The sequence below is a fragment of the Oncorhynchus nerka genome, linkage group LG9a (genome assembly GCF_034236695.1).
Source record: "Oncorhynchus nerka isolate Pitt River linkage group LG9a, Oner_Uvic_2.0, whole genome shotgun sequence".
NCBI lineage: Eukaryota > Metazoa > Chordata > Actinopteri > Salmoniformes > Salmonidae > Oncorhynchus > Oncorhynchus nerka.
In genome coordinates this window covers 54,310,884-54,437,093 of record NC_088404.1, presented here as the reverse complement: position 1 = coordinate 54,437,093, position 126,210 = coordinate 54,310,884, and the positions used below count along the sequence as shown (strand labels likewise).

The 126,210-nt window shown below is 43.0% G+C and overlaps 2 protein-coding genes across 2 annotated transcripts in view; both read left to right on the top strand.

Moving 5' to 3' along the window:
• Nucleotides 1-7,599: 7,599 nt before the first annotated feature.
• On the top strand, nucleotides 7,600-66,124 carry LOC115134543 (GRAM domain-containing protein 2A). The gene is made up of 12 exons (XM_029668638.2): nucleotides 7,600-7,929; nucleotides 21,990-22,103; nucleotides 42,454-42,511; nucleotides 44,337-44,409; nucleotides 45,711-45,814; nucleotides 52,758-52,856; nucleotides 56,210-56,281; nucleotides 56,952-57,014; nucleotides 58,697-58,877; nucleotides 61,495-61,588; nucleotides 62,233-62,340; nucleotides 64,481-66,124. Exons 2-12 carry the CDS (start codon nucleotides 21,997-21,999, stop codon nucleotides 64,482-64,484), a joined length of 963 nt encoding a protein of 320 aa, XP_029524498.1. The 5' UTR covers nucleotides 7,600-7,929; nucleotides 21,990-21,996; the 3' UTR covers nucleotides 64,485-66,124.
• Nucleotides 66,125-118,563: 52,439 nt separating this feature from the next.
• Nucleotides 118,564-126,210, top strand: part of myo9ab (myosin IXAb) — a 220,952-nt gene continuing 213,305 nt past the window's right edge. The window contains exon 1 of the mRNA XM_065022697.1: nucleotides 118,564-118,908. The gene's annotated coding sequence lies outside the window, so the exon portion shown is untranslated. The remainder of the gene's footprint in view (nucleotides 118,909-126,210) is intronic.

Sequence of the window (126,210 nt, the reverse complement as noted above, 5' to 3'; positions counted from 1 at the left end):
AGTTCTGGCCTGGTTTAGATCTTATCTGTTGGAAAGATATCAGTTTGTCCTCTGACAAATCAACCGTAAGTTTCTGTTCCTCAAGGTTCTGTTTTAGGACCAGTATTGTTTTCACTATCTATTTTACCTCTAGGTGATGTCATTCGGAAACATAATGTTAACTTTCACTGCTATGCGAATGATACATAGCTGTACATTTCGATGAAACATGTTGAAGCCCCAAAATTGCCCTGCCTGGAAGCCTGTGTTTCAGACATAAGGACGTTTTTTACTTTTAAACTTGGACAAAACAGAGATGCCAGTTCTAGGTCCCAAGAAACAAAGAGATCTTCTGTTGGATCTGACAATTCATCTTGATGGTTGTACAGTTATTGCAAATAAAACTGTGAAGGACCTCTGTGTTAATCTGGACCCTGATCTCTCTTTTGATTAGACTATTGCAGTTCTCTACTTTCCGGCTTCCAAGATAAACCATTCAAATCTTCAGTTTGTGTTGAACACGGCTGCTAGAATCTTGACTAGAACCCCCCAAAAATGTAATATTACTCCAGTGCTAGCCTGACTACACTGGCTTCCTGTTAAGGCTTGGGGTAATTTCAAGGTTTTACTGCTGACCTACAAAGCATTACATGGGCTAGCTCCTACTTATCTTTCTGATTTTGTCCTGCCGTACATACCTACACGTACGCTACGGTCACAAGACGCAGGCCTCCTTTTTATCCCTAGAATCTCTAAGCAAACAGCTGGAGGCAGGGCTTTCTCCTATAGAGCTCAATTTTTATGGAATGGCCTGCCTATCGATGTGAGAGATGCAGACTCTGTCTCGACCTTTAAGTCTTTATTGAAGTCTCATCTCTTCAGTAGGTCCTATGATTGAGTGTTGTCTGGCCCAGGGGTGTGAAGGTGAACGGAAAGGCACTGGAGCAACAAACTGCCCTTGCTGTCTCTGCCTTTCTGTCTCTGCCTGGGCCCCCCACGGGGGAGATCTTCGTGGGCTACACTCGGCCTTGTCTTAGGGTAGTAAGTTGGCGGTTTGAAGATATCCCTCTAGTGGTGTGAGGGCTGTGCAAAGTGGGTGGAGTTATATCCTGCCTGGTTGGCCCTGTCTGGGGGTATCGTCGGGTGGGGCCACAGTGTCTCCCGACCCGTCCTGTCTCAGCCTCCAGTATTTATGGTACAATAGTTTATGTGTCGGGGGCTAGGGTCAGTCTGTTATATCTGGAGTATTTCTCCTGTCTTATCCAGTGTCCTGTGTGAATTTTAGTATGCTCCCTCTAATTCTCTCTCTTTGTTTCCCCCCTTGTCTCTCTGTCTCTCTCTTTCTCTCTCTCAGAGGACCTCAGCCCTAGGACCATGCCTCAACACTACCTGGCCTGATGACTCCTTGCTTTCCACAGTCCAACTGGTCGTGCTGCTGCTCCAGTTTCAACTGTTCTGTGTGTGGCTATGGAACCCTGACCTGTTCACCGGATGTGCTACCTTGTCCCGGACCTGCTGTTTTCGACTCTCTCTACCGCACCTGCTGTCTCTAACTCTGAATGATTGGCTATGAAAAACCAACTGACATTTACTCCTGAGGTGCTGACCTGTTGCACCCTCTACAACCACTGTGATTATTATTATTATTTGACCCTGCTGGTCATCTATGAACGTTTGAATATCTTCGCCATGTCCACCATGTACTGTTATAATCTCAACCTGGCACACCCAGAAGAGGACTGGCCACCCCTCAGAACCTGGTTGCTCTCTTGTTTTCTCCCTAGGTTCATGCCTTTCTAGGGAGTTATTCCTAGCCACCGTGCTTCTACATATGCATTGCTTGCATTTTGGGGTTTTAGGTTGGGTTTCGGTATAGCACTTTCTGACATCGGCTGATGTAAAAAGGGCTTTATAAATTAAATTTGATTGATTGATTGGCTAATGACTTCTCCAAAAGAAAATTGGAGTCAGGAGTTTGCTAACTTGGAGTCCAATCAATGAGACAAGATTGGAGATGTTGGTTAGAGCTGCCCCTTACTACAAAAAACTCACAAAATCTGAGTTTGGGGCTGCTTTGTTGCCTTAGTGCCTGGACAGCTTGCTATCATCGACGGAAAAATCAAATCAAATCAAATCAAATCAAATTTATTTATATAGCCCTTCGTACATCAGCTGATATCTCAAAGTGCTGTACAGAAACCCAGCCTAAAACCCCAAACAGCAAACAATGCAGGTGTAAAAGCACGGTGGCTAGGAAAAACTCCCTAGAAAGGCCAAAACCTAGGAAGAAACCTAGAGAGGAACCAGGCTATGTGGGGTGGCCAGTCCTCTTCTGGCTGTGCCGGGTAGAGATTATAACAGAACATGACCAAGATGTTCAAATGTTCATAAATGACCAGCATGCTCGAATAATAATAAGGCAGAACAGTTGAAACTGGAGCAGCAGCACAGTCAGGTGGACTGGGGACAGCAAGGAGTCATCATGTCAGGTAGTCCTGGGGCACGGTCCTAGGGCTCAGGTCCTCCGAGAGAGAGAGAAAGAAAGAGAGAATTAGAGAGAGCATATGTGGGGTGGCCAGTCCTCTTCTGGCTGTGCCGGGTGGAGATTATAACAGAACGTGGCCAAGATGTTCAAATGTTCATAAATGACCAGCATGGTTGAATAATAGTAAGGCAGAACAGTTGAAACTGGAGCAGCAGCATGGCCAGGTGGACTGGGGACAGCAAGGAGTCATCATGTCAGGTAGTCCTGGGACATGGTCCTAGGGCCCAGGCCAGTTGAAACTGGAGCAGCAGCATGGCCAGGTGGACTGGGGACAGCAAGGAGTCATCATGTCAGGTAGTCCTGGGGCATGGTCCTAGGGCTCAGGTCCTCCGAGAGAGAGAAAGAAAGAGAGAAGGAGAGAATTAGAGAACGCACACTTAGATTCACACAGGACACCGAATAGGACAGGAGAAGTACTCCAGATATAACAAACTGACCCTAGCCCCCCGACACATAAACTAATGCAGCATAAATACTGGAGGCTGAGACAGGAGGGGTCAGGAGACACTGTGGCCCCATCCGAGGACACCCCCGGACAGGGAAAAATGAATTCCCAAGTTTGTCAAGACATTTTGCAGGAGAATGTAAGGCTATCTGTCTGTGAATTGAATCTCAACAGGAGTTGAGTGATGCAACAGGACAATGACCCAAAACACAGAAGTAAATCAACAACAAAATGACTTCAACAGAAGAAAATATGCCTTCTGGAGTGGCCCAGTCAGTCCTGACCTCAACCCGATTGAGATGCTGTGGCATGACCTCAAGAGAGTGCTTCACACTTGACATCCCAAGAATATTGTTGAACTGAAACAGTTTTGTAAAGAGGAATGGTCCAAACTTTCTCCTGACCATTGTGCAGGATGTCATAAGGTGAAAGCACCAATTTGTAAGTCGCTCTGGATAAGAGCGTCTGCTAAATGACTTAAATGTTAAATGTAAATGTGATCTGCAACTACAGAAAACATTTGGCTGAGGTTATTGCTGCCAAAGGATGGTCAACCAGTTATTAAATCCAAGGGTTCACATACTTTTTGCACCCTGCACTGTGAATGTTTACATGGTGTGTTCAATAAAGACATGACAACGTATAATTGTTTGTGTGTTATTAGTTAAGGCAGACTGTGTTTGTCTATTGTTGTGACTTAGATGAAGATAAGATCACATTTGATGACCAATTTATGCAGAAATACAGGTCATTCCAGAGGGTTCACATACTTTTCCTTGCCACTGTATACTGTAGCCAAGAAAGTAATACTAAGTGTATGTTGTGTAGTAAGCTGTTAGTAGCCCATGTACCTCACCCTAATAATTTGGTCCCTTTCCCCCCTCATAACTTAGCCTACTGTTCTGACTTGGTGGTGCACATGTAGCCTATAGCCCGTTTTCGAGAAATGTAGTCATCACATTTTGTAAGAGCTTTAATTTTCTGCTTATATGCCCCCTTTATTTATCATACAGTTTTGACTTGGTGTACAGGGAAAATACTGTAAGAACGGCCCATGTTCTGTATTCTGTCACTGTACATTTCAAAAGTGCTGAACAAATAATTATATCGATTAAATCCGTCCTAGCTCGGATTGCCTCTTATCCGCTCATTTTCCCCTTATGCCATAGTTTGCACATCTCAATTGTCAGTAGACCCCCATTTGTTTAAGCAAGTCAGAAATATCAGCTATGGTTTTTTTAAAGGCAGTAAATGAGGCTGAATGAACTGTTTCGCTGTTAGACAAGGCTCCGTAATGATTAACTCCATGGTGCTGAAAAGAAAGCTCTGCTGTTGGGACAACAATTTGTGGGCACCGTTTGTCACCGTTACAGTGCAATTAATGTATTGTTTTAGTGTTGTGTAGTGACTTTGCTGGCATGCATCAAATATATATATATTTTTTTGCCCCACCAAGATGTACATTCTAAAATTGCCCTGATGTGTTTTACTATCTCCTGCCTTAGTATACAGTAGGCTCTGAGATTAAATATGCTATGATGTCGGCTCCTATCACAAAGCAATACTGTAGCCTACCCATGATGTTCATTGTATTATGCTGCTTTGGGATCTCCTAACCAACGGTAAATGCATCTGTTAGGCCTACATTTTAATGTTTTTATTAGCCCTAACATTATTATAATTAACTTCCTGTGCTTGGCCCTCCTATGTTGAACATAATAAACGGCTCTCTATCCACTGGATGTGTACCAAACTCACTAAAAGTGGCAGTAATAAAGCCTCTCTTGAAAAAGCCAAACCTTGACCCAGAAAATATAAAAAACTATCGGCCTATATCGAATCTTCCATTCCTCTCAAAAATTTTAGAGAAGGCTGTTGCGCAGCAACTCACTGCCTTCCTGAAGACAAACAATGTATACGAAATGCTTCAGTCTGGTTTTAGACCCCATCATAGCACTGAGACGGCACTTGTGAAGGTGGTAAATGACATTTTAATGGCAACGGACCGAGGCTCTGCATCTGTCCTCGTGCTCCTAGACCTTAGTGCTGCTTTTGATACCATCGATCACCACATTCTTTTGGAGAGATTGGAAACCCAAATTGGTCTACACGGACATGTTCTGGCCTGGTTTAGATCTTATCTGTCGGAAAGATATCAGTTTGTCTCTGTGAATGGTTTGTCCTCTGACAAATCAACTGTAAATTTCGGTGTTCCTCAAGGTTCTGTTTTAGGACCACTATTGTTTTCACTATATATTTTACCTCTTGGGGATGTTATTCGAAAACATAATGTAAACTTTCACTGCTATGCGGATGACACACAGCTGTACATTTCAATGAAACATGGTGAAGCCCCAAAATTGCCCTCGCTAGAAGCATGTGTTTCAGACATAAGGAAGTGGATGGCTGCAAACTTTCTACTATTAAACTCGGACAAAACAGAGATGCTTGTTCTAGGTCCCAAGAAACAAAGAGATCTTCTGTTGAATCTGACAATTAATCTTAATGGTTGTACAGTCGTCTCAAATAAAACTGTGAAGGACCTCGGCGTTACTCTGGACCCTGATCTCTCTTTTGAAGAACATATCAAGACCATTTCGAGGACAGCTTTTTCCATCTACGTAACATTGCAAAAATCAGAAACTTTCTGTCCAAAAATGATGCAGAAAAATTAATCCATGCTTTTGTCACTTCTAGGTTAGACTACTGCAATGCTCTATTTTCCGGCTACCCGGATAAAGCACTAAATAAACTTCAGTTAGTGCTGAATACGGCTGCTAGAATCCTGACTAGAACCAAAAAATTTGATCATATTACTCCAGTGCTAGCCTCTCTACACTGGCTTCCTGTCAAAGCAAGGGCTGATTTCAAGGTTTTACTGCTAACCTACAAAGCATTACATGGGCTTGCTCCTACCTATCTCTCTGATTTGGTCCTGCCGTACATACCTACACGTACGCTACGGTCACAAGACGCAGGCCTCCTAATTGTCCCTAGAATTTCTAAGCAAACAGCTGGAGGCAGGGCTTTCTCCTATAGAGCTCCATTTTTATGGAACGGTCTGCCTACCCATGTCAGAGACGCAAACTCGGTCTCAACCTTTAAGTCTTTACTGAAGACTCATCTCTTCAGTGGGTCATATGATTGAGTGTAGTCTGGCCCAGGAGTGGGAAGGTGAACGGAAAGGCTCTGGAGCAACGAACCGCCCTTGCTGTCTCTGCCTGGCCGATTCCCCTCTTTCCACTGGGATTCTCTGCCTCTACCCTGTTACGGGGCTGAGTCACTGGCTTACTGGGGCTCTCTCATGCCATCCCTGGGGGGGGTGCGTCACCTGGGTGGGTTGATTCACTGTTGTGGTCGGCCTGTCTGGGTTGGCGCCCCCTTGGGTTGTGCCGTGGCGGAGATCTTTGTGGGCTATACTCGGCCTTGTCTCAGGATGGTAAGTTGGTGGTTGAAGATATCCCTCTAGTGGTGTGGGGGCTGTGCTTTGGCAAAGTGGGTGGGGTTATATCCTTCCTGTTTGGCCCTGTCCGGGGTGTCCTCGGATGGGGCCACAGTTTCTCCTGACCCCTCCTGTCTCAGCCTCCAGTATTTATGCTGCATTAGTTTATGTGTCGGGGGGCTAGGGTCAGTTTGTTATATCTGGAGTACTTCTCCTGTCCTATTCGGTGTCCTGTGTGAATCTAAGTGTGCGTTCTCTAATTCTCTCCTTCTCTCTTTCTTTCTCTCTCTCGGAGGACCTGAGCCCTAGGACCATGCCCCAGGACTACCTGACATGATGACTCCTTGCTGTCCCCAGTCCACCTGGCCATGCTGCTGCTCCAGTTTCAACTGGCCTGGGCCCTAGGACCATGTCCCAGGACTACCTGACATGATGACTCCTTGCTGTCCCCAGTCCACCTGGCCATGCTGCTGCTCCAGTTTCAACTGTTCTGCCTTACTATTATTCAACCATGCTGGTCATTTATGAACATTTGAACATCTTGGCCACGTTCTGTTATAATCTCCACCCGGCACAGCCAGAAGAGGACTGGCCACCCCACATATGCTCTCTCTAATTCTCTCTTTCTTTCTCTCTCTCGGAGGACCTGAGCCCTAGGACCGTGCCCCAGGACTACCTGACATGATGACTCCTTGCTGTCCCCAGTCCACCTGGCCATGCTGCTGCTCCAGTTTCAACTGTTCTGCCTTATTATTATTCGACCATGCTGGTCATTTATGAACATTTGAACATCTTGGTCATGTTCTGTTATAATCTCTACCCGGCACAGCCAGAAGAGGACTGGCCACCCCACATAGCCTGGTTCCTCTCTAGGTTTCTTCCTAGGTTTTGGCCTTTCTAGGGAGTTTTTCCTAGCCACCGTGCTTTTACACCTGCATTGTTTGCTGTTTGGGGTTTTAGGCTGGGTTTCTGTACAGCACTTTGAGATATCAGCTGATGTACGAAGGGCTATATAAATAAATTTGATTTGATTTGATTTGATTTTGATTTATAATTCCCGTGCATTGAAACGCCTCAATTCTCCCCTTTAAATAACTATATTTGCTTGCAGTACAGTTGATCAACCACTAGAAGTTATGTGTTCTGCGTTCTCTGCATGAGTGAGTGCACGTAGTAGATGGACCGTAGAGATCACAGTAGTAAGGCACACAAAAAATGCAGGAGGCGGGAACAGTAAATAAATAAACCAGTGTCCAGCGCCGGTGGATGCTCAGCGCAACAAGTTCGCTTGTTAGTCAACCCGAAATGTCATCTACTCGGTGCTCCTGCCTTTGTGTTTGACAGCTCGACAACTCTGACAACCGCTTTTCCCCTCTTCCAGTCTTGTCTACCATTTTCCCTTTACCCACGGACTTCTTCCTTTAGAGGACGATTAGGTGGACATTCGACCCTAATTTCTCTTCCCGGAGTCCGCCGCGGAAATGATATACTCGACAGCATATCTACCCAGATTCCACGGTAGGTTCTTATCCATGTCGAGACCGCAGACATGGTCAACGAGAGGCAGATTTATTTCTGCCTCGCGTTCCTGTCACTGTATTTATTTACCCGTTATTTTACAAGATAGACAAGTTAATTGGTTAATATGACCGACGGTTGAAGGTAATGAACAGGTGATTCAAGTCGGACTGTAACGATATTATTATGTTATTACATAACGGATAGGTTAGTGCTTGGCCATTCAATGATCCATTTGAGTGACATAATGCACATCTTCGACACTCCTGCCACTGTGCTGTGGTAGTCTATGCACTCATCCTGTCATTCGTCCGTGCCAACTTTGTGCACAGTTCCTCTAGGACAATGGAAAAAGGTGTGCAGAGAGAGATTTCCAGTGTGCTGACAATGTGAAATCATGGCTGCTAAAATAGACTTGCTCGGTTCTCAGTAGTTTCTACTTTGGGAATGGAAACTTGTCACCCAGCACATGATAGCACATGATGTTCCACTCATGGCTATGTCAGATATGGAGTTGGGTTATTATGATTCGTTTAGCCAACAGCCCCATGTACGTTTAGTGTCTGTCTGAAAGGTAATGCCATGCATTTTTCTAATGGTTCGTGTCAAACGGGTCATGAAATTCCAGAGAGTGGTTAATAATTAGACACAAGTGCGTTTGAATCCATTTGGCATACTTTTGTATATGTAAGTGTAGCTTCCTCTCTGATCTCCATGCAACCGCTCATAGACTGAACCACGTGATTATTATTCGCCCCATCTGACACAATGTATCATCCAGCTGCAACATGTAGCCCAGTGCTCCCTTGGCCTTGCGTATTATGAAAGACTTCAAATAAATCGTGTTGACGGCATTGAAAAACCATCCTGTGGCTTTTTCCAAATACCGCGGTGTACGGTATATGCTGTATGTCGCCCAAGCCTATCACACAATACCAATTACAGCCATCACAATTGTAAAGCTCTCTTTATTGAAAGGTTAAACAGGTTAACATTGCCTATGGCCCAACCTCTATTATGAGTGTCTGAAAGAGATGGATCCATTATTCTGTCCCATTTATAATGGGGAATAGTCCGTTTTATTGTACTTGTATTGGAAATGAAAGATGCTAATTGAGCACTGCAGGCTATGTTTGGCCAGCCTAATATTCTGAAGTGAAGTAGGTTGGCCGCTTCAAAGAGAACCCATTTCTAAAACTGTGGACACGGCTCTCGGCAGCGAGGTCATTTACATCTCAAGGTTCTGTGTCCGCTCCTGTTGTAGATATAACGGCTGTCTGAAAGTCGAAGTTGGACAGAACAGCCTCGACTAAACCAAACAGTAAAATGGACTTCGTGGGCGAAGATGATACTTTACTAGTAAATGATTGAATTCATTACTACTGACATTGGATCATGTGGATACATTCCTTCTTGCTTGCCATGCAACTTCCTTAGACCTATCCACCACACAATGCCCCCTGTCTATTGGTATGCATCTCCCATAATGACTGATTTACTGTGTGGCCTGGTGTGATGTTGTTTACAGTTTCCGGTCCACTAGGCTGAAGCCAAAATCTTTATCTAGGGGGAAATGGTTCCCCTCCACAGAATTTGAGACAGGCCGTTTCCCCCTAGCGTTGTTTGGAATGGACTCCTCGTTTGGGGACAGGGAGCACAGAAGGGATGAGATCACTCGAGGACACTTTTAAACAAGAGACCCATTGAAGGAGGTTTAGAAGCATTCTGGCTCTGATTTGGGGTCAGTAGCAGCACTACACAATATAACTGTTTGTGTTTGTTTAGTTGTAAAACCGCCGCCCCTTGAATGTCTTTTGGACCCCTAAAGTTACTAGTCGTTAGAACTCCCGAAGAGCAGCCATGATCTATCGTTCGGGTGAGCACTACTTTATTTTGTCTTCTGGGGGCAACAAGTTATGACGGAAGAGAAGCTGCATGTGTCTAACTATAGTTGACAAACAAATGGCCTAACAAATGTTGGATATTTGGTATAAAGCCTCGTTTGTTCCTTTTTCGTTTTTTTTAAAACTTTAGTTTATTTGGTAAATATTTTCTAAACTCTTCTTGAACTGCGCCGTAGGTTAAGTGCTTGTAAGTAAAGCATTTCACGGTATTGTCTGCACCTTGTTGTATTATAATACGGCCTACCAAATGTCAGAAATGATCAGCAGAAACTTTTCTAAAATAGGGGTGAAAGTAGCCAGTAGGCTACTACACCAAATTCCATGATTATGGAATTATTATGGTGGATTTAACTGCGCAGGTGCCCTACTTTTCAAAGTGATTTGTTTGACAATCAGATGAAAACATCACACAACAACCATGATATGCGAAACTGAGCCTGCGCAGACCACACAAAAACAACAGTAAATGCGCTAAGATGTTTACATGCAACAGTATCCCGTCTAAGACCAGGCATCTTAACCGGGTTTCTCATAACCGGGATACAAGCTTTTTTGGGGGGTTATTGGGATATGATGTTTATATGCGTCAAACTCAAAAGCAGAATACTTGAGTATCCCGAATAATTATGAGATATTGGTGTGTATGTAAATGTGGTCAGTGGTCACCATAATACCCTGCAAGTTATAATCAGCCAATAAAGATCAGGCAGTTGAGCAAAAAATAAAGACATATCTTGAAATAAACATGGACATGAATCCGATTGGTATTTGACCGTTAACTTGCAGTGTTGATGGAGTTGTTGTAGCTTGCTTGCTAGCTTATTCCATCCCCATACACCATGCTAAATCCAAGTGGCCAGTTTGTTTTGCATGGCACGTTTTTAAAAATCATCTACTAGCAACATAACATGACAAAACTCTTTGGGCACTTTGGTATCTACTTCCCCGATTCGCCTCCATCACCGAAGCCACCAGCAGGCTGTTCTTTTCTTGACTTCAAAGCCGCAGTGTATTGTTGGTATATGAGTTTTTTGATAAATGTAATTCAAATTGCGAAAACAGAAGTATTTTTTTATAAACTTTTGCGCAAAAAAAAGCAGTTTTGAAGGAATATAATCAGTCGACGTTGTTTTAGATTTGTGGAATATATATTGTGCAACCTTTCCTTTAACAGCACAAGTGAGGCTGGATTATTGATAAAATCTCTGAATGAAATATACTTTTGAACATCCAGTGGTTGTTTTTAATATTTTATCTAGATTATTTTTATCCATCATCTCAATGCTAGCCTGGTCCTAGATGTCTGTCGATCTCTGTGTGACAATGACCATGGGAGTTGGCAAGACAGCACACACAGATCTGGGACCAGGCCATCTCAGTGCACGTTACTCTGATCCTGGCGGAGCTAGGACGCCAGACAGCACACACAGATCTGGGACCAGGCCATCTCAGTGCACGTTACTCTGATCCTGGCGGAGCTAGGACGCCAGACAGCACACACAGATCTGGGACCAGGCCATCTCAGTGCACGTTACTCTGATCCTGGCGGAGATAGAACACCAGAGAGCCAGTCAGTCACCAAGGGGCTTACTGAACTTCAGAGAACATGACGCTTTGAATAAAAGTGGGAAGAGAAGAGCATGTTTCGCAGATGAAACCAGGAGATACCTGGTCTGGGGAGTCACCGGGCATTCACCTACACTGACCTCAGATCCAGTTCTTCCTACTTGACTGGCAAATTAGGAGAAAGTTCTAGAAAGGACAGATGGAGAGAGCAAAGTTGTGTAACTAATCAAATGAAAAAGCACAGCATTTACACAGAGTGTACAAAACATTAGGAACACCTTCCTAATATTGAGTTGCACCTCCTTTTGCTCCCAGAACAGCCTCAATTAGTCGGGGAATGGACTCTAGAATGTGTCAAGCTTCCCACAGGGATGCTGGCCCATGTTGACACCAATGCTTCCCACAGTTGTGTCAAGTTGGCTGGATGTCCTTTGGGTGGTGGACCATTATTGATACACACAGGAAACTGTTGATTAAAGTGGATGTAACAAGTGACATCAATAAGAGATCATAGCTTTCACCTGGATTCACCTGGTCGGCCTGTCATGGAAAGAGTTCCTAATGTTTTGTACACTCAGTGTATCTAGGACCTCTGCACCAGGCAGTGTCAGAGGAAGGCCCCGAAAATGGTCAAAGACCCCAGCCACCTCAGTCATACATAGACTGTTCTCTCTACTACCGCATGGCAAGCAGTACCGGAGTGCCAAGTGTAGGACAAAAAAGCTTCTCAACAGTTTTTACCCCCAAGCCATAAGATTCCTGAACAGGTAATTAAATGGCTACCCAGACTATTTGCATTGTGTGCCCCCCCCCCCCCCCAACCCCTCTTTTACGCTCCAGCTACTCTCTGTTTAACATAAATGCATAGTCACTTTAACCATATCTACATGTACATACTACCTCAATCAGCCCGACTAACCGGTGCCTGTATGTAGCCTCGCTACTGTATATAGCCTCCCTACTGTTATTTTTCACTGTCTTTTTACTGTTGTTTTATTTCTTTACCTGTTGTTCACCAAATACCTTTTTTGCACTGTTGGTTAGAGCCTGTAAGTAAGCATTTCACTGTAAGGTCTTACACCTGTTGTATTCGGCGCACGTGACAAGTAAACTCTGATTTGATTTCTCAAAGGGGAATGTGTTGCTGTAAACCGTGTATCTGGATTAAATCCGAAGGGAACAGACAGGTGCAGGCATAGACAAGTTGAATGATAGTTTGTTAATGCTAGGGATGTAACAAATAAAAAAAATGAAACCACCATTTTTTAAATCGGTTTTCCACATTAATTCACAATGCAGCTGCGCTTCTGCCAGCAACAGTTTGGGCCTCACGGTGCATCACTTTCAGGTGGTTAAGCATTGAACCTGTACTACCATTACCTCAATTCCACCTAGAAAAGTTAGCATTTCGTTCTCATTTACCTTCTCAAAGTAAGGTCATACAGGACTTCACCGGTGTCCCTTGCCTTTTTCTGACATTTTCCCAACTGTTAACGACGATGACGTAGAGGTGGAGAGTCGACTCCAATTGAATTGATTTCTCGACTCCTTTCATGCTGACTCCCGGTGTAGACTCTCATTTCTGAGTGTCAAGATTCGATTCCCGCTAGGACACCACTTCAACGATTCAGTATTTTTGGAACGGAGGAGACTGATTAGTTGCCGTACTTCCGAAAATGGAAACACGTGCATCTTTCATAGCGAGCTAGCGAGGGATGGAGAGAGAGAGAGGGGAGGGGCCACAAGTATAGGCAGGTAGACCGGTGACCGAGTCAGAACTGTGCACGAGGCCCATCTATGGACAATCAAAAGCTGGTTCTCGCAATGGACAGCTGTATCTCGTTTGGCTTGCAATGTCTCGCAACTTCAGTCAAGCAGGGCCTATCATCAGTGAATAGGCCAGGATGTTAAGATGCAACACGTTGCTCTCCCAGTCACACAGAGTATCTGCGTAAGTGTAAGGGTTCGCGTTACGCTGTTTACAGCGTGGTAGCCAGGACACCAGAGCCTCGTGCTTCGAACACTCTTAGTTGCTGCGGAGATTGACCCATTATACTGTTTGTTTTCTGCATCTTCTCTAATCACAGTAGCGTAGGGTGAAGGTGGTTTATTGGTTGCTTTGGCCTTGAGTGTGGAGATCTAGGAGAGTGTCTAAGCACGGCTTTATCGATCACAGCTTCCACAGTCATGTTGCTGGTGATGCAGGTTAACAGACTTGCCTAGTTAAATATAAAAAAGTTTTTAAAAAATGTAATAATAATAATATCGCTGAGTCTATATTTAAATTACGCATCTTTCCCTTTATGGCCTATCGTCTAGTTAGGCAAAAAAATAATGAAAATAATATGTTTTGTGATAACGGCACTGTGTTTTTCGTTTAGGAATTTTTAGTAACGTTAAGGATCCCAATTTCGTTTTCAAAGTTGTAATGTTCACACTCCTTGTTCCTATATCGTAGTGATCACACTTCAGTGGTCACACATCAACCTGCATCAGGAAGCTGCGATCGATAAAGCCGTGCTTAGACACTCTCCTAGATCTCCACACTCAAGGCCAAATGAACCAATAAACCACCTTCACCCTACGCCACTGTTTAGAGAAGAGAAATGGGGATGAGACTAATTAGATCTATTTATGTTCCCAGCCACATCACAGGAAATGGGTTTCCAAGAATCAGGGAGCCATGGAAACCGTAGTCGTGGTTTGTCTCGATGGAGCTTGTACCGGTCTTCTCAGGCAGTGTGTGTGTGAACTCCGCAGCTGTTGCAGATAGGATCACATCAGGAGATGGGTGAAAAGGGTGGCCTGGAGAGAAAGGAAAAGAAAGGAACAGAGAGGCGTCAACTCTTCTTAAAGATGCTGTCCGGGATCTTAAGCACTTACTTCATAACATTTTGTACGGAACATTTCATATGAAATGGATGGCACAATTTTCGAGGGACCTGTTTTTGCTTGTGAGCACTACTTCTAAAACTACTGGGTGACAATATACAAAAGCTCTGGAGCATCACTTCAATGACAGCTGAAGCCGACAGGAACAGGAAACCAGATACACTTATACAGTACGACAACAGACTGACATATATTTTTCACATCTTATCCCATGTTTTTACTCTGAAATACATTTCTGCACATTCACTCTACTATTTCTATCTACGATATCAACACTATCAGAATTCTGTTCCTATGTATTTATTTTTTCTGTTTAGCACAGTTTTAAATTGTGACTCCCTTTTGAAGGCATTTGTGTTTGTCTAAGGGAACGGAAAGGCTACACTTGCTCGCAGATGGCCCGTTTCGCAAACCCTCGCAAGGTCCTCTGTTTTGTGTGCTACCTGACCTTTTCGCGAGTTCACCTGCACTCCTCATATAGCCCAGGCTGTGTTTGCACCGGGTTTCTATCGGTTGACCACTAAATGAGGTGTCTCCTCATGTCCACTTTAGAACTCGGTAACGAGAAGAAGAAAATGCCCGACTCGAATGGCCTTTTCTCGGGCTGTTGCCATGGCGACTGAGAGAGGAAAATACCTGCGTGCATAGCGGCCCGTACGTGACTGTGTGGCAGAGTGAGATTTTGCAAGCACTGGGGACAAAAGACAATATGTGCAAAATATGTCCAACACTCACGGAACTGCCAAGAGCTTTTTTTTTGTGTGGTGATGCGTTTGGTCTTTTGTCGAGGGAGGAAGCCTTTGTCTATCCAGAGTGCAGGGCCACTGGACAGAGAATAACGAGCCAGGCTTGGCATGCAGTAGAGAGTAAGTTCCTTATATTGCTCCGTTCTCTTTTCACTGCCATTATTAAAAAACGTCGCCCTCCCGAAACGTGTTGGTGGCCCTGTAATCTAACCTCATCGTCTCCTGTATTATTTCCCTCCAACAATAAGATCACTATTCCGTCTCGTTTGGCCGTTTCTCTATCTTTGAGGTCGTGGGGATATAAAACTCCCTTTGTGTCCGGACAGTCCGGGTGGGTAGTGTCTCTTGCCAACTCTACCCCATGGCAGTCCCGACTCCCGTCACATTGCAGCTAAAGAAAACACAATGCCAGCTAGTCCTCCGGACCAGCCCTGAGCTTTTCCCTGAGCTGCATTTTGGACATCCTCCAAATGGCACAATGATCTCTTCTTCAGTGTCATTGGGTGATGTAGCATTGGTGATGATTGGGAACCTGGCAAGGTATAATTGACTAAGTACAGAATACAGAATATGGGGTTGATAGACCTAGAGCTGCAAATGCCTCGCCTGCCCTGGTTAAAGTAGGGCTGATTCAGCCCTTTTGAATTTGAATGTGAGCGTAGTTATTTACTTTTCACATTGAATCGTGTGTGTGTGTGTGTGTGTGTGTGTGTGTGTGTGTGTGTGTGTGTGTGTGTGTGCATTTGTCATTCTCTCATCTCATAAGGCTCACACATACAGACTCATCAACCTCGTTACTTTTGGCAACTCATTGTGTCTCTGCTGCCTCTCCGTTTGCTGCCACCACACTATTTACACTCTGCATCACTACCTGTCTCCGTGTTTGTCATCTCCCGTTATCAACTCGCTGTCATGCCATGTACATCCTCTGTCGGCCTATCTGTCTCAATGTAAACTCTCCACTGTCTGGCATCCCCGGCTGAACCGCCAGGGTTAACCGTTGTCCTTTGACTGCTTGAAAGAATATCTCGTGAATGGGTGTTTTTATCATGTACACCAATGAAGAATGTGGGGTCTTCAGCATCTTCAGAGGAACAAAGTTGAAATCCTTGAAAGGTTTTTAGGGCGAGAAGGGATTTTGCAGCAGGTGGAGTTTGACAGACCTGTGGCGCCAAGCATGTATTAAACACGGGCTTGAATGGAGACAGGGTCAAGCTCAGTGGTGGTCTTATCTCAGATTCACTTCCGTCTTATCAGCCTTCCTCGTCTGCTTGAACTGCATCTGTTCAGCAAACGGACTTTGTTTTATTCCCTTCAGAACACTGAAGAGAAGTTGAAACAATGGTATTTTGTTTGATGTGCCCGCTAATTACTGTTTCTAAATGTGTTCATTGTTCACCCAGTCGAAGGAGTCTACGTGCTTTGCCAAGCTAACGGTTCTGAAGCCGTGCGAGCGGCCCACGCTTCAACCTTTCTCTCTGCGGTCTTTTAATGATGGTCGAACCTCTATATTTAGTCGTTATCTCCCACACTCCCTCCCTCGCCTCCTTCCCCTTCCCACCTTTTCAATAAGCTGGGCTGTTAGCTGAACTGACAGCCTGATCCTCACATCACTTCTCCGCCCGGCTTGTCAGTTATCACCTACCTTGTCTCTCCGTTCCCAGCCAACCAATCAACTGTCACCTACCTTGTCTCTCCATTCCATGCTAGCCAATCAACTGTTAGCGTGCCTGTCTTCCCTCAGACAGCCACCCAGTCTGCGGTTGTTATTCTCATTAGTGACTTTCTACTCTCTTGGAGAATGGTATTAGCTAATGAAAGAGGGCTTTGTTGTTTCAGGTCAGGGCCAGTTTAGTGGATTGACAGGAAACCACACTCTGTTGCGGTTGTCTCAACTCGTGAGCAGAACAACTGGAATCCCACAGTTATTAGCGTGTGGATACCCAAAGCTGGTCAATTAATTAGGGGTCCATCAAGGTGTGTGACTCTCAGGAAACCAAACGTTTGGTTTGAAGGTGACAAAGCTGAACACAGAAGCATGTCTGTTCTACGAAATATATTCCCAAATAAATGTATTCTCAAATATTGTGTTTTCTCTGTTACGCTGTGTAAACTGAACTGAACTGACATGTACTACCATTCAAAAGTTTGGGTTCGCTTAGAAAAGTCCTTGTTTTTGAAAGAAGAAGCAACATTTTTTGTCCATTTAAACAAAACAGCAGATTGATCAGAAATACAGTGTAGGCATTGTTCATGTTGTAAATGACTATTGTAGCTGTAAACTGCTGATTTTGTATTGGAATATCTGCATAGGTGTAGAGAAGCCCATAATCAGCAACCATCACTCCAGTGTTCCAATGGCACGTTGTGTTAGCTAATCCAGGTTTATCATTTTAAAAGGCTAATTGATCATTAGAAAATCATTTTGCAATTATGTTAGCACAGCTGAAAACTGTTGTTCTGATTAAAGAAGCAATACAACTGGACTTCTTTAGACTAGTTGAGTAATTGGAGCATCAGCATTTGTGGGTTCGATTACAGGCTCTTAACGGCTGGAAAAAACAAAGAACTTTCTTCTGAAACTCGTCAGTATATTCTTGTTCTGAGAAATGAAGGCTATTCCATGCGATAAATTGCCAAGAAAATGAAGATCTCGTACAAGGCTGTGTACTACTCCCTTCACAAAACAGCGCAAACTGGCTCTAAGCAGAGCACAACTGAGCAAGAGGACAAGTACATTAGAGTGTCTAGTTTGAGAAACAGACGCCTCACAAGTCCTCAACTGGCAGCTTCATTAAATAGTACCCGCAACACCAGTCTCAACGTCAACAGTGAAGAGGCAACTCCGGGATGCTGGCCTTCTAGGCAGAGTCTTTCTGTCAAGTGTCTGCGTTCTTTTGCCCATCTTAATCTTTTCTTTTTATTGGCCAGTCTGAGATATGGCTTTTTCTTTGCAACTCTGCCTAATTTGTACATGTAGGTAGGGCTAAAGTGACTATATATAGATAATAAACAGCGAGTAGCAGCAGTGTAAAAACAAATGGGAGGGTCATTGTAAATAGTGCAGGTGGTCATTTTATTAATTGTTCAGCAGTCTTATGGCTTTGGGGTAGAAGCTGTTAAGAAGCCTTTTGGTCCTAGACTTTGGCGCTTGCTGTGCGGTACCAGAGAGAACAGGTGATGATTTGCGTGACTGGAGTCCTTGACAATTTTTTGGTCTTTCCTCTGACACAGTATATAGGTCCTGGATGGCAGAAAGCTTGGCCCCAGTGATGTACTGGGCTGTATGCACTACCCTCTGTAGCGCCTTATGGTCAGATGCCGACAATTTGCCATATCGGTCAGGATGCTCTCGATAGTGCAGCTGTAGAACATTTTGAGAATCTGGGGACCCATTCCAAATCTTTTCAGTCTCCTGAGGTGTTGTCGTGCCCTCTTCAAGACTGTCTTGGTGTGTTTGGAGCATGATAGTTTGTTGGTGATACGGACACCAAGAAACGTGAAACTCTCCACACGCTCCACTTCAGCCCCGTCAATATTAATGGTGGCATGTTCGGTCCTCTTTTTCCTATTGTCCACGATCAGCTCCCTTGTCTTTCTCTGCCAGGTCTCTGACCTCCTCCGTATAGGCTGTCTCATCGTTGTCGATAATCAGGCCTACCACTGTTGTGTCGTCAGCTAACTTAATGATGGTGTTGGAGTCGTGCTTGGCCATGCAGTCGTGGGCGAACAGGGAGTACAGGAGGGGACTGAGCACGCACCCCTGAGGGGCCCCAGTGTAGAGGATCAGCGTGCGTAGCAGATGTGTTGTTGCCTACCCTTACCACCTGGGGGGGCGGCCCTGTCAGGAAGTCCAGGATCCAGTTGCAGAGGGAGGTGTTTAGTCCCAGGGTCCTTAGCTTAGTGATGAGTTTTGTGGGCACTATGGTGTTGAACGCTGAGCTGTAGTCAATGATTAGCATTCTCACATAAGGTGTTCCTTTTGTCCAGGTGGGAAAGGGCATTGTGGAGTGCGATTGAGATTGCATCATCTGTGGATCTGTTGGGGCGGTATGCAAATTGGAGTGAGTCTAGGGTATCCGGGATGATGCTGTTGATGTGAGGCATGACCAGCCTTTCAACGCACTTCATGGCTACCAAAGTGAGTGCTACGGGGCGGTTATCATTTAAGCAGGTTACCTTCGCTTCCTTGGGAACAGGGACTTTGGTTGTCTGCTTGAAACATGTCGGTATTACAGACTCGGTCAGGGAGAGGTTGAAAATGTCAGTGAAGACACTAAAAGTAATCAATGCCTGTACTTTATCACTTAGGATGCAACTTTCCAGTGATACTATTTTTTTTCTATGTAATGTTGTTATTTAAACAAAATCAGACAACCCCATAGTAGAGTAGTTGACCCATTTACCTAGTCAGCTTGTTGTTGTGTGCTCTATGCGACAAAAATATTCCTCGTTGCAAGAGTTGCGAGAGCCATAGATAGGGAGGGAAACATGTAGTCTTTTAGACAAGCAGTCTTGGCTCAACAATTCTTAATACAATCGCGGGAAAACCGGTTTTGAAAGCAGTTTTGACCTTTGTTAAAAAAAGAGGGGGGATCCCATCATTTTACAAATGCTGTTACAACTAGGGCTGGAGATTTCCAGGGTTCTCACAATATGATATTATCACAATAATTCTGTATGTATTGCAATTCGATACTGTGATTCTATCGTGATTCGATGTTCCAGTCATATTGCTCGCCATATGTCTACTGCAGAGGGACGAGAGAGAGACAAAATAAAACCAGTCATGGGAATAAAATTGTTGAAAACAAATTGCCTCCGGATTTAAAAAGAAGATGGAGAACAAGCTATGAAGGCAAGATACTGGATTTTAGACACAGGCACAGCCAACTAGCACAAAAATAATATTGTGATGTTGTCAAAACGATGCGATATACTGTTAAAATGTATAGCCCGATATGTAACCGATTCCCCCCCTTCACTAATAGTCTTTTGCACAGTGCAACATTTTTCACTGACTTCAGATCTGCTAAGAGTACAGAGAGTACTAAGCCTTTGGAACTGTTTATGAAAGGAAAGGTCCAGGGACAGCAAGGGAAATGAGCAAATGGGAAATTGTGTCTGGGTACAATTGCATTACCCACACATATTAAGGAGAGTGGGTGTCACTAGCTCTTCCTCAGAAGTGCCTTTCTCCCATTTTTTAGCCCCCTTCCCACTTTCTGAACAGTTATTGGCATCCTTGATAAAGATGAGCATATCAAACAAGTCAACCATTTCTTTGTGGATTTTGATTAGTGCTTGGGGTTATTGTCTTTCTGGAAGATCCACTTGCGGCCAAATGTCAGCATCCTGAGAGAGGCAACCAAAACCTATAGACTCTTATGGTTGCTAAAATGGTAAGAGATATGTCTATGCTCTGCTTTCTTCACATCTCAGTCAACCAGACAGGTCCGACAGGCCCGGTCATGTGCGACAAAGAGGGACATAGGTCAATTGCAGTTGGTCCAGAACAGGGTAGCACGTATTGCACTTAGATGTTGATGTGTTGAAGGTATCAAACTGTCTGTTCAAGCAGTTGGCACACAGTTCGGACACTTTTAGGCAATCAGAAGTCTCTTCACAGTCCCCAGGTTCAGAACAGCGGGTGGGAAATGCACAGTAATAAATAGAGCCATGTCTACATGGAACTCTCTGCCACCCCAGGTAACTCAAGCTAGCAATAAAAACAGATCAAATAACACCTTATGGCACAATAGGGACTGTGAAGAGGCTCAGATATTTGTATTGTAATTTACACGGTATTATGTATTTTATTATGTAGGTGGGTGGCCTTGCACAAATCCTTGGCTTATACGAGCCCGAACGCCTCAGAGGGCAGGAGCCATCTCCTGTTTCTGAAGAGTGAGGCAGAGTCAGGAGATTATGAATATCATGTATTTTATTTGTTGTGTTTTGTTTCCTGTTTGGACCCCAGGAAGAGTAGCTGCTGCCTTGGTAGCGGATAATTGGGGAACCCAATAAATACTACTACTCGGTTTTTGGTAAAAATGTCCTGGTACTTGGTAAAGTTCATGATGCCGTTGACCTTAACAAGGGCCCCAGGACCAGCAAACTAGCCCCATAACATCAAAGATCCACCACCATATTTTACCGTAGATATGAGGTACATTTCTGCATATGCTTCTTTTTTCCAACGCCAAACCCACCATAAACATTTTGCAATAGCCATCTCAGTCTCCGGATTTGAACCCCATTGAAAACCTGTGGTTTGAATTGAAGATGGCAGCCAATAAGCGCAGACAAAGGATGTCAAGGATCTGAAAAGACTATGTATTGGGGTATGGTCTAAGATCCCTCCCAACGTGTTCTCCGATATCACAAAACATTTTAGAAACAGGCTCAGTGTCGTTGTCAAAGGGTAGGGTGCTGGAGTACTGAAAATCTGTTGATCAATTTGATCCCTATCTAAAAAACATATGTATATATATATATATATATTTATATATTATATTACTTGTTAAACACAATCTCTTTCTCTGAGAAATTGTATTAATATAAAATACATTTAAATTAGTTTTGAGCATGCAATATATTATTTATTTTACACAGTTTATTTTATACAGTCTTTTTTGCTCATCTTTATCAAGGGTGCCAATAATTATGGACCTAGCTGTAGCTGTGGACTATATCCTGGTAAAGTGGGTTTATAGGCCTTTTCATACCACTGAGCAGAGTGAAACCAAGCTGTACCGAGCTGGCCCTGTTACACATCCACCATTGTAGCTGAAAAAGACAATGTCAAAGGAAAATATCATCTGCCAGCACAGTTTGTCTCGAGTCAGCACTATAGTTAGAAAAGGGTATGTGTATGTACTTGAGTGAAGTATTTCTGTTGATAATTTAGTCTGTGTGTGAATGGGTTTTGTGTTTTGTTCTGTCCCCTCAGGCTGAAGATGATGGAACACCAGGAGCAGAGTGATGACATCAGTGTCCTGAGCCCGCTGGAGTTGCTGGCAGAGGCCGCCAAGGAGGATGATGGACACTGCCAACCACAGTTCAGGTGAGGCATCTCCACTACCTATGGCACAGAGTTAGGATCATCTAACCCCCTACCCTCTCAATCCTAATCTTAATTGTTGGGTACTAAAACTGACCTCAGAAGAACTGAACTAGGATCACTTCAACCTACTCCCTTCCCATACAGGGCTCCTGAGTGGCACAGCAGTCTAAGGCACTGCATCTCATTGCTAGAGGTGTCACTACAGACCTTGGTTCAATTCCAGGCTGTATCACAACCAGCCGGGATTGGGAGTCCCATAGGGCGGTGCACAATTGGTCGTCCGGGTTAGGGTTTGGCCAGGGTAGGCCGTCATTGTAAAAACAAATTTGTTCTGAACTGACTTGCCTAGTTAAATAAAGGTCACAAGTCAAATACAGTACACTTATACGGATCCTGGATATGATATACTCCATTGCCTTTGAGTGGTCAAAAAAATGTCTGTCCTCCCTTGTTCTTTTAGCAATTGTTAGGGCAAATAGAAGAGGCCTCCCTGCAGACCCCAGGGTGCTAAACAGATGGATAATGTCACCTCATGCTGTCATGATGTACACACTCAGTCAGTCATGGTTAATGTGGCTACTCTGGTCACACCGCAACCCCAGCGAGCAAAACTAGTTGCAATGACGTCATCATCATGGTTGTATAGCGGTTGCATAAAGACATGTTGTGAACATCTTTTTTTAGCAACCAGAAAATCACATTGTAATCTGTTTATATAACATCTTCTGAATCAGAAACAACAATTCTCAACCAGAAAAGAATGTAATTAAGATGCCATGTGTCATTGTTTGCTGCGCTGACTAAGGACAGGGTTGGCCAATTAGCAATTAGCGGTATGATGAAATACAGTGATATCGCCACCTCGTTTCACCATATTCAACAACACTGTCTTCTCCTCTTCAGTAGCCTACACGTCCCCACTTGCATTCTGCCCCACCTTGCGGTCTCCTCTGCATACAGGAGTGGTATAATTGCTAATGGCTTAGGATACAATAAAAGTCTGGAAAACGCCGGCAGCCTGGCACACAAAGACAGTTAAAGGTCTCTGCGGTCTATTTAGTTTTACATTGGTGTCGAGTAGAATAGAATCACACCTCGTGATTCAACATTGAGGACTAGGTGCGAATGCTGTCCTTGAGGTCTGGGACCCACCCTTTTTCCAAAGTGTAATTATAGTGACATTTTCCTTGACTCAGGAGGAGGATTAGCTTTCACATGCTTTCCTAGCAATTACTATATAGTATTTCTGGGAAATCTCTCTCGTCCTATTGATATCTCATTTTTATACGCTACCCATCTGTCAACATGCCGTCGAGAGAGAGAGAGACAGAGACCCCGTTACGGAGTAATGTCCTGACATAGATCCGTACCTACCCTGGCTTGTGACTCCCAGTCACTGTCAGACCTGGGGTAACCTCTCAATGGCAGAGACGAACAGACAGACAGACACATTCTGTCAGGAACACAGCCAACAGAGTCAGAGATCACGTCAGGCCTTTTAACACAGCGTCCTGGTTTTAACTGTCTGTCCAATAATACAGTACATTGCTATGCTATACAACACAATATAATACAATAGAAATCAATGACAATATAACTTTATCAATCCCTCCAGGAGCAATTTTGAAGGCATCATTGAGAGGACAAATTCGCAATGACATAAATTATTGGAACTGTTGGAACTAGAAGCACAAGCATTTCGCTACACTCGCATTAACATCTGATAACCATGTGTATGTGACCAATAAAATTGGATTTGATTTGAATTACATCCTGAACATACAATACAACGTGATAGTCCTACATTCATCCATACCATCAGACTATCATATCATATGTATGTATGTGCTGTGGCTATAGGATACACTGCTTGGAGAACTTGGGCTGTAATATGTATAACCAGAAATGAACCTTATTTTGAACAGCTATGTTATCCTATGAAATGAAACATGAGCTCTTTTGCCCCAGTGTTGTTTTGGTTCAGATTCAGTTAGTTTCAGCGAGTTGAGGCAGAATTCATAATGCCAGCCAGACTATTGAGTTTCCTTACAGATAACTACCCCCTTAGCATCTTAAATGTTAGTAAGCGATGCTATAGGGCTAATTTACCCTTCAGGTGATCTGAGATCTGTCTGAAGCGCTGATAATAACAGCACTATCGGTGAGGCAGCAGTGGTCTGTGCTGTTCTGGGAGTGTGACTGATAAACAGGCTCTCTGGCAGCACATGAAAGCCTAGAAGGGTGCGTGCTGAGGGAGGAAATACAGAGGGAATTAGGATCATTAGATATGAAAATGGAACCCCCCCCTCTCCCTCCACACACACACACACACAGAAAAGGCACACACACTCAAAACGCATGCACGCTATCATACACACACAAAGCCGTTGTGTCTCACTCAGAGAGTCTCACGTGTAAAGAGAATCCCTGTGGTGATACTGTCTGCCCGCTGCACTGAGCCAAAGAGGGAAAACCAGACCTGGTCAGAGAGATGAACTAGCTCTTTAAGAGGGAAATGCTGGAAAATAAGTGGGCAAAACCATTGTCTATGTTGTCTATTGTCTATGATGTCTATTGTCTATGTAAATGTGTTGTCTATGTCTATGTAGTCTATTGTCTATGATGTCTATTGACTTTGTTGTCCATTGTCTATGTTGTCTAGGTAAATATGTTGTCTATGTTGCGCCTCTGTCACTCGGTCGCATCGTTGCCATTGTTATTCGCTTGCTTCAGCTTATTGATGTGTGACTGATGGTTAATACCAAGTCTTTCTGAACGGGGGCTAATGGCTGTTTCGTAAAATGTACACTATTGTGGCCTGGAAATATGATCACATTGCTAACATAGACAAATAAAGAGTAGAAAACAACGTTGCCAGCATTGTGTGATGTCGTCGAGTTTAATTTAGAGGAGTGGCAATGTTGCTATGAGCTAGCAAAGTTAGTCAGAAATAGCTAGCAATGCTAACGTTAGCGAGCTTACATTTCAGCACTCTGCACTCAATCTTAGCTAGCTAGCTAAAGTTATAATGCATCTAAAGTCAGTTTGGAGATATCGCAATGATCAAAAAATATTTTCCTACAAATGATTTGCCTCCTTTTGAAATGTCATCGTGTTTCCAAGCCACAGTAATGCACTTTAGACTAGCACCCATTGAGACTGAATTGAGTAGAATGCTCAGCTGGACATCAGGCCTAAAACGAACGTTCAAAATAATATTATGATGTAATGAGCAACCCATGAATATGTTGTCTATGTAAATACAGGTTACTGCCAAAATAAAGGAAACACCAACATAAAGTGTCTTAATTGGGTATTGAGCCAGAACAGCTTCAATGCACTTTGGCATAGATTCTGCAAGTGTCTGGAACTCTTAGAGGGATGCAACACTATTCTTCCACAAAAAATTCCATAATTTGGTGTTTTGTTGATGGTGGTGGGAAAACGCTGTCTCAAGCGCTCCTATAAGTGTTCAATTGGGTTGAGATCTATTGACTGAGATGGCAATGGCATGTGGTTTACATTGTTTTCATGCTTTTCAAACCATTCAGTGACCACTGAAGTGTTTCCATTATTTTGGCAGTTACCTGTATGTACAGTGCATTCGGAAAGTATTCAGACCCCTGGACTTTTTCCACATTCTGTTACGTTACAGCCTTATTCTAAAATTGATAAAATAGTTTCCCCCTTCATCAGTCTACACACAATACCCCATAATGACAGAGAAAAAAAAAAACATTTTTGCAAATATATAAAAAGAAACCTGAAATATCATATTTGAATAAGTATTCAGACCCTTTACTCAGTACTTTGTTGAAGCAACTTTTGCAGCGATTACAACCTCAAGTCTTCTTAGCTATGACGCTACAAGCTTGGTACACCTGTATTGGGGGAGTTTCTCCCATTCTTCTCTGCAGATCCTCTCAAGCTCTGTCAGGTTGGATGGGGAGAGTCGCTGCACAGCTATTTTCAGGTCTCTCCAGAGATGTTCGATCGGGTTCATGTCCAGGCTCTGGCTGGGCCACTCAAGGACATTCAGAGACTTGTCCCGTAGCCACTCATGCGTTGTCTTGGCTGTGTACTTATGGTCGTTGTCCCGTTGGAAGATTAACCTTTGCCTCAGGTCCTGAGCGCTCTGGAGCAGGTTTTCATCAAGGATCTCTGTTCTTTACTCCGTTCATCTTTCCCTCGATCCTGACTAGTCTCCCAGTCGCTGCCGCTGAAAAACATCCTGACAGCATGATGCTGCCACCAACCATGCTTCAATGTAGGGATGGTGCCAGGTTTCCTCCAGACGAGATGCTTGGCATTCAGTCCAAAGTCTTCAATCTTGGTAACATCAGACCAGAGACTCTTGTTTTTCATGGTCTGAGTCCTTTAGGTGCTTTTTTCCAAACTCCAAGCGGGCTGTCGTGCATTTTACTGAGGAGTGGCTTCCATCTGGCCACTCTACCATAAAGGCCTGATAAAGGCCATCGGGTTCTTGGTCACCTCCCAGACCAAGCCCCTTCTCCTCCGATTCCTCAGCTTGGCCGGGCGGCCAGCTCTAGGAAGAATCTTGCTGGTTCCAAACTTCTTCCTTTTAAGAATGATGGAGGCCACTGTGTTCTTGGGGACCTTCCATATTGCAGACATTTTTGGTACCCTTCCCCAGATCTGTGCCTCGACACAATCCTGTCTCGGAGCTCTACGGACAATTCCTTCGACCTCATGTCTTGGTTTTTGCTCTGACATGCACTGTCAACTGTGGGATCTTATATAGACAGGTGTGTGGCGTTCCAAATCATTTTCAATCAATTGAATTGACCACAGGTGGACACCAATCAAGTTGTAGAAACATCTCAAGGATGATCAATGGAAACAGGATGCACCTGAGCAAAATTTCGAGACTCATAGCAAAGGATCTGAATACTTATGTAAGTAAGGTATTTCAGTTTTTTATTTTATTTTATAAACTAGCAAAAAATGTTAGAACCTGTTTTGCTTTGTCATTATGGGGTATTGTGTGCAGATTGATGAGGAATAAAAATATTTTGTATCAATTGTACAATAAGGCTGTAATGTTGTCTGTGTTGTCTACATCTATTTAAATGTGTATATGTTGTCTGTTGTCTATGTAAATGAGCTAGTAGTTATTGAGATAGATGTTTGTGTGCATGCAAGCATATTAGCAGGGCTGAAAGTGTGTACATACATGCACACTGCACACATCTCCTAAAGACATTGCAGACAGGAGCCATGTCATCTTCAAGCTGCTCTTCACACTTAAACACCATATCAGTGCGGCTGTGGTGTGATCTGAACTGGGCCCCAGCAGAGCTCAAAAACACCTCCCTAAGATAGATCCTACCCCTACAAACACACCACACCCACACACACACACACTCCTCACACTCTTCTCCTCTCACGCAGCACCCAAGAGGCTGCAGGAGATGCAGAGTGCTGGGAGAGGCAGAGCGAGAGGATCACAGGAAGAGATGGAGAGAGAGAGAGAGTGCTGTAGCCCAGCGCACGTGCAGCCTGCACATGTTTACTAGAGAAGAGCGGAGACCCCGTTATGTAACACATATCTAGGGGGAGGGGGGAGGATAAGAGGAAGAGTTAGATGGAAGAGGGAGAGTGAGATGGATAGAAGGGGATTGAGGGAGAAATAGATGGGAAAGAGAGGGATTTATGGAAAAGAGGGGCAAGGAGGCAGAAATATATATGGCAAAGAGAGGGAGAAGGAGAGAGAAATACATAAGCATTCACTCCCCTTGACTTTCCACATTTTGTTGAGTTACAGCCTGAATTTTAGATGGATTAAATTGAGATTTTGTGTCACTGGCCTACACACAATATCCCAGTGGAATGATGTTTTTCTACATTTTTACAAATGAATTTAAATAAAATTAAAAATAAAATGAATAATAAAAGTATTCAACCCCTTTGTTATGGCGTGCCTATATAAGTTCATGAGTAGGAATTTGCTTAACCAGTCACATAATAAGTTCAATGGGCTCTGTGTGATATTATAGTGTTTAACATGATTTTTGAATGACTACCTAATTTCTGTATTCTAAACATACAATTATTTGTATGGTCCCTAAGTCAAGCAGTGACTTTCAAACACAGATTCAACCAGAAATACCAGGGAGGTTTTCCAATGCCTCTCAAAGAAGGGCCCCTATTGGTAGATGGGTAAAAAAAAAAAAAAAAAAAAAGTACATCGACTATCCCTTTGAGCATGAGGAAGTTATCAATTACACTTTGGATGGTGTATCAATACAGTCACTAGAAAGATACGGGCGTCTTTCCTAACTCAGTTGCCGGAGAGGAGGGAAACCGCTCAGAGATTTTTCCATGAGGCCAATGGTGACTTTAAAACATTTACAGAGTGGCTGTGATAGGGGAAATCTGAAGATGGATCAACAACATTGTAGTTACTCCACAATACTAACCTATGTTGTGACTGTACTTTCATTAATCTGATGACTGTTATTTATCTAATCAACTAACTCTTTAAAAGTCAATCGATTAAATACATATTAAACTAATAATAATAAACAAACTATTATTATGGCACCACGAGAGCATTGTTTTAAAGAGTTACCATCTCCCGATTAAACTCTAAAGGTCTTTATCTATTACATCCATAAACAGTCAACTCATTAACCATAACCTCATATCATCCTTCTGAACAGTCGTAACCTCCTGCATCTGCATAAACCCCAGCCTTACTTATGATTCAGTACTACACAAATGGATTACATTATTTATTTACTAGTGAACTAAATGATAACACAGTGCTAAATGACTTAAATGTAATGTAAATGTAAATGTATAAACATACACATTTAATACATTAAAACGGGTTCCTAGAGGACTGACACAATATGGCGTTTTGTTACAAAGGAGATGAAGAGGGCGAGAGATAGAGAGAGGGACAGAGACATAATACTTTGGTACATTTAGAAACTACTCTCACAGTAATTATATACTTTTCACACGAACCACTGCCAGTTTGGAGTAAGAAATCATGAATGTATTTGTCGGAACCAAGCCTTCTTTGAAAGGTGTTTGGTTGGGGCTTTCTGTGGCACGCTTGTAATGCTCTGACTGTCCCCTGTCTCTTCTACTTTTGTACTCCTCTGCCGTCGCCCGGCATCCGGCGACCCGCCGTGTAGTCCTGAACAGAACAACAGAGCTCACTCTGCTTCCACTCGCTCTGGAAGATGATTCTTTGAAGATAGGCTAGCCAGCCGTATCGATGGTTCTCAGTGGGGCGATAAGAGTAGTAGAATACATACGATGGCTTGAAGAGTAGTAGAATGATCCCAGCTAATCAGCCATACCAGTGATTGTCCGAGATGTGACGTTATCGTCTCTACCTCGTGTTGAGATTTCAGAGTTCTATCCACTTTGGACGTGAGCTGCAGCTCAATGCCTCTCTGGCCTGGTATGTTAATTCTTAACCCACTGTTTTATACAGTTCATTCAAAAATGCTCTCTGACCTCACTCAAGGGGCGGTGACTACTCACTTGTACAAAGTTATAGAAACAATTTCCTCTTGTAGTTTCTAAGATCACTTCCCTCTCTTAACAAAAACACTATTTCGTAAACAATGTAGAGGATACAGACTTCGTACATGTAGTGTCTATACTTTTCAAGTTACAGTATTTCCTTTATAACATTTTTAATGACATCACAAAATAACAACCAAAATGACATTATTATTATTTAGATCGCCTCTGACCATTCTCCACGTTCCATGTTAGAAATATTGTTCCAGCATTCGCTTTAGAACGTGTTACAGTTTCGGCGGGAAAACGTCTGCGAAACAAATTCCATTAAATTTCTGTGTGAATTTGGAGAGGGAGATAGCTGAAAGTTCTAATTCTTGATTTACAACAGGGTTTGAACTGTCATACACCCCCCCCCCATCTGTGGGTGCAGAGGGTCTGGTTGAAGCCATCCATTGCCAAGCTGATCTGACCTATTTGAATCCTCACAGGACAGTCATGACACCTAAATGACAGAGTGAAAAGAATGAAGCCTGCACAAAATAAAAATAATTAAAAACATGCATTCTGTTTGCAATAAGGCACTAAAGTCAAATTACAAAAAATGTGTCAAAAAAATTCACTTTATATCCTGAATAGAAAGTGTTATGTTTGGGGCAAATCCAACCCAACACATCACTTAGTACCACTCTTCATATTTCCAAGGTGGCTGCATTATGTTATGGGTAGGCTTGTCATCTACAAGTTTTTTTTTTTAAGAAACTGAATACGGCTAAGTTCAGACAAAATCCCAGAGGAAAACTTGGTTCAGTCTGCTTTCCACCAGACACATGGGAGACAAATTCACCTTTCAGCAGGACAATAACCAAAAACACAAGGCCAAATATACACAACATTGAATGTTCCTGACTGGCCTAGTTACGGTTTTGACTTAAATTGGCTTGACAATCTATGGCAAGACTTGAAAATGTCTGTCTAGCTATGATCAACAACCAACTTGACAGAGTTTGAGGAATTTAAAAAAGAATCATGTGCAAATATTGTACAATACAGCTCTTAGCGACTTACCCAGAAAGACTCAGCTGTAATCGCTGCCTAAGGTGATACTAAAATGTGTTGACTCAGGGGTGTAAATACTTATTTCATTTTCAATACATTTGCTAAAATGTCTAAAAACATGTTTTCACTTTTCCATTATGGGGTATAGTATGTAGATGGGAGAGAGAGAAAAAATATTTAAACCTTCTTGAATTCAGGCTGTAACACAACAGCATGCGGAATAAGTCAAGAGGTATGAATACTTTCTGAAGGCACTGTATATGGGAAAGAGAGAGAATGAGACACACACACACACACACTGCTACCTACCTTTCAAATACAAAGCAAAGAGCCTCCACTCACCGGCTGGTTAGATCTCAGTCAGTGAGAGCTGAGAGCCTGGAGCAATGCCATTGGAGGTAATGATAGCCCTGTCACACACACACACACACACACACACACACACACACAGATACATTAGACACCACAAACACGCAGAGATTAGACACCATACACCTGCTTCTAATCCACTGCCAGGGAACACAGAGAACTGCCAGTCTTTGACACGAGAAACATGGCTCAGCATCTATATCAGGGGTGCTGGGAAAGCATGGGAACCAAGTACCTTAAGGAAAATCATTTTGACACGTGAAAAAAAAAATTTTTTTCAAAGTGAATTCTATAGGACTATTCTATTTTGCATTGGGGAGTTCCCAAAAGTGTCATTTTTCCAATTCCACTCCCGCCGAGAGTCATCGTCATCAACATATTTTTTTGTACTAGCTACTGAATTCTATCAGAGCTGGTGTTACTAGTGAACAGCGTTGGCTTTGATGTAGGTAAACACTGATTTTCCTGCCAGAATGGTGAGAAAAGGACAACCATTGGCTGTGTGCGTTTCTCTAATGTTTACCCACACCTGATTTGGTATTATCAGTAGCATTTTGAATGGGGGACTCAAATCCTGGTAGCACACTATCTATTGTACACCATTTCTAGCACAGTTGACAGTAGCATGGGTGCCGAGAAACATTGTGTACGCTGGCCCAGGTTGCGTTGGTTGTGCCGGGTCTTAATTAAAAGCTGTTTAATAATGGAGGACGATGCAGCTCACTCGTCCCCACGGAGTGCCAGTGTTTTTCTATTAGCGGCCTCGGCGCTGCCTGGGTACTGGCAAGGGGCCTATAGCACTGCCTGTTTACAGCACGGAAGAAATGGAGGCACAAGTGCGCACAGAACACATTGCGTCAGCGGCAGTGGTCCCTTAGCAGTTGAGGATTACATCAGTCAGGCTGACACACACACACACACACACACACACACACATGCATGATACTTACAAACCATTTTCTTTCTTTCGCTCTCCCATCCCTCTTTCACTCTCACACACACAAACCACTCGCATGTCCCGCACACCCGCACATACATGCCACTTAATTTCTTACACGTCATACATTGGCATTTAAATGTCTCTGTCTGATCAGGCAGGCTGATTCAGCGCCCGTCTCAAAGTAAGCCATTCCAGATAATGTTCCCAAATTGATTGAATCAAATACATTAGAATGACTTTAATAATGACTCATCGATTTCCCTCCCCTTCCTATTTATAGCCCAGGGGAGAACGACTGCCCCCTCTCATTCAAGCCACATAAGTTCAAGGCCGACCGCAGTACTGCAGGCATTGTTAGCAGAAAACAGGATCCCCCATTCTAGTGAATGGAATATCAATTCCCCCAAATATATATACAGTACCAGACAAAAGTTTACACACCTACTCATTCCAGGGTTTTTCTTTATGTTTTACTATTTTCTACATTGTAGAATAATAGGGAAGACATCAAAACTATGAAATAACACATATGGAATCATGTAGTAACCAAAGAAAGTGTAAAACAAATCAATATATATTTTATATTTGAGATTCTTCAAAGTAGCAGGGTACGAGGTAATTGAGGTAGAGAAGTGTTTACTGTGTAGGAAGAGATAAAGTGACTAAGCAACGGGATAGATAATCAAAATGGTCATCTTTGTGGTCAATCTTCGTAACCAATAATTGCTTCTTTTACACCAGTTGTATGTCCTTGAACCAATTATTAAAAAATTGCACACAGAAGAAGTTATAAGGATAATTGAGTTGCTATTCAGCCTGCAGTACCCCGGGTGGCCTTCAACTTGAGTTACTCAATAAGAGGGGACAGCACTGAGCTAGCCTGCAACATCACTTCCTGGAGTAGCTCAAACTGCGCATGCTATGTCTCCATGAGACGCCATCTTAACCAACTTCATTTTGCTTCTATGCACAATTGAGTCTTCACATAGGAATGAATGGTGCTACGTGATCGATGGCTTTGTCCATTCATATATAGCCATTGCTATACCCCCCCCTCTCCCTCTCCTTTTGACTCTCATCTCCCTCCCTCCTTCCTATACCTCCCTCTCCCTCCTTTTTCTCTTCCTTTCTCTTTCTCTGTAGTTGTGTGTGGCTGGGTGTCTGTTGGTGTAGTGTCTTTGTACTACCAGGGAGCCAGAGGGCACGCTGCTGCAACGGCCACTCTCTCCCTTTCCCTCTAATGAGAGTGTGCCATAGAGATGGCCACGTGAGGCTGGGTTACACACGCGCCCCCGCGCGCGCACACACACACACACACACACATACACACCCTCCACACATACTGTACATCAAGTAAAATGTTATTAGTCACATACTTCGTAAAACAACAAGTGTAGACTAACAGTGAAACACTTACTTATATACAGTGCCCTGGGAAAGTATTCAGACCCCTTGACTTTTTCCACATTCTGTTACTTTACAGCCTTATTCTAAAATGGATTTAATAAAAACATTTCCTCAGCACACTATCCCATAATGACAAAGCAAAAACAGGTTTTTGGACATTTTTTGCACATTTATTACAAGTAAAAATAGAAATTCCTTATTTACATAAGTATTCAGACCCTTTGCTATGAGACTCGAAATTGAGCTCAGGAGCATCCTGTTTCCATTGATCATCCAACTTGATTGGAGTCCACCTGTGGTAAATTCAATTCATTGGACATGATTTGGAAAGGCACACACCTGTCTATATAAGGTCCCACAGTTGACAGTGCATGTCGGAGCAAAACCTTTCTAAAAAACTTTTTTTGCTTTGTCATTATGGGGTATTGTGTGTAAATCGATGAGGAAATCAATTTTAGAATAAGGCTGTAACATAACAAAATGTGGAAAAAGTCAAGGGGTCTGAATACTTTCCGAATGCACTGTAATTAGAAATAGTGACATGCGGAATGAATAAATGCACTCACACACACTTGCACATACACACAAACACACACACACACACACACACACACACACACACACACACACACACACACACACACACACACACACATATATATACACACAGTGCCATCTCTGTCTCAGTGGGAATTCTGTACTGGACCACTGGGCTAGAGTACAGCCCGTCTCTGTTTGTCTTGGGCCGGCCTTCTCTTCCTTTGCTCTCTGTCTGCTACTCCCTCATTATAGAAGCCAGCGGGTTGCAGAACTGTAGGACAAACAAACAGTTTGGGATTAACTCTCTCTCATCTCTTTCACCAGACCAGTGCTTTTCAAACCTCTTCTTGGGAACCCTTAAGACATTTCACCATTTTGTTGTAGCCCTTAACTAGCTCACCCGATTCACCTATTCAAGCGCTTGATGATTAGTTGACAAGTTGAATCAGGTGTGCGAGCTGTGGAATTGCTCAAACACATGGAACTGCTGAGGGTGCCTGAGGAGAGGTTTGAAAACCCTTGGACTAGACAAGAGGACCACAGTACTGCGGCTTGTATCCTAGCTAGGTTGTGCAGAGCCGTGGTCGAGTGGGTAACACTACCGGCCCAATCTGCATATGCCTGCCCACTGGAGACTGGGGTTCCATCCCTGTCTCCTCTTATGTCTCCCTTCTCACTATATCCCCTACTACCGGTATATACAGTATACCTGTCTATTAAACGAGGAAAAAAAGACTAGGTTGAGTGAAACTCTATTCTTATTTTTATATAAATATCCGAGGTAGCTTTTCTCCCTATGTGGTCTCGTGGTCTTGCGTGACCATAATCGAATGCCTCGTTTTCGCTCTGAAAGTTCGACAACCTGGAAATCGAGGTCCGCCGTGTGCTACCAACAAGAAGAAAATAATATGAAATGTGCAAATGCTTGCTATTCCGGTTTTAACCGGTTCAACTTAAGGCCCCTCTGTTGTGTGTCGTTCATTTGTGGTGGAACTCCAACTGAAAGTATACGCAGAAAACGGTACACAGCAGTTTACTGGAAGAGAGTTGTTAATTGCAGGAATTACAGGAGGGACAGTAAGTCTATGAAGGGCAGTGTGAGTGAATGACCTCTCAGTACTCAGGGCTATAGAGCCTCAGTGGATAGGCAGTCGAACAGCTCTAGGGCTGTGTGTGTGTGTGTGCCAGTAATTGTCTCCTGTGAGAACAACATGTAGGCCACCCAAAAGTTCCTGAGGACAACAAATGCTGCATTCACCGCTACGGACAAACTGACGCCGCTTACTCACCCACACTCAGGCTGTGGCCTACACACACACACGCTCGCAGGCACACACGCACGTACACGCACACAGACAAGACAGATAGGCACACACAGACTGACACACAAAAACACACACTTTCTCACACCTCTCACAAACACAGGAAAGCAAACACAGAAAAGAGGAGAGTAAATCATTCATACTGAACACAGTTCGATGTGGTGGGAACTAACCTCATTATGCAATGCAGTTTACATCTTGTATAACCCACATAAGAACTGGAGTCTATCTCTCAGACCATCTGACATCAATTCCTTACCTGAGGGTCTGTGTCCAATAACTTAGTTTGTGCACTCCTCCTGTTGACTGTGTCTGAGAACTCTGATCGCACACACACACACACACACACACACAGTGTCTGGGAACTCTGATCGCACACACAAACACACACAGTGCCTGGGAACTCTAAAGCTGACTATCTATTCATCCTCTGTTGTTTAGTATTGTTCTGCTTCCATTTTCTCCTGGTCTCTGTTTGCACTAGATTAGAATATTAACAATGGTGTGTGTGTGTGTGTGTATTAGAGAGAGAGAGAGAGAGAGAGAACTTCTCTGTTCGGAAAGTATTCAGACCTCTTGACTCTTCCCACATTTTGTTACGTTACAGCCTTATTCTAAAATTGATGAAATTATTTTTTTCCTCATCAATCTACACACAATACCCCATAATGACAAAGTGAAAACAGTTATTTTTACATTTTTGCACATTTATTAAAAATTAAAAACAGAAATACCTTATTTACATAAATATTCAGACCCTTTGCTATGAGACTCGAAATTGAGCTCAGGAGCATTCTGATTCCATTGGTCATCCTTGAGATGTTTCTACAACTTGATTGGATTCCACCTGTGGTCAATTCAATTGATTGGACATGATTTGGAAAGGCACACACCTGTCTATACAAGGTCCCACAGTTGACAGTGCATGTCAGATCAGAAACCAAGACATGAGGTTGAAGGTATTGTCCGTAGAGCTTCGAGACAGGATTGTGTCGAGGCACAGATCTGGGTAAGGGTACCAAAACAAGTCTGCAGCATTGAAGGTCCCCAAGAACACTGTGGCCTCCATCATTCTTAAATTGAAGAAGTTTGGAAACCACAAGACTCTTCCGAGAGCTGTCCGCCCGCCCAAACTGAGCAATCCGGAGAGGAGGGCCTTGGTCTGGGAAGTGACCAAGAACCCAATGGTCTCTCTGACAGAGCTCCTGAGTGCCTTTGTGGAGATGGGAGAATCTTCCAGAAGGACAACCAATCACTCTGGTAGAGTGGCTAGATGGAAGCAACTCCTCAGTAAAAAGCCCATGACAGCCTGCTTGGAGTTTGCCAAAAGCTGCCTAAAGGACTCAGACCATGTTGAAACCAAGATCCCAGGGCTCTGTTCTAGGCCCTCTCCTATTCTCGCTATACACCAAGTCACTTGGCTCTGTCATAACCTCACATGGTCTCTCCTATCATTGCTATGCAGACGACACACAATTAATCTTCTCCTTTCCCCCTTCTGATGACCAGGTGGCGAATCGCATCTCTGCATGTCTGGCAGACATATCAGTGTGGATGACGGATCACCACCTCAAGCTGAACCTCGGCAAGACGGAGCTGCTCTTCCTCCCGGGGAAGGACTGCCCGTTCCATGATCTCGCCATCACGGTTGACAACTCCATTGTGTCCTCCTCCCAGAGCGCTAAGAACCTTGGCGTGATCCTGGACAACACCCTGTCGTTCTCAACTAACATCAAGGCGGTGGCCCGTTCTTGTAGGTTCATGCTCTACAACATCCGCAGAGTACGACCCTGCCTCACACAGGAAGCAGCGCAGGTCCTAATCCAGGCACTTGTCATCTCCCGTCTGGATTACTGCAACTCGCTGTTGGCTGGGCTCCCTGCCTGTGCCATTAAACCCCTACAACTCATCCAGAACGCCGCAGCCCGTCTGGTGTTCAACCTTCCCAAGTTCTCTCACGTCACCCCGCTCCTCTGCTCTCTCCACTGGCTTCCAGTTGAAGCTCGCATCCGCTACAAGACCATGGTGCTTGCCTACGGAGCTGTGAGGGGAACGGCACCTCATTACCTCCAGGCTCTGATCAGGCCCTACACCCAAACAAGGGCACTGCGTTCATCCACCTCTGGCCTGCTCGCCTCCCTACCACTGAGGAAGTACAGTTCCCGCGCAGCCCAGTCAAAACTGTTCGCTGCTCTGGCCCCCCAATGGTGGAACAAACTCCCTCACGACGCCAGGACAGCGGAGTCAATCACCACCTTCCGGAGACACCTGAAACCCCACCTCTTTCAGGAATACCTAGGATAGGATAAAGTAATCCTTCTCACCCCCTTAAAAGATTTAGATGCACTATTGTAAAGTGGCTGTTCCACTGGATCTCTTAAGGTGAACGCACCAATTTGTAAGTCGCTCTGGATAAGAGCGTCTGCTAAATGACTTAAATGTAAATGTAAATGTAAGATTGAACTCTTTGAGCTGAATGCCAAGTACCATGTCTGGAGGAAACCTGTCACCATCCCTATGGTGAAGCATGGTGGTGGCAGCATGATGCTGTGGGGATGTTTTTCAGTGGTAGGCACTGATAGACTAGTCAGGATCAAGGGAAAGATTAACGGAGCAAAGTACAGAGAGATCCTTGATGAAAACCTGCTCCAGAGTGCTCGGGACCTCAGACTGGGGCTAAGGTTCATCTTCCAACAGGACAACGACCCTAAACACACAGCCAAGACAATGCAGGAGTGTCTTCAGGACAAGTCTCCGAATGTCCTTGAGTGGCCCAACCAGAGCCCGGACTTTAACCCGATCTAACATCTCTAGCGAGACCTGAAAATAGCTGTGCAGCAACGCTCCCCATCCAACCCGACAGAGCTTGAGAGGATCTGCAGAGAAGAATGGGAGAAACTCCCCAAATACAGGTGTGCCAAGCTTGTAGTGTCATACCCAATAAGAGTTGAGCCTGTAATCTCTGCCAAAGGTGCTTCAACGAAGTACTGAGTAAAGGGTCTGAATACTTATGTATATGTGATATTGCGGTCTTTTACTTTGACCACTTTTGCTAACATTTCTAAAAACCTGTTCTTGCTTTGTCATTATGGGGTATTGTGTGTTGATTGATGAGGGGGAAAAAAAACAATTTATTCCATTTTAGAATAAGACTAACATAAAATGTGGAAAATGTCAAGGGTTGTGAATACATTGAATGCACTGTAAATAGTGTGTCTCATAAATGGAGTACATTACAGGGGACTGTGGTGAAAGGAAGCCGTTTAATCCTTCTTTCAGTTTAGATCAGCCTTCTCTTTTCCCTGAAGGCAGGGAGTGGGGGGAGGTCTGGTCTGGCAATGTTGGCACGGCCCTAGTGGTGTCATCGTACCTACCTAGCCTCGTGATCCACGGTTGGCATTTCTTGAAAGGAAGGCATCTCCTCGAGCAACAAACAAACGGTGGTTGGCCTCAGAAATCCAGGGACTATAGAGAGGCTTTTAGTCACACTTTATAATAATAGCGTTCACAAATAAGCCATTTAAAAGCTCATGAACGTTTAAATGCTTATGAATTGTAATGGTTATAAAAAAAAGTATATATGCCTTTACGTGTATATTAATGTTTCTAAATAATACAATACTTAAAGGCTGAGCTTCCTGATTTAGCCTCCGTTTCAATTCTCCTCATTAGGAAATGCGCCTGAGAATGAGATTTGGGTCTTGGAGGTGTGCTTTGATGTGGGGATCTTTTGTGTGTGTGTTCGAACGTGGGAAGCGTTTGAACTTTCACTCTGCCAAAACAGTACACAGTTACAGTCACTCACCCTTCTAGGTAAACTGAAGCAGTCTAACCAAGTCTTGTGTCTGGAAGTAGCCTAGACTAGCTAGCAAGCTAGCCAACTAATTTAGCCAATTAGCTTCAGCTGGCCGGTGTGTGACTGTGGCAAAGTTGTTTTTTACTTTGAAAGCCTATCTGTGGGGCTAGTTAGGGACAGTCATTAAATTACACAATGTCATGGGACAATATGGGTTATTCTCACATTATCTCAAATTATTTATTTCATATGACAGTACACCTACTTTAATATAAATATGGTATCAAAGCAAGTATTGTTGTTATGCCACACAGTACAATACTGTAAAATGGACTGTATTATACTGTAAAAATGTAAATGCTACCGTAATCTGAATGAGTGGTTGGATGAATTAATTAAATTCATTGAGGGGAGGGGTTTGAATTTCACCGTTTTTAACTGTAATTACAAGGGATTGGTGCAAGCAGGTTAGTAGATAGGTAAACTGCTTATACATTATAGCATATTAATTCATATTTGGTGAGGCCTTAACATAGGCTTCCAAACTGGCAGCTACTACAGGGCAAAACAGACCCAAAGGACATGGCAAAATGCTCAACCATTTAAGGTTGAAGACTTGCTGCCACTCCAATCTGCATACATTTTAAGTTGATGGGGCACTATAACCACATAGGGGTTAAATTGGTACAGCATTTTCACTCACGGGTGCAACAAATATAGTGTCTTCCAAGGTAGGGCTGGGAATTGCCAGGGACCTCACGATACGATATTATCACAATACTTATGTATTGCTATTCTCACGATTCTATATGTATTGTGATTCGATGTTCCAAACATATTGCCCACTATGTATCTGCTGCAGAGGGACAAGAGAAAACTATTTTTGATCGGTCATGGTAATTAAAGTGCCGAAAACATATTGACTCACCGTTTAAAAAATACCTGCGTTTTGAAACAGGGACGGCCAACTAGAGCAAAAATGATATTGTGACGTTGTAAAAAAGAATGTTGCGATATATCCTCAAAAATAATATCCCGATCGACGTAACTGTGTCGATTTTTTCCCCCATCACTATTACAAGGCACACTTGTAAATATGTTAATGAGACAGAAACAAAAATCAGCCAGGTCACCAGTGACGCAAGTCAGTACTCGACAACCATCCCATGTCTGAGGACGGTGTATTTTTCTGTTGAGAATACACCAAATTACAGTATAAATGACAGTTTTCTGTTGCATTGGAACATCAACATGGACACCCCCAAAAACTGTAAAAAAAAAAATATCCACATTGGATCGGAGCGCTATTTTTAGGGCACTTTTAGAGTCCATATGTAATTCAAACGCTGGCAGTTATCAAATCGGTTATATAGGGCTTGAACCGAGACCTTGCACGTGACTATGACTTACTGATGTGATTTGATTGGATAATTCATATAAATTAAGCTGTTCCAATTGAAGAATGACACAGATTTTAAAACCATTTGGGATCCAATTCAAAAGGATTATTTACACAGTATTATTCTTATATAGAATCATGTGACCCTGCCTGCACCTTGCTGGTACCAGAGTCAAATCTCTCCGAATATATTTTTTTATATTCTGCATTCTTATTTGTGACTCAGATACAGTGTTCTTGGTTTCAGTCAGAGGTAGACTCAGCCTGTCACCATGACTATGTTGTCAATCAGCTACTGTTGTGGTCTGACCCCCCCCCCTCCATTAGTCAGCCCCTGCTGTCCTCTCTGTCCCTTGGCTCCTGTCCTCGTTTCTTTCTCTCCGCTCTCCTCTGATAATAATATCATAATACTGTATATGAGATTTAGCAGACGCTTTTAGCCAAAAGTCACTTACAACAGTGACTCACTTACAACATACATTGTCGCATTGGTGGTAGAGGGGGCCTCACCTCACCTCACCTCCTGGCTGACAGAGAGACAGATGGAGAGAATGACCCCCTGACTGGGTGCATGTGGCCTGACACCAGCTGACTGACAGGTATCCGATGGCACGTGACAGACAGGATTGTCCCACCATGGGGTTAAACACTGTCACTGCTCTTTAGAAGACGCTATTTTGGGGAGCGCTTCAGTTGTTGCGGTGGTGAGGGGGAGTGACAGAATCAGACCACAACACTAGCCATATAGGGAAAGGAAAGCTGGACACACAGAGATCTAGGTATTGTATACTGCTGCTGTTTCCTAGGTGGTTCCCTGTCACATTAGATTGTCACTACCATGCTCTAGTCTAGCCACTGAACCACAATAGAACACCTGGAGAGAGTGATAATGACACAGTGGGCTATCAATGAAAACCAGTCACAACCGGTCTGAAGGCTTCATTGTCCCTCATTGACCACTGTCCAAAATCTATAGAGCTGAAATTATAATAAAAAATTTTTACAACCAAATCTCTACTTTCGATTTAAATGGCGTGTTATAGAAGGGTCCACCTTTTTGTGTGATTTCACGTTTTTGATAAACTTACCCCAAACAGCAAATTACTTCCTCGTCCTCATTGTGTAGTATTGGGGCCCCGAAAGCACAAACAGTACAATATACCAGGCTTGAGCTGTGAATGGGAAGTAGCCTCTCCAAGCCATAATCGGCCCTTGGGGATATTAGAGGGTGTCTACTTTGGGCTTTAGTGGTCTGAGTTTAGTATCAATCACTTTAAGTGTGTGTGCATGTGCGTGTGTCTGTCTGTGTGTGTGTATTTGTGAGTGTGTGTGTCGGGTCAGGACTTGGCCAATAGAGACATCTGCTAAACTGTTTGTCTTTTACTTGACTTTCACAATCTGACTTTACATAAACAGACTTTTCATATTACCTAAGCATTTACATTCACACCGATCACCTGTTTGAGGTGTGTGTGTGTTTGCCTGTGTGTGTGTGTCCATTTGCATGTCCCTGTCTTTGATTAATGGTTGTAATGACTGTTTAGGTGGTGTGTGTGTGTGTGTGTGTGTGTGTGTGTGTGTGTGTGTGTGTGTGTGTGTGTGTGTGTGTGTGTGTGTGCGTGCGTGCGTGCGTGCGTGCGTGCGTGCGTGCGTGCGTGCGTGCGTGTGAGAGAGAAAGAGGTCATTTTGTCCTTCATTAGCAGTTCAACAGTACATGCGATCAGTCTTCCTCTGCTTAAAGACTATATGGAGGATACATTTGAGGAACAAATGCATCATCACCATCACAGTTTTTGCTCTGTACTGAAAGTGCTCTTATCTTGTAGACTTGGGGGGATTGTACGGACAGTGGACTAGTTAACAAAATACCAGAAACAAAAAATGTTCTGTTAACTATCCGGACTGAGCTGAACATGGCACAACAGTCAGATGATTCTTCCTTTTTTTCTCCTCGACATATTTAGAAACTTGTGTCGCCACTCTTAAACTTCTCGGTGTTTCTCTCTCCTCCACAGGCTGCAACTGATTGATGACCTGACCTATGAAGATGTCAAGAAATGCTACAGGGGCTCGGTGAGTCTTTTTTTCCTTTTTTTACCGTGTCCAGAGTCCCACTGTCTGTGGACATTTACACGGTATTGTCAGCATAAGGAAGTAATGGAGGGCTCCGTTCATGTGTAAAAAAATAAAATGTCCTACCCACTACAATATTACGTATAGTCCAAGGGGAGACACAGTAAGGTCGTGTGTAGTTGTACTTGAACTATCACACAGAAATACAGCCTTTACCCGATTTGTAAGCAAGACATGGTATTTTGTCATAACAAAGGAATGAGTTTATGGCAAGTTATTTAGCATGGTAACAGTCAGCTCAGCAGTCCACAGAACATTGTATGTGCATAGCATGAGTGTCAGCGAATGCATTTGAAATCTTATGAAGTGTTTGTTATTTTGCACGATTTTAGCACAGTAACAGTACGCTCACAAGTCCACAGAGTATTGTATGCATACAGTATGAGTTTCAGGGATTTACATTTCAAACTATTTCAAATGTGTACTATTGTCCAAGGTTTTCTAGTGCAAGCTTCACATACAGGGTTAAGAAAAGTATGTGAGGTTTAAATGAAGCTCCGAACGGATCAGACCATATGCCCTCCGATTTAAATAAACCTGTCTCCAGTCTGATACGCACACAGACCCACGCACAACCGCAATCGAACTGATTCAAACAATCACTCCCTTTCAGAATGGCTGACAAATGATCCCTTGGAAATAACCCACAGACGTTTCCAGCAAAGGAGTTTCCGTCTTTTATCTATTTCTGTGACATGGTGAGGTTGGACCCGGGTGCAGAGAAGAGACCAGATGAGGAATCAGGGGTTACGTAGGAACATAATATTTGACTGAGAAACGGTAACAGAAGGATCACAGTAACGCTGGGGAAAACCCAGCAAACACTAAGTCTCGAAAACTCACTCAGGCTACAAACGCACACGGCAAACATAACTCGAGCGTCAGCAAAGGACAATAGAAAACACGCCTCTTTTAACAGGGAAATCCGAATGAGTAAATAGGACACACCTGAGCATTGTTAATGTCTCTAGGGCGGTCTCTGCCGCCCTCTGGTGACAGGTGGAACCATGACAATTCTAAGTTATAACCCAGGTTGAGGCAAAGAGGGGAAGGGATTGTCTGTGGCACCACTACAGAGGAACAGAGAAGGGAAGGGAACACTGTTAGATGTTACGCAGGATAAACAATTGGGTCAGAACACATTGTGACATAGGAAGTGTGTCTGAGTTATAAAACAACACAGTGTAATAGAGAGGGTGTGGGACTAGTGTATAGTGATTGACCAGCACCAGGGGAACAGGTGTGTGTGTTTTTTGTGCGCTTGCGTGTGCACGTGTGTGGAGAAGAGTGCATTTCTTATGCGTGTGTGTGTGTTTATATTTTATTTGATTTAACTAGGCAAGTCAGTTAAGAACAAATTCTTACTTTCAATGACGGCCTAAGAACAGTGGGTTAACTGCCTGTTCAGGGGCAGAACGACAGATTTGTACCTTGTCAGCTCGGGGATTCGAACTTGCAACGCTCTAACCGCTAGGCTACCCTGCCGGGTACCATGCCAAAGCTCCAGCCCCCATAGGGAAAGGACAGGGCAGGATCACGTGGCTGAGAGGAACTTCATTGATTGGAAGGGGTTTTATGCACTTCCAAAATAATAACAGGAGCTGAATCATAATCTGTTACTAAAGATTACTAAAGATTAGGTGATATAGTCACATGGCCATCAACTTTTTTTCAAGATTCCGTTTGGGAGAAGTAAAACAGTAACATTTTCTGAAAGGAACCTCACCCACCTCCCCCTTCTCTCACCCCTGTCTACCCCTTACAGACCGTCAGCAAGTACAATTCCCAGTACCACAAGCTGTTCCAGACCGTGCCCAAGGAGGAGATCCTCATGAAAGGTAAGTCAGGGGAAATTGAACACTGTCCACACATCAGACACTGTGTCCATACTACTAGAATGCTCCTGTACTTAGAATGCACGCCCAGCACATTGCTTCATACAAAGTGATATGCCATCTGACGGCTTGGGTTGAATGGGTGCATGACATTTGTGGGAAGATCAATACAATACAATACAATACAGTGCAAGAAAACACCATTTGAATTGGGAGTGCTGAACTGCACTGTGTTTGAATGGGGTTTGCATCACTCTAATGTGCATGGGGTTGACTTGACACTAAACTAGATATGGCTGTGCTGCTACAGTACAACGGTTGAGATGTAGGCTATTCATATAACTTGCAATGCCTTGCTTCTCCTGCCCGGCATATGGACATTCACACTGTCATCAACCACGTCAAACTCGCTAGTCGCTAAAAAGCCGGCAAAGTGGTATTTTTTTAGGTTACAAATTCATTTGGGATTATGTGACTTGAGCCAGAGTCAAATCCATTCCTTTTTCGTTACAAATCACTGTCCGCTGGCTGTCAGAATCACGTCGTCAATCTCCTTACAGCTTCACAGTGCTTCCTAGCCGCCTGCTTTCCACTCCACAGTGTCTTCCTCTCCCTTCTCTTTCACTACTGTTCTCTTTTTCTCTCTCTTTCCGCCTCTCTCTCTCTTGACCACTCTCCCCTTTCTCCTCTCTGTACCAGCCTGCTGCATTCAGCTGGAAATGGAAGTTGGACAGCTGAATGCATTCAACCGCCTTTATTAAGCCAAAAGCCCTCTGAATCAGAGAGGTGCGCGGGGGGGGGGGCATAATGAGGCCGTGATCAAAAGCCTCTCCAATCACAAGTTGCCATTTTGGACTGTTTGTGTTTTGGTCATGACTCATATTTTGTGACGTTAGTTCATAATCTGTGTTAGAACAGAATTGAGTTTATTTATGGTATTTATGGTTAATAATTTGTGGTACGGGCGTCTAAAGATTGACGTGTTAGTATGCATGCCCTAAAGACAATATTTACGGGGGAAAGGAAAATGACATAATGATATTGCAAGTTGAGTTGTGTTTCTATACTAAAGGAAATCATCACTAGCCAACGGTATTCCACAGTCCCATACACTTCAGCTGTATCCCACAGCCACAATGTGTAGGTTTGAAGCCAACTCGTATATATCCCACGCTAGCCTCCAGCTCTGCGGATTCTCCCTCTGGTGTGTGTATTCCCCACAGAATGAAATAGAAAATCATTATATTGTATCTCTATGGTATTCCCGGTCTTATTTGTGTGTTTTTTTCTTCTCCCATTTCCAGTGTATTCCTGCGCTCTTCTCCGAGACATCCTACTTCAGGGCCGCCTCTACATCTCCCGCAACTGGCTGTGTTTCTATGCCAACCTCTTTGGGAAGGACATCAAGGTGAGTGTCAAACAGCCTTGGTGATGTGGTGGTTCATTCGCTCCAGTGGGTCTTCCCTGGTTAGCAGTTACGCTGATGCTGCATAGTTCACAATGGTAAGGAATTGCATCTGCCCTCAACCTTGACACAAAATGGCTCCTCTCTTCTAACAATGGGCGCGTTCGTAAATTCACTCTGGCTATCTACTCCGATTTCAGAGCACTCTCGTTTGAGTGTGCCAGAGCGCAAAATAACGTATGAATTTATGAACGCTCAGCAACTGTTGTATATGGCCGGTGTCAGTAAAAAAGTGTAATTAAATTGTTGCCAGCAGCACAGTTACAGTCACCAACGCTCTGGATAACATGAAAACAACCTAACCAGCTCTGCTCGGGTGGTTAAAATGGTCAGAGTGAGGTGTTCTCTCATTTGTGTCTGGGCCGAGCTAGCAAGCTAGCCAACATTAGCTTGCTAGCGCATTTACAAACACACCAAATATGAAGACCTGTGTTGAAAATAAATAATAGACTTATCATCATACCTATCAATGCTTATATAGCGTTGTTGGTACGGTCATTCCCGTTGATAACAGGCTCTCATTTTTACCTCCACACTGTCCATTGACTAAAGATCATTGAACATAAATGGGTGTTTCTCTGTTCAATTGCTGATGGTTTCTCTCTTTGAAATAGAGAATTAGGCTGTCCGATAGAGACTTATATCCTCTGCAATTTACAACCTGAACACAAAAGACATTCAAATGAGTCGCACTTCATGCATGTTTCCCTCTATTAAGTCCGTCATTCAAACGGCTTATTTGCTCATGTTTCCTAGTTCAGATAATTGAGCTTGAACAGTTAAAATGGCCTGTTTGATGTGGTTATTGAAAATAAGTACAATAAAGTGACACGATAGTCAGGTTATTTATTGAACAGCAAACAGTTTTACAAGATGTTGAGTCCATTTACAGTAAAGGAAATTGAGTTGAGCACCAATTTCCTTCTTTACAAATCATTACTTTCCACGACGTCACGGGACACAACATAAAATGTACTGGCGAAAGGGGAAAGTACGTTCTGAATAATACAATTGTTGGTCAGTCAAGTGTAAAAAATGTTTTCAAGAGGAAAGGGTATTTTGTATTGTATTCCTATGAAATAACCGAATTCTATTGAATGGATAAAGCATAAGCCTAACAAGGCTATTTTAAGCTCAAAGACCCGTTCACCAGCCAGTCATTTGAAGTGACTGAAGATTAAGCACGGTGTCAACTCGCCCTGAACCCAGCGATCAATCTATTCCGCTGGAATAGACCTTTACTTGTTCCTTATCTCACACTGTTCCGCTCCCCCTTTCTTTAAATGGGCACAAAGTCCCAAGATTGGGGTGCATAGTTATGTAGCGGAAAGGTCACACAGCTCATTTTTTTGTCATGTGCCGTGTGTCTACTCTTAACTCAGCAAATGGTATCCCAAACACTGTTCTGTACAGAATACAATGCTGGTTCTAAATGTTTGCAAGTCATCCGGCTCAGATTCCCCATGTATAAATGGATTGGGTAGAATATAATGTCCATGTTAGTTGCTCTCAATATGCAACAATAATGCCATTGCAATGAGAATGTGCAAATAACAATGTTACCTTAATGTGTCCTTGTTGACTGACTGATTACTAAGGGAGTGAAGGGATGCTACGCTTAACACTAGAAAAGCCTGGCCTCATTGGACCCCCCTTCGGGCCAATGACGTGTCTTCTGAACGTCAACATTCTAGTAAATACATTTCATATACAGTACCAGTCAAGAGTTCGGACATATGTGAAATAACACATATGGAATCATGTAGTAACCAAAAAAAGTGTTAAAAAAATACAAATATATTTTCTATTTGAGATACTTCAAAGTAGCCACCCTTTTCCTTGATGACAGCTTTGCACACTCTTGGCATTCTCTCAACCAGCTTCATTAGGTAGTCACCTGTAATGCATTGCAATTAACAGGTGTGCCTTGTTAAAAGTTAATTTGTGGAATTTCTTTCGTTCTTAATGCGTTTGAGCCAATCAGTTGTGTTGTGACAAAGTAGGGTTGGTATACAGAAGATAGTCCTATTTGTTAAAAGACCAAGTCCATATTATGTCAAGAGAAGCTCAAGTAAGCAAAGGGAAGTGACAGTCCATCATTACTTTAAGACACGAGGGTCAGTAAATGGAGAACATTTCAAGAACTTTGAACGTTTTTTTCAAGTGCAGTCACTAAAACAATCCAGCGCTATGATGAAACTGGCTCTCATGAGGATCACCACTGGAAAGGACGTCATTAGAGTTAACTGCATCTCAGATTGCAGCCCGAATAAATGCTTCACAGAGTTCAAGTAACAGACACATCTCAACATCAACTTTTCAGAGGAGGCCTTCATAGTCGAATTGCTCCAAAGAAACCACTACTAAAGGACACCAATAAGAAGAAGAGACAGAGTAGGTGAACGGATGATCTCCGCATGTGTTGTTCCCACCGTGAAGCAGGGAGGAGGAGGTGCGATGGTGTGGGGGTGCTCTGCTGGTGACACTGTCTGAGATTTATTTAGAATTCAAGGCACACTTAACCAGCATGGCTACCACAGCATTCTGCAGCGATACGCCATCCCATCTGGTTTGAGCTTAGTGGGACTATCATATGTTTTTCAACAGGACAAGAGTTATTTGACCAAGAAGCAGAGTGATGGAGTGATGCATCAGACCTGGTCTCCACAATCACCCAACCTCAAACTGATTGAGATGGTTTTGGATGAGTTGGACCACAGAGTGAAGGAAAAGCAGCCAACAAGTGCTCAGCATATGTTGGAACTCCTTCAAGACTGTTGGGAAAGATAATGCCAAGACTGTACAAAACTGTCATCAAGGCAAAGGGTGGCTACTTTGAAGAATCTCAAATATAAAATATATTTGGATTTGTTTAACAATTATTTGGTTACTACATGATTCCATATGTGTTTCATAGTTTTGATGTCTTCACTATTATTATACAATGTAGAAAATAGTAAAAATAAAGAAAAGCCCTTGAATGAGTAGGTGTGTCCATACTTTTCAGTGTTGTTGTGCACTTGTCAGCACCCTTTTACGTTTCACAGGGTTGTTAACCCCTTTGACTCTCCACTAAATGTAATTGATGGTATTATTTTGGCCACCCTGAGCAATCCCGTTATACCCCCTGTCATTAGAACTAAGTGAAAAAGCAAGGAATACCCCCAAATAAGATAATTTGTCTGAGTAATAATGCATGGTGTAAAATACTTGGAAAAAGTACAGAATAAACAACAGAATGACATTAGAACTAAACAATTCACTCTGTGATGAAACTGAGAATTGTAGGCCGGCTTTTCCCATAGTCAGGTTTTTGGTCTTATGTTTCGTTGTCATGCTGAGATTTTGAAATAAAGTCGTCTTGGGTACTTCAGAAAGGGATCATCAAAGATTCACATCAATATAACACTTTAGAACCCGTAGTGGCCATCAGCCGTCTTTCTTTAAATTACTATAGCGTTGGTTTTCTAACAGTAATATCTGTCAATATCGCAAAATGAACTTGCTAACAACCTGTTGTCGTATTCGGGTGGCTGTTGTCGTCAACCAGAAACCGGAAACAGAGTATGCTGTCATTTGACTTTTAAAAGGAAAAAAAAATCACTTAATTACTCAAAATAACGGTACTGAAGTGACCACGACTTTTCAATGTGGAAGAGGCTGTATCTATCTTGGTTGGTGATACGGATAAGCACACGTCCTTGCACTTTGAAAGCGATGATGTCGAGGTGAGTGAAATAAGTAAACAGCAGATGTATGTTTGGTGTTGTTGACGTTTAATCTATGAAATTTGGGGAATAGCTATCACATTAGCTAATCCTGTCATTTTCACTTGCTTGGTACAGTCGAGCACATCCGCGGTGGAGCAGGAGCTTGAATGATAGCTCTCTCATGGAAATATTTGCGGTGTATGAATTGAATTTATTTTGGGCAACAGACATATACAACGAAATGAGGATATCACTTGAAGGTATTCATTGAAACGCTTGTTTCCAACGTTTTTCAAGAACAATAACACAAATGATTAAAAGACAAGACAAAATTACAAACAACTATAAAATTTATATTGAGATCCTAAAAAGTGTCACTATTCACTGCACTTCTCCCTAACCTTAAAAAATCAAAAAAAAAATTCAATTAATTTCACATTAAAACAATCTTTTAATTGCACATCATACCGATCCTTCAAATAAATCCACCTGACCAGCAGTAGGAGGCACAAGTGGAGTGGTTTAGCTGTATATAGTCACCTAACTAATGTGTTGTTATGTCTTGTTTCTACTGATGTAATTGATATGGAAACGGCTCAAGTGGCTTGCTATAGCTAGCTAGCTAGCCAGCTAGTCTGTCAGGCAAGAAAAGTTGTGTGTGGCGGTAAATTTGGAAAGCGTCAACCTCAGCTGTCACTTTCACTAGCTAGCCTTACAGACAACCAGCTAACTTCGCATTTATCTGTTGGGTTTATGTCATGGTTTGTCATATTTGCTAGATACAGATATTCATAGGCTATACATTGCCTAGTTTTCCTATTATTTGACAGCTTACCTGTCGTGTTAAGGTAGATGCCCGCGCAGTTGAGCTCATATGATATTGAGTTGCAGTGATATCTGTTTACATAGCTAGCTAGCAAGTTGCTTGTTTTGTTGTGTTTCTACCGATACAATTCATTTGGAATCTGTCCCAGCTCCGTAACTAATCAGCTAACATTGGCGAACTCTGTACCACATACTTTGACCTGTTACCGTCTATGGAAAGTAATCTGACCATGGGTATGGAAGTGTGTACCCTATATAGCCTTTATGGTTATAATCTGACCCATCTATAAACATATTCATGAACGTCTTTTTCCGTGTCTCTCCTGTCTGATTATCCATCAGTCGGATGGACATTCTGAACTAGGAAACAATCTGGCCACTAAGGGCTTCATAAAAAATATATATATATAGAATAGTGTCATGATGATTGTGTGTGTGTGTGTGTGTGTGTGTGTGTGTGTGTGTGTGTGTGTGTGTGTGTGTGTGACCCCAATATAATTCTAGAATGCTGCTGTATATTATTGAGAATTTTCAAAATAATGCACATTTTCTCACACATTTCAAACAAACAGACACAGCTCAAAAACAAAGAACAAATGACAATTACAAGTTACCTTATTTTTAAAGAGCACAACCTCTTATTTAATATTACACCACATGCATGTCAGTAGGAATAAGACTCAGTGTCAATTGTGTAAAAACACTCACTATCAAAAAACGATTAAGACGCAACCCAACAAAAATCTCTAGAGTATTTCAATTGTAGTAAATGTGACTAAATTGCTCCCTCAAAATGTACCAAGTATAATATATTATACTAATACATATTATTATATTATTATATTATATATATATTATATTATATATTATTATATTCAGAAAGTATTTCAAAACTCACACAAAGTAAGCTATTTGATTAACAACTATTCCTACTTCTGGAAAAATGCAAACAACTATTCAGAGACTATTTCAAAATGCAGATAAGATTTAAGATAAGATTTAGTACAGACCAGGCTGGACACAAAATGTAGAAATAGTAGCCTACTTTGACAAAAATTCAGTGAATGCAACAAGTATTAGGTAGAGACAAGATACAAAACAACTGTTCAGAGACAATTTTAAAAAGAAAAAAGCCCTTCAAACTTCACCTGCTTTTAAATTATGAGTTACAACTCGGTTCACACGCCTTGGTGCCACCCTCTTGGCTCCCCTCTTCCTTCCACTGTAGTCATATCACAAAGTGAATGCACAAGCTGCATTTTGAATGCCTTCAGGGACCAGCACCTGCGGTTTCTGGGAAGGGGCCTTTGCAGGGTCCCGCAAAGAATGTATGCATTTATGATGGACATTTTGAGCATCCCCAAAACATATTCTTCCACTTTTTTTGCCCGTGGATTCAACACTGTAATAGCTTCTCATTTGGTCAAGATGGTCAACTACACTCCTCATTTTCTTGTTGTAATCCATTATAAGGTCTGGAAGAGAGAGCCGTTTCTACCACTTTTAAAAACAACTCCAAACCCCCTGCCTTTCACTTTAGGCACATGCTGTGAGGTACAAGCGTGAATCTTGTGACTTGGGGCAGACAAACTCCATGGAAACGTAGGCTCCCCTCTCGGGTTTTCTCTCCCTCTTCCTCCTTCTCTCACTCTGGATCCTCCTCTACCTCTGCTTCCTCCTCTCCCTCTTCCTCCTCCTGTCCCTTTTCCACCTGCTCTTCCTCCATGTTCCTCTTCAAAAAAAACAACTAGTTAGCTGACTACAGTATATACAGCTAAACACTATTTCAAAGAGACCGAGAGCAATCATTCGAGCTCCACCGCTGATGCTCTCACCTGTACCAACCAAGTTATCATGACATGACTTGTTCATCTGAGAACGAATCCACAAGTTTCACAGCATCAAACATCGACAACACCAAACATATATCTGCTGTTTACTTATTTCAATCACCTCGACATCATCGCTTTTCTGCCCCAAATATATAAACATTTAAATGACAATACCCTGTTTCCGGTTTCTGCTTGATGACAATAGCCACGCAAATACGACAACAGGTTTATTAGAGTCAATTTTGCGATATTGACACAAATATTATTGTTAGATAAGAAAGGCCGTTGACGGCCGCTATGGTTTTTGAGTTAAATATATTACTGTGCTTTGAGTGTTGCGAATTCAAGTATTTTTGGGGGGTAAAGTTTAGGAAATGTCAAGGATGGGGCGGGACAGTTAAAAAGTTGTTTTTAGTCAACATGACGCTCTTGGCTCTCCTAGTGCTGCGGGAGTAAAGGGATGCTATGCTATTAGGCTATGAAGTGCAGGTGCTAATCATGTTTGCTTTTCCTCTACAGGTGGCCATTCCAGTGGTGTCAGTACGGCTGGTGAAGAAACACAGGACAGCAGGCCTAGTACCTAACGGGTTGGCCATCACTGTGGACACCAGCCAGAAGGTATGACTCAGCATAGTACAGCAGCACAATGCAATATGGCTCTACCACTCACAGACAGCTAGCATTATCTAGGTGTTAACCCTAACACTTTAAGAGTTTTTGTTCTTCATAGAAGAGTTTCGAGCAGGCCCGGGTAAGTGTTTTTTCGGGACACCTATGTCCAAACACTATTAAAAAAAATATTTAGTAAAATATATATACTGTATATAAACTACCGTTCAAAAGTTTGGGGTCACTTAGAAATGTCCTTGTTTTTGAAAGAAATGCACATTTTCTGTCCATTTAAAATAACATCAAATTGATCAGAAATACAGTGTAGACATTGTTAATGTTGTAAATGGCTATTGTAGCTATAAAAGGCAGATTTTCTTCATGGAATATCTACAGAGGCCCATTATCAGCAACCATCACTCCTGTGTTCCAATGGCATGTTGTGTTAGCTAATCCAAGTTTATAATTTTAGAAGACTAATTGATCATTAGAAAACCCTTTTGCTATTATGTTAGCACAGCTGAAAACTGTTGTCCTGATCAAAGAAGCAATAAAACTGGCCTTCTTTATACTAGTTGAGTATCTGGAGCATCAACATTTGTGGGTTCGATTACAGGCTCAAAATGGCCAGAAACAAAGAACTTTCTTCTGAAACTCGTCAATCTATTCTTGCTCTGAGAAATTAAGGCTATTCCATTCGAGAAATTGCCAAGAAACTGAAGATCTCGTACAACGCTGTGTACTACTCCACAGAACAGAACAGCGCTAACTGTCTGTAGCCAGGATAGAAAGAAGAGGGGGAGGTTCCGGTGCACAATTGAGCAAGAGGACTAGTACATTAGAGTGTCTAGTTCGAGAAACGGATGCCTCACAAGTCCTCAACTGGCAGCTTCATTAAATAGTACCCGCAAAACACCAGTCTCAAAGTCAACAGTGAAGATGTGACTCCGGGATGGTGTTTTAAGAAGGTCATACCCAGGATAATTTAGCTATTTGATTTTGAATTTGAAGACCCCTTGAAGTATCAAAATAAATATATACAAAAATGATTTAATGGAAAAATTGTATTTGGCCCTATCTGGCAAATCCATATTATAGTAAGAACAGCTCAAATAAGCAAAGAGAAATGAGTCCATCATTACTTTAAGACATGGTCAGTCAATGCGGAACATCTCAAGAACTTTGAAAGTTTCTTCACGTGCTGTCACTAAAAACATCAAGAGCTATGATGAAACTGGCTCTCATGAGGACTGCCACATGAAAGGAAGATCCACAGTTACCTCTGCTACAGAGTACAAGTTCATTTGAGTTACCAGCCCAAATAAATTCTTCAGAGTTCAAGCAACAGACACATCTCTACATCAACTGTTCAGAGGAGACTGCATGAATCAGGCCTTCATGGTCAAATTGCTTACCATAATATGGACTTGCTTCTACCAAATAGGGCTATCTTCTCTATACCAACCCTACCTTGTCACAACACAACTGATTGGCTCAAACGCATTAAGAAGGAAAGAAACTCCACAAATGTAATTTTAACAAGGCACACCTGTTAATTGAAATGCATTCCAGGTGACTACCTCATAAAGCTGGTTGAGAGAATGCCAAGAGTTTGCAAAGCTGTCATCAAGGCAAAGGGTGGCTACTTTGAAGAATCTAAAATCTGAAATATATTTGGACTTGTTTAACACTTTTTTGTTTACTGCGTGATTCCATATGTGCTATTGTGTAGTGTTGATGTCTTCACTAGTATTCTACAATGTAGAAGTGACCCTTGAATGAGTAGGGGTGTCCAAACTTTTGACTTGTACTGTACTTCAAAACGGAGAACACCATCATTTTCGTGAGTCTCGACTCGACTCTAGGTGGTTAAGACACTTTGTGTCCTTTATTTTGGCAGTTACTGTACCTGTAGTTTGTTCTCAACAGACACTGCTCTGATTTGAGAATATACAACATATCAGGTTAAAGGCCCAGTTCAGTCAAAAATGTGATTTACCTGTATTTCTACACTATGAGGTAGGAATAGTACTGTGAGCATCTGTGTGAAAAGACCGCCTGAAATTTCAGCTTTTTTTGTGGGATGGAGTTTTGGTGACCAGGCATTAAATGTGTTAATATACCAATAAGAAAGTGTTCCGAACCTCTCTGGCAATAATAGCTAGGTTTCCCCTCCCCACTCTGACCACTCCCAGACAGTCCTAGCAAAATTCTAGCTTGAGAAATTGCTCTTTGCTCGAAGCTATTTTTGTTCCTTTTTTACTATTTTAATGGAAAAGAATCACAGTAAGGTTACTCAGAAATGATTTGATATTGAGATAAAAATGGCGCTTATTGGACCTTGAAAGGTCAAAGGTCACATCCATGTTCACCTTATTGACTATATACAGTTCTTCAGAGGTGTTTGCTTTGAGGATATGAGCTGTTTATTTGTAAATGAATTAACATATTTTTCTGTACTTCATTTATCTCTGTGTCAGAAGCCCATTCTTCTTGCTGGCCCGATGGCCAGCAAAAATTCTTTCTTTTTATTGGAAGCCTCCACACTCGATGGATCTTAATATTTTTGGATGTGATTTATATGGAGTAGTCTACAGCTTGCATTCATGGAGCTATAGAAGACACGTTGACCCAATGGCTTCTTGCTACTTAATCACTTCGTGATGTATTGCTTTGAGTTTTTCTTGTTTTTCTTTCTTTAATTAGATCCATTGGGTCCTCAATGGGGTGGGATTGGGATGGGGGAGGGGGGGTTTGTAACTTCATTCTGTTTTGTTTGCTTTTCTTTATTTAATTAGATCCATTGGGTCCTCTGTGTGGGGGGGTTGGGGATGATCGTAAAAAGGAATGTACAGCGATCAGGGTGCTTGCGTTTTGTTTCAAACGGTAACTCAAGAGTCTGTTCTCGTTCTTCTACAAGTTAGTGGTGTGATGTAACAGGGCTCCTGACACAGCAAACACCTTTTATGGGGTTTTACGGTCCTTAGTGATGATGGCTAAAGCTGCTGACTGCCACCTGCCTTTGTTTTGTCTTTCATGAATTAGAGAAGCTGAGTAGGGGGAGACAGCTCTCACATAACTTCAATGACTAAATGTGTTTTGGGAATAGTGGTCTAAAGCAACAAAAGAAATGGAATGGGTAACACTTACTATACACCTATTGTCTGTTTCATTTATCTAGTGCACAGCTGGATTGATTGGCTGAAGCTACTCAGTCATTGCATGTCATAAAAATGTCAGTTGACAAGTGAGAAATCTAATGTTGTTGATAACCTGTGCATCTTCACATTTGCTGTAATAGACCGTCAAAGATAGTGGATTTATTTGTATTTTTAACCCAAGTGTCTTGTTCTCTCTTGCAGTATGTGTTTGTGTCCTTGCTGTCCCGAGACAGTGTCTACGATGTCCTCAGGAGGATCTGTACACACCTTCAGGTGCGGAATAACCTCACAATATGCCATTGTCAAAGGGTCTTTAGTATACCAGTAGATGTGGTAAAAGGTCAGTGGAACGCAGCCCTTGGGGGAGAGAAGTTTGCCGGATGGGCGCACACTAACCAAGTTGATATTTGCCAAATCCATCATGATTGCTGTATTGTAACAGGCCCACAATGTGGTTACTAAAGTCCCGTTTGGATACATTTAGCTGTTTTCAGTGCATAACATTTAGAAAGTTGTCCCTTTTTCTGGTTTAGAAAAAGTGGTTGCTAAATGCTAGCTCCCGTTCGTGTAAGCTGATGGCATAGCTAGCATACAGAAATTGTTGGTGGCAGTCAGACGTTATTTTACTGTAATGTAGATGATGATATTGACATCCATACAAGCATTATACACCGATTTTTTACCTCAACATAGTGTGAAATACACCTAAACAATAGCTTGAATGGGCTAATTTTGCTTGGGGGCAATGAGGCGATTCGGGATCTTTCCCCCCACTCGTTTCCATGGCATTTCCATTGTTTTGGTCGAGATCCATTGACCTCTTTACCTCATCCATGGTCTGTGAGATTGAGCAGATATCGTGGATATCAATACTGATGTGTAGTTACACAATAGAGAACTACTAATTACTGTAGTTACAATGTAACCTTATTTTCCTCCTTAGGTGAATGGGAAGAAAAGCCTTAGCCTGAAGCAGTACTTGGAGGAGCCTAGCTCACTATCTATGGTAAGCCCAGCCAGTACACACAACGACACTACTCTGGGTGCAGTACAGTAGGATAAATATGGTAGCCTGGGTGCCAAGCGGTTTCTGCTCTCTTACAAACATGGAACGAGTGACAAGGAGTTAGCAAGAGATCAAAACACAGTCTCGCACCCAGGATACAGTTGTGGTGCAACCAACCCTGCTTTACACAACAGTCTAGATCCATCTGCTACTGTTTGTTGACCAGCTGCCAAAGACCATAAATTGAACTTGGCAATGTGCAATTTACAGCATCCCTGTACTTTATAGTAAGTGTGTGTAGGGTCAAAGAGATAGATGGGGTCATGTAGTGTAGCGTTAGAATTATGCAAGTCAGAGATAGGCATTTGTTAAAGATGTCTATTTTTTTTACTTTTACTGTTGGAAAGCAACATCCCAAGTATGAGCACAGTAAAGTACACACACTTTATGGTAAAAAAAAATGTTTGAGCAAAATAGAGTTTTTTTAGACCCTACTGCAAGGAGACTGGAGTGGTTTGAATATGCCCCTACACATTACTCAACGTGACTCTCATAGTAGTAAATTGCACTACTATACTGAACAAAAATAGAAACGCAACATGCAATTATTTATAAGATTTTACTGAGTTACAGTTCAAACTGTATAAGGAAATCAGTCAATTGAAATAAATTCATTAGGCCCTAATCTATGGATTTTGACGATGTAGGCAGTTTATGGTAGAGAAAGTAACATAAAAGTATCTGGCAACAGCTCTGGTGGACATTCCTGCAATCAGCATGCCAATTGCACGCTCCCTCAACTTGAGAAACCTGTGGCCTTTTATTGTCCCCAGCACAAGGTGCACCTGTGTAATGATCATGCTGTTTAATCAGATTCTTTCTATGCCACACCTGTCAGGTGGATGGATTATCTTGGCAAAGGAGAAATGCTCACTAACAGGGATGGAAACAAATTTGTGCCAAATTAGCTTTTTGTGCGTATGGAAAATGTCTGGGATTTTTTTTTTTTCAGCTCATGAAACATGGGACCAACACTTTAATATTTTTTGTTCGGTGTATATACACTGAAGCATGCTTCTGGCCTTCCTTGTCAATTGTAAGTCCTCTTAAGAATACGATAAGCGGAGTGCCTCAAACTGCTGTTTTTAATCCTTTAGTAGACCCTTTTTTTTATTGTTGCCGTCATCATGGGTGAAGGACATCATGGGTTATTAAGAAGCTTAGCATGCTGCTATTTTACTCAGGTGAAAGTCAAATGTTTTTTTAGAGCTACTAAAGCAATAATAATCCACTCAGTGATGTGAGTGCTTAAAAAGGACCTCAAACTCGAACTGCCCTTCTAGCCTTTTCTCCTCTTGATCTTGTTTTTTACTCACTGGCATAATGGTAGGTTCCAATTCGTTTACAAAAAAAAACATATCCAAATTAATAACAGCCGCTGAGAAAAATGGCCAATATATAGACAAAGAGAATGCCCACTCACTGTTTCGCTTCTCCCAAACGTGATAATTTAACAAAGCTTAGGCAATACAATCCCTAACGTGTCAACCAAAAACATTGTGATTATATCGCCCAAACGTAATTAAAGATACCTTTTCCTTTCAGCCTCTCTCAACTTCATCTCCTCTCTTCCTCTGCGGGCCTCTCCTCTCTTCCCCTTGCTCCTCTCCTCCCTCATTCAGGATGAGTTCCCTGTGGTCAATGACTTCCCTCCAGTGTTGAAGTGGAGGAGAAAGCCGTCCATTCCGTCCGTGTCCTCCTCTCTCCCAGACCTCCTGGGGAACTCCACCAGCAGCCTGAGTGCAGTGGACACCCCCTACCTACCCACTGAGGTTCCACTGACATTGAAGAGTAAGATCAAAGGTAAGCCCCGCTCAATCATCAATGTTCATGGGGCGACAGATTTCTTGGGTTGGAAAGGATTATTTTGGATTGAAAAAATGACTCCAGGCTGCACATAAACGCCTAAAGCCTGATAGAAAGTATGTAGAAATTATAATGGACCTATGACCTATATATTTGGAAATAACTGCCCTTTTTCCAGTCCACAAATAGATTTTGACAAACAAATCAGTCCAAACAAAAGTATTCGCAACCTTCCTTTTGAATTTTTCAAATCTTATGTGGATTGAAACCCTCAATGTTGCTTGCCCCTAGAGGTTAAAGAGGTAAACCTGGCCACAAGTCCTACAAATGGTGTACATGTTTTAGGACCTCTGTCAGGTCTGTGTTCAAAGCCTAAATCATACAGCAGGTATCCTCAAACAGTGGACAATAACCTAACCACTGGTCCAAGGTCAGATATTTTCCAGCCCTTGTATGGCCTAGGTTAGGATTGGGATGACGGTAATCTGATCCATAGAGGCAACCTTTCATCCATCACACTGTCAGCACTCTCACAAACAGCCTGTCATGTTTCTTTCCCTCTCAAGCCCTCCCCCCCCCACACACACACACACACAGAGGTGGCAGGCTATGAATAGACCCAGCTCAGTTGTAGCTTGCATGGGTGCCTGACTGACGTTTTTTTTTTAAATCCAACAACAGACGGGCAACGACAAGCTAACTTATACATACTTATACATTTAAATGTAAGCTAGGCCCTGTTTTGGTTCTCTGTGCCTGACGGTAGTCTCTCATGACAGACGGGTACCGAGATAACTCTTGACAGAAAAGAGGACTATTAGCCGATATCTCTTCCTTCCTCCACACGCAAGCTGTTTTTGCTAATGTAGCCATTGGAGTCACCTTTTGGGCCACAAGTCACACGCTATTGACTCGCACACTGATAAGTAGGGATCTATGGCTACTAATTACCCAGCCGATAGTCTTTTTCTAACCAGCGTGCATAGAGACACGTACGTTCTCCAATAAACTACCTGAACTCTTGATTTTTGTATGAGCTCAACTTCTTTTTTTTCTTCTTATTTCCCTTCTACTGGCTAGAGCAGAGATGGGCAACTGGTGCCCACCCCCTTTTTTTTTTAGGCCGGGGACCAATTAATAAAAGGAATAAAATTTTAAAAAATACATTTGAACTCGACATACTTTTCCTTGAGAGTTAGAGGAATAGAGTACACAAGGTGCAATTTCGAAATTTGGTTGTGCATCAGCATCAGCAGATTGGTAAATTAGTCTCGTGGCCAGCAATCTAAACTTCTAGTAAGCAGTTTAGGTAGGGTGGAGGCAAACGTTTGCCGTTTTCACTATGGCAAAAGGTGTAGAATTGCAGCAAATTAGCGGTAAAACTGAAGAAGAAAAAATTCTCCGCCCCGTGGCAAAATGAGAAGAATTGCTTGAAATTAGTTATACAATAGCAAAGTCTTCTCTCCGCCACATGGCAAAATGTGTAGAATAGCAGGATTATAGCATTAATTATTAAGCCAGTGAGGAGTTTATGTGTGGTGATCGCAATGAGTGTCAAATTTAGTCAAGATAAACTTTTATTGCTATTTTGATATGTGAGGCATATTTACTCTAATAGAAGGAACATAATGCTTAGGTTGTTACAAGTGTACTGATATAAGTGTGATGCACGTGACATCCCGGCATCTTTGAGAAAAAAACACTTGACATCGGAGTAGTCCCTGTTGAAATTCGAGACGTTCTGTACATATTCGTGAGGCTAGTCTTAGCATCTCACTCTCCATTGAATACAGGCGGTTGATGTCAACACCCCTCATCGAAGAGTTCAAAAAAGTATTCAAATTACGAGATGTATCCACCAATCCAAAGACAGGAACAGACGGGAGCTTGACAGCCCGCTGTTCTGCTCTGTGGACAACAAATCCCATTGTTAGGGCGAAGACACAAGCATCTCCTCATTATTTCCAGTTCCAGCCTGGAAGGAGGAGAGATGACTAGAAACAATTCGGTTGGCCGTTTTATGTGTGGATTAATTGTCGGAGTAGAGGACCTTGTGCATTTCATGTAAAATAACAACTCAATGTTTATATCCCAGGACAAATTAGCTAGCAACAGCAAGCTAGCTAAATAGGACAAATTAACGTTAGCTAGCAAGTGCAAGCTAACTAGCTAAATTGCCATACACATTTAATGATTTTCGACCTGTCCCCAAATGAATGTCATTGGTCATTGTTTATTGAAAACATAAATATATGTGAGCACTTGTTGTCTCTCAAATATATTGTTACAGTTGTTGGTTAGCTAGCTAGCAATTATTTTACCATATTAGCTTAACAAGATACAACGAGCTGTAGCAAGCCACCTACGATTCCCCACATAGCAGAGTCTTGCCATTGTTGCTAGCTATCTGACCATTCAGAATCACAATGCCAAACGGCCTTCTGCCTCATCGATGTGCGCGCATAATTTTTTGGTGACGTTGTCAGCCGACCCGTCTATAGAGACAGAATAGCTTAATGCTAACGCCTTTTAGCATTGCTCTCTCTTGTGGTGTTGTCTATAGAGAAGCAACAGCTCAACGCTAACCCATTTTGGTCTGTTGTGTTGTGTGCAGAGCGGAGTCTGGAGACGGAGAAGATCCTCCTGGCAGAGCCAGTGCCAGAGCTGGGCCACATGGAGTACCAGCTGCTCAAGTTCTTCATCCTTCTGTGAGTACTGGACAAACTCACCAGGTGCTGTTTGTGTTCTCGTGGCGTAACGAGCACCATAGGAGTTGGCAAGGCAACCCAAACAGATCTGGGACCAGGCTTCGGACGGACCACAATGCACTCACATCACACACAGGGCTAAGGTCCTGTTACTATGGATTTAGGAAGAATATGAATTGCATCGACTTCTTTCCTGGTGTCACCGCTCCTCACCTCCTTCTCAAAACCCATTGGATGAGAAGGTCAGAGGTCCCTCCCCTCTGACCTTCTCGTCCCATGGGTATTGAGAAACACGAGGAGTGACGACGTGAGGAATCAAGGCAATGCAATTGCGATTCTCCCTTGCTGTCATACTGCCACCTGCTGGTCATAGTATTTCTGACCAGTTCATATTACACTTAGTGTACATATTACATTGGCATCTCTTTACATGAGAATTTTTTTTGTAAATGGCATTGCGCTGTTCTTTTTCATGGCTGTTAAGATTTTTATGAATTTTATAGCATGCTTGGGGGAAAAAAAACTATGTTGAAGCTCATGGCACGTCACTCACATAATGATCTATAGGCCTTTTACTATAGCTGTCAGTGTACACGTGTGTGGAAAACAATGTGGTGAAAGTGTATGTCTCTTGTCTCCCTCAGTATCATTCTGCTCATCATGTCCTCCTGCTACCTGGCCTTCCGTGTGTGTAGTCTGGAGCAGCAGCTGTCCTTCCTCAATACACATCCGACAGTGCACATGAGAGAGAGGTGAGGGACACGCATGGGCACACACACATACACGTGCATTGGTTCACACACACAACCGAGAGCGAGAGTTGAGTGTGACACACACACATATAAAGACATATTAGTTTATAATGTAGGTGCACAGGTCGAGAGACGAACTGGAGTAATCAAGGTGACCGACAGTGACACACATTCAATACCACCTTGCACACTCTTGCTTGCATCTAGCTGATCTGGAGTGTCATCATTAGTCCAAACCGTTGCAACTAAAAGGAGAGCTTCTATTGGTCAAATTCAGGTTGGTCCCTCCCTATGCAATTTGGCCAAAATAATCATATCACGATATTTGTCAAATTTATTAAGATATGACGGTATTTTAGGATTTTGAATAAAATAAGTTCTAAATATGCTTCATGAGTAATGCATAACCCTAGGGTGGCAACACATATATTTGAAATGTTTTTTAATGGGGATTTCTACATTCTGATTGTTTTATACTGTTCAATCAAACTTCAACCAAAAGTTGGAATATATTGGATACAGTGTTGTTTGACATGACAACAAATGCAAAATCCAGGGAGGGGTTATTTTAACTGGGTTGGAACCAAAGTGTTGGTCAGTGTTTCCTGGTGGACCCTAATTAGAGGTTCCATTCTAGGTTATCTTACTTGATGTAGCTAAAATATTCATGTTTTGCCTATTCCTCTCTGATTTAGAATATAAAGTAGCACAAATGACATGCTGATCTAGGTCTACACCAGCACTGGTATCAGACTGTATTTATTTAGCTAGCTAGCTACGTTTGCTCTGACTAAGCACATTTAGCCAGCTAACTATCGATGAGTATTAGTGGCTAACACAATTTATTTTAGCAGACAGTAAGATGCACAAGCTAATAGTGTCATCATAGAAGGCTTGTGGATTTACAGTACGTTAAGAAGCGAAGTGGAAAGCAGCGCCGCTGTCACCATCTTGTTGCATCTGCAGCATTGACCAGGCAGACAGTCACTGCGGGTAAACAGCAAGCGAAGTGGCTGGCTGTGACTCGTGGTAGAGCACTCTCCTTGGGTGACGGGGGGTGGGGCTTGGCGTGTGTGGAAGGAGAGCGGGAGAGAGACTCCTCAAGTAGCAAAAAGAGTGAACTATAAAAAATAAAAAGCTGGCATTGCACGCGGTGGAGTAGCGTAACACATTAAACAAACCATACATTGAAATACCGTAATACAAGGTGAAATAAAAACCCAAACTGGTACGTGCATCAATACCGGTATATAGTCAAATACGGCATGCCGCCCAGCCCTAGGTCCCTTCGTTCAGAAATGTTTCGCGACAGAATCCGTGGAATGAATACAACCCAAAAGCTTACCTTGACTTGGAAGAGTTGCAGTGTTGGATAGCCTTAGCCAGCTAGCTAACATAGATAGCATTCCTCTCTGTTTGATTCAGGTCGGTGAATAGGCTAAATTAGCTGCATTAGCTAAGTAGGTGAAAAGTGAACTATGCTTCTTCTCCTGGCGTCACCAGAAAATGCTAACATACATTTTTTCAGGGATACAGTATTTGCAACCTAACTTCTGTTTCCTCTGAAAAACGGAAGCGGGAACTCCGCTCAGGCATCTTTCTACGCCTGCCACATTAGGTTCGTGAAAGGTAAACTAGTTACTATCTCCCTCTCTCTCTGCTGCGTCTCCTTCATTTCTCGAGAAATGTATTTGTTGAAAACTGTTCAACTATTGTCTTTCTCTGTCTGCGAGTCAACTACTCACCACACTTTATGCACTGCAGTGCTAACTAGCAGAAGCTTATGCTTTCAGTACTAGATTCATCCTCTTATCCTTGGGTGGACAAGTTGTTCATTCATACTGCAAGAGCTTTTGATAGATTGAAGAACGTCCTCCGGAAGTCGTCATAATTACTGTGTAAGTCTATGAAAGGGGGTGAGAACCTCCTAGGTTTTGTATTTGAAATCAATGTACCCAGAAGACGGAAAACTAATCTTTGTTCCCCAGTCCCTTTGTTCATTTCCTATCTCAAGAGAGTGCTGAATGCTTTGATAGGTCATATTTGCTGCATAGTCATATTTTACTAGATATAACATATTCCCACTTCAAGATCAGATAGTGTTATTGCTATGCCAACGTGCATGTTTGTCTCCTCCCAGGTAACACTTGCTGTATGCTGCGTCCCCATTGGACAGATGTCCTGTCAGTCACGGAGGTTCTCCTGATGATTGGGCAAACAGAGACTCGGTTCATTTACCTGTCCGACCATGTAGGTGTGGAGGAGTGCCCTGCTGGTTCAATGAGAAGACAATGACTTGAGAAAAGCCCAGACCTGAAGCAAAAACTGCACTTAAACAGACAGCCTAGTAGGGGGTGCCAGTGAGTCAATAATCCTCTTGTCATTCCCCAGAAAGACTATGGACCCCTCGGACAAGAGACTAGGATGGAATGAGGAGAATGGAGGAGGATCGGAAGTAGAGGACTACAGAGTAGATGTCAATAGGGCTGTGCCAACCAAGCTCACCTGACCTTTGACCTCAATGTCCTTATTTTACTGCCAAGGAATTACAATTACAATTCCAGTCGACTGATCAGACACTTTCGCATTCAGGATTTTAGTCTTTTTTTTTTTTTTTCAGAGACTTTTTCAACAGGAACAGACTGAACCCAGTGGGTGTTTTTTGTGTACACTTTTGTGGAGAGATGCTGCCAGAGAGACTGAAGACAAGGCATTCCATTCCGATAAGGAACTCAACCTGACCTGGTCAAACAGTTCCCACCGCAACCCACCCGGCTATGTTTACTGAGCACCGTCACTAAGGCACGAACTCTCCTGTACCCTAATGAAGAAACTATTTCAATAGACATTATTATCAGAACTTTATCTGCCTGTCAGAATTGTGAGATGATATGCTAGAGTTACGGCTGAATTATAGCGGTCTTGTCATGCAAACTGAAAACATGGTACCGTGTGTGTCAGGTGAGGTGTGTCAGGTGAGGTCGACAAGTCATGAAGTGAAAGGTGCGCTCGTGTGTGCGTGTCAGTGTGGGTGCGTGTTTACGTGTGTATGAGTGTTTTCAACATTATGTGTGCAACTTAAACAAGTGACTAGGAATATCTCAAGGTAGCGTGCAGCTTCTCCACCTGACAAACGATGCCTGCATGTAATGTAACACTAGATATTGACCGAATTGTAAAGCCATTGTCTGTGACACTGTTGCATGGATGTTATCGATGGAGTGCAACTAACGCAGAGTAAAGCAGTGAAGGTATCGAGAGAGACGCAGGTTGACAGTGAATGTCGTTGCTGTTCACTTGTTCCTTAACGTTCCACGTGGAGGTGTGTACTATAGAGATTGTACAGTACTTGAAACCTAATCATTGCATTTCATAGGAGATTATGTATTCATGTCATCCATGGTGTGGAAAAATATTGCATCCACTTCAGCTACTAGGTGCACCTTTTTAAAGCGTATCTGAGGCTGTTTCAGAGAGAATTGTGTAGACTAGAGTGTATTTACTACTAGAGCCTGTATGTATTTATTTGTGTGCAATTTTGTACTGAGTCAGAAAGGCATGTTGTTTTTAGTGAGTCGGTATGGGTGTTTGTTCACTGACGTATTTCTAACATGGGTCGTGTTCATTTTGCACAAAATGGGGGGGGGAAACTGATTTTAAATTAACTACTTGGATTTGTCCAATCGTGCCCTAATGAATACGACCCTGTCTTGCAGTAGGGCTGGAGTCAGCAGTGCCGTGCGTAACTGTGAGACAGCAGTGACTAATAAACAGCCTTCCTTGCCTGTGTCTCTTGTGACCTTTGACCTCTTAAGCACACACTTCCTTACCCGTGCCTCTTGCGACCTTTCACCTCATATAACTGGATCCCAACACTGGAAATGGAAACATCTGGAAGAAATAATGGAGGAACATCAACAGTAGGTCCTCCCCCTACTGACCTACAGCCTATTTACCATGCAGGGGTTACTTTATTACAAGTGTGTGGGATGTTAGTTTAGTTGGGAGAGACTATGGTAAAAACAGTGATGAAATACCCACTCCCTTTCTTATGTATCGGAGGGTTAAATGTATGCATTTATTGTTTGCAGATGTGTTCTAATACTTACAGTGCATTCGGAAAGTATTCAGACCCCTTGGCTTTTTCCACATTATGTTACGTAACAGCCTTATTCTAAAATTGGTTATAAAAAAATGTTTCCCTACACACAATACCCCATAATAACATGGCAAAAACAGGTTTTTATACATTTTTGCAAACATATTAAAAGTAAAAGAGTGAAATATCACATTACATAAGTATTCATAGCCTTTACTCAGTACTTTGTTGAAGCACATTTGGCAGAGATTACAGCCTCGAGTTCTTGGGTATGATGCTACAAGCTTGGCACACCTGTATTTGGGGAGTTTCTCCCATTCTTCTCTGCAGATCCACTCAAGCTCTGTCAGGTTGGATGGGGAGTGTTGCTGCACAGCTATTTTCAGGTCTCTCCAGAGATGTTCGATCGTGTTCATGTCCAGGCTCTGGCTGGGCCACTCAAGGACATTCAGAGACCTGCATTGTCTTGGCTTTGTGCTTAGGGTTGTTGTCCTGTTGGAAGGTGAACCTTCGCCCCAGTCTGTCCTGAGCAGGTTTTCATCAAGGATCTCTCTGTACTTTACTCCGTTAATCTTTGCCTCGATCTTGACTAGTCTCCCAGTCCCTGCTGCTGAAAATCATCCCCACAGCATGATGCTGCCACCATCATGCTTCGCCGTAGGGATGGTGCCAGGTTTCCTCCAGACGTGACGCTTGGCATTCAGGCCAAATAATACAATCTTGGTTTCATCAGACCAGAGAATCTTATTTCTCATGGTCTGAGAGTCTTTAGGTGCCTTTTGGCAAACTCCAAGCGGGCTGTCATGTGCCTTTTACTGAGGAGTGGCTTCCGTCTGGCCACTCTACCATAAAGGCCTGATTGGTGGAGTGTTGCAGAGATGGTTGTCCTTCTGGAAGGTTCTCCCATCTCCACAGAGGAACTCTAGAGCTCTGTCAGAGTGGTGATTGGGTTCTTGGTTACCTCCTTGACCAAGGTCATTCTCCCCCGATTGCTCAGTTTGGCCAGGCCACCAGCTCTAGGAAGAGTCTTGGTGGTTCCAAACTTCTTCCATTTAATAATAATGGAGGCCACTGTGTTCTTGGGGACCTTCAATGCTGCAGACATTTTTTGGTGCCCTGCCCCAGATCTGTGTCTCGACACAATCCTGTCTCAGAGTTCTGCGGACGATTATTTCTACCTCATGGCTTGGTTTCTGCTCTGACATGCACTGTCAACTGTGGGATCTTATATAGACAGGTGTGTGCCTTTCCAAATCATGTCCAATCAATTGAATTTACCACAGGTGGACTCCAATAAAGTTTGAAAACATCTCAAGGATGATCAATGGAAACAGGATGCACCTGAGCTCAACTTCGAGTCTCATAGCAAAGGGTCTGAATACTTATGTAAATAAGGTATCTGTTTTTGTTTTGAATACATTTGCAAAAATAAATAAAAACCTGTTTTTACTTTGTCATTATGGGGTATTGTGTGTAGATTGCCGAGGAACATTTTGATTTAATCCATTTTAGAATAAGGCTGTAACGTAACAAAATGTGGAAAAAGTCAAGGGGTCTGAATTCTTTCCCAAGGCATTGCACATTACTGCTACTAAAGTAGAGTTCATAACGTTGTATGCAACAAATCTGTTTGTGTTACTCAGCAATTAGTTATGGATAAGACAAAGAGCTGATTGTCTATGAGGGGAGGCACATAGGCCGTGTTACTTACTCTGTGTAAAGCAGCCCCCCCCTACACCTCAGGTAGCCTAGCGGTAAGAGAGGCAAGCCAGCAACAGGAGGGTTGCCATTTCGAATCCCGGGTACAATTGGAAAAAAATGGTTGGGAAGTGAGCTGGCAACCAAAGGGTTGCTGGTATCAAATCCTAGATGCCATTGCCTGCCGTTATGCCCCCCCCACACACAACAACAGCTCCCAGGGCGCCCAGTGTGGAAGCCCCCCGCACCTCTCCCCCAAAGAATTGTGTGTCTCTTTTGGAGGGGTTGGGTTAAAAGTGGAAGTTCAATTTCGGGTTGGACCTTGTAAGCAATGACCAATAAAGTGATCTTCACTTGAGTCAATGGGAGCCTTTGATGGGGGATGTACAGAAGGTTTTTTACTGACACACCCATGACACTGGCTACACATTGGGAGAGGCACCACTGACAAAGTAGGGGGGAAATAGCTGGAGTTTTGCTATTGGTTACAAAACATTGCATACCCAATGGAAATACGATCCCCATTTTCTGTGGACGTATATTATTATATTATTCAGCAAAAACAGACCCAAACTCAAACTAAGTAGATATAGTTGATATAGATAGTTTTTGTTATGTGCTTTTGGAAAGTTCAGTGGTAAATCTAGACTTGGTTGTTGGCTGTTCTATGGTTTCTAGCTGTAGCAAATTCATCCGGAGTCTAGTACAGCTCTGGCTTTTGTGAATTACTTTCTGCAGTCCATTGGTAATACTGCAACATTATTTGGAGCAAACATTTCCAGCCTACGTGTGTGAAGTCGCTTGTGTCTCTTATCATAGCAAAAAGAACCGCACTATGGCCGGGATTCAGTCAAACCCGTCTTTGTTTACAAACTTCACCCTGTGCACACACTACACGCTAAGTTAAAGCATACCTGTGAGGGGAGTCTACCTGGTAGTCGCTGTGAGTGCTCAAGTAGTGGGATTGTACAGTAGAGGCTACTTCATTCAAGCAAGAGGTCATATTTGTTTCCATCCACATAGAAGAAATTACACAGAAATTAGTGACCATCGAAATTGACCCACTAAAATAGATCTTATTCGCCTCAAAGCATTTCTCCAGAATGATATCTACTTATCTATGTTTTAGATAAGTAGATGCACTGTGTCCATCAATTGTCATTTTTGTTTTGATGCTCTCTTGTGCTTTCTCCGATCTTGTGTTGCCCGAGCAGTATCAAGATACGTCAAAAACAACTCTCCCTACCTATTAACTATCTGCGTGACACAACTATTTTTCTTGGAGGTGAGCGAGAGGATACCTCGGGCGTGGTAATCTGCCACTTTTTTTTTTATAAAGAACGATTATGGAGCATGGTTCGTGGAATGATAGACCTACCACCGGAGAAAGAACAGGATGCGCGGTCTAAGTTTTATACATTTAAAAATATATATATATATTTGTCAATTAACCTTCTGGGATTCTCTCCCACTTGCGGTGAGAAATGTTTTCAGATATGCACAGGTGAAGCTGAGGTCCACGCCGGTAGATTTATGACGGATGGTGATGTTTATGCTACATTACTAGTATCCCGTCTACCAGACTCGAGGCCTCTTCTCAAGGTCAACACCTACAGATCTCTGCGCAGAGAGGAACTGGAGATGCTGTTATGAACAAGTATATGCTTCTCTGCTGATAGATCTACAGCAGTCCCATTGCCCCAATTCCAAAATCACCGCTAGACCCCACGCCTGATGCGCGCTTGTGGATGCCGGATGGGATCGGACAACTATAAGCAATAAGGTGAAATGTATTACCATATTGCTTACACACATCAAATCCTCTCGTATCTTCATAGGTGCATAGGTTCTAGGGCTGGATTTGAGATTGCACAACTCCAGGAACACTCCTACTATCGAAATGATAAGGTGGGTTGAGGCAACTGTACAATCAGAAGGGTCTGTGTGATTTAGTATTTGTATCCACCTTAGCTTTTCAGTAGGAACCAGAGGGTAGCTAGTCTAATGATCAACAGAAGAAAGGTCAACATGACATTCCTGTGCGTGCATGTGTGTATGTGCAAGAAGCTGTGTAATGGGGCTGGGACTGTGTGTGGGTGGGTGGTGGTGGGGACAGTATAGGGTTCCGCACCCTCCTTCCTCCTTCTCTCCAGTTAATATATGCACTGGAGGGAGTTTGACTAGGATATTCCTGCCTGGTGGCTAATGGCTGCTGGGGTTCAGGGGACAGTCTTTATGAGTCTCTCCCCAGGGAGGTGGGGGCTTTCGGGGCGAGAGCAGAGCATGTGGAGGGCAACCAACCATCCGTGGTGGAGGAGGTCTGGGTGGGTGTCCGTGTTCAACCTTCTTTTTCCATTCTATATAAGACTTGACCAAACGACTAGACAAATCAAATCAAATGTTGTTTGTCACATGCGCCAAATATAACAGGTAACAGGTATAACCTTACAGTGAAATGCTTACTTACAAGCCCTTAACCAACAATGCTTTAAGAAGTTAAGAAGAAAAGTGTTAATGTAAAAAAAAAAGAAATTAAAATAACAAATATCTCAACAGCAGCAGTACAATAACAATAGCGAGGCCATATACAGTGGGTGCCGGTACAGAGTCAATGTGCCGGGGCACCAGTTAATCGAGGTAGTTGAGGTAATATGCACATGTAGTTAGAGATAAAGTCACAATGCATAGATAATAAACAGAGAGCAGCAGTGTAAAAGAGGGGTCTGTGTAGCCCTTTGAGTAGCCACCCTAGTCCATGACTAGGCTATAGTCTTTGACCATTTTTAGGATTTTCCTCTGACACCGCCTGGTATAGAGGTCCTGGATGACAGGAAGCTTGTCCCCAGTGATTTACTGGACCATAACGCACTACCCTCTGTAGTGCCTTTGAGTCGGAGGCTGAGCAGTTGCCATACCAGGCAGTGATGCAATCAGTCAGGATCAGTGCTCTTGATGGTGCAGCTGTAGAACCTTTTGAGGAACCGAGGACCCATGCCACCCCTGAGGGGCGCCTGTGTTGAGGATCAGCGTGGCAGATGTGTTGCTACCTACCCTCACCACCTGGGAGGCGGCCATTCAGGAAATCCAGGATCCAGTTGCAGAGGGGGGTGTTTAGTCCCAGGGTCCTTAGCTTAGTGATGAGCTTCGAGGGCACTATGGTGTTGAACGCTGAGCTGTAGTCAATGAACAGCATTCTCACATAGGCGTTCCTTTTGTCCAGGTGGGAAAGGGCAGTGTGGAGTGCAATAGAGATTGCATCATCTGTGGATCTGTTGGGGCGGTATGCAAATCGGAGTGGGTCTAAGGTATCCGGGATGATGCTGTTGATGTGAGCCATGACCAGCCTTTCAAAGCACTTCATGGCTACAGATGTGAGTGGTACAGGGCGGTAGTCATTTAGGCAGGTTACCTTAGTGTTCTTGGGCACTGACCACTGTTGAGAGTCTAGACCTCGAGCTGAGTAACATGGGGCCAGAGTGGTTAGGCCAGATATGCTCCAAACACCGCTGTCCAGGCAAACAGTGAAGCGAAGGAAAAATACCATGCATGCTGCAGCCAATGTGGCCCTTGGGTGTAATTTGCTGTAGAGCCAGGGGTCACACACACACCTCAGTGTGGGGGGCAGCACGTGCCACAAATTCAATAAAACGGAAAAACAACCAGGGAGGACAACCATGTCTGTGGGTTAACTATCAATGACCTGACAGTGTCTGTTTCCCTGCAGGGAGTCTGTCTGACATGGGATCTGTGTCTGTGTCTATCTATGATGGTATCTATGTAGAAACTAACTGAACTGAGATCCATTTTTGTGTTTGTGTCGAGCCATAATAGAATCTGTGTGAGGCCTGGCTGTTCCAGGATCAGTGGATAGAGGCAACACAGTGAGGCTCGGGAATGGGGAATGTGCTGACTGAGCAGATGGAAGTCTCGACTCGGCCTCTAGCTCTCCCCGGAGTCCCTTCAGCCTCTGGAATGTTCTTCCTGGGACCTTTGCTCTGCTCAGTCTGTCTGTACGAGATGAGGCTGCCGTGGGCGAGACAGCGGATAACAAATGAAATGACTGACACCGTCTCAGTCTTTCGCTTCCATTTAGAACAAGCAGTGAAGACACAATACACCAGAATGAACCAAATCAGTGCACATACACTACATGACCAAAAGTATGCTCTGCGAACATCTAATTCCAGAGTCATGGGCATTAAAATGGAGTTGGGTCCCCCTTTTGCTGCTATAACAGCCTCCACTCTTCTGGGAAGGCTTTCCACTAGATGTAGGAACATTGCTGCGGGGACCAGTCAGCCACAAGAGCATTAGTGAGGTTGGGCACTGATGTTGGGAGATTAGGCCTGGTTCACAGTCAGCGTTCCAATTCATCCCTAAGGTGTTTGATGGGGTTGAGGTCAGGGCTCTGTGCAGGCCAGTCAAGTTCTTCCACACCGATCTCAACAAACCATTTCTGTATGGACCTCGCTTTGTGCACGGGGGCATTGTCATGCTGAAAGGAAAGGGCCTTTCCCAAACTGTTGCCATAAGGTTGGAAGCACAGAATACACTAGAATGTAATTGTATGCTGTGGCATTAAGATTTCCTTTCACTGGAACTAAGGGGCCTAGCCCAAACCATGAAAAACCTCCCCAGACCATTATTCCTCCTCCACCAAACTTTACAGTTGGCACTAAGCATTCGGGAAGGTAGCTTTCTCCTGGCATCCGCCAAACCCAGATTTGTCCCTAAGACTGCCAGATGGTGAAGCGTGATTCATCACTCTAGAGAACGCGTTTCCACTGCTCCAGAGTCCAATGGTGATGAGCTTTACACCACTCAAGCCGACGCTTGGCATTGCGCATGGTGATCTTAGGCTTGTGTGCGGCTGCTCGGCCATGGAAAGCCTTTTCATGAAGCTCCCGACGAACAGTTCTTGTGCTGACGTTGCTTCTAGAGACAGTTTGGAAGTCTGTAGTGAGTGTTACAACCGAGCAACTTTACAATGACAGCGCTTACAGTTGACCGGGGCTGCTCTGGCAGGACAGAAATGTGACAAACCAACTTGTTGGAGAGTTGGCATCCTATGACTGTGCCGTGTTGAAAGTCACTGAGCTTTTCAGTACGGCCATCCTACTGCCAGTGTATTTCTATGGAAATTGCATGGCTGTATGCTCGATTTTATACAGCTGTCAGACCCTGAAATTGGCTTATATGGATAATGGTTTTTTTACAGAAGAATTATGAAATGCATATGCATAACCATGGTAGCAATTTTACGCTGCTGCTACTCTCTGTTTATCTTATATGCATAGTCACTTTAACCATACATCCATGTACATACTACCTCAATTGGGCCGACCAACCTGTGCTCCCGCACATTGGCTAACCGGGCTATCGGCATTGTGTCCCACCACCCACCAACCCCTCTTTTTACACTACTGCTACTCTCTGTTCATCATATATGCATAGTCACTTTAACCATACCTACATGTACATACTACCTCAATAAGCCTGACTAACAGGTGTCTGTATATAGCCTTGCTACTCTTATTTTCAAATGTCTTTTTACTGTTGTTTTATTTATTTACTTACCTACACACACCTTTTTTTCGCACTATTGGTTAGAGCCTGTAAGTAAACATTTCACTGTAAGGTCTACCTACACCTGTTGTATTCCGCGCACATGACAAATACACTTTGATTTGATTTGAAAGGGAACAGTTTGGAGATCATGGGGAAATTATTATACCAAAGGAGAGGACACAACAGTTCACCTTAAACAAGAAGTCATGTGCATTTTACATATACTGTACTTTTCACCCCATTTATTTCCAAACGAAATCTGAAAATACTCTGGATACATTCACTAACACGATAAGAATATTCCTGGACAACTTCGGGTAGATGCAACATAAGACCACAAAAATCACAAAGGTTTTTAGTGAGAGGACTAACTGGTGTCTCCAAGTGGCCACACAGCTCTCCAAAGTGGGCACTGATCTTAAGTCATTTCGATGCACTTTTATGACTCAAAGAAGAGTCTTCAACTATAAGGTGCTTTCTTTGAGCTCTCCTACCTGTGCCGTTGAGGAACTAGAGCGAGCACACTTGTAGTTGTTTTGAATTACAACCCTGCATCCCCGCCCTCACACAATTACTGTCGTTGTTTACGCAATCCAAATACGGTCCATTATAAATCACAATCTGGGTCAGGTGGGCATCATTTGTAAGCCTGTTCTATTGCCAACATGACTGGCTGAGTTATAAAATACAATAATACAGTGTTAGGCTTTCACAATGCAATTCAAGGAAACGGATACGCTTGGTGTGCATGGAAAGGAGTCCTGGGTGCATTCAGGTGTGCGTGCCGTGGCAAATGTTCTTCACAATACACAAACATAAGCTCATTCTGTTCAGAACAACCCATGGTGTGATGTCATGTCATCTTGTAACTAACTGTACATCAAACATAGTGATCATAAACGTTGACACTGTTTATGACATGAGTTTTATTATAAGGAAACGTGAAGTGCACATTTGGACTCACGGGTGTTTGGCTTGCTTGCATTGACATCAAAGCGACATATATTATCAAATCCAATTTTATTGGTCACATACATGTGTTCAGCAGATGTTATTGCTGGTGTAGCGAAATGCTTATAATCCTCAATGTCTCATCTTTCAAAATACATAGAGTCCTCTTCATTTCCAACATGTCCCGCACTCCGACAACAACAAATGTGCTAAAGTTGCCCAGTTAGTGGGTGGGATGAGGTGCTCAAGTTCAGAACGGCTGTTAGTCAAAACCCATAAAGCGCTGCGAAGCGCAGAGCCAGAGCTCTGACGTCATGTATAGCGCGTTACTGTACAGGCACTGCGCTCCATTTTCAAACCGTATATTGGTACACATGTAAAGGGTTAATGAGAATGAGAAGCATGCGACGGCCAAACAGCGGTCTTCAAATGAGGAGTCTGATCTCATGTTTACGTAATAGACGTTCCCCTAATGTGTGCATGTTATGTGTAGCACGTGTGCACATGTGTTCAGCCATTGACTATAGCGTCGTCACGTGGTCTCTGAAATGTGTTTTCCATCGGTTGGAGTCTGTACCGTGTTCGCTTCACTCCTCCTGGGGCTTCGAAAGCTCTTCTGAAAGCTCTAAACCCGGCCGAGGCCTTAGGAAAACCAGAGGGCAGGCATGGAGGCGTCGGGACGGGTGACGTTGATTGATAAAGTCAGGAGAGAACATGCCTTGCCTCCCGTCCCTCTCAGCGCACACACGCGTACACACTCACATGTGCTAATGCGCAGCAACACATACACCTCTTCAAGGCACTGGATCATAGCTGAGGTGTGTGTGTGTGTGGTGGGGGGCATAGGGGGGATTGGGACGCACGAAATTGAGTGTTAAAGTTATAAAAAGAACGATTAATTAGGAGAGAACATACCTTCCATTAACTCAACACACACACACACATCTCAAAGCACTTGATCGTAGCTGCGGTGCATTGGTCTGTGTGCGGGGCCCATTTCTGCTGCTTTCGATATGCCTAATGGGGAGAGAAGTTTGGGGGGTCGGCGAGGTAGTCGACGAGCCGTCAGCCGTGGAACTGGACTGTTTCCTCATATTAAAGCTGTCTAATTCCAACCATAATTCACCCGCAGAGAGCTCTACCTTTCAAAGGGCATTAATGACTTTTTTTTCAGCGCTACAGACCCTCTAGGCTGTGTCCCAAATGGGTCCATAGGGCACTTGGTCAAATGATGTGCACTATGTAAGATAAAGGGTGCCGTTTGGAATCTCTAGTCCACATCCCTCCACCCCAGAACCCCCTCCCCCCGTCCTGAGACCGTGGAGGCGCCAAGGCCGCAAGTGGCGACAGAGACAGGGGAACTCGAACCTGCAGCACCTGGTCGCCTGTCACCACATGCTAATGAACACCACCTGCTGGAGTGAGAGAGAGCGAGGTGTCGGAAGAGTACATGTCCTAAAGAAATTACCTCAGGCAGTGACCCATGGGTGCAATGGAGGTATGTTGTATCACACTCGTGATAGTTACTACATATGACCATAGACAGCTCAGTGTGTGTGTCATTTCTGTCTCTACGCTGGGTTGGTTGCAAAGCAATTCTGAATGTTATTTCCCTTCCTTTTTAGCCTAGGCCTACTGTGCTATATTCTTGTATAAATGAGGAAAATGCAAATGAGATATGCTCAAGGCATTGGAATATATTCAATTCTTTCCACCCATCTTAGAGTGAAGCGAACACGGTACAGACTCCAACCGAAGGTTTCAAATCAAAGTTTATTGGTACACAGATTTGCAGGTGTAGCAAAATGCTTGTGTTTCTAGCTCCAACAGGACAGTAATAATACCTAGCAATACGCACATAGTCCAAATTATCCAAGTTGAATGAAAGAAAATGCAAAATATCAGAACGAGCAATGTCAAGTCAAACGTTTGGACACACCTACTCATTCCATTTTTATTTTATTTTTTGTATATAGTTAAACAAATCAAAATAGATTTTATATTTGAGATTCTTCAAAGTAGCCACCCTTTGCCTTGATGAAAGCTTTGCACAAACTTGACGTTCTCTCAACCAGCTTCATGAGGTAGTCACTTGGAATGCTTTTCAATTAACATGTGTGCCTTGTTAAATGTTAATTTGTGGAAATTCTTTCCTTCGTAATGCGTTTGAGACTATCAGTTGGGTTGTGACAAGGTAGGGTTGGTATACAGAAGACAGCCCTATTTGGTAGAAGCAAGTCCATATTATGGCAAATAAGCAAAGAGAAACAACAGTCCATCATTACTTTAAAACATGAAGGTCAGTCAATCTGGAACATTTCAAGAACTTTGAAAGTTTCTTCAAGTGCAGTTGCAAAACCCATCAAGCGCTATGATGTACCTGGCTCCCATGAGGACTGCCACAGGAAAGGAAGACCCAGAGTTACCTCTGCTGCAGAGGATAAGTTCATTAGAGTTAACTGCACCTCAGATTGCAGCCCAAATAAATGCTTCAGAGAGTAACAGACAAATCTCAACAACTTTTCAGAGAGACTTATTGGTCGAATTGCTGCAAAGAAACCACTACTAAAGGACACCAATAAGAAGAATAGACTTGCCTGGGCCAAGAAACACAAGCAATGGACATTAGACTGGTGGAAGTCCACATTTGAGATTTTTGGCTCCAACCGCCGTGTCTTTGTGAGACGGATGATCTCCGAATTTGTGGTGGAGGAGGTGTGAGCATGGAGGAGAAGGTGTGATGGTGTGGGGGTGCTTTGCTGGTGACGCTGTCTGTGATTTATTTAGAATTCAAGGCACACTTAACCAGCATAGCTACCACAGCACTCTGTAGAGATACACCATCCCATCTGGTTTGCGCTTAGTGGGACTATCATTTGTTTTTCAGGGCTATTTGACCAAGAAGGAGAGTGATGGAGTGCTGCATCAGATGACCTGGCCTCCACCCAATCACCCAACCTCAACTCAATTGAGATGGTGTGGGATGGATTGGACCGTAGAGTGAATAGAAAGCAGTCAAAAATTGCTCAGCGTATGTGGGAGCTGAACGTATTCTCTGCAGCAGAGGTAACTCTGGGTCTTCCTTTCCTGTGGCGGTCCTCATGAGAGCCAGTTTCATCATATCGCCTGATGGTTTTTTGCAACTGCACTTGAAGAAAATTTAAAAGTTCTTGAAATGTTCCCTATTGACTGACCTTCATATCAGAAAGTAATGATGAACTGTTGTTTCTCTTTGCTTATTTGAGCTGTTCTTGCCATAATACAGACTTGGTCTTTTACCAAATAGGGCTATCTTCTGTATACCACCCGTACTTGTCACAACACAACTGATTGGCTCAAACGCATTAAGAAAGAAATTCCACAAATGAACTTTTAACAAGGCACACCTTGTTAATCGAAATGCATTCCAGGTGACTACCTCATGAAGCTGGTTGAGAGAATGCCAAGAGTGTGCAAAGCAGTCATCAATGCGAAGGGTGGCTACTTTGTAGAATCTCTATTATAACATATATCTTGATTTGTTTAAGCCTTATTTGGTTGCTACATGATTCCATATGTGCTATTTCATAGCTTTGATGTCGTCACCATTATTGTACAATGTAGAAAATAGTGAAAATAAAGAAAAACCCTTGAATGAGTAGGTGTGTCCAAACGTATAAATATATAAATAATGGTGTGTATGGACAGTATGGACAGTATATGAATAGAAACGGCGTTTAGTAATAATTATATAGGATGAGCCATGACTAGTAGAATACAGTATATACATACAGTATCTTCGCAAAGTATTCAAACCCCTTGACTTTTGCCACATTTTGTTATAGTTACAGCCTTCTATAAAATTGATTAAATAGTTTTTTTCACATCAATGTACACACAATACCCCATACTGACAAAGCAGAAACAGATTTCTAGAAATGTTTGATAATTTCTAAACAAACAAAAAAATCACATTAACATACATATTCGGGCCCTTTACTGGCAGTGATAACAGCCTTGAGTCTTCTTGGGTATGACGCTACAAGCTTGGCACACCTATATTTGGGGAGTATCTCCAATTCTTCTCTGTAGATCCTCTCAAGCTCTAATCAGGCTGGATGCTATTTTCAGGTCTCTTCAGAGATGTTCAATCGTGTTCATGTCCGGGCTCTGGCTTGGCCACTCAAGGCTATTCAGTGACTTGTTCCGAAGCCACTCATGCGTTGTCTTGGATTTGTGCTTAGGGTTGTTGTCCTGTTGGAAGGTGAACCTTTGTCCCAGTCTGAAGTCTTGAGTAGGTTTTTACCAAGGATCTCTCTGTTCTTTGCCCCGTTCATCTTTACCTCGATCCTGTCTAGTTTTCCAGTCTCTGCCTCTGAAGAACATCCCCATAGCATGATACCACCAGCATTCTTCACCGTAGGAATGGTACCAGGTTTCCTCCAGACGTGACACTTGGCATTCAGGACAAAGAGTTCAATCTTTCTTTCATCAGACCAGAGAATCTTATTTCCCATGGTCTGAGATTCTTTAGGTGCCTGTTGGCAAACAAAGCAGGCTGTCATGTGCCTTTTACTGAGGAGTGGCTTCTGTCTGGCCACTCTACCATAAAGGCCTGATTTTTTAATAATCCGTGATTGTCTGGAGTCCCTGCCACATACACTACTGTTCAAAAGTTTGGGGTCACTTAGAAATGTCCTTGTTTTTGAAAGAAAAGCTCATTTTTTGACCATTAAAATAACATAAAATTTATCAGAAATACAGTGTAGACATTGTTAATGTAGTAAATTACTATTGTAGCTGGAAACGGCTGATTTTGAATGGAATATATATAGAGTTGCAAAGAAAAATCTCAGACTGGCCAATAAAAATAAAAGATTAAAATGGGCAAAAGAACACAGACACTGGCCAGAGGAACTCTGCCTAGATGGCCAGCATCCCAGACTCGCCTCTTCACTGTTGACAGTGAGACTGGTGTTTTGCAGGTACTATTTAATGAAGTTGCCAGATGAGGAAGTCTGTTAAATTATTCTTTATTACCAACGCAGTATTGTAAATTCATCATTCATGGCCGATGTTTGCTTGTTTGCAGACTTTTTGTACAGCTTTGACAGTGCTACTGTATCTTTTTTGTGTCACGTCCTGATCTTAGTTCCTGTTTTATGTCTCTGTTTTAGTTTGGTCAGGGCGTGAGTTGGGGTGGACATTCTATGTTTTTGTTCTAGGTTTTGTATTTCTGTGTTTGGCCTGGTATGGTTCCCAGAGGCAGCTGTCGATCGTTGTCTCTGATTGAAAACCATACTTAGGTAGCCTGTTTTCCCACTATGATTTGTGGGTAGTTATTTTCTGGTTAGTGTTTATTGCACCCGTCAGAACTGTTTGTTTATCGTTTTGTTGTTTTTGCTCTTGTAATCATTCTTTATTAAAAGTATTATGGATACGCTGCACTTTGGTCCTCCTCTCCTTCAACCAACGACAATCGTTACATTTTGACACGCAAAGACCCAAACGGCATTCCATAGTATGTATATTATAAAGCTAATAGCAGTAACGCTATTACTGTGTAACTCCGGTAGGGTAACATCTGAAAAATAGCGCACTTGGTAGTGCGTACCTATGCTCGACCAGTCGGCGAAAGCCAACATCACCCACAACAGAGAATGGTTGATTGTCAAGGGCAATGAATTCCATTATATTGGCTTTAATGGATTCTCACTGAAAATGTCTTACTATTTCAAATGACTGCTAGACTTGTTGACTGCCCGATCCACATAGCAGACAATGTGGGCTAGGTTAGGAATGCTGTGTTGCACGTGTTGCACAACATTTTACGTGGCGTCATTAATGTCATGCCCTGACCTTAGAGATTTTTATGTCTCTATTTTGGTTTGGTCAGTGTGTGAGTTGGGTGGGCATTCTATGTTCTTTTTTCTATGTTTTTGTATTTCTTTGTTTTGGCCGGGTATGGTTCTCAATCAGGGACAGCTGTCTATCGATGTCTCTGATTGGGAACCATACTTAGGTGGCTTTTCCCCACAGGGTTTTTAAGGGTAGTTATTTTCTGTTTTGTGTTTCTTTTTGGTTTTCGTTCCATTCTCTTTGTTATTCAGTGTTCAGTTGAAATAAAAGTATGAACACTTACCACGCTGCGCTTTGGTCCTCACCTTCTTCAACAGACGATCGTTACAGAACTACCCACCACCAAAGGACCAAGCAGCGTGGAAGAGAGGACTGGACATGGGAGGACATCCTGGACGGCAAGGGATCCTACACATGGAAGGAGAACCTGGCTGGAGGGATCGCCTCCCATGGGAACAGGTGGAGGCAACCAGGAGAGCGGAGGCAGCAGGAAAAGGGAACCAGCGTTATGAGGGAACAGGGCTGGCAAGGAAGCCCGAGAGGCAGCCCCCCCCAAAATATTTTGGGGGGGCACACGGGAAGTGTGGCGCAGTCAGGTTGGAGACCTGAGCCCACTCCCCGTGCTTACCGTGGCGAGCAGGTGACTGGTCAGGCCCCGGGCTATGGGGTGATGCGCACTGTGTCTCGGCCGAGCATTCGCAGGCCAGTGTGCTCAGTGCCAGCGTCCCGCATTTGCCGGGTGGAAGTGGGCATCCAGCCAGAACGGGTGGTGCCAGCTCTGCGTTCGAGACCGCCAGTGCGCCTCCACGGCCCAATGTATCCGGTGCCTCGGCCAAGGAAGAGGCCTCCGGTATGTCTCCCAGTCTGGTGAGTCCTGTGCCTGCTCCTAGAGCCAGTTCTCCTGTGTGTCGCCCCAGCCTGGTGAGTCCTGTGCCTGCGCTGAGTCCAGAGGCGCCCTTCGGTCCGGAGCGATCAGAGGCGCCCTTCTGTCCGGAGCGTCCAGCGGCGCCCTTCTGTCCGGAGCGTCCAGAGGCGCCCTTCGGTCCGGAGCGTCCAGAGGCGCCCTTCGGTCCGGAGCGTCCAGAGGCGCCCTTCGGTCCGGAGCGTCCAGAGGCGCCCTTCGGTCCGGAGCGTCCAGCGGCGCCCTTCGGTCTGGGGAACGCTACGAGGGTCCCCAGTCCGGGGTCGGTGGCGCCTAAGTGGGCCAAGCCAGAGGTGGAGCTGGGTCTATGTCCCTCACCAGAGCCGCCACCGCGGAGAAATGCCCACCCAGACCCTCCCCTATAGGTTCAGGTTTTGCGGCCGGAGTCCGCACCTTTGGGGGGGGGTACTTTTTATGTCTCTATTTTGGTTTGGTCAGGGTGTTAGTTGGGTGGGCATTCTATGTTCTTTTTTCTATGTTTTTGTATTTCTTTGTTTTGGCCGGGTATGGTTCTCAATCAGGGACAGCTGTCTATCGTTGTCTCTGATTGGGAACCATACTTAGGTAGTTTTTCCCCACAGGGTTTTTGTGGGTAGTTATTTTCTGTTTTGTGTTTCTGCACCTGACAGGACTGTTCCGGTGTTCGTTCATTTTCTTTGTTATTCAGTGTTCAGTTGAAATAAGAGTATGAACATTTACCACGCTCTGCTTTGGTCCTCACCTTCTTCAACAGACGATCGTTACAATTTGGTATGCACAGTAGCTTTGACATCGGTTTTTAACGTCGATGTTAAACTAGACATACCGATGTATTAAACTAGACATGCCGATTTTTAGCTAACACCAGCTAATCCCTATATGTTCACCGATATATTGTGCATCCCTAAAAATAGATTGGGGCCTGTGAATTTATGCACGGGTTGACAGTTGGGTCTTTAACTAGGGTGTTGATTGGAAAGGCAATGTTTTTTTTTCGGAGGGGGGCAAAGAAAAGAGAAAGGGGGATACGATTAGTACCCATGCCCTCGTGCAAGGGACTCGAGTCCAAGGCACATGTTTTGTATAAACACCCCTCCATGGGTGTGTTTGACAGGGACAAGGTGCTAGCAGAGGGCAGAGAGTAGCAAGGGAGCAGACCCGAAAATAATTTCAAATACTTGAGCTGGGCTTGATTGAGCTTTCCTGGCACAATGGAACCTATAGAATAGTAGCAAATATGCAATCCCTGTCCTTCTGGCACTCCAGGCAGACTTAAGCAAACGCTAAAAATATTTGAAAAATATTAAATAGTATTTGAACACAGGTCTGCAGATGAGAAAGGTCTGTCGTCTCACCCACATTACGGCTTCCCACGATGCTCAGCCATTGGCCAGGAAAAGTAAATCACATTTAGCAAGAGCCTTATGATTTTGGTATGAGCCATGTGTTTGAGCCTCAAGTGTGGAGACTGGTTTCCCAGCACACCATCATAAGTGTCAATCTTCACTTAGGTGGTAATTGTCATTAACATAACTCCTGTACAGGACTTAATCCCTTTGTATCCAGCTTCCCTTAGCGCTCTGGGAGAGTTACTGACAGTCTCTTTCATACCGGATATCTCACACTGTCTGTCTGCGGACAACTGGTGTATTCTATATCCATAGCCTGGAGAGTAAATTCACAAATGTGAAGCAGCAAAACCCTTGAGGTCTTACAGTGGCAGTTTGGTTGTGGTATTGCTGGGTATCAGTGGCGGTCAATGCCGTTTATGATGAGAGGACAAAAAAAAATTCTCATGAGCATGGCCTTATTTCTTTTACAGAATGTTGAATGACTGTCATTCATATAACATCGATAGGTTTAGGTATATGACACTCACATTTTCCCTATGCCCATCATGAGGTTACTGCAACCTAGCCTATGAATGAAAGTTTACAATGCAGGTGCACACAGGTCGAGAATGTTTTTGAGATGACAGACAGTGACACATGGACAGACAGTGACACATTCAATAACGCCTTGCACACTCTTGCCTGCTTCTAGCTTATCTAAGGTGTAATCATTAGTCCAACAGTTGCAAACGAGAGTTTTTATTGGACAAATTCAGGTATTTTTATCCACGTTTCATTTGCTTCCATTTAAGAAACGTTTTTTCAACAGAATCGGCGGATTGAATACAACCCTGATCACGCAAACACAGTTTACTTTCATAGCAGCCACGTTGTAGTCATTCTAGCCTCTATGCACTCTACTCTCTCACCTTTTCGCAATTAATTAATAAAACCAAAAGCTTACCTTGACTTGGAAGAGTTCCAATGTTGTGTTGAATAGTCATAGCCAGCTAGCTAACATAGCATCCCTCTGTTTGAGCCGGGTGTTTCAGTAGGCTAAACTAACGAGCTGCATTTGTAAGTTAAGTAATTGAAACTGAAAGGGGAAAAAATACAATCTCTCTCTCAGAAATTCATTTGTTGTTGTCTTTCTCTCTCCGAGTCAACTACTCTCCACATTTTATGCACTGCAGTTCTAGCTAGCTGTAGCTTATGCTTTCAGTACTAGATTAATTCTCGGATCCTTTGATTGGGTGGAGGACATGTCCTCCTCTGAGGAGCCTCCATTGCTGGGTATTGTCAATAAGGAGCAGCAACAGTAGACACGGTAGAGTTTAGGGTTGAAAATATCACAGTTGTGATATTGAGTGCTGGGTATGATGAAACAAGTGAAATCCATTAGTCTCACAACTCTCACATCACTCTGGGCCTATGGGGGGTTTCTTATCCTTTCATAGCACTATACACCCCCACCACCAGAGGTCAAAGTGGTCCGGTCCCCTAGTTCACACCTCATCTTGTAGGAAACAGACACGAGAAGAGAGACACCATGACAGCTTGTTGATGCTCATAGCGCCCTCGGAACATGACGCTAGAAAGCCAGACGTGTCCTCAACCATCTCGAGTCCCACAAACTCTTGTTACCAAACAACACCAGCGTCACATTGAGAAGACCCCCGAACGTGGTAGAGAAGAGGGTGTTTTTGCTCCATAATCCAGTACCATTTTGACATTACCCCACAGCTTCATGTTCCCATAACCATGGTTGTGTAGGGTCAGCCACGTTGTGACCACAGGGGGTTAGTAGCACCTTAATTTGGGAGAAGGGGCTCGTGGTAATGACTGTAGCGGGTTCAGTGGAATGCTATCAAACACAGCAAACACGTGGTTTCCAGGTGTTTGATGTCATTCCATTTGCTCCATTGCTCCGGACATTATTATGAGCCGTTCTCCCCTCAGCAGTCTCCACTGGCTGTGCCTGACAAACCCTTGTTGTCGAACCACAGCCGTCTTCAGAAGCATTCCAGAGAAGAGAGTATTTTCCAGCCCTACTTAAACAAAATCAAACCCAAGGCCTATTCGTGTCCTTATAACCAGCCTGTGTTTGGGGCTCTTGTGCTTTATCCACACAATAAGCCCGGTTCTTTTTATGTAAACGACATGTCAAAGCTTGGTAAACTGACCTTGGGATTACCACAAATATTCATATCCTCACATTGTTCTCCTGGGCTGAGATTGGCTGGGAGCCAGGAAGGGGAGGTCCAGATCCACCTCTGCTGCCTGCACAACAATTAACAGCATGTAACTGCTTTGTTTACAGGACGAAAGTGAATAATACATGGGATTTCGATTAGATTTCACAATGTCACGTCGACATTCAGTCAAGCAGGAAGCTGGATACTAGTGTATATGGACAGTATTGTCAGTGGAGGAGGAGAGAGAGTGTCAAGTGACACGCGTACAGCGCTTGATTTTAGCTTCCGTTGACGGGCAGGGCTCTCGTTGTGCTTGTGAATGAATTTGATCAAGTTATGTAGCCTATTGATTCCTTCTTGATGTATAAATACAATTAAATGTTTTGTTGTTTCTCTGTAATACTAGCCACCTAACAATTTTATGAAGTTGGCTTTAGCTAGCCGGCTAGACAGATTCCCAATCATTTAAGTCATTTACATTTAAGTCATTTAGCAGACGCTCTTATCCAGAGCGACTTACAAATTGGTGCATTCACCTTATGACATCCAGTGGAACAGTAGTGCATCTAAATCTTTTAAGGGGGGGAGAGGGGATTACTTTATCCTATCCTAGGTATTCCTTAAAGAGGTGGGGTTTCAGGTCTCCGGAAGGTGGTGATTGACTCCGCTGTCCTGGCGTCGTGAGGGAGTTTGTTCCACCATTGGGGGGCCAGAGCAGCGAACAGTTTTGACTGGGCTGAGCGGGAACTGTACTTCCTCAGTGGTAGGGAGGCGAGCAGGCCAGAGGTGGATGAACGCAGTGCCCTTGTTTGGGTGTAGGGCCTGATCAGAGCCTGGAGGTACTGAGGTGCCGTTCCCCTCACAGCTCCGTAGGCAAGCACCATGGTCTTGTAGCGGATGCGAGCTTCAACTGGAAGCCAGTGGAGAGAGCGGAGGAGCGGGGTGACGTGAGAGAACTTGGGAAGGTTGAACACCAGACGGGCTGCGGCGTTCTGGATGAGTTGTAGGGGTTTAATGGCACAGGCAGGGAGCCCAGCCAACAGCGAGTTGCAGTAATCCAGACGGGAGATGACGAGTGCCTGGATTAGGACCTGCGCCGCTTCCTGTGTGAGGCAGGGTCGTACTCTGCGGATGTTGTAGAGCATGAACCTACAGGAACGGGCCACCGCCTTGATGTTAGTTGAGAACGACAGGGTGTTGTCCAGGATCACGCCAAGGTTCTTAGCGCTCTGGGAGGAGGACACAATGGAGTTGTCAACCGTGATGGCGAGATCATGGAACGGGCAGTCCTTCCCGGGAGGAAGAGCAGCTCCGTCTTGCCGAGGTTCAGCTTGAGGTGGTGATCCGTCATCCACACTGATATGTCTGCCAGACATGCAGAGATGCGATTCGCCACCTGATCATCAGAAGGGGGAAAGGAGAAGATTAATTGTGTGTCGTCTGCATAGCAATGATAGGAGCGACCATGTGAGGTTATGACAGAGCCAAGTGACTTGGTGTATAGCGAGAATAGGAGAGGGCCTAGAACAGAGCCCTGGGGACACCAGTGGTGAGAGCACGTGGTGTGGAGACGGATTCTCGCCACGCCACCTGGTAGGAGCGACCTGTCAGGTAGGACGCAATCCAAGCGTGGGCCGCGCCGGAGATGCCCAACTCGGAGAGGGTGGAGAGGAGGATCTGATGGTTCACAGTATCGAAGGCAGCCGATAGGTCTAGAAGGATGAGAGCAGAGGAGAGAGAGTTAGCTTTAGCAGTGCGGAGCGCCTCCGTGATACAGAGAAGAGCAGTCTCAGTTGAATGACTAGTCTTGAAACCTGACTGATTTGGATCAAGAAGGTCATTCTGAGAGAGATAGCGGGAGAGCTGGCCAAGGACGGCACGTTCAAGAGTTTTGGAGAGAAAAGAAAGAAGGGATACTGGTCTGTAGTTGTTGACATCGGAGGGATCGAGTGTAGGTTTTTTCAGAAGGGGTGCAACTCTCGCTCTCTTGAAGACGGAAGGGACGTAGCCAGCGGTCAGGGATGAGTTGATGAGCGAGGTGAGGTAAGGGAGAAGGTCTCCGGAAATGGTCTGGAGAAGAGAGGAGGGGATAGGGTCAAGCGGGCAGGTTGTTGGGCGGCCGGCCGTCACAAGACGCGAGATTTCATCTGGAGAGAGGGGGAGAAAGAGGTCAGAGCACAGGGTAGGGCAGTGTGAGCAGAACCAGCGGTGTCGTTTGACTTAGCAAACGAGGATCGGATGTCGTCGACCTTTTTTCAAAATGGTTGACGAAGTCATCTGCAGAGAGGGAGGGGGAGGGGGGGGGAGGATTCAGGAGGGAGGAGAAGGTTGCAAAGAGCTTCCTAGGGTTAGAGGCAGATGCTTGGAATTTAGAGTGGTAGGAAGTGGCTTTAGCAGCAGAGAGAGAAGAGGAAAATGTAGAGAGGAGGGAGTGAAAGGATGTCAGGTCCGCAGGGAGGCAAAGAGTTTTCCTCCATTTCCCGCTCGGCTGCCCGGAGCCCTGTTCTGTGAGCTCGCAATGAGTCGTTGAGCCATGGAGCGGGAGGGGAGGACCGAGCCGGCCTGGAGGATAGGGGACATAGAGAGTCAAAGGATGCAGAAAGGGAGGAGAGGAGGGTTGAGGAGGCAGAATCAGGAGATAGGTTGGAGAAGGTTTGAGCAGAGGGAAGAGATGATAGGATGGAAGAGGAGAGAGTAGCGGGGGAGAGAGAGCGAAGGTTGGGACGGCGCGATACCATCCGAGTAGGGGCAGTGTGGGAAGTGTTGGATGAGAGCGAGAGGGAGAAGGATACAAGGTAGTGGTCGGAGACTTGGAGGGAGTTGCAATGAGGTTAGTGGAAGAACAGCATCTAGTAAAGATGAGGTCGAGCGTATTTCCTGCCTTGTGAGTAGGGGGAAGGTGAGAGGGTGAGGTCAAAAGAGGAGAGGAGTGGAAAGAAGGAGGCAGAGAGGAATGAGTCAAAGGTAGACGTGGGGAGGTTAAAGTCGCCCAGAACTGTGAGAGGTGAGCCGTCCTCAGGAAAGGAGCTTATCAAGGCATCAAGCTCATTGATGAACTCTCCGAGGGAACCTGGAGGGCGATAAATGATAAGGATGTTAAGCTTGAAAGGGCTGGTAAATGTGACAGCATGGAATTCAAAGGAGGCGATAGACAGATGGGTAAGGGGAGAAAGAGAGAATGACCACTTGGGAGAGATGAGGATCCCGGTGCCACCACCCCGCTGACCAGAAGCTCTCGGGGTGTGCGAGAACACGTGGGCAGACGAAGAGAGAGCAGTAGGAGTAGCAGTGTTGTCTGTGGTGATCCATGTTTCCGTCAGTGCCAAGAAGTCGAGGGACTGGAGGGAGGCATAGGCTGAGATGAACTCTGCCTTGTTGGCCGCAGATCGGCAGTTCCAGAGGCTACCGGAGACCTGGAACTCCACGTGGGTCGTGCACGCTGGGACCACCAGATTAGGGTGGCCGCGGCCACGCGGTGTGGAGCGTTTGTATGGTCTGTGCAGAGAGGAGAGAACAGGGATAGACAGACACATAGTTGACAGGCTACACAAGAGGCTACGCTAATGCAAAGGAGATTGGAATGACAAGTGGACTACACGTCTCGAGTGTTCAGAAAGTTAAGCTTACGTAGCAAGAATCTTATTGACTAAAATGATTAAAATGATACAGTACTGCTGAAGTAGGCTAGCTGGCAGAGGCTGCGTTGTTGACTATGTAGGCTAGCTGGCAGTGTCTGCGTTGTTGACACGACACTAATCAAGTCGTTCCGTTGAGTGTAATGGTTTCTACTGTGCTGCTATTCGGGGCTAGCTAGCAGTGTTGATTTGCGTTACGTTGCGTTAAAAGAACGACAATAGCTGGCTAGCTAACCTAGGAAATCGCTCAAGACTACACAATTATCTTTGATACAAAGACGGCTATGTAGCTAGCTATGTAGCTAGCTACGATCAAACAAATCAAGCCGTTGTACTGTAATGAAATGAAAAATGTGATACTACCTGTGGAGCGAAGCGAAATGCGACCGGATTGTTGAGTGCGGAAGTTCTGTTACGTTAAGGACGACGAATAGCTGGCTAGCTAACCTCGATAAATTAAGATAATCACTCTAAAACTACACACTCTAAACTACAATCTCCCAACCTCATAGCTACAAAACCATTTCAGGCTATCAATCAAGTCTTAGCTGGCAATCCTACTGGCAAGGTTGCTAGACTTTAGAAAAAAACTAAAGTTGCTTTAATTCCAACAGAGATTAGATGTCACATTGAAAACTACCATTATGTGACACATTAAGAAATATTCAAATAAGACTCAAAGGAAGAACACTGAAAAAAACCCTACTCTAATGGAGTTGATTGTTAATTCAAAATTCATTTGAGTTCAATTTAAGTGAGTCTGAGAGTTGGATATTTACTCCATTTAGTATCGTTTTAACTCCAAAAATATCAACACCATGACCAGAGTAGTTTTAACACAAAATGGGGGTGGGACCATCTAAACTCCAAAATAGTGTTACATTTGACTCCATATGGGTTGAATTAACTCTTGCGATTTTACTGTGTATGTATTACATATAATTTAATTGCCAAATTTTGTTAAAGAGAAATGTCACTGCTGCTCTTTCACTGTACATGTCATTAATATAACTATAAATGTATATCAAACTTTTTTTTTTCCTCACTACACTCAAAGACGAGCATTTCTGCATCTCACCGGTAGAAACGGGCCATCTATATTTCCTGGTTGTAAGAAAACCACAATATCCAGAATTCATAGCGATTTCATTACATAGTACCGCCCCTGTCGAGGTGGAGTCAATCGAGAATGGGTGTCAACAGGTAGCTAACGTTACTCAATGGACCAGTCACTCGTTCATAGAACATCAGCTTGCAAATAACTATATATTTTTTATTTTTGTTTCGACAACAACTGTAAAGTATAGTCATGGTGTGGTGCACAGTACCAGGATGTGCTACAAGCAAGCACAGGCTGCTGGAGTAACATTTAAATGTGTTACCTTATTAAGCCAATGAGACCCACCACGATGCCAGTGCGATTTGGACTTCTAACCCCTTTTGAACATTGTGTGTTTGAGGTACACACTTTTGGGTTATACCATTGGATTTGTCTATTTCTTCTGCATCCATTGGTACCATTAGTATGTGATTAACGGGGGCTAAGTTAGAGAGGTGTTTGCGAGACAAGGGCTGATCCCGAAGGGGACCGGAGCCAGGTCTTTTTTACAAGAACATCTGTAGAGTGACTCCGTCTTTGCATTATCCACATGGTAACTGTGAACTTGTGAGTCTGAAAATGGACACTGGAGGTTATAATGAATCAATTAGGCACATTTGGGCAGTCTTGATACAAAATGCAATGGTTCATTGGATCAGTCTGAAACTTTGCACATACACTGCTGCCATCTAGTGGCCAAAATCGAAATTGCTTCTGGGATGGGATAATACATTATGGCCTTTCTCTTGCTTTTCAAAGATGACGGTACAATTCGTTTTTTTTAAACGCACGTTTTTTTTCATTGTATTATCTTTTACCAGATCTATTGTGTTATATTCTCCTACATTCCTTACACATTTCCACAAACTTCAAAGTGCTTCTTTTCAAATGGTATCAAGAATCTGCATATCCTTGCTACAGGCAGTTAGATTTGGGTATGTCATTTTAGGCGAAAATTGAAAAAAAGGGGCGGATCCTTAAGAGGTTTTAATGTACAAAAGGGAAAATAAATAAACATAAACGTAGGTTGTATTTACAATGGTGTTTGTTCTTTACTGGTTGCCCTTTTCTTGTGGCAACAGGTCACAAATCTTGCTGCTGTGATTGCACTCTGTGGTATTTCACCCAATAGATATGGGAGTTTATTAAAATTGTATTTGTTTTCGAATTCTTTGTGGGTCTGTATAATATGAGGAAAATATGTGTCTCTAATATGGTCATACATTTGGCAGGACGTTAAGGCAGTGCAGCTCAGTTTCCACCTCATTTTGTGGGCAGTGTGCACATAGCCTGTCTTCTCCTGAGAGACAGGTCTGCCTGTCTCTCAGGTCTTCGGCGGGCCTTTCTCAATAGCAAGGCTATTTTCACTGATTCTGTACATAGTCAAAGATGTCCTTAATTTAGGGTCAGTCACATTATTTGGTGTTGTACAGTACATGGAGGATATTTTTGCATAACTCTGCACGCAGTTTCAATTTAGTGATTGTCCCATTTTGTGAAGTCTTGGTTGGTGAGAGGACTCCAGACCTATCAACCATAAAGGACAATGGGTTCTATAACTTTCAAGTATTTTTAGCCAGATCCTAATTGGTATGTCAAACTTTATTTTACTTTTGATGGCGTAGAAGGCCCTTCTTGCCTTGTCTCTCAGATCGTTGACAGCTTTGTGGATGTTAGCTGTGGCGCTGATGTTTAGGTCGAGGTATGTATCATTTTTTGTGTGCTCTAGGGTAACGGTGTCTAGATTGAATTTGTATTTGTGATCCTGGCAACTGGACCTTTTTTGGAACACCATTATTTTGTCTTACTAAGATTTACTGTCAGGACCCAGTTCTGACAGAATCTGTGCAGAAGATCTAGGTGCTGCTGTAGGTCCTCCTTGGTTGGAGACAGAAGCACCAGATCATCAGCACATCTTAGACATTTGACTTCAGATTCTAGTAGGGTGAGGCCAGGTGCTACAGACTGTTCTAGTGCCCTCACCAATTTGTTGATATATATGTTGAAGAGGGTGGGGCTTAAGCTGCATCCCTGTCTCACACCCCGGCCCTGTGGAAATAAATGTTTTTTTGCCAATTTTAACCGCACACTTGTTGTTTGTGTACATGGATTTCATAATGCCGTATGTTTTTCCCCCATCATTTTCCCCCATCAATTTATATAGTAGGCCCTCATGCCAAATTGAGTCGAAAGCTTTTTTGAGATCAACAAAGCATGAGAAGAATTTGCCTTTGTTTTGGTTTGTTTGTTTGTCAATTACGGTGTGCATTGTGAATACGTGGTCTGTCTTATGGTAATTTGGTAAAAAGCCAATTTTGACATTTGCTCAGTACATTGTTTTCACTCAGGAAATGTACGAGACACTGCTGTTAATGATAATGCAGAGGATTTTCCCAAGGTTGCTGTTGACGCATATCCCACAGTAGTTATTGGGGTCAAATTTGTTCTAAATATTGGGGAATATGCCAGAGCTGAGGATGATGTTTAAAGAGTTTAAGTATAGCCTATTGGAATTTGTGGTCTGTATATTTTATCATTTAGGATACCATCAATCCCACAGGCCTTTTTGGGTTGGAGGGTTTGTAGTTTGTCCTTTAGTTCATTCATTGTAATTGGAGAATCTAGTGGGTTGTGGTAGTTTTTAATAGTTGATTGTAATATTTGTATTTGATCATCTATATGTTTTGGCTGTTTGTTCTTTGTTATAGAGCCACAAAGATTGGTGAAGTAGTTTATCCATACATCTCCGTTTTGGATAGATAACTCTTCGTGTTGTTGTTTGTTTAGAGTTTTCCAATTTTCCCAGAAGTGGTTAGATTCTATGGATTCTTCAATTACATTGAGCTGATTTCTGTATTGTTTTAGCGATTCACCATAATGAAGGCGTAGACTCAGGTTTTCTGGGTCTCTATGCCTAAGTTTGATTGATTTCTCAATTTCTTTCGTAGGTTTTTGCATTCTTCATCCAACCATTTCTCGTAAATTTTCTTAGGTTGTCTGCTTGAAATGTTTAGATTTGATAGGGAAGCAGAAACGTCAAATATACTATCTAGGTTTTCTACTGCTAAGTTTACACCTTCACTATTACAGTGAAATATTTTGTCCAGGAAATTGTCTAGAAGGGATTGCATTTGTTGTTGCCTAATAGTTTTTTGGTACATTTCCACACTACTTTTCTTGCATCTATAGTATTTCTTAATAGTATTCAGTTCCCTTGGCTTTGATGCCTCATGATTGAGCATAGCTCTGTTCAAGTAGTGTGTGATTTTTCTGTGATCTGATAGGGGTGTCAGTGGACTGACTGTGAACCCTTTGAGTTGAGGTCAGTGATTAAGTACTCTTTTTTTATTTAACCAGGTAAGTTGACTGAGAACACATTCTCATTTACAGCAACAACCTGGGGAATATTTACAGGGGAGAGATGAATGAGCCAATTGTAAGGATTAGGTGGCCATGAAGGTGTGAATGCCAGAGTGGGAATTTAGCCAGGACACCGGGGTTAACACCCCTATTCTTACCAAGTGCTATGGGATCTTTAGTGACCACAGAGCGTCAGGACACCCATGTAACGTCCCATCCGAAAGACGGCACCATACAGTACACATGACAATATCCCGATTCACTTCCCTGGGATACTTATTTTATACCAGAGGAAAGGGTGCCTTTTACTGGCCCTCCAACACCACTTCCAGCAGCATCTGGTCTCCCATCCAGGGACTGACCAGAACCAACCCTGCTTAGCTTCAGAAGCAAGCCAGCAGTGGGATGCAGGCTGGTATACAGTACTACTGCCAAATTGTGTACCTACTAAAGGAGTCCCCTCGAAGCCTACCATTGACTATGTATATACCTAGTGTCCGACAGAGCTGCAGGAGTTGTAACCCATTTCTGTTGGTTATTTTGTCATGGTTGTGTCTATGGGGGCATATGGGGGAGGGAATGTTGTCACCTCCAGGCAGGTGTTTGTCCCCCTGTGTGTTGAGGGTGTCAGGTTCTTGTCCAGTTCTAGCATTTAGGTTGCCACAGACTAGTACATGTCCCTGGGACATTTTTGATCTCCCCCTCTTGAATGGAGAAGCTGTCATCGTTAAAGTATGGCGATTCTATTGGTGTGATATAGGTAGATATTTCTCTCTGTTGAGGTCATTTCCTTATTAATTTCTAGCCAGATGTAAAATGTTCCTGTTTTGACTAATTTAATAGAGTGGGTTAGGTCTGCTCTATAACAAATTAGCATACCTCCTGTGTCGCTTTCCTGTTTCACACTTGGTAGATGGGACTACCAGCTCTCTATAGCCTAGAGGGCAACCAGTCTCCTTTATACCATGTTTCTTCTCTCTCTCTCCACTATGTATGTATGTATGTATGTATGTATGTATGTATGTACACATATATATATGACAAAATAAAGGAAACACTTTAGTAAATGAGAGATAAAAGTATATTGAAAGCAGGTGCTTTTATTTAAGCTATTAGCATCCCGTCATGCATAAATGATTTTGGCTACCATGGCTAGAAAAAGGGATCTCAGTGACGTTGAAAGGGTGCTCTCAAAGGAGCATAAGGGGTTTAACGTGTGTGTGTCAGTCATTCACCAGATCTCAACCCAATTGAACACTTATGGGAGATCCTGCAACTACGTTTTCCACCACCATCAACAAAACACTAAATTATGGAATTTCTTGTGGAAGAAAATAGTCACATCCCTCCAATAGAGTTCCACTTGTAGAATCTATGCCAAGGCACATTGAAGCTGTTCTGGTGGCTTGTGGTGTCCCAACGCCCTATTAGGACGTTTTATGTTGGTGTTTAGTTTGGCAGTTACCAGTATATTTTAACATGTACAATGGGGTCCAGAGTTATTGGATCCCTTGATAAAGATGAGAAGGAAAAAAAACTGTATAAAACGGTATACATATTGTATGGTCAAAATGTTATCAATTATACACTTTTATTGTAATACAATTGCTTAGCGAGAGATTTTGTTTAACAAGTAATATACAGTATATATTTTTTTTAAAGATAAGGGCCAAAATGATTGGCTCCCCTGTTTTCAATATTCCAACACCCTCCCTTGCTGTCAGTGTCATTATTCTGGCAAGGGGGTGGTGCTGGAGTATTGAAAACTGAGGATCCAATCATTTTGACCCATATCTTTTTTACCTAGATTTTTTGTTACTTGTTAAACATTTCTTTCTTTGAGCAATTGTATTAGTATAAAAGAATACGTAAAAAAAACATATATTTAGTATTCAATACAGCTCAGTGTTTGTATTATTTATTGTATAGTCATTTTTGCTCATCTTTATCAACAGAGTTTAAATGTATTTGGCTAAGATGTATGTAAACATCCGACTTCAACTGTATAACCATGGGGTATCGGTACCGAGTCAATGTGCGGGGTCAAAGTTTAGTCGAGGTAATTTGTACATGTAGGTAGGGGTGAAGTGACTATGCATAGATAATAAACAGTGAGTAGCAGCAGTGTAAAAAACAAATGGGTGGGTGAGTGGCGGACTGGAATCTCTGACAATTTTATGGGCTTTCTTCTGACAACGCCTAGTATATACTAGGGTTTCGACCGATTAATTGGAATGGCCGATTAATTAGGGCCGATTTCAAGATTTTATAACAATCGGTATCTGCATTTTTGGACACAGATTATGGCCGATTACGTTGCACTCCATGAGGAGACTGCGTGGCAGGCTGACTACCTGTTATGCGAGTGCAGCAAGGAACCAAGGTAAGGTGCTAGCTAGCATTAAACTTATCTTTAAAAAACAATCTTAACATAATCATTAGTTAACTAACTAATCATTAGTTAACCGATGATATTACTATTGTTTGCTGTTTGGGGTTTTAGGCTGGGTTTCTGTAGCTTGTCCTGATGTACGTTTCAATAAATTTGATTTGATTTGATTTGATTTAACTAGTGATGATATTACTGTTATTTATCATTGAATCATGCAGTGCCTGTTAATTTATCATTGAATCACAACCTACTTCGCCAAACGTGTGATTTAACAAGCGCATTCACAAAAAAGCACTGTCGTTGCACCAATGTGTACCTAACCATAAACATCAACGCCTTTCTTAAAATCAATACACAAGTATACATTTTTAATATTGCCTGCTAACATGAAATTATTTTAATTAGAGAAATTGTGTCACTTCTCTTGCGTTCTGTGCAACAGGGCCTGGCTCGTTGCAAACTGTGTGAAGACCATTTCTTCCTAACAAAGACAGCCAACTTCGCCAAACGGGGGATGATTTAACAACAGCGCATTTGCGAAAAAAGCACAATCGTTGCACAAATGTACATAACCATAAAATCAATACACAGAAGTTTATATCTTTAAACCTGCATATTTAGTTAAAATAAATTCATGTTAGCAGGCAATATTAATGAAGGAAATTGTGTCACTTCCCTTGCGTTCATTGCACGCAGAGTCAGGGTATATGCAACAGTTTTGGCTGCCTGGCTCGTTGCGAACTAATTTGCCAGAATATTACATAATTATGGCATAGCATTGAAGGTTGTGCAATGTAACAGCAATATTTAGACTTATGGATACCACCAGTTAGATAAAATACGGAATGGTTCCGTATTTCACTGAAATAATAAAAGTTTTGTTTTGGAGATTAAAGTTTCTGGATTTGACCATATTAATGACGTATTTCTGTGAGTTATTATATTATAATTAAGTCCATGATTTGATAGAGCAGTCTGACTGAGCAGTGGTAGGCAGCAGCAAGCTCGTAAGCATTCATTCAAACAGCACTTTCCTGCATTTGCCAGCAGCTGTCACGCCCTAACCTTAGAGAGCGTTTTATTTCTCTATTTGGTTAGGTCAGGGTGTGATGGGTGGGCATTCTATGTTTTGTTTTCTATGTTTCTTTATTTCTATGTTTTGGCCGGGAATGGTTCTCAATCAGGGACAGCTGTCTATCGTTGTCTCTGATTGGGAATCATACTTAGGTAGCCCTTTTCCCCTCCTTTCAGTGTGGGTAGTTGACTTTGTTAGTGACACTATAGCCCTGTAAGCTTCACGGTTGTTTCTTCATTTGTTGGCAACATTTTAAATAAAAAGGAAAATGTACACTAACCACAGCTTCAAGCATTTCCCTGTTTATGACTTCAAGCCTGTCAACTCCCGAGATTAGGCTGTCAATACTAAAGTACCTATTAGAACATCCAATAGTCAAAGGTATATGAAATACAAATGGTATAGAGAGAAATAGTCCTAAAATAACTACAACCTAAAACTTCTTACCTGGGAATATTGAAGACTCATGTTAAAAGGAACCACCAGCTTTCATATGGTCTCATGTCCTGAGCAAGGAATTTAGCTTTTTTACATGGCACATATTGCACTTTTACTTTCTTCTCCGACACTTTGTTTTTGCATTATTTAAACCGAATTGAACATGTTTCATTATTTATTTGAAACTAAATTGATTTTATTGATGTATTATATTAAGTTAAAATAAAATTGTTCATTGTTCATTCAGTATTGTTGTAATTGTCATTATTACAGATAAATATATATACATACATATTAAAAATAGTTTGATTCATCGGTATCGGCTTTTTTTTTTGGCCCTCCATTAATCGGTATCGGCGTGAAAAATCATAATTGGCCGACCTCTAGTATATACAGTTGAAGTCGGAAGTTTACATACACCTTAGCCAAATACATTTAAACTCTGTTTTTCACAATTCCTGACATTTAATCCTAGTAAAAATTCCCTGTCTTAGGGTAGTTAGGATCACCACTTTATTTTAAGAAAGGGAAATGTCAGAATAATAGTAGAGTGATTTATTTCAGCTTTTATTTATTTCGTCACATTCCCAGTAGGTCAGAAGTTTACATACACTCAATTAGTATTTGGTAACATTGCACTTAAATTGTTTAACTTGGGTCAAATGTTTTGGGTAGCCTTCCACAAGCTTCCCACAATAAGTTGGGTGAATTTTGGCCCATTCCTCCTGCCAGAGCTGGTGTAACTGAGTCAGGTTTGTAGGCCTCCTTGCTCGCACATGCTTTTTTAGTTCTGCCCACAAATTTTCAATTGGATTAAAGTCAGGGCTTTGTGATGGGCACTCCAGTACCTAGACTTTGTTTTCCTTGAGCCATTTTGCTACAACTTTTGGAAGTATGCTTAGGGTCGGAAGACCCATTTTGCGACCAAGCTTTAACTTCCTGACTGATGTCTTTGGATGTTGCTTCAATATATCCACAGAACTTTTTGTTGCTTCTTCCTTGCTGAGCGGCCTTTCAGGATGTGTCGATATAGGACTCGTTTTACTATGGATATAGATACTTTTGTACCTGTTTCCTCCAGCATCTTCACATGGTCCTTTGCTGTTGTTCAGGGATTGATTTGCACTTTTGGCACCAAAGTACGTTCATCTCTAGGAGACAGAACGCATCTCCTTCCTGAGCGGTATGACGGCTGCGTGGTCCCATGATGTTAATACTTGCGTACTATTGTTTGTACAGATGAATGTGGTACCTTCAGGCGTTTGGAAATTGCTCCCAAGGATGAACCAGACTTGTGGAGGTCTACAATTTTTTTCTGAGGTCTTGGCTGATTTCTTTTCATTTTCCCATGATGTCAAACAAAGAGGCACTGAGTTTGAAGGTAGGCCTTGAAATACATCCACAGGTACACCTCCAATTGACTCAAATGATGTCTATTAGCCTATCAGAAGCTTCTAAAGCCATGACATAATTTTCTGGAATTTTCCAAGCTGTTTAAAGGTACAATCGACTTAGTGTTTGTAAACTTCTGACCAACCGGAATTGTGATACAGTGAATTATAAGTGAAATAATCTGTCTGTAAACAATTGTTGGAAAAGTTACTTGTGTCATGCACAAAGTAGATGTTCTAACCGACTTGCAAAAACTATAGTTTGTTAACTATAAATTTGTGGAGTGGTTGAAAAATTAGCTTTAATGACTCCAACCTAAGTGTATGTAAACTTCCGACTTCAACTGTATGTCCTGGATGGCAGGAAGCTTGGCCACAGTGATGTACTGGGCCGTACGCACTACCCTCTGTAGTGCCTTACGATCAGATGCTGAGCAGTTGCCATACCAGGTGGTGATGCAACCAGTCAGGATGCTCTCGATGGTCTGTAGAACCTGGGATCTGGGGGTCTCCGGGGGGTTGTCGTGCCCTCTAATGACTGTCTTGGTGTGTTTGGACCATGATAGTTTGTTGGTGATGTGGACACCAAGGAACTTGAAACTCTCGACCTGCTCCACTACAGCCCAGTCGATGTTAATGGGGGCCTGTTCGGCCCGCCTTTTCCTGTAGTCCACGATCAGCTCCTTTGTCTTTCTCACTTTGAGGGAGAAGTTGATGTCCTGGCACCACACAGCCAGGTCTCTGACCTCCTCCCTATAGGTTGTCTCATCGTTTTCGGTGATCAGGCCTACCACTGTTGTGTCATCAGCAAACTTAATGATGGCTTTGGAGTCGTGTATGGCCACTCAGTCGGGGACTAAATATACACCCCTGAGGGGCCCCAGTGTTGAGGATCATCATGGCAGACATGTTGTTGCCAACCCTTACCCACCCTACCCTTGTTCTGTCTATTCTGGTGGATTAAATGGAAATTGCAACCAACTTCGCATGGCCTGTTCTTTGTATTGATAATTTGGAGATTATTTCATTTTCAAATTACCAAAAGTGAGAGGTTGTATCTAAATAAAGGGAAAAAGGCAATTCTTGAACATGGGGTGAGACATTCTTACTAATCTGCCAAATAACTTTTGTATGACTGAAGTCTTTAGTGAGAGGTATAACGCTTTAATATTGAATCATTTCTGCACTCCGAATTCATATACATGATATAAACAGGCCTGTTAGTTATTTTGTCTGGTTTGCCGTTCCAAATCAAATGGAGTCGCTAGCTTTAGGCAAGGCCATCAGTGTCACGTTCTGACCTTAGTTCCTTTGTTTTGTCTTTTGTTTTAGTATGGTAAGGCCGTGAGTTGGGTGGGTTGTCATGTTAGTTTTTCTATTATTTGCTATTTCTGTCTTTGGCTTGGTATGGTTCTCAATCAGAGGCAGCTGTCAATCGTTGTCCCTGATTGAGAACCATATTTAGGGAGCCTGTTTTCTATTGTGTTTCGTGGGTGATTATTTTCTGTTTTCTGTCTTTGTCTGTCTGCACCAGACAGAACTGTTTCGGTTGTTTTCTTTGTTGTTTTGTTATTCAGTGTTCAGTTTATTAAAAAAGATGAACGCGTACCACGCTGCACATTGGTCCTCACCTTCTTCCCACGACAGCCGTTACAATCAGCAAATTGGTAAACTGGGATATGACTAAAGAGTTAATCAGGGTGATTATTTTCCACAAATAGACAGGTATATATGGGAGAGATATGAGATATGGCTTTTTCTTTGCAAATCTGCCTAGAAGGCCAGCATCCCGGAGTCACCTCTTCACTGTTGACATTGAGACTGGTGTTTTGCGGGTACTATTTAATTAAGCTGCCAGTTGAGGACTTGTGAGGCGTCCGTTTCTCGAACTAGACACTCTAATGTACTTGTCCTCTTGCTCAGTTGTGCACCGGGGCCTCCCACTCCTTTTTTTACTCTGCTTAGAGCCAGTTTGCTCTGTTCTGTGAAGGGAGTAGCACACAGCTTGGTACGAGATCTTCAGTTTCTTGTCAATTTCTCGCATGGAATAGCCTTAATTTCGCAGAACAAGAATAGACTGAGGAGTTTCAGAAGAAAGTTATTTGTTTCTGGCCATTTTGAGCCTGTTATCGAACCCACAAATGCTGATGCTCCAGATACTCAACTAGTCTAAAAAAGGCCAGTTTTCAGCTGTGCTAACATAATTGCAAAAGGGTTTCTAATGATCAATTAGCCTTTTAAAATGATAAACTTGGATTAGCTAACACAACGTGCCATTGGAACACAGGAGTGATGGTTGCTGATAATTGGCCTCTCTATGCCTATGTAGATATTCCATAAAAATTAAGCCGTTTCTTAACAATGTCTACACTGTATTTCTGATCAGTTATTTTAATGAACAAAAAAAAGTGATTTTCTTTCAAAAACAAGGACATTTCTATGTGACACCAAACTTTTGGACAGTAGTAATATAAAGTATATATAATTTCAATGACAACCTCAATCCAACTATAAATTGTAGAAATGCATATACAATTACTAAAAGCATTAACTAAAAGGTTTGCAACATGAAAATATTGTCCAATTTACATTGTGTAAGTTATTGACAGTCCCTAACTATCCCCACAGATATCCAACGTGAATCAGTCGATACAATCGAGAACTATTAGAAATCACGCGATATGAATCAGACACACGGGCGTAATGCAGTTTCTCTGGACCTCCGCGAGGTCGGAATCCCCCCCCCCCCCCAAAATAAATAATGCATCAGCCAATCACAAAGTCGGCCTATAGACTACCGATCACTGTCCATGGCGCTGAAACGTGTCTTATGCTGCATGCCTATCAAATCGATGATAGGCTCTCTGTGTTGCCAGGGTTTATATAGCTTTGCGTTAGCAAATCTATAAATGTTTATTGGTAGGCCTATATGGTCGTAATTTTCTCCACGTTAAGCATAACATTTCACGAAGCTATAGACTGTGTCGCAATGGTGCCATTGTTAGACTGCTGGCTGGTGTCTTACTTGCTCAGTAATTAAAGTAGGAAATTCCTACATTGCAGATTGTACCTGAGCGTGACTAAGCCGTCTGTGGTCGACAATGTGCACCTCTTCTCTGAATCGATATTTGGTTTTAATGCAGACGAGAGCACTGAATCCAGCTTTACACAGATATGAGCTGGTGAAGGGTAGCCTACCATGAGTTCTATGGTGCTTTCAAGACCCCTGGAAACTCTGAAAAATACTAGATCAAATCATGAAACAGGTCGGACTTCCTGAGTTGGAGTTCCGAGTATTTTTTTCCATTTGGAGCTCGTTTCTTTCAGAGATCCCAGTCATCTTGAACGCACTGAAGTAAAGGTCAGAGTTCCACGTTGTTTTGACAGCAGGGTGTTCCGTTTTGAGTCAGGAACCAAAACTCATCCGTAGTGACCTGTGAATGCTTCTCTGCAGCATTCGATCAGCTGTTCGATTTCACTTACCGGAATATCAACTGAGCCAGGATCGCAGCCAAATGGATTTGGAAGTAGGTCCCAAAGTGCTATTCTAAGCGAGGGAGATGAGCAGTCATCACTTGTGTGGGTCACTTACTGATGCATCTCCCAACATATATAGTGAACAAAAGTCAATGCTTCGGCATCTCTGCCCTCACAGCTAACGTCCATCTGGAGAGCATAAACCGGAGAGTTTGAGTCATTCAGTCAGAGCATAAGTTCTTCGTTTAACAGTGTTACGTGACAAAGGTATTGATGTGAGTTTATGTGCCTCTGCCTCCCCACACATTGTTTTCACCATGTCACTGTTGACAGTGAACACAGGTATAAATACACAGGGGATAATGGGGCAAATGGACGACACCTGGAGGGGGGGTGGAGACAAGCACAAAGACAGGTGAAACAGGTCAGAGTGGGACAGCAATAATGTGTGGTTTCATAGCATTGCGGCGGTAGCCATTTACCGGGGGAATGATTCAAGTGCAACGGACAATTGCAGCCTTTTTCCCCATGATCTAATGGCGCTCTCTGATTGAATTGGATCTTTTAGATTTGAATCATTTTCATTTCGATTTTTAAGCGTTCAGTACATATCTGTCTGACCTTGTCTTGTGAAGTATGTCCTGTGATATGTGTTGTATTATGGTGAAGTGTTGAATGTCATGTGATGTTACATGTGACATTATTCCTAAACAAATACCGCCATGGAACAATGAAGTATGAATGAATTCATACTGTTGCCAGGCAGTACGAATGGTCCCAATGCACCCCCCAAGCCTACCCCTCCACCTTGTAAAGCTACCAGGAGCTATGACTTCAAATTCATGAAAAAAGAAGAGGCAAATCCTGGATCCTATTCTCTGCTGTTGTGATAATGTTGATTAATCTTATGTTATTTTAAACTTTTTTCCAGTAGCTCTTTGTGTTTTGCCTCATAACCCCTCACTGCTACTCTGGTTGTGACACAATTGAGATAAATCACAGTGGTGAGTCTCTATAAGGGCTGCTTTTTCAATCATCTGCAAGATAAAAAGCTGTGTTGGTGGAGCAACATTTTTGTCTGTACCCTTTAATAAAGTATTATGTGCAAATATTCTTTACTACTTTGTTGTCTTCCTATTGTTTCCTCTAGAACTGGTTAGGGAATGAAAGAAGAAAACTGGCCCAGAATCAAGCTGTCTCTCCCCAAAAAATGAAGCTCTACAAATGTAATGTGTCAACCTACAACCTGTTTATGAGGGACCATGGGAAAATGGCAGGCATTACAACCTGCCACAAAAGCTCATTACATTAAGGAGGCAGACGAGCTTCAGGCAGTTGGTCAGGAGTTGGAGAACCTGAAGGCTGAAATCAATGGTTGGAATATATACAGTGCATTCGGAAAGTATTCAGACCCCTTGACTTTTTCCACATTTTATTACGTTACAGCCTTATCCTAAAATTGATTAAATAAATGTTTTCCTCATTAATCTATACACAATACCCTGTAATGATCAAGCAAAAAACAGATTTTTTTAAATGTTTGTAAATGTATTAAAAATAAATAAAAAAAAAAATAACTGAAACACCTTATTTACATAAGTATTCAGACCCTTTGCTATTAGACTCAAAATTGAGCTCATGTGCATGCTGTTCCCATTGATCATCCATGAGATGTTTCTACAACTTGAGTCTACCTGTGGTAAATTAAATTGATTGGACATGATTTGGAAAGGCACACACCTGTCTATTTAAGGTTGACAGTGCATGTCAGAGCAAAAACCAAGCCATGAGGTCAAAGGAATTGTCCGTAGACCCCCAAGACAGGATTGTGTCGAGACACAGATCTGGGGAAGGGTACAAAAACATTTTGCAGCATTGAAATTCCCCAACAACACAGTGGCCTCCATCAGTCTTAAATGGAAGAAGTTTGGAACCACAGAACAGGCGTAAACAGCTGAAGTTGTAAGTTTACACACACTTAGGTTGGAGTCATTAAAACTCATTTTTCAACCACTCCACAAATGTATAGTTAACAAACTATAGTTTTGGCAAGTCGGTTTGAACATGACTACTTTGTGCATGACACAAGTAACTTTTCCAACAATTGTTTACAGACAGATTATTTCACTTATAATTCACTGTATCACAATTCCAGTGGGTCAGAAGTTTACATACACTAAGTTGACTGTGCCTTTAAACAGCTTGGAAAATTCCAGAAAATTTCATTTTAGAAGCTTTAGAACCTTCTAATAGGCTAATTGACACCATTTGAGTCAATTGGAGGTGTACCTGTGGATACATTTCAAGGCCTACTTTCAAACTCAGTGTCTCTTTGCTCGACATCATGGGAAAATCAAAATAAATCAGCCAAGACCTCAGAAACAAAATTGTAGACCTCCACAAGCCTGGTTAACCATTGGGAGCAATTTCCAAACGCCTGAAGGTACCACATTCATCTGTACAAACAATAGTACGCAAGTGTAAACACCATGGGACCACGCAGCCGTCACACCGCTCAGGAAGGAGACGTGTTCTGTCTCCTAGAGATTAACGTACTTTGGAGCGAAAAGTGCAAATCATTCCCAGAACCACAGCAAAGGCCCTTGTGAAGATGTTGGAGGAAACAGTTACAAAAGTATCTATATCCACAGTAAAACGAGTCATATATCGACATATCCTGAAAGGCCGCTCAGCAAGGAAGAAGCCACTGCTCCAAAACCGCCATAAAAAAAGCCAGACTACGGTTTGCAACTGCACATGGGGACAAAGATCGTACTTTTTGGAGAAATGTCCTCTGGTCTGATGAAACAAAAATAGAACTGTTTGGCCATAATGACCATCTTTATGTTTGGAGGAAAAAGAGGGAGGCTTGCAAGCCGAAGAACACCATCCAAACCGTGAAGCACAGGGGTGGCGGCATAATGTTGTGGGGATGCTTTGCTGCAGGAAGGAGTGGTGCACTTCACAAAATAGATGGCATCATGAGGGTGGACAATTATGTGGATATATTGAGGCAACATCTCAAGACATCTGTCTGGAAGTTAAAGCTTGATCGCAAATTCGTCTTCCAAATGGACAATAACCCCAAGCATACTTCCAAAAGTTGTGGCAAAATGGCTTAAGGACAACAAAGTCAAGGTATTGGAGTGGCCATCACAAAGCCCTGACCTCAATCCTATAGAAAATGTGTGGGCAGAACTTAAAAAGCGTGTGCGAGGAAGGAGGCCTTACAAACCTGACTCAGTTACACCAGCTCTTTCAGGAGGAATGGGCCACAATTCACTCAACCTATTGTGGGATGCTTGTGGAAGGCTACCCGAAACGTTTGAACCAAGTTAATTTAAAGGCAATGCTACCAAATACTAATTGAGTGTATGTAAACTTCTGACCTACTGGGAATGTGATGAAAGAAATAAAAGCTGAAATAGATCATTCTCTCTACTATTATTCTGACATTTCACATTCTTAAAATAAAGTGGTGATCCTAACTGTCAGAAATTGTGAAAAACAGAGTTGAAATGTAGTTGGCGAAGGTGTATGTAAACTTCCGACTTCAACTGTATATTTAATAAATAACTCTGTTAATACTTAACCTCAAGCATACAGTACATCTATATACAGTATAATGCCTCATACAGTAATGTACCTCTTTTATTATTACATTTAGGCAAACCTGCAGCTTCACAGTCAAAGTTCAAAGGGTTTGACAAGGCTAGGGTGCAATGAGTCTAAGCCTTATTCAACCAGAAGTGTAGTATGCATCATTATATTTGAATTAACTATACACATCTATGTGATTCAACAATGAAATAACTGTCCTGCTGCATTTAAGCCTAAAGTGGAACTGACAGCGTTTTAGCAACATGAAATCTTATTCAAATCTGTTCGTATACACCCCCAGGAAGAATGACACTTTTTTTTGTTACATTTTCTGACAAGCGAACACTTAGATATGGTCATTTTCACATTTTTATAAATTCATAGAATGTTTGGGAATGACAGAGTAAGGCATTTGTGAAAATGCGGGTTAACTGATGGTGTCAGTGCATGCAGCCGAGTTGACGGTCATGATTCTAGGTTTGAGATGGACGGAGGAGGTGAAACCACTCAAGAGTTGTGATCTGTTCTGATTCGGCGGCGGTGTTGAGGAAGTGTGAAAACGGGCAGGTCGGATAGGGGAGACTTGTTTGTGGAGATGATGGTGTTGTTCATGGGATTGGAGGTAAGCTTTTGCTGCGTTACCGCCCATGTGGGCATGGAGGGTAATGAGAAGGCTGATGTATTGGCTAAGTGTGCGTTGAGGAGAGAGGGGGTAGATATTAAGGTCCCACTGGGCCGCAGGGAAGTCAAGTCCTTGATCCGGGCAAAAGGGCTCGATCTTTGGCAAAGGGAGTGGAATGCTAGTAGTAAGGGGAGGCAATTTAATCACATGCATCGGTCAGTAAAGGAAGTGGTGGGGAGTATGGGATCTAGGAGAGAGGAAGTTGTGCGGAGTAGACTACAGTTGGGGCACACGGGTTTGAATGCCACAATGTGGATGATAGGGAGACATGAAGCAGTTCTGTTTGTTTAGCGGAGGAAACAGCGGAGCATGTGTTATTTTGTGAACTGTATGACGTAGATAGGGGGAGATTGTGTGAAAGGGTTAGAGAGGCTTGACGGGTTTGGGGTTTGGGTGGTGTAGTGGGGGGAGGAAAGTGATGTCTAGGGCTCTATTTCACTGTCTTCAGGGAACAGGGATAATGAAGAGAATGGGGGTGGGGTGTATGCACCTTAAAAGTTGGATGCGATCTGCCAAGAAGAAGAAGAAGCTACGTAATAATCAGTAATACTCGATTTGCTACATGGGCCTGCGATCATTCATTTGAACTGGACTGTGTGTTTACAGGCAGAAGCAACAGATCAAATTTCGGTGATTAGAATGCATTTGTCGAAAGCCACAAAATTCACCTGAATGTATTTTTGAAAATATGTAACTACCACGGGAGTCCTCTTACATTTGGGAACATTGCAGTCCTATTGATCAAACAACCATGAAATGGTAGGCTCTCTCTCCCTCGGTTATGCACATCAACAACAGCTAACGCTTGAGCGAGATGAGCTCAAATCTAACGAGGGAACACTATATAACCTCAAACTTTTTCCTGCTAGTTGGCCGTCAAAATTGCAATAATAAACGATGGTGTAATGAATTTCCTCCTCCTCCTCCGAAGAGGAGAGGCGAAACGGATCGGAGGACCAATATGCGTCGTGGTAAGTGTCCATGGTTCTTTTTAATGGGTTAAGGTACACATGAACAACTGACTACAAAAAAACAAGAAATGTGAAAACTCAAAACAGTCCTATCTGGTGCAAACACAGAGACAGGAACAATCACCCACAAACACGCAGTGAAACCCAGGCTACCTAAGTATGATTCTCAATCAGAGACAACTAATGACACCTGCCTCTGATTGAGAACCATACTAGGCCGAAACATAGAAATACTCAAATCATAGAAAAACAAACATAGACTGCCCACCCAACTCACGCCCTGACCATACTAACTAATTACAAAACACAGGAAATAAAGGTCAGAACGTGACAGATGGGGAATAGTAGTAGCCCGCATGTCCTTCTGCAGCTTGCCTGCCAATACATGCTTGTTCCAAACAGGGGTGAAAGTAGATTTCATTTCTTACCGTATGTGACACCCAAGCCTAGGTGTAATCATGGAATTACATACACATAGAATCCCTATTAATTTCATATATGATCTCTGTGCCTCAAATATGTGTCGTATCACATTTAACATGCAATACCTTTTAACATAGGCGGTGCGTGGGCTTGAGGTTTGGGAAACCAACCGGAGGCCCGGTTGCAACACTTACTACAGAGTTCCAAACAACCTCTGGAAGCAACGTCAGCACAATAACTGTTTCATCGGGAGCTTCAGGTAATGGGTTTCCATGGCCGAGCAGCCACACACAAGCCTAAGATCACCATGTGCAATGCCAAACGTTGGCTGGAGAGGTGTAAAGCTTGCCGGAACTGGACTCTGGAAAACTGTAAACGTTCTCTGGAGCGATGAATCACACTTCACCATCTGGCAGTCCGATGCCAGGAGAATGTTACATGCCCCAAAGCATAGGGTCAACTGTAAAGTTTGGTGGAAGAGTAAAAATGGTCTCGGGCTGTTTTTAATGGTTTGGGTTAGGTCCCTTAGTTCTAGTGAAGGGAAATCTAACGCCACAGCATAACATTACATTCTAGACGATTCTGTGCTTCCAACTTTGTGGTAACTGTTTGGGAAAGGCTCTTTCCTGTTTCAGCATAACAGTGCCCTCATGCACAAAGCGGTGTCCATACAGAAATGGTTTGTCAAGATCGGTGTGGAAGAACTTGACTGGCCTGCACAGTGCCCTGACCTCAACCCCATCAAACACCTTTGGGATGAATTGGAACGCCAACTGCGAGCCAGACTTAATCGCCCAACATCAGTGCCCGCCTCACTAATGCTCTTGTGGCTGAATGGAAGCAAGTCTCTGCAGCAATGTTCCAACATCTAGTGGAAAGCCTTCCTAGAAGAGTGGAGGATGGGGGGGACCAACTCCACATGAATGCCCATGATTTTGGAATGAGATTTTCGACGAGCAGGTGTCCACATACTTTTAATAATGTGGTATCTATCTATCTATCTATCTATCTATCTATCTATCTATCTATTAAACAGGACATATCTGAGGGGGCATGTGCCCCCTTTGGATCTGGAGTAGGATATTGGGTTATGGATGGAACTGGGGTTAGAGGAGGAAGGGGTTGGACCTGGGGTTGAAGTTGGGCTGAGCCTGGAGGTTGGGCTGGACCTATGTCTAATTCTGGAGGTTGGTAACAATGTATGTTATGTACGTAGGAAGTTGTGTATGTTATGAATGATGCTTAAAGGGATTTCCCAGGACTTTTGTATACTTTTTAGCCTGTAGTTCTGAAGCATGAGCCAAAAGTGGTCCGGGACAATTGCGTACTATGTCACATATGTACAGATATGTGCGCCACGTCATTGCGCTTTCTCTCGCTCTGCTGTGTGTGAAGCTTGCTAGCTGTCACTCAAATGGCGAGGGGCTGAATGTCTTTGGCTGGAACTCGAATTGCTGGGGGGCTGGACCATGTGGGGGGAAATGTTGGGGAAATGGCATAGAACAGCTTCCAGAAAACAGTGGCTTTCAAACTATTGGCTATTTGAGGTAAGATAGTAATTCTGCTCATATATTATGCATGTATAAACATTTACATTTACATTTAAGTCATTTAGCAGACGCTCTTATCCAGAGCGACTTACAAATTGGTGCGTTCACCTTAAGACATCCAGTGGAACAGCCACTTTACAATAGTGCATCTAAATCTTTTAAGGGGGGTGAGAAGGATTACTTTATCCTATCCTAGGTATTCCTGAAAGAGGTGGGGTTTCAGGTGTCTCCCGAAGGTGGTGATTGACTCCGCTGTCCTGGCGTCGTGAGGGAGTTTGTTCCACCATTGGGGGGCCAGAGCAGCGAACAGTTTTGACTGGGCTGCGCGGGAACTGTACTTCCTCAGTGGTAGGGAGGCGAGCAGGCCAGAGGTGGATGAACGCAGTGCCCTTGTTTGGGTGTAGGGCCTGATCAGAGCCTGGAGGTACTGAGGTGCCGTTCCCCTCACAGCTCCGTAGGCAAGCACCATGGTCTTGTAGCGGATGCGAGCTTCAACTGGAAGCCAGTGGAGAGAGCGGAGGAGCGGGGTGACGTGAGAGAACTTGGGAAGGTTGAACACCAGACGGGCAGCGGCGTTCTGGATGAGTTGTAGGGGTTTAATGGCACAGGCAGGGAGCCCAGCCAACAGCGAGTTGCAGTAATCCAGACGGGAGATGACAAGTGCCTGGATTAGGACCTGCGCTGCTTCCTGTGTGAGGCAGGGTCGTACTCTGCGGATGTTGTAGAGCATGAACCTACAAGAACGGGCCACCGCCTTGATGTTAGTTGAGAACGACAGGGTGTTGTCCAGGATCACGCCAAGGTTCTTAGCGCTCTGGGAGGAGGACACAATGGAGTTGTCAACCGTGATGGCGAGATCATGGAATGGGCAGTCCTTCCCCGGGAGGAAGAGCAGCTCCGTCTTGCCGAGGTTCAGCTTGAGGTGGTGATCCGTCATCCACACTGATATGTCTGCCAGACATGCAGAGATGCGATTCGCCACCTGGTCATCAGAAGGGGGAAAGGAGAAGATTAATTGTGTGTCGTCTGCATAGCAATGATAGGAGAGACCATGTGAGGTTATGACAGAGCCAAGTGACTTGGTGTATAGCGAGAATAGGAGAGGGCCTAGAACAGAGCCCTGGGGGACGCCAGTGGTGAGAGCGCGTGGTGTGGAGACGGATTCTCGCCACGCCACCTGGTAGGAGCGACCTGTCAGGTAGGACGCAATCCAAGCGTGGGCCGCGCCGGAGATGCCCAACTCGGAGAGGGTGGAGAGGAGGATCTGATGGTTCACAGTATCGAAGGCAGCCGATAGGTCTAGAAGGATGAGAGCAGAGGAGAGAGAGTTAGCTTTAGCAGTGCGGAGGGCCTCCGTGATACAGAGAAGAGCAGTCTCAGTTGAATGACTAGTCTTGAAACCTGACTGATTTGGATCAAGAAGGTCATTCTGAGAGAGATAGCGGGAGAGCTGGCCAAGGACGGCACGTTCAAGAGTTTTGGAGAGAAAAGAAAGAAGGGATACTGGTCTGTAGTTGTTGACATAAACTACACATTGACACAACCAGCATGAACCTGAAGGTTTAAAAAAATGCTTACTACTCGTAAAAGTACCAGAGCATGTCTTTAAGACCTATCCAGAGAAATTAGACACAGCCTAGCAACAAAAACAGGAAATGACACCATCCATGGTTCCCAGGAAATGTAAAAGCCAAAGACTGCTAATGCAAAATTGCAAATCATGTGAAATTGATAATATATACAAATCGAATTGCACTCGAAGTGTTCTCCCCTACTATGGGTCATATTAGCGGGCTATCCCAGGGTAAAAACACTTTTGAAAAATCTATTACATTAGCATTTGTAAATCACAGTTTAAAAACAATGCTATTGGGAACCTTTTTGACTTTTAAAGGGAAAGTCAGAAGATCTTCTAGTTTTTGTTACAGAACAAAAAAATGCAATCAAAACTGTCATTACTGCCACCAACTTGTACGGGGTGTAATAGCAGCCAATTTGCTTATTGTAAATATTGCACTCAGAATTACGATTTAAATAGTTGATTTAAACCTTCTGACCAACTAGTGGGTCAGGCGGCACCCCACTGTCTGATTCAGAGACAGCAGGGTTTCAAACTGTAGATCCCAGGTCCTATATTTGAAAATAAAAATGGCTTTTATCAAACAAAACGATGCTATATTTTATCTCTGGGACACTCAGGATGACAAATCAGAGCAAGATTACTGAATGTAAGTACATTATTTACCTTCAAAGGTGAATGTATCAAACCAGTTGCTGTGATAAAAGTGTTTTGTTGCTGTGCACTTTCCTCAACCAATAGCATGGCAGTTTTTCACTGTAATAGCTACTGTAAATTGGACAGTTTGCTGTTACTTACAATGTCATTAGCGCACCTTAGTAACAACCGTCCCGGTATAGGGACACCGATCCTGTAGATCCTTTTATCTACTTCAGTTGCTTTGGCAATGTCAACATATGTTTCCCCTGCCAATAAAGCCCCTTCAATTGAATTGAGAGAGAGAGAGAATTTATTCGTATGGGCCATTAGGTTGCTTTACTAAAACTCTTTCTTCTTTAACAAACAACCCTGTTGTTGTGACATACTCTGCACAGATGACCTACTAATGTTAGGTGTCCAATTTTCTTCCTTGGGCCTCTTAAATTGTTTGGCATCTCAAAAAGCAGGCTAATGTTGTAACAGTCAGTTGGCTGCCGGTGCAGAGGCTCACTCATTCCCGCTCCAAAGGCTTTTATTGGGCCTATAAACCTTAACCGTGTCAGCAGTAGGTGCCGCGTGCTCCTGGTGAAATGTCAAAGCCTGGTGTGGATGGCCACCCATCATCACCCAGAGCGTGGCATGGCTCCAGAGACAGTAAATATGAGAAGTAGACTGCCAGCCCGCTCATACTGCTCTGCTCTGCCATGCATTCACTCCTCTTTGTGTGGCTCCACTCCCTAAAGGGCTGTGATATTAAGACACATATTGTTTACTTGTTAACCGTATAAAATGAGGTGGGAGATTACAGGGAATGTATTGTCTTTCCACCTGTATTTGGTAGAAGTCCATTTTTATTGGTAACATGTTTTTTTAATGACTAACTTATCTCAGTACCCCACACATACAATTATCTGTAATGTCCCTCAGTCGAGCAGTAAATATCAAACAGATTCAACCAAAAAGACCAGGGAGGTTTTCCAATGCCACAAAGGCAATGGAATGGGTCAAAATAAAAAAGCAGACATCGAATATCCATTTGAGCACGGTGAAGTTATTAATTACACTTTGGATAGACCCAGTCACTACAAAGATACAAGTGTCCTTCCTATCCAGGTGTGGAAAGCTCTTAGAGATTTACCTAGAAAGAATCACAGCTGTAATCACTGCCAAAGGGTGTCAATACTAAGGTATATGTCACGTTCTAACCTTAGTTCCTTTTTTTATGTCTTTGTGTTAGGTTGGTCTCTTCGTTATTATTTTGTGTAGTGTTCAGTTTGTTAAATTAAAAACATGACGAACACTTACCATGCTGCATTTTGGTCCTCCTCTCCTTCCACCAACGAGAAGCGTTACAGTATATTAGATTTATTTTCAATAAATGAGCACATGTTTTGTCATTATGGGGTATTGTGGGTAGATGGGTGAGAAAAAAAATAGAATTAATCCGTTTTGAATTCTGGCTGTAACAACAAAATGTGGAATAAATTGAGGGGGATGAATACTTTCTGAAGGCACTGTATGTCACAGGGCTTGGCAATCAATCCCTTGAAAATCAGGTGGTATGTCTTCTGAATATTCGAAGAGGCGTTAATTTACCCATACATTCCACATACGGCACTGTATACAAGTGTCAATCTGATGTTGATGGAGGCAAACTTTTCTGTCATAAATCAAATAGATATAAATAGGTAATCAACGCCTTGAGCAGCCCTGGAGCAGTTCCTCTAAATCTCCTCAACAATGCTCGCAAGAAGAGGTATGTGTACAGCACGGCATGTGGGCACTGCTTGTAGTTGTGTTAGCCCTTGGTTCACTCCAGACTTGGCTGCCCTTGACCAGCACAAAAACATCCTGAGGCGTACTGCACTAGCATCGAATATCCCCGTGATATGCAACTTTTCCGGGAAGCCAGGAATCAACATACACAGTCAGTTAGGAAAGCTAAGGCTAGCTTTCCTGTCAGAGCAGCTTACCGATCGCTGCACCTCCAGCAGGTGTATCTCACTGATCATCCCTAAAGCCAGCACCTCATTTGGCCGCCTTTCTTTCCAGTACTCTGCTGCCTGTGACTGGAACGAATTGCAAAAATCGCTGAAGTTGGAGACTTTTATCTCCCTCACCAACTTCAAACATCAGCTATCTGAGCAGCTAACCGGTCGCTGCAGCTGTACATAGTCTATTGGTAAATAGCCCACCCATTTTCACCTACCTCATCCCCATACTGTTTTTATTTATTTACTTTTCTGCTCTTTTGCACACCAATATCTCTACCTGTACATGACCATCTGATCATTTATCACTCCAGTGTAAATCTGCAAAATTGTAATTATTCGCCTACCTCCTCATGCCTTTTGCACACATTGTATATAGACTCCCCCTTTTTTTCTACTGTGTTATTGACTTGTTAATTGTTTACTCCATGTGTAACTCTGTGTTGTCTGTTCACACTGCTATGCTTTATTTTGGCCAGGTCGCAGTTGCAAATGAGAACTTGTTCTCAACTAGCCTACCTGGTTAAATAAAGGTGAAAAAAAAAATACCTGTACACAGCCCATCTGTAAATAGCCCATCCAACCAACTACCTACCTCATCACCATATTTGTTTTTCTGCTCTTGTGCACACCAGTATTTCTACTTTGCACACCCTCATCTGCACATCTATCACACCAGCGTTAATTTGCTAAATTGTAATCACTTTTCCACTATGGCCTATTTATTTGCACATACTGTATACAGATTTTTCTATTGTGTTATTGACTGTACGTGTGTTTATGTTCTTTGTTGTTTTTGTCGCACTTTATCTTGGCCAGGTCGCAGTTGTAAATAAGAACTTGATCTCAACTGGCCTACCTGGTTAAATTAAGGTGAAATAAAATACATTTAAAAAATCCACTTGAACAGGCATACCTTCCATTACTACACCCTGTGCCTCAGAAGAAACAAAATAGTGAAATCATAGGATCGGACCCTTTTTGTAATTTTTGCCTAAAATGACATACCCAAATCTAACTGCCTGTAGCTCAGGTCCTGATGCAAGGATGTGCATATTCTTGATGCCATTTGAAATTAAACACTTTGAAGTTTGTTTAAATGTGAAATTAATGTAGGGGAATATAACACATTAGATCTAGTAAAATATTAAAATATAAAAAATCATCATGTTTGAAATACAAGAGAAAGGCCACAATGTTTTATTGGAGTTTAGGCACAATTTAGATATTGGCCACTAGATGGCAGCAGTGTATGTGCAAAGTTTTAGACTGAGCCAATGAACCATTGCATTACTGTTCAAAATGTTGTTTCAAGTCTGCCAAAATGTGCCTAATTGGTTTATTGATACATGTTCAAGTACATAACTGTGTACTTTCCTCAAACAATAGCATGGCATTATTTCACTGTAACAGCTACTGTAAATTGGACAGTGCAGTTCATTTAACAATTATTTAAGCTTTCTCTCCATATAAGACATGTGTATGTCCTGGGAAATGTTCTTGTTACTTAAAACGTCATGCTAATCACATTAGCGCACGTTAGCTCAACCGTCTCGTGGGGGACACACCGATCCCATAGTTAACACTGAAGTCACCAAGCTCATAAAATAAATTGTTAATTTAATTTTTTCAAGTTCAAGTTTTTTCAAGTTCATTGGAAAGAAATTGGGCTCTGAGTACCTAGCATATGAATGAAAGTTTACAATGTAGGTGCACAGGTCAAGATACATTTTTGTAATCAAGGTGACAGACATTGACACATTCAATTCCGCCTTGCATGCTCTTGCCTGCATCTAGCAAACCTAGGGTGTAATCATTTGTCCAAAAGTTGTAAACGAGAGTTTCTCTTGGACAAATTCAGTTAAGTTTATCCCCGTTTTGTTTTCCGTTTGCTTACATTTAAGAAATGCTTAATAGAATTGGCAGAATTAATACGCCAAATTATCACACGCAATCACAGTTCACGTTCATAGCAGCCACATACAAAAAGTATGATCCCTTTGATCATTGTATAATTCCCTCTCACATCTACACGCTCTCCTCCTCTCACCATTTCCTTTCACTTGTGTACTTCAGTGCACAACACATCAGCTGTCTGTGACCAGACCAAAAAACCTCTCCAAGCCAAACCTTCATACCATAACTACTAACCGCGACACGTTGTCAACATATTAGTTAACGTCAGGGAGGTAGGTAACCTAGTGGTTGGAGCGTTGGGCTAGTAACCAAAAGGTTGCTGGATTGAATCCCCGAGCTGGCAAGGTAAAAATCTGTCGTTCTGCACCTGAACAAGTTAGCCCACTGTTCCCCGGTAGGCCGTCATTGTAAATAAGAATTTGTTCTTAACTGACTTGCCTAGTTAAATGAAGGTTAAATGTTCACAAAAATGTCATAGTCAACATAGCTACTATATCTAACGTGTTAGTAAACCTGCTACATTCATGCAGTTTAGCAGTTACACTGTCGGGCCCTGGTGGCAGTAAATAAAAAAAACAAAAGCTTACCTTGACTTGGAAGAGTTCCAGTGTTGGATAGCCATAGCGAGCTAGCTAACATAGCATCCTTCTGTTTGAGCTGGGTGTTTGAGTAGGCTAAACTAGCAAGCTGCATTCGCCAGCTAAGTATGTCTAAGTGAAAAAAAATACTACAAAATATAGCTAGTACTCTCTCGCTTCTCCTTCATTTTTGAAGAAATACATTTTTTCAAAACTGTTCAACTTTTGTCTTTCTCTCTGAGTCAACTACTCAACACATTTTCTGCACTGCAGTGGTAGCTAGCTGTAGCTTATGCTTTCAGTACTAGATTAATTCTCCTTAGTCTTGATCAAGTTGAGGGGAAGGTTGTTTTCCTTGCACCACCAGGTCAGGTCTCTGACCTCCTCCCTATAGGCTGTCTCATCGTTGTTGGTTGATCAGCCCTACCACTGTTGTGTCATCAGCAAACTTGATGATGATGTTGGAGTTGTGCCTGGCCACACAGTCATGAGTGAACAGGGAGTGCAGGAGGAGACTGAGCACACACCCCTGAGGGGCCACCGTGTTGAGGATCAGTGTGGCGGATGTGTTGTTACCTAGCTTTACCACCGGGGGGGGGGGGGGGTCCAGTTGCAGAGAGAGGTGTTTAGTCCCAGGGTCCATAGCTTATTGATGAGCTTGGAGGGCACTATGGTGTTGAACGCTGAGCTGTAGTCAATGAATTGCATTCTCACATAGGTGTTCCTTTTGTCCCGGTGTGAAAGGGCAGTGTGGAGTGCAATAGAGATTACATCATCTGTGGAGCAGTTGGTGAGGTATGCAAATTGGAGTGGGTCTAGGGATTCTGGGATAATGGTGTTGATGTGAGACATGACCAGCCTTTCAAATCATTTAATGGATACAGACGTGAGTGCTATGAGTCCGTAGTCATTTAGGCAGGTTACCTCAGTGTTCTTGGGCACAGGGACTATGGTGGTATGGAGGTTGAAAATGTCAGTGAAGACACTTGCCAGTTGGTCAGCGCATGCTCGGAGTACACGTCCTGGTAATCCGTCTGGCCCAGTGGCCTTGTGAATGTTGACCTGTTTAAAGGTTTAAAGGTCTTACTAGTTTGCAAGCCCTGCCATATCCGATGAGCGTCGGAGCTGGTGTAGTACGATTTAATCTTAGTCTTGTATTGACACTTTGCCTGTTTGATGGTTCGTCGGAGGGCATAGGGGGATTTCTTATAAGGTTCTGGGTTAGAGTCCCGCTCCCTAAAAGATGCAGCTCTATCCTTTAGCTCAGTTCGGCTGTTGCCTGTAATCCATGGCATCTGGTTGGGGTATGTATGTACAGTCACTGTGGGGACAACGTCATCGATGCACTTGTCTGTGCTAGCAAAACAGTCCTGTAGTTTAGCATCTGCTTCATCTGACCACTTTTTTATAGACCGAGTCACTGGTGCTTCCTGCTTAAATTTTTGCTTGTAAGCAGGAATCAGGAGAATAAAGTTATGGTCAGATTTGCCAAATGGAGAGCGAGGGAGAGCTTTGTACGTGTCTCTGTGTGTGGAGTGAAGGTGGTCTTCTTTCACCCTCTGGTTGCACATGTAACATGCTGATAGAAATTCGGTAAAACTGATTTAAGTTTCCCTGCATTAAAGTTACCGACCACTAGGAGCACTGCCTCTGGATGAACGTTTTTCTGTTTGCTTATGGCGGAATACAGCTCATTGAGTGCGATTTTAGTGCCAACCTCACTGATATGTAGACAGCTACGAAAAATACAGACGGAAATTCTCTTGGTAGATAGTGTGGTCTACAGCTTATCATGAGCTACTCTACCTTAGGTGAGCAAAACTTGGAGACTTCCTTAGATATTGTGCACCAGCTGTTGTTTACATAAATGCATAGGCCCCCGCCCCGTGTCTTACCAGAGGATGCTGTTCTGTCTTGCCGATACAGTGTATAATCCACCAGCTGTATGTTCCTAATGTCAGCCACGACTCGGTGAATCATAAGATATTACAGTTTTTAATGTCCCGTTGGTAGGATATAGATGCTTTCAGTTCACCCATTTATTTTCCAGTGATTGAACGTTAGCTAGCAGAACGGAAGGTAAAGGCAGATTAGCCACTTATCGCCTGATCCTCGCAAGGCACCCTGATCTTTTGCCTCGAAATCTATGTTTCCTTCTCCAGCAAATCACTGGAATCGGGGCCTGGTCAGGTGTCTGCAGTATATCACTCGCGTCCGACTCATTGAAGAACCCCTCGTCCAAATTGAGGTGAATAATCCAAGTTCTGATGTCCAGAAGCTCTTTTCGTTCATAAGCGACGGTAGCAGCAACAAAATGTACAACACAAGTTACGAACAACGCGAAAAACCAAACAAAATCATATGATTGTTTGAGAGCCGATAAGACGGCAGCGCTACCTTCCAGCGCCATCATCATGTTGCGTTAGCTGATGGCAGAGTCAAGATTTGTCCAATGCCCTATCCTGCCTAGTGTCAACGATGCAGGCTGGTAGTGTAATGGTGTGGGAAATGTTTCCCTGGCACACATTAGGTCCCTTGATACCAATTGAGCAACATTTCCATGCCCCTAAGATTTCAGGCTGTTCTGGAGGCGAAGGGGAGTCTGACCTGGTACTAGATGAGTGTACCTAATAAACTATCTAGTCATATCACATGCCTGGGATACTATAGGCTACAGCAAAAGCAGAAAGCTTACTCTTAATTTTCAGAATGTATATGATACAGCAGCCTATCTTCATGTTGTATTACTCTGGAGACCCCTCCCTCGTTGACGCCCATTCCCAGCACAACTCCCTCCCACCAAACTGTAGGCTACCTCCCATAATACGATACAATGAAATGATAAAATAGAGGTCGCTCGCTCAGAAGTTTACACCTATTAACACGAAAAAGACCAAGCTGTTGGCTGGTGACGTGACACAGAGCTCTCAAATACGCAATATTCTGGAGGAAAAAAGAAAGGCAATTTGGATGATCTACTAGTTGACACCTGAACGGAGTAAGATTTACATTGAAGGAGCTAACCAGGGGTGCCGTTTGGAAAGCAGTCACATTGGCATTCGTGGAAAGGGAATTAGTATGGGTTTGAGTGCAGTAGTGTATTTGTAAGCAGACGGAACGCACGCCTTCCTCATTAGAAACGGTTGTATCGGGAGCTGGACTACAGGAGTGGATTCAAGCAACAGTGGAGGTAAACCCGTTTGATAACGTTACTCACACTTTACATACGAGGGCATAGATTATATAGTCAATGGCAAGCACCACATCTACCTAACTGTCCCTGTGCAAGGCTATTGACATCAAGTCGAATGTCAAATCGCTCTTGCAAGCTGCTGTCTCGCTGCATAGCGTTGAATGGCACATCTATCGTGGCGGTTCAATTCCAACATACAGACGCTTGAACGGGTAGTAACGTTATTACGTCGAGAAAATAACGTGACAGCATTCAGGTTATCTTTAGGTTTGCTTTGTGTGGTCTAAGACTACTAGCTCAGGCTCGAAGAAGCATCATTTTCACCCCTTTGCCTTTGATAATGTCATGGATGCGGTTTTCAAACAGACACGTAACACATTTTCCCCAAACTGTTAGGTACTAGGTCGGTTAGATTTGTTGACCCCACCTATCAAACGTGTAACGTTATAATAAGACATTGTCACATTCTCAATGGACAAGCAACAGTGAACGTGACGCATTTAGTTGAGTTACTTTGTATCTGACTAGTAGCGTTCCATGTCGCGGGGAGTGGGGGTGTAATTACTCTCTGACTTGTATTGTTACACATGTAGCCACTGCGTTATTTGCCACTGGTCAACAGGGCTTATTCAGTGAGGTTGCGTTTGGTGTATGGAGATGCTTGCAGGATGGGCATCATAAGCGTTTTGATGAGGGGGAAACGTCACTTTCCAGAGCAACAATGTATTCATTATCTATAGTAACTATAATATAGCATCATGCCATTTTATTGTAAGGAACCATGTCCATACTCTACAAAGCACATGGGTTAGTTTAACATTTAAAAAAAAATATTAACCTGAACCCCCAAGGAGCCTTAAAGGGGAAAACCATCAAGCTATTCAGCAAAGAGCGCAATAGGTGACTGCAGAAGGAGATCTCCAAACTTGGCCTACCTCTATAGGGAATATGGTACCTTAGTCCTAGTTCGTATTCCGCTCTACACTGTGTCAATGTCTCATAGTGAGGGAAGACATGGGCATAGAGACCCACATTCCTCAACAACTCTTAATTTGCCGACATTGAGTAACAGTCCTCTCAAAGCCCATGTCACGAGTCGCTATGGGCCTTGGTCAATCCTCATGAAATACCACAGTGATGTTATTCTCAGCAGGGAAGACAGGCTAAAGTTGTTATGGCGTGGAGAGGTGACATCTCAACAAAGGTTGCATGCAACTGTATCTACACTAGGAAAGAATGATCTTGGTTGGTCGAGAGTATTCTGTTCTTTCGACCTATTAGTCAACATTTTTTAACATCTGTTTCCCGAAATAGACACACCCTATGTGTTAATAAAATCAACCAGATGTAGGCTACTGAGCTTGTCTGATGCTTTTAGCACACTGTGATTAAATAATTAAGGCACACCAATGACTCGAGGGAGCCAGAGATCAAGATCGCCTAACCAGAATTAAAAAACCTGTTCCCATTCCCCCACTTCCCCCTCCTCCAGCAGCTGCTGGCCTTGGCAGATTCTGCCATTTAAGCTCCTGAAGTTGTCGGTAATAGGCTACACCAGGGGTCGGCAACCTTTTCCATTTGAAGTGCCAATTTATCTTAACATTTATACTGATCTGCATGCCAGTTATGATTGTCATATGCACATTTTCGTGGAACAGTTTCTTTTATAATACTCTTCTCAAAATTCCAAAAGTGACTCCTATTGCCATTAGCAACTATGTAAAAATAGCCTACATAAAGCCAACAAATAAAAAACATTGAAGCCTGCAGGTAGAAAATATCCTGATAATAAATATCCGATAAATCACATTGGCTACGCATGGCCTGTCTGCAAGGAACTTGAAACATTGTATCAACTATAAACTTGGTCCTGCCTGAAGCTTACACTTGCAAAATTGTATAAAATATTCTGCGCCCTCAGTTTCCGGACAGACACAGCTGTATGCTATTTGAGCAAGGGAAAATAAGTAGTCAGGTAGGCCTATTTTATGACGTGTCCACCGGATCAGAGTATTACATTTTTTCCCCCTTTCACACCAAGTGGTTATTGAAAGAGCTGGAAAGATTTTTCAAATAGGCTACGTTGAGGAACTATTGTCATCCACAATGGATGTAAAAACAGACTTTGTTTACTTTCTGTTTGATGTGAAGAAAAAATTACTTTGAGAAGCTCCACAGTGGTGGTGTGTTAAGACAATCAGAAATACTATCAGATCCAAAAATGGGCACATTTACAGGCCTACATTTGGATGCAGGCCAGGTAGCCGAGGCCTACTTCTATGCATAATCAGGTATGCATAGAAGGCCTGTTTTCACCAGACATCACCGGCAACAACGTCGCCTATGGGCACAAACCCACCGTTGCTGGACCAGACAGGACTGGCAAAAAATGCTCTTCACTGACGAGTCGCGGTTTTGTCTCACCAGGGGTGATGGTCAGATTCGCATTTATCGTCAAAGGAATGAGCTTTACACCGAGGCCTGTACTCTGGAGCGGGATTGAGGTGGAGGGTCCGTCATGGTCTGGGGCGGTGTGTCACAGCATAATCGGACTGAGCTTGTTGTCATTGCAGGCAATCTCAACACTGTGCGCTACAGGGAAGACATCCTCCTCCATCTTGTGGTACCTGTCCTGCAGGCTCATCCTGACATGACCCTCATGACAATGCCACCAGCCATACTGCTCGTTCTGTGCGTGATTTCCTGCAAGACAGGCATGTTAGTGTTCTGCCATGGCCAGCGAAGAGCCCTGATCTCAATCCCATTGAGCACGTCTGGGACCTGTTGGATCGGAGGGTGAGGGCTAGGGCCATTCCCCCCAGAAATGTACGGGAACTTGCAGGTGCCTTGGTGGAAGAGTGGGGTAACATCTCACAGCAAGAACGGGCAAATCTGGTGCAGTCCATGAGGAGGAGATGCACTGCAGTACTTAATGCAGCTTGTGGCCACACCAGATACTGACTGTTACTTTTGATTTTGACTCACCCTTTGTTCAGGGACACATTATTCCATTTCTGTTAGTAACATGTCTGTGGAACTTGTTCAGTTTGTCTCATATGTTGAATCTGGTTATGTTCATACAAATATTTACACATGTTAATTAAGTTTGCTGAAAATAAACGCAGTTGACAGTGAGAGGACATTTATTTTTTTTGCTGTGTGTGTGTATATATACAGTTGAAGTCGGAGGTTTACATACACTTAGGTTGGAGTCATTAAAACTTGTTTTTCAAACACTTCACAAGTTAATTGTTAACAAACTCTAGTTTTGGCAAGTCGGTTAGGACATCTACTTTGTGCATGACACACACAAGCAATTTTTTGAACAATTGTTTTTGAGACAGATTATTCCACCAAGGCACTGTATCACAATTCCAGTGGGTCAGAAGTTTACATACACTAACTTGACTGTGCCTTTAAACAGCTTGGAAACAGCTTGAAAATTCCAGAAAATGATGTCATGGCTTTAGAAGCTTCCGATAGACTAATTGACATCATTTGAGTCAATTGGAGGTGTACCTGTGAATGTATTTCAAGGCCTACCTTCAAACTCAGTGCTTCTTTGCTTGACATCATGGGAAATTCAAAAGAAATCATCCAAGACCTCAGAAAAAAAAATCGTAGACCACAAGTCTGGTTCATCCTTGGGAGCAATTTCTAAACGCCTGAAGGTACCACATTCTTCTGTACAAACAATAGTACGCAAGTATAAACACCATGGGACCACGTATCCATCATACCGCTCAGGAGGGACACGTTGTCTCCTACAGATGAACGTAGTTTTGTGCAAAAAGTGCAAATCAATCCCAGAACAACAGCAAAGGACCTTGTGAAGATGCTGGAGGAAACAGGTAAAAAAGTATCTATATCCTCAGTAAAACGAGTCCTATGTCAACATAACCTGAAAGGCAGCTCAGCAAGGAAGAAGCAACTGCTCAAAAACAGCCATAAAAAAGCCAGACTATGCTTTGCAACTGCACTTGGGGACAAAGATGGTACTTTTTGGAGAAATGTCCTCTGGTCTGATGAAACAAAAATATAACTGTTTGGCCATAATGGCCAATCGTTATGTTAGGATGATAAAGGGGGATGCTTGCAAGCCGAAGAACACCATCCCAAACGTAAAGCACATGGTGGCATCATCATGTTGTGGGAGTGCTTTGCTGCAGGAGGGACTGGTGCACTTCACAAAATAGATGGCATCATGAGGCTGGACAATTATGTGGATATATTGAAGCAACATCTCAAGACATCAGTCAGGAAGCTAAAGCTTGGTCGCAAATGGGTCTTCCAAATGGCCAATGACCCCAAGCATACTTCCAAAGTTGTGGCAAAATGGCTTAAGGACAACAAAGTCAAGGTATTGGAGTGGCCATCACAAAGCCCTGACCTCAAACCTATTGAACATTTTTGGGCAGAACTTATGCAAGGAAGGCGGCCTACAAACCTGACTCAGTTACACCATGTCTGTCAGGAGGAATGGGCCAAAATTGACCAAACTTATTGTGGGAAGCTTGTGGAAGGCTACCCAAAACATTTGACAATTTAAAGGAAATGCTAACAAATACTAGTTGAGTGTATATAAACTTCTAACCTACCGGGAATGTGATGAAAGAAATAAAAGCTGAAATAAATAATTCTGTCTACTATTATTCTGACATTTCACCTTCTTAAAATAAAGTGGTGATCCTACCTGACCTAAAACAGGGAATTTTTACTGGGATTAAATGTCAGTAATTGTGAAAAACTGAGTTTAAATCTATTTGGCTAAGGTGTATGTAAACTTCCAACTTCAACTGTGTTCAACACAGTACCAGTCAAAGTTTGGACAAACCGAAGGCTTTTTCTTTATTTGTGCTATTTCCTTCATTGTAGAATAATAGTGAAGACAAACTATGGAATCATGTAGTAACCCAAAAAATGTTAAATATATCAAAATGTACTTTATATTGGAAATCGTCTAAGTAGCCACTTTGCCTTGATGACAGCTTTGCACACTCTTGGCATTCTCTCAACCAGTTTCATGAGGAATGCTTTTCCAATAGTCTTGAAGGAGTTCCCACATGCTGAGCACTTGTTGGCTGCTTTTCCTTCACTCTGCGGTCCAACTCATCCCAAACCATCTCAATTGGGTTGAGGTCGGAAGATTGTGGAGGCCAGGTCATCTGATGCAGCACTCCACCACTCTCCTTCTTGGTCAAATAACCCTTACACAGCCTGGAGGTGTGTTGGGATCATTGTCCTGTTGAAAAACAAATGATAATCCCACTAAGCGCAAACCAGATGGGATGGCGTATCGCTGCAGAATGCAGTGGTAGCCATGCTGGTTAAGTGTGCCTTGAATTATAAATAAATCAAAAACGATGTCACCAGCAAAGCACCATCACACCACCTCCTCCTCCATGCTTCCCAGTGGGAACCACACATGCAGAGATAATCTGTTCACCTACTCTGCGTCTCACAAAGACACTGCGGTTTGAACCAGAAATTGCAAAGGACAGATTTCCACCGGTCTAATGTCCATTGCTCGTGTTTCTTGGCTCAAGCAAGTCTCTTCTTATTGGTTTCCTTTAGTGGTTTCTTTGCAGCAATTTGACCATTTAGTCCTGATCCACGCAGTCTCCTCTGAACAGTGAGATGTGTCTGTTACTTTAACACTGATGCAATTTTTTGGGGCTGCAATTTCTGAGGATGGTAACTCTCTTGAACTTATCCTCTGCAGCACAGGTAACCCTGGGTCTTCCTTTCCTGTGGTGGTCCTCATGAGAGCCAGTTTCATCATAGCGGTTGATGGTTTTTGCGACTGCAATTTAAGAAACTTTAAAAGTTCTTAATTTTCCGGATTGACTTTCCTTCATGGCTTAAAGTAATTGACTGTTATTACTCTGCTTATTTGAGCTGTTCTTGACATAATATGGACTTGGTCTTTTACCAAATAGGTCCAATCTGTATGCCAATTATACCTTGTCAGAACACAACTGATTGGCTCAAATGCATTCAGGAAAGAAATTCCACAAAAATAACTTTTAACAAGGCACACCTGTTAATTGAAATGCATTCCAGGTGACTACCACATGAAGCTGGTTGACAGAATGCCAAGAGTGTTTAAAGCTGTCAAGGCAAAGGGTGGATATTTTGAAGATTCTTCAATATAAAGTATATAGTGATTTGTTTTTGGTTAATGATTTTTTGGTTACATGATTCCATGTGTTATTTCATAGTTTTGATGTCTTCACTATTATTCTACAATATAGAAAATAATTTTAAAAAACTTGAATGAGTAGTGGTGTCAACTTTTGACTGGTACTATATATATTTGCTACTGCTCGGCCCCAAAAAATGTGGTCGACCAACAGTCTATCGACAAACCAGTCGACTAAATGTGGTCATTGCACGCTCCCTCAATTTGAGACCTCTGTTGTGTTGTGTGTCAAAACTGCTCATTTTTGTGACCTTCTGTCTCCAGCACAAGGTGCACCTGTGTAATGATCGTGTTGTTTAATCAGCTTCTTGGTATGCCACACCTGTCAAGTGGTTGGATTATCTCGGCAAAAGAGAAATGCTCATTAACATTGATATGAACATATTTGTACACAAAATTTGAGCAAAATGTGCTTTGTGTATGGAACATTTCTAGGATCTTTAATTTTAGCTTATGAAACATGGGACCAACATGTCACATGTTGCATTTTTATATTTTCAGTATATTTACCGCAAATTTCAATTGTTTCGCAAGCACAATGACAACCTAACAGTGCTAGCCTGACAGGGAATGATTCAAAATGTTGGAGTTTGCCTTATTTCTTTAACATTATATGCAGGTGATTGCATAAGCAAGCAAATGAAAAGCCTTGGAGAAAATAATTGAAACGTTGATTTGACAGTGTACTTAAAAATCTTGGAACAAATGCCTAGTACCACATTGTCGCAACAGCAGTGGCTTACCTCGGTGGCAGACATTTTCCCTCAACACCCCTGGTTTTAAATGCCATGTGTTAATTAGCTCAATGACTATCACCTGGGACAGTGAGCCACTGTTCCAGCTCCGCCAAACGAAACACACAGACAATCGATGCAAAAAGGCTTGTCCTTCACAAATGTTTTTTTTGGAGTTTGTTTTTGATTTGAAAGCATCACCTAGGATCGGGTTTCCCAAACTCTGCCCCCCCCTGGGTGCACATTTTGGTTTTTGCCCTAGCACTACAAACCTGATTCAAATAACCAACTCGTCATCAAGCTTTGATTATTTGAATCAGCTGAATAAGCAAGTGAGTTTTTGTGCAGGGCTGAAACAGAAAT

Coding starts and splice junctions, on each gene's coding strand:
- LOC115134543 (XM_029668638.2), top strand. CDS start 21,997: ATGATGGAACACCAGGAGCAGAGTGATGACATCAGTGTCCTGAGCCCG. Junction 44,410..45,710: donor GGAGGAGATCCTCATGAAAG/GTAAGTCAGGGG, acceptor TCCCATTTCCAG/TGTATTCCTGCGCTCTTCTC. Junction 61,589..62,232: donor CTCAAGTTCTTCATCCTTCT/GTGAGTACTGGA, acceptor TGTCTCCCTCAG/TATCATTCTGCTCATCATGT.